At 36.3% G+C, this 118,943-nt stretch overlaps 1 protein-coding gene across 1 annotated transcript; it reads right to left on the bottom strand.

Moving 5' to 3' along the window:
• Positions 1-16,967: 16,967 nt before the first annotated feature.
• Positions 16,968-98,690, bottom strand: LOC145680362 (endochitinase-like). The gene is made up of 10 exons (XM_081750775.1): positions 98,638-98,690; positions 91,743-91,814; positions 82,938-83,122; positions 77,517-77,694; positions 36,092-36,317; positions 34,025-34,151; positions 29,930-30,094; positions 28,744-28,822; positions 23,530-23,729; positions 16,968-17,118 (listed from the first exon to the last, which is right to left on the bottom strand). Exons 2-10 carry the CDS (start codon positions 91,795-91,797, stop codon positions 17,110-17,112), a joined length of 1,224 nt encoding a protein of 407 aa, XP_081606901.1. The 5' UTR covers positions 91,798-91,814; positions 98,638-98,690; the 3' UTR covers positions 16,968-17,109.
• Between the last annotated feature and the right edge of the window lie 20,253 nt (positions 98,691-118,943).

Here is a 118,943-nt window from a genome sequence, read left to right as displayed (position 1 = left end):
AACAATTGTCAAACATCGACTAGTTAAAAGTTAGCGTTAGTTTGCTGGTTACAAATAAAGTAAATGTTACCATAATATAATCTAAATTAGCAAGAATGTTTTTAATAAATGTAACTATTTTCTGATAAATGTTACATTTAAAAGTTAGAAAAGCTTCAATTTCACCAAAGTAAGAAGTGGTCATGCATAATTACTCACCTCAAACGATGATTACACAATTCAATTACCAACTAATCGTCATTAAAATTGCTTATTTATAATTTCTGATATCTAATTCATTGCGCAACTGAATTATTAGATTACAATATTATTGTTATAGGCTGATGTAATTATCGAGTTTATTTTCCTATTAGTACTCTACATTTTATCAGTAATTTCTGATCATTGTTTACTTTTTTCTTTCTTTCTTTCTTTCTTCTTTTTTTTTTATTACAGTATATCTGAATATTTTCGTACAGTATATCAAAATATTCTATTAACTGAAAATTTCATGTCTAAATGGTCTAAATGTGGGACAAAATGGCTCAGAGTAGGGACACCAGTTCGAATTTTTCCAGGGGGGAAAGACCGGTTCCGGGGGGAGCAAACGAGTGATTCCAGGCGACACACGCACAAAAGACTGACACACAAGTGCAGTTGCGAACATGCATGTTTTTTGTACGCGTGCTCACGAATGCATCATATAGAACAACAGTTATTTACACACATTTTTGTGGGTCTGAGCTACTCCATCGTCATTTGTTAGTAATAGGCTGAAGCAGGGGCGGATCCAGGGGGCGATCGGGGCGATTGTCCCCCCAGAAGAGGAAACTTTCTTATTTAATATATATAAATAAAACCCATTTCAAAGTTTGGAGCCCTTAAAAGTAACAGTATGAGAACCCCCCCAGAAGTCGGTCCTGGATCCGCCCCTGGGCTGAAGTACGTTCAGACTAACAACGAACACGTGGTCAGGGCGCTTTATCATGTAACCATATATATAGCCTTAGTTCGTACATATGTTGATGAATTTTAATTATTACGCTTATTAAAATTAGTTACAACGAAACATACAGTAATCTCAAACTTTCAAACACAATGTTTGATGAGAAATACTTATTTTACATCACAGTTCAAAAACTATACATCTAACTGTCATGGCGATTCCCTTAATTATATTATGATACATCTCCTTGACAACTGTCTGCGTTACCATAGCAGCGTACAAACAAAAATGTACATTGCTTACATTATTTCTTTCTTCTTCTTCTTCTGTTTTATGGCAAAATACTTGATCACTGTTGCCCTGATTACGTACTAAATATATAAATACAACGTTATCGTCGTAATCACCCTGTCTCTAACAGGCGTCTCAGGAGCTTTCTAACCTAGTGGTCGACACGTCTTTTATTGGCGTGACTCCCCAATTTACCTCACGACTCTTGTGGATGCCGAAAATTGGGAAGCACCGGCTGGGAATCGATCCGGATCCCAGCACCACACGGACGTGAGTCCAGCGTAGTTGGGCCACTTGATTACGGTGTTCCCTATCCTTATTAATTAGAGTAAAAAAAACTATAGTACTATGGTATTTCATATATTCAGTACTATACTGAATATATTAAAATACCATAGTACTACAGTTGGTTAATTAGTGTGTTTTGAATCTTGACACTACTGAAAACTTCGAAATTTCAGGGGGTGGACTACTGTCCCATTTGCCGATCACTGTGAGCGGTCATGACCCAGAGGAAATAATGCGACAAAGTTCTATAATGTTATTAGAGTTTACCGGAAAAGTCCAAACGGCCTTTCCTAGTAAGATAGTGAAATCGGCCCTTGATCCAAATTGGGTCGTTATTGATCCAAATGTTACTTTTGACCTAAAACCATACGAAAAAAAGATTCGACCCCTCCTCCTCTCCTTGCCGAATTATCGCATCATACATGGTTAAAATTGAATATTTTTAAATTCTGGTGCGGGTGGTCCAAATATATTGAAATTGTAGATACTAAGTAGGTGTAAATGTGATTTTTTTCAAAAACATTGATGTTGTTGTTTTTGTTTGTTTTTGATTTTCTTGTTTTTTTACCGTTGAAAATTTCAAAAAATCGTAAAAAAAATCACGGGGAGGACGCGTCGCTGATTTTTTGTTGAAAATTATGTAATACCCTTAGGTACAACATATATTTTTGTTGAAACTTGAAAGAGGTGGAAACGTTGTCAAAAACAATTAAAACTGAAAATAAATGTGTTTTTTTTTTTTTAGTTTTTCGACCATTTTACAACCCTCAAAGTTAATACTTCGAATCCAATTGAATATTTAAAAAGGGCACTTTAAAATGCTCTTTGTAGCATACTCTGGGTACCAAACCACATTTTGCAATTTTGTCCCAAGTTGGTCTGTTATTTAGTATAATGCTTCTTATGCGTTTTTGAAACCTACTTTATACACAATGTCAGTTGTGTCCTTCCATCTCGCTAGTTTGGATGTAATTGAATGTTATAACTTTAAGAATCTCAAAACTAAAGCTTTAGCCTACAAAAATAAAAGTAAGAGTTAAAGAAAAAAACATGTATTTGCAAGAGAAAAACAAGAGAAAATGATATTTGTATTGTAGGTATATCAATGTGTTTTCATTCTACATAATACACATAACAGTTAAATATTCTCTGACAATGGGAACAAATAAGAAAAAAACACCATACACTTTGCAATGATTCATTCAATCTTCGTGGCTGTCTTCACCAATTGTAATATGTTCAACTTCAGAGCCAGTGTTATATAAATTAGTCAGAATCTCACTCGGGCGTATAATTCGAAATTTGTATCTGGCATTCGATAAGTAATATACGATGGCGACAACGTACGAATATGTGCCAACTGTTCGCTGCTCATTTGCGCATTGACATGCATATCCTTTGATACCATCAATCGTGTTGAGATCCGGAGTATACTGAATAAAACACCTGTATGTTTTACCATTACGATGCCTTCGACTTTCAAGACTCTGTCTTCGTTTCTGTACTTAACTGCGTAAACTCCAATCGTGGAATCGTGGAATTCAGAATTTCACCTAAATATGAGATAGCCTGACCTAGTTGGTAAGTTCCTGTAAATAGTACTTTCAGTTGATCTTCTCTGGGAAGTCTAGAACATTGGAAGATGATAGTGGTCTAAAAAGCACTTTCCTTCTTCCCTAATGTTCCTCTTGGATTTCACTTGCGGATTCTTTTCCATCTTGTTTTCATTTGATTTAGAATCTCCGCAAAGTTGTCCCGATCGGATATCAACTTCCTACCAAACACATTGTATGTGGCAAACTATGGGCGTAATTGAACCAACTTTGGATAACGTTTTATTGTCCATTTTTGAGTGCAAAAAGTTATACTTTTGGCTGATTATACCATGAATGGCTTCTGCAACCCAACGGACTTTCGTAACGAACCGTGGTTGGTTATACTCTTCCGTTGTAAATTGAGCCCTATTGCTCTTGAAAGCGAACATGAGGACCATGTATCCTTGTGCTTCCAGAGAAGGAACTGAATTCCAAAATCCTCTGTCCAGAATAAAGACATCTGGACCTCTTTGCAACACCTGACGTATCCCATTTTCCTTTGACAATACATCTTCAAGGATCTTTGCATCATTCAGGGTACCTTCATACGGCCCAGCTCCATTTGGTACGTTAAGGATCGCAGCATAGCTGTTCTCACTGTGAAGTTTGAACAGAAACACAATTAACGCTTGCAACACGTCACGTTGATTGGAATTTTGCATTGAAGGGATAATTTTCCTTATTTTCTTTATATTTTGCCAACTGATACCAGTGACTGCCTAAATACGCCCTTCCGACATGGAATATTCTTGAAAGTCATCAAATAGGGTGGCATGTGACTTTGTAGGGAAAACATCCAAGTATTCTGCCAAATCATCAGATGGGCCACTGCAGGTTGAGCTGAAGATCGTGCAAGTTAAAGCTGACATAAAAACGGTTTTTGATTAAATGCGAAGCACAACAGCGATTTTTCACTGGCACATATATTCTGTTTTCCGTGAAGAATTGTAACCAGGCTGCAAATGGAAAGACTTTCAGGTAGCGTGTGTAATAATGGTTCTAGCAAATGGAATTTCGACAGTTTCTACCTATGGTATCGCCCGTGATTTGCATGGTGATTTGAAACAATGAGCCCTCTGAAGTCGTTGTTCCCTTTCGGAAGATTGACTATTGTCAAAACTAACAGCATCAACGTTTATAGGTTCAGTACATGCTGCTTTTCGTTCACGCAATCGAAATCCCCAGTCGGAAGAATTAGTGGCTGTTCTTCGGTCACAAAGTCAGAGCTCAATGTAGATTGAGCCGGAATTTCAGCAAGGGAACACGAAGGCGTTTCCTTTCGTCTGGGTTGTTTACTTTTGATGGCATCATGGCCTGGTTCTGCAGGAACGCCTTTTTGCCCGGTTTTCAGTTTTAGATGGCATTTTTCACAAATTATGTCATTTAACCGTACGTTTTCCAGGTAATACATCTGAGTAAAATGTAGTTTGCTCATCAGAAGTAATTCTATTTGCTATTATTTTTCTTCTTCTCATATTATCGATAGTCATACCACAGGATAAACAAGCTTCATTCAGGGCTTTCATAATGGCACACAAAATACCTGAAACCAAAACGTGTACTTCAATATTTGATATTCAATTGATTAATTCTAAATGAATAAAGTCTAAACATGCATACTTGGAAAGGAAGAAACGAAATATCAACAAAGCACAGCTAACAAAGACACTCGACGAAAATAGTACACACAATACCTGAAACAAAACATGCCCTTTAGTGTTCGATGTTTAGTCGACTAATTCAAAGTAAACAAATCGTAAAGATGCGTACTTGTAAAGGAAGCCATTGAACAGCAAAATGCAGCTTACAACAGAAAGAAAGAAAGAAAATCGATAAAAATAGCACACGAAATATCTGAAAACATCCGTGATGCTTATTCGAATAATGCAAAGTAGGCAACCATAAAGGTACATCAAGAAACGAAACAGCAACGAAATACAGCTTACATTACAAAATGAAAAAGACACAGAAAGAAAATTGGTAAAAACGGCACACAAAATACATTTTTAAAAAAAATGTGCTTTAATATTAGATGTTTAGTTAAATAATTCAAAGTGTAACATATAATTGGTTTCGCACTGAAAAAGGTTTTTTGATTATCGTATTATTTTAGTTGCTGTGTTTATACCATATGGCGGAAATTTCGAGTTCTCTTTGAAGACGCTTGGATACCATTGGTAGAAGGGAGCGGCTCTTCGGATGTAATCTGGTGATGACTGGAATCGTGATTCGAACCCAATGCTGATGACTGACTCGCCGAACGCGAACCGTCAACCAAGGCGTGAACAACTTGACTCCTCGGTTTCTGCAACGCAACTTGATCTACTACTTTTTTCTGGCTTCCACTAGTGCGTTCCCTCGGAGTCAGTGGCGGTTCAACTCACAGGTACAGTAGGAACTTGCCTAGGGCGCCAGCGCTTGAAGGGGTGCCTAAGAAAAAATATATTTATAAATCAGTTATCGAGAAATCGGTCTATGTTTACAAAAATGATTCGACACGCTTATTTTATAATTTTAGAATAAAATACTAATCTAATATTGCACTTGCATTTTTTTAAAAATAAAAGCGCTATGCAATTTTGGTGGCAATGAGGCACCGATTTCATTCGCTGAAGCTCCCACCTGTGTACGCACATCGTGCCCTTGCCCACCCATCCCCTACTCTAACAGAATTAGAATAATGTATGCAGTATCCTATACTTCAAAATAAATAATTTGTAGTTTCAGTTGTACGGATCCACTTAGGAACTACGATTTGCGCAATGTTTCTCACCACGTTGTTGAGCACGAAAATTCTTCTAGTCACTCGGTACTGTCAGCGTTCTTGCTCTATGCCGATGCGAGAAGTAAGGTAGACAAACAACTCGTTCTGCAAGCGAAAACTGAAGCAGAATACTAGAAAAGTGTTTTAATGAAATGAAATCTTTGAGTTTTACGTCCCACGGTTATGCCGGTTAGGCTAAAGGAGACGGTGATGATGAAGAATGAATGAAGTGGTGGAATGAAGAAAGTGGGAGGAAACGAGAGAACCCCGAGGAAACCCACGCAGGTGGTGTTTGTCCACTACTAGAAAAGTGTTTTAAGAAGAGTTGTTGCAGTTGTGAAATTTCTGGCATCCAGAGGTTTGCTATTTCATGGACATCAGGAGACATTCGGATCATGACATATTGGAAATTACGTGGAGGTTTTAGAAGCCATAGAAGAATTCGACCTTTTCTTAGCCGACCTTATAACGCGGTTTGGTAATGCTGGGAGAGGAATAACTTCCTATTTGAGCTCGACCATATGCGATGAATTCATCCAACTTTTGGGAGACAAATTAACTGAAGAAATTGAGAAAGAGTTGAAAGAAGCCACGTACTACTCCATCATTGTTGGTTCCACATCTGATATTGCACATATAGACGAGCTCGCTTTCGTGATTCGCTATGTTCTTCCAAACAGTGAAACAGGAGAAAGGATTATTAGGTTTATTGAGCACCCAGGACACAAATCTGAGAAGCTAACACAAGTCGTGCTGACAGAAATTCTAAACCTTGGACTTGATATAAAACATCCAAGTATACTGCCAAATCATCAGATGGGATGCTGCAGGTTGAGCTGAAGGTCGTGCAAGTTAAAGCTGATCTACATAAAAACGGTTTTTGATTAAATGCGAAGCACAACAGCGATTTTTCACTGGCACATATATTCTGTTTTCTGTGAAGAATTGTAACCAGGCTGCAAACGGAACGACTTTCAGTTAGCGTGTGTAATAATGGTTCTAGCAAATAGAATTTCGACAATTTCTACCTCTAGTATTGCCCTTGATTTGCATGGTGATTGAAACAATGAGCCCTCTGAAGTCGTTTGTTCACTTTTGGAAGATTGACTATTGTCAGAACCAACAGTATCAACGTTTATAGTTTCAGTACATGCTCCTTTTCAGTACATGCTCAAAACTGTAAGGGGCAAAGCTGCGAAGATGCTAACAACATGTCAGGAGCTTACGCTGGATTACAGGCAAAAATTTTAAATGTACGCAATGCAAAAAAACGCAATGTAAAAATGCAAAAAACAGAATACGTACTCTGTTTTGCGCAGTCCCTAAATCTTGTAGGAGCTTGTGCCGCTAAATCTTGTCGTGACGCCATTTAGTTTTTTGGTTTCCTGCAGAACCTATATAACTTCTTCACAGTTTCAGACAGAAGGTGAGAAATTTTGCTAAAATATTCGAAGCCAGGATTAACTGTTCTGAAAAGTTTATCAGCAACTCGTTGGTCAGCAAGGGCAGATGCATGTAAAGCACTTTCCACAAGCTACGGTGAAATTTGTGTAGCTCTGGAGCAAATTGCAAATGACAACAATGGAAAACCACAAATTCGTAGTGATGTTGATGATTACTGGCGTAAAGTACAACAGTTAAAGTCGGTATTGATGGGTACTATCTGGACAAAGCTCATAGAGCATTTCGATGCAACCAATAAAAATCTACAAGCAACATATATTGATGTGAGTAAAGCAACAGAACTAATTGCAGGATTGGAAACATATTTGCAAATTGTTCGTACGGTGTGCGATGTATACGAAGAGCAAGCAAAGAACATAAGTGGATGTCAGGAATATCTGCATGACAAGGGACGGAAGAAAAGTAGGAAAACTGCTCCCGATGAAACAAAAGAGAGAGAACATGTTTACAGAAAGAGAACAATTTCGTATGGAGATATTTAATACAATTGTTGATTCCCTCGTCTCTGAATTGTGCAGAAGGAATAAGGTAATTTAATTTTCTTGCAAAACTGGATAGTGTGGACTGTGAAAGCATTCGAGCAAAAGCGAATACATTAGTTCTCCATTACAAAGATGATATAAATGACAGTTTTTCGAATGAATGTATTCATTTCAAAGCTCACTTGAAAGCGTGTGGTGTAGCCATCAAAACTGCATCTGAAATGTTGAAGTAAAAAGGAACTCGAAACCATTTTTCCTAATGTAGATATTTGCGTACGGATGTTTGTATCTGCGCCAACTTCGAACAGTTCAGGCAAAAGATCTTTTTCTGTGTTAAAACGCATTAAGAACCATTTGCGGTCCAGAATTCACAACAAATACTTTTAGCTCTTACTAAAATGTGTATTGAAAGCGAACTGTTAAGAAAGATAGATTTTGAACCAGTTGTTAATTTATTTGTAGACGCTAAAGAAGTGTTTAATTCTGTAACAAATATCATACGATTTCCAGTATCTGTAGTTGTTTAAAGGTAAAAAGAGAATGTTACCGCCAATTTTATGAGAGGTAAAGATGAAGCATATAACCACTGTAAGATTCAAAGCTTCAGAATTGTTTGTTTTTTGTAACGTGATAAACGGAGTTTCTGTATACTTTTATGTATACCGTAAGACTGTGTATACTTTGCACAAAATTTAAGGAATTTTATAGAAAATCGCCTGTAACTTATAAATGTAATGATTTAGAATACTGTATTTCAAACATATAATAGCTATATATGTATAAGGAAAATAGCTATAAGCCCTATATATTAGTGCAAGTTCATTAGTAAATATTCAGTATGACTATAATTATTGAAATACAAACTTTGGTGCAAAATAACCCCATATGTGGGGTTACTTTGCACAACATACAATAACGTATGTTCAACATACGAACAAAATGTTTCTGTACAATATTTTCCCTTCAGTGTTTATACATTTTACTTTTTACATAAAACTGCATGCAGTTTACAAATATTGATATTACAATGAGGGTACCGGTATCGATACTTATTGTTAGTATGAATTACCAATATTTGTAAAGAAAATTATGTATTTTCTGCTACCGGCACAGGCACCACATTCTAATAGTTTAGCATATGTCCCACAAAAGTGTCAACTCAGGAACAGAAAAGAAAATCCCGGTGAATTGATTAGCCTTGGTTATTCCTTATGTCCAAGAATATTATCCCAACCGTAATCAGTGGAAGATTTTCGGGGTTGGGGACTTTCAGGCTGAAGCCCACCCAAATTGCATGATTTCTTTTTTTAAAAAATCTAATGTTAGTCATTCTTATGTATAAGCTTCAAGCCATCCCAAAGTCTAGTGATTTCTTAAAAAAAAAAAAAAAAAAAAAAAAGCCTTTGTGAGTGGAGCCCCTCTCAAACTATTTTTGTGGGTCCGCCACTGTTCATAATTTATTTTCCAACAAGAAATTCATTTTTCCAGCATCTACCTTAATAGGAAATTTACCTAAATTTAAAATGCAGGAGGTACCGATAGTAATAATTTCCTATCAAAGGGGTATTTTGGACTGGTGCAAAGTAACCCCGAGTAGGGGGTAAAAGCGCCTTCTCTCAGTTTTACTTTTTTATAACTTTAAAACGTTTCTCATTTCAATTTCAACTATTGCATCAAAGTTCCATTATACACAGTAGTATTCTACGAAACTGACTTAACTTTGACGGAAATTCTTTACAGTTCATTGTTTTACCGACAGAGGACTGTGAAACTCTTTTCATATTTTGTTCAAAGTAACCCCTGATGTGCAAAGTAACCCTTACGGTATATGTTAAACATGAGTTGTGTTGGTGTTTTATGAGAAGTACGTAGGTATTTGTCGGGGAGGGGACGCCGTATGTCAGAGTGCCTAGGGGGGCCAGAAACCTCAATCCACCCCTGCTCGGAGTTGATGGGCAAAATCAATTCAACTCTTCCCCTCCGGTTCCGCTGGATAGATCCACTGACAAAAGACTCACAGTCAGAATACTTATTAATTTTGGCACTAGATGCTAGGTAAAATTTATATAGCACGGACTTGTCCGTCCTTCAATACTACTATGTCGTTCACTGTATCGATAACCATATGATTCAATATGATTAGCTTTAATGGCATCGATACACTGAGAAAAAAATTGTAGGTGGCATACTTAAAAAAATAGGTTACATGCGCAATTCCTGTAGGTTTTGGACTTAACGTACAGCAGACGTATAACTGAAAACGCATGTTTTATAATAAGTGTTCCATCTATACGTACTTTCCGTATGAAACAATGTAGGCGGTTAGGAAAATGAAATGAAATCTTTAAGTTTTACGTCCCACGGTTATGCCGGTTAGGCTAAAGGAGACGGTGAGGATGAAAGATGAGTGAAATGGTGGAATGAAGAAAGTGGGAGGAAACGGGAGAACCCCGAGAAAACCCACGAGCATGGTGTTTGTCCACCACAAAGTCCACACGTGTAGGCGGTTAGGATTTCACATAGAAACGCACGTATATAACATATAGCTGACGAAGGTAACATAAGTATATGCATGTGATATACGGAAAACTGTTAGATGTCAGACATCCTGCAACGGCATGATGTAACATCTAAGGGCAGTGCCTATGTAGCGTACTTATTTCTATAGTAAGCAAGAAGATACTGTATATTTGTACAATACACCGCTGTCCGCAGGACGGATTTTTCTCTGTGTACCCAATATCGGATATAAATGAAACCGAATAAAAAAAATATATATATTCATAGTAGCAGAGTCAATTTGGACAAGTGTTTCTCAGATTGTTAATAGTTACTGTTCTCCCAGCTACTCCAGGATCAAAAAAAAAAAAAAAAAAGTTCCCTTTTTTTCCTTTTTATTTGTTTATTATTCTCCAATGATTTTACTAACACATTGTCAATTAAAGTGACGTCGAATCCGTGTCAATAGCATCTTGGACATTATTTTCTTGAGTGAGCGCTTTAATAAAAGTAGCAAGGGGACGATACACAATATTTTCTTTAAATGTCAGCACACATCTTTTCCTTTTATGAACACTAATGTTATTATAATTCTTTTCTCTTCTTTGAAAAACAATCTTATTGTAAGTAGTTTGCAGTCTACGGGGATAATTCACTGAGTAATATACATTAATAGAATTTGTTTCAGTGTCCCTCCCAATCTGGAGAATGAAGCAATTAATACTATTTCGAATGAATATAGCATTGGGTTTACGATTTGGTAGAAATCCAAACGCTTTCGAATGATAACATTTCATTATGTCCATCACAAAAAGGCAAGTTCGCAATCATTCGTTGAAAAGGCAGTATCGCTATAGAGCTCATTAATTTATGCAATTTAAAAGGCATAACAACAGGTTTATTTTCAGAACGACGCCCCAAAGAAATGATTTTATATTGTTCTGTTGGTTTATCATCTCGCGACTAGTGCTGTCGAATTTTTGTGACATTTGCAGTTTTCGGTGTTTGAGAAAACCGGTTTTCTGAAAACCGAAAACCGCAAATGCGGTTTTCCAAACCGAAACCGCAAAAGTGGTTTTCAAAACCGAAACCGCAAAAGCGGTTTTCATAACCGACATTTCGGTTTTATGAAATTTCACTTTTTTCAAAAACCGTTTTCGGTTTTTTTTTCAAAAACCGTTTTCGGTTTTTTTTTCAAAAACCGATTTCGAGAGCACTACTCGCCACAACAGGTAAGGGGTAGAAAAACTTGTTTGAAGGTCGTGTCCTTTCCCCTGCAAGTGTTGTACTCAACTCACAAGCACGATTGATAGGAACGAGATTTAAAATTATTTGCCTCTTCATACTAACTCTTCTAGCATAAACCATTTCGTGCGGTTTTGGTTTAAACCAGTGCTATTCAACCTTTTTTTTTTGCTCGCGTATCCCTAGACACAGTTCACCATCCAATTGTGTACCCCTGAAGTTGTTTTAAGAAAAACTAAATCGAAATTAACTTCTTAAACTTAATACACATGTTCTGTTGATTAAAAAAGGGGGGACAAATAGAACCCCATCAAAAGAACACTCAGTGTGCCAATCACAAGACTATCCGAAAAAAAAATAACCTGGGAGATTTCAAAACATATGGGAAACATCCAGTTCTACTGAGGGTGGTTTTCTCCTCATCCTTCCTGATAATTCGCACATTGAGGGCAATGTTAAAAATTCAAAAATTAAAAGTAACTTTAGAACTTACTACATGTATTTTCTCCAACTATGATAATTCAATAAATATTGAAAATATGCATATTTTAGGATTACGTACCCCCAGAAACATCTTCGCGTACCCCCGGTTGAATAGCACTGGTTTAAACAAATCCATCGGAGGTTATAAATCGATAAATAAATCCTATAAGTCGTATTTGTATGGGGAGCAACTAAAGAACAAAATGCAGCTTCCATCAAAAAGAATGAAATAAATTTGATTAAAAATGGCACACAAAGTACCTAACACAAAATGTACCTTTTGTTACTTATAGCTTATTCAAATAGCTAATTCAAAATAAGCAAGTCGGATAGGTACACTCGTAAATGAAGAAACGAAACAGTAACAAAATACACCTGTACATCACAAAAGAAGAACCAAAGAAACCAAATTGATAAACATGGCACACAGAATACCTGAAACAAAACATGTGTTTTATCCGATGCTTATCTAAATAATTGTAGGTCTCTCTGCAAAAACAAGATAAGTAGAGTTACCGCAATTTCCGATAAAACATAGGAATAGAAAGCATGTGGTTTTCTACTGCCTTAGTGCGTATTTGAAGCGTCAACTGTGGGAAAAGTATTCATCAGTAGCGAGTTGCCGTTTCCTAATGTGGGTAACACAGGTCGCCACTATCTGCCGCCAGTGAAGCAAGCACTGGTAGATGGGTCAATCCATGCAAAGTGATCGAGACAAAAGAAAACTTGCCGCTCTACTGTTTCAAAAATATCTAGTTTTTTCATGAATGTTTGTTCTATATCAGGGTACTTGAAAACCACAATTAAATATTTTTTTACAACATCCCATGGCGACGCAGCGGCTGCCACCATTTTGCATTTTTTCGATTTTAGGCGTTTACGTTCTCTTGGATATCTCAGCATGTATTTGCCCTACCAAATTGAAAATTACTGGACGTCTCCAACTCATACAGAGCTAAAACTTTGATCTCTTAACATTTTTGCCTAAAACCACTTGAACAGGGTGCAATCAGGGTTTACAGTAGAAACATTTTTGGACATTGAAGACATGTTTTGGAAGAGGAAACAACTGACGTAGAGGTCTGAATTTGTGTGTGCATATAGTCCGGGATCATAAGTTAATACACAAAAATTTACAGACCTGTAGCTGCTCCCAAAGGCCTGAAAAAGAATCGTAAAGTTGGGGAATTATGCCAATTTGCATGCAAGAAAACAAACATTTGCTTCAGCTTCTTTTCCGAAAATGCTCCCTTTTCCATTGAAATTGTGTCGATATTACAAGAACAGCTTTACATGAAAAGCATATTTTAAGGTAGGAAATATTTTCTCAGCGGTATGATTTAGGGGCAAAAAACTAGTTACTTCCAGTAACAATGAGAGTAAGCGATTTCCACTCACACTCTGTTGTGAACTCTAATCAACCTAACCCCATTTCGGTTCGCTGTGTATTGTTTCAATAAAACAAGAATTTTAATGTTTGTGGAATGTATAATGTAGGCTCAGTATTAATGATTGATGTGTGTATTTTCAAGTCGTCCTAGCAGAATACACGAATTGCCAATGATCGCATCACACAATGAGTAAGACAAACCTGTTTTTGATCCGAATTGGTCCTGAAATACCTCCTTAATCCTTCTTGGTATCAGTGGCGTTGAATCTGGCAACTCCTGGTGATTCTGCAACGATGAACCTGATAATCTCGACGTGTTGGCGATGGTTGTGGTTCCAGCCTCTCGTCTTCTCTCTCATGGGCGGCAATTACGGGGTGCAAAGGGGGCAGTTGTCCCCGCACTTTTTTGAAGTAACACATTAATGTAAACCCATAGTTTCCTTTGGAAATGTAGTGTTTTTGCATGTTATTGGTCCATAGAAAAAATGGTGCCATATAATATTTGCCGTTGCGTGAATATATATTGGTTGTCTTTGCGTGCAGTAAAGGAAACTACAGGAATTCCGTTTAAATTTCCACAGAAAATAACCCCAAAATTAACCTATTGGCGCACAACAATTCAAGCATACTTTCATTCCTTCGTACAAGGGCTCGATATGTTAGTCAACCGTTTGAAACTAATTGAGAAAACATTTCGAAGAAAAAAAGTATTTCACAAATTATTCTTTCATTGTTCAAAACTTGACAGTTCTCAAAATGTCTTTTCTTCTTTCTAAAGTAAAGAATATAGATTAAATAGGGCGTAATAAGAAACAACTTCTACCTTTTGCATTGTTTTGCAGTGTACGAGTGAAGTGGTGTGTTTAGTGGTGTACGAGTGTATATACAACTAAATTTTGTGAATTCAACATAATTCTAGATTTTAGGATTATTTTGTATAACTATAGTGTGGAGTGACTCTAAATATTGTTGCGTTTTGGTGTGTTCCAAGAAAGTGAAAATTGCACCTAATGGCAACGAACATGTTTCGGATAGTTGCAAAAGCAAATATTTCTTTAAATGTCATAGCATATACTTGTAGTATTTATTGCCTTTCATTTTCTAAGAGTAATAACATATATTTAATAGCATGTGTGGAATTAAAAATTTGCTTGTTCATTAATACCCAGTTTCAATATAACTTTTGAAAAGCAAACATCATTATTCATTACTATGATTAATATTATCCTTTCTATGCATTTGTTTTGCAAATTTGTTATTGAACAATCTGATTACACGATTTTCCAGACAGAATTTCAAGATGTTAATGAGCAAGAAGTCAAATCTCTTTTCTTACATTTTTGCTGTTTAAGAGTACAAAGGGTTAGTACCTACTTGCGTTGCTCTTGTCAATTTACTTAATAAAATATAAAATACGATATACGGTATTTTAACTGATAAAGATAGTATCCTATTAGTTATACAACCTTCCGATAAAAAATTGTTAGAAACAATAAGGGAAACTAACATTTATATACAAAAATTCGGATCATGTCTTGTCGACCTCCTCCTTTTAGCGTCCAGCCGCCGCCATTGTCCCTCTAGTTGATATTTGAATCAGATCTACGTTCACTTGACCAACATTGTCTTCGACAATAAATAACCTCTCAGTTCACAGATGAAAATCATGAAATGGTTGCAAGAGCCAAGATGACTGTTGCGAATGTCTGAACTGAAGTTAGTCCAGTCTGAAGATGTAGATTGAGTTCATTACGAATAACCTGATTGGTCTGGATCCTGACTGAATGACTGAACGATTGCTCCTAACGAATGAAGCCCGAAGAATCCAAATCTTCATATTTTATATGAATTAAACACTTCCTTAATTTCTTCTTCTTCTCATTCTCGAATTGATTCCTTTCTTTGTTATTTTGACAACAGATAGTTTGTCGCCTCATTGCTTGCTCAATATGTGTGTGTAAGATGAAATTATGACAACTCGTGATTCTACTAAGCGTTCTTTCAAAACACACTGGAAGCTACAATGTCAGTTGTTTCTTAAAATTTTTGCCTTACAACATATTCATGCGCTTGCATTTACATTCTCTTTGAGTATAATGCCTTTACTTTGTTTTATCTTTTAAGTTTTCTTCCTCATTCCTGGTGCATTGACCTAATTGACATTTGAACAGACCTTTAGAAATTTACAATTTAAAATATTTTTATAGAAAAATCAAAGTGATGCTACAATATCGTTCTTATTCAACACGAATTCCTTCTTGTAGGCGCATTTGGCGTGGGAGACCCAGGTTCGGTTCCCGGCGGGAGCTCATGTAGTTCGGATTCCACATTAATCAGTAGGTCCACGTCTCATATAGCTTGCCTACTGAAAGGGACGTTAACATCATAATTAACTCAACGAATTCCTCTACTCTCTTAATGAACACTCTTTCACTTTATGCCAGGGTTTCTCAACCTATTTTACATCACGATCTTCCTTTTCTTCCCGATAAACACCACGTTTACGAAGAGAAAGCAGCAGTTCTCCCGATGACAGTGACGATGTATATTGTACAGAGTGGCCCGTAATTGTGTAAACATATGATGTTTGACTTACCGTACTATTTGTAATTCTGAACTAAAAGTTTCGATATGGCAACACTGTGTAGCCTGAGAGTAAAAATAACGGTCATTGGACATAGAACTCTTAGTATGCCAGACAGGATAGCGGAACGGTTATTTAGCATGTGTGTTTGTATTCTGCAACAAACAGTTACGGAGATGAGAAGGAGGATGACTAGAGTTTGGAGACGCTGTGTGTTAACAATCGCAAGAATAAAGAAACTACGGAAAGCTATCACAGAAGAATTCCACAGGATACCAGTACAGGTCTGTCAAGCTGTTTGTGACAGCGTTGGCTTTTCGTCTACAGGCATGTATAGATTTGGATGGTGCATTGGTGGACTATGCCATGGAGAACAGAGATTAAAATTATTGTAAGAAAAGGTATCAGAGTAATAATGTCTTTATGTTCACGTTATGTTGCTAGTTTCTTTACCACAGTCTTTGAAACATCACATAAAAAATTATGGGCCACCTATTACATAAATTAAATTATACGGTGTTCGTAAAAAGGAGAGTTCAAGTTTGAATTAAAAGAATATTTTCCGTGTCAGTAAGTCAGAGTGTTAGTAAAAGAGAGGGTTCTTTCGCATATTAATACATATGATTTGTATTATGGAAGTGTCTGTTATGAAAGGTTTCGTTTTAAAAAATATATTTCTTGACCATAGTAACTTTTAAATATACAATATAATCATCAAGCGAATAAGTAACTACTGTAACAGTAACTACAATTGCACCTTTATATTAGATTTCCTACAACTCCTATGTCGGTAACTGGCCGATATCTTATGAGCTTAAAACTAATTCATCAGTGTAATGTATCTTAGAGGCCGGAGAGTTTCTTCTCTCTTGCTGACATTTTATTTTCAGAATCAGGAGAGAGCTGAGGAACGCCATTGGATAGGAAATGTAGTTAGTAAATAAAGACATTTCTAAATATATGTCGAGAATTTATTATAACACACACGATTTGTTCTTTACATTTTTACAACCAACTACTCATTGGCAAGATCTTTCAACAGTGAGAGAAAGTATTTAGCTGAAGAATTCCTGCTGCCAGCAAGTTCATTGTGGGAGCTTCACTTCCTCTGAAAAGTAAATATAATAATTATTATTATTAAATGAAACATGTTCCATTAGGGATGCACGCAGGGGATGGGTCCTAGGGGTCCGGACCCCCTGGAATTTCGATTTATGTGTAAATCTAGCTTAATTTTAGGGGCAATTTTAGGAATTTTAATATGAAATACCCTCATAATGAGGTTGGGCCCCCTCCAAAATAGATTCCTGCGTACGCTAGTGTGTTCCATATTAAGAATTTGAACAATTGTGTGATATCTTTACTAGAGCCTGTCTATTCCACCTGTCCCCTCGGGAACTGGCAACTATACTTTAGCCCCACCCCTACTACACGCTGATGGAGGGAACCCTCTTTTTGCTTACGGAAAAGAAGTGAGTGACCTCAGCAGTGTTGCCAATTTGTCATTCAGTCGTTTTGTCTTGACGAATGAAGATCGTAGGCTACTTAGAATGGCTAACAAGACAGAGACCAGTGAAGTCCGTGAAATAATTCATTCTGGCAACGCTTCCGTATCTAACAATTGAAAGATCTCGGCCGCAACAACTTGTCTCTCATTTTTCGAGGGAGGTACGGGAAAACACACATAGACAGCAGCGCCAAAAGGGGCGTAGTTCAGATAGAAAGGCTCTTATAATTGTAGTCTTTATGATTAAGTAATTATAGTAAAATGTATTTTGAAACTGCGTAATCGTTTTTTTTTAAATCTTTAATAGACAACATTAATTTCCAGTCGATTTCTACATCAGAGACTCAAAAATAATGTCATTTGTTTACAACAGATAAGAAATTAGAATATCATCGGTTATACCTACTTATATAGATTTGCACAAATAAAGTTGTAAATATTATTACCATTATTAATAATAATAATAATAATAATAATAATAATAATAATAATAATAATAATAATAATAATAATAATAATAATAATAAAAGTAGTAGTAGTAAAGATATGATTTCATTTACGAAAGATATTTATTTAGTAAAGACTCAGTCATGTACATTTGAAATTCTCGTGAAATTAGAAGTAAAATGTCCTTCGTCCATTATATAATTTTACAACAGTATTCGTGTACTTGCTTGGTCTAAAAACAGTTTAAATTGCAAATATTGTTGGAGTACTTCTCTTTTTCTGTAACATTTTTTTTTCATGACAGGAAGATGGATGGAAATCTGGTCTTATTTACTACTGCAAGGTTTCGTAATAAAGTGACTTGGCTCCTCTTTTCCGAGGCCTAATTTGCTGGAAGAGGCTGTGCTGAGGATAGAAACAATCATTTCCAACTAAACGGAGTGACAAACATCTTGGCATTTGAAGGCGTGCTCCAAGTTCCCTTTAAAAGCTGCTGGCAAATGAGAGGCCAGCGGTATTGCCACGTTTATTTTGTGCACGTCTATCGTCTGCCACCTGATCGCGCTATAGTTCGTCTGCTTAGCCATAGCCAGACCCTTTAGCACTCGGCAACGTCGTGTCAGAGCTTGCGTTTTATTCGTTTAGCTGAAATGCCAAGATGTTTGTCACAGGCTTTAGATACACTATAATAATAACGGGAGCAGACATTAAACTTGGCGTTGAAAACTGATGAGGTGAGAGGTAAAGAAGAATATCGATCGCCAAATCGATGTTCATAGGTGGATCCATGATTACTATGATAAGGGATAACGTTTATTATCTTTAAAGATGGCGTCACAAGTTCTCTATAAACGCTGTTAGCAAATGAGAGGACTGCCATGTTGCCTTGTATTTGCACAGGTACTACCTGTTCTCTGTTTACTTACTCACGCTGTAATCAGTGTTTCTTTCAGAAAAAATGTTCCGGGGGGGCACACGTAGTATACGGAGGGGCACATATTATTTTCATGCGGTCTCGGTATAACTTAGCAGCTTCTTTTCTAAAGTTATGTAAAAATGTCAATGTTGTTATTTCTTGTCCACGAAAATACTGAAGTGTATGATCCCAATCATCACCATAAAGTTAAAATATTTATTCATGGCCTGTAAAAGTTTTCTTTTTTCGGTTCGAAAAATATAATTGGCAAATACAATAGAAATGTACTAATAATATTAAATACAATAGACATTTATAAAAGTTTTACATTATAACTTCGTCCGTATGACAAAAATTCACTTCGTAGTTTGTTTTTAATCATTAAAGAAGACGTATTCTTCTCATCTTTGCTTTGGCGTATGAATTGATTACCTCATTGATAAAATTCGAATTTGGCACTTCTTCACCCTCAATGCTGATCAACATACAGTGCTTCAAGTTTTCTTCTGCCATACGAATTGAATTTAATTGAATTTCAGTTTAGCGTCCCTTTCAGCAGCGAGGCTATGTGAGACGTGGACCTACTGATTAACGTGGAATCCGAACCACATGAGCTCCCGCCGGGAATCGAACCCGGGTCTCCCGCGCCAAGGGCGCGTACGCTAACCGCTTAGCCTCTTCTGCCATACGAGATCGCAATTTTGTTAATATCCTGTTCATTGTGCTGAAAGACCTTTCAACACTGGCTGTTGATATAGGTACACACATGACCGATTCACATATTTTATGTAGATTTTCATAACCAATTTTCACTTCAAGTACTTTTGGAAGAACGGGGTCTATATCCAAACAAGCATTTTCAGTGCTCTTCATCAGTGACCGAAGGAAAAATTGAAATGACTTTATATCTGCCCATAACGGTTCCATATCAACATCGACGAAATAGTTGCACAGTTTCTTTACATCATCTACACACTTGATACTTAAAAACATGCCTATGTTTTCGAAGTAGGATGCACTTTCCATTAGGCCAAGGGCGCGGTCGTTGAATCTATTTGATATCTCTTCGACAATCTGCAACACATAACTCTTCAGGTCCTTAAGCGTTTTCTCAGGATCTTCGTCTTCCACAAAAGTCTTCGAAAATTCTTCAGGCTTTTGCATGGCCTCCAAAATCATAGTCCTCAATTCGCTATTGGTGCTACAACATTCATCCGCTATCTTCGTAAGATGTTCTTTAGTGGCATCGATCATAGACATCAGAGATGAAAATGACAAGGTTGCATTTTGAAGCTGCTTACTCAAGTGAGACAACGCACTTAGTAATGCATCCATAACACAAAGTGTGATAACAAAGCTTTTGTTGGTTATTTCGCTTAAAATTCCTCCCGCAAGTGACGCAAAATCAACCCCTTCTTTGTGAATATGCTCAAGAGCCAACAAAATTCCCGAGAAGCACCTTTTCACTGCATTCACAATTCTATAGTGACTTAGCCACCGTACTTCAATGCATTCAGGTACTTTTAATATAGGATCGTTTATGATTGCCTGAATTTCATGCAGAATGTTTTCCCGCTTAGGTGATCTACTAAATAGATTGTATATGTCTTTCAATGTATGGAAAAATCTTTTAACTTTGGGATTCTTGTTTCTGCACGTAGCAGCAGCAAGTGACAGCACATGAGCTCTGCAGTGAATATACGGTATATCTCTGCCAGTTTTTGTTGACAGAATCCTGCGAACACCAGAACTGTTGCCAGAAAAGTTAGACGCACCATCGAAACTAAACGCTATGAGATTTTCGTATTTCAAATTGTGATTTTTCATTTCAGTGTCTATAGCATTAGCAATGGTATCGGCTTTGCAATCAGGTAAGGTCACCAGCGCCAAAAATGTTTCAACCGGAGCACTGTCCTCTACATATCGCAAACACATGCTAAGGGCCATTTTATTATTTATTGATGTACTTTCATCAGCCATTATCGAAAACTTTTTATCTCTGATTTTTTGAGTCACTTTAGAACGTAAGACTTCACTAACACAACTCAACAATTCGGAAGCAGTGTTCTTACTGCAGTAGTTAGAGCGTTCACTTTGTTCATTTTTCCACGTTTCTAGTTCTGGACTACACTGTACAAGCAAATTATTCACTAGTGCCTCATATTTTGTTGTATGTGGCACTTCTTCTTTAACCAAGAAGTACAATCCACGAACAAGCATTCCCAGCGATTGGCGGTTTCGATCTTTTTCGGCTTCACTTTGACGAAGAACTTGAGAGTATACAGGGTTATTTTTTACTTGCATTCGCAGCCTGTCCATCTCAAGGCTTGCAATGTGCGCTTTTGAATGATTATGCTTTTCCAGTTTTCCGTCTTTTCCTAATGCATTTTTATATGCTGTGAATGGATGAGTCACAAAAACACCTCCCGTTTTCTGCTGCACATTAGGGTCATTCTTCATATATCGCTCACAATATTTACAAAAGGCACCTCCACGTACTTTGTCCTCGTACAGCCACTCATACTGTTGTTCCCACTGTTTATTATACAAACGCTTCTTCTCAACAGAACAAAGGTTTTGCTCATTTATATTTGCCCTATCATCTGCACACTTTGAAATACATTTCGACTGCTCAACATCAATACTTACATCCTTCTCTTGTTCTAGTCCGTTTGCATTTCCCTTACACTTACTTTTATCTGGCGTATTATCACTTAGACTTGTACAGTCAGTCGACAAGGAATTCGATGGGCCAGGGTCCACAGATGTTTCAAGCTTAATGTCCAACTTTTTTTCCTTTATAACAAAATTCAAGATAGATGTTTGACTTTCGTTTTTCCTTTTCTTGTTAGAAGACATACTGAACAAATCACTCACCTGTAAACAAGACACACTAATTGAAAGCACAAAACTATAATCGCCAATATTAACCTAATCAGAATAACTTACATGTGTTATTCGTTTCAGATATACGTGCAACACGACGTTCAATTGTTACTCTTCCGTTCAAGGTTGGCAGTTACAGACACAAGATACCACCTAATTGCTAAATATGAAAAAGAAAACAACTATCGGCACGAGCTTTAGAACACCTTGGTAAAGTAGCAAGATTAAAACCGTTTGTTTATCTGTTTATTGTCTTCTGAAAATATTTATTTCCCACTGCTGGTACTATTCTATTTATTATATTATAGATGTATTACTTTGGTCTCTCCGGGGGGGCACTCTCGGAGCTCCGGGGGGGCACTCTCGGAGCTCCGGGGGGGCAGTGCCCCCCAAAAACATGTCTGGAAGAAACACTGGCTGTAATATGCTGGCCAGCCACACCTTTTGCCAAACAGCAACGTCGCGGAGACTCTTCGTTTCATTTGCCAAAGATTGTGTCCCACGCTTTAGTACACTGTCAACGCTTGATTTATTCTATTCCTCTAATCGCGTTGCTCGTCTTTCTAACAGTCCCTCTGATCGCAAAACCGTGGTTCTACCTTATACGTTGGATAGCTGAAAAGACTGACATAGAAAGTCATATTGACTTTCCTTCGATTTACATTTTTCTTTTTCTAAGAAGAAAATTATTCTTCCTGATTTTCTGGACCGTGGACGTACAATATCCAGCAATCAGTAAATTAAACAACTTATGAAATTTCAGTAGAAAGGGACTCAATAAAGAAACAGACCGCACAACAATCCGAAAATAATCCATATTCACCATGACAATGCGAGACCCCAAATCTTGGGTAAATAACCAGATAAATGGTAAATAGGACTGGTGAATAATTTTAACCACAATAATATGTGCCGGATCTTAACACCTACTTTCACATGTTTAGTCTAATGAATAATGGTTTGTGAGAACAACGATTTCTTTTCTGATGAAGTAATTGTAAAGAAGCAGGCATTCTTTTCAGCAGCAAGACTGTATAAGACGTGGGTCTACAAACCACATGAGCTCCAACTGGGATTAAACTCTGATATTCTGCGCCAAAGGCGCATGAGCTACCCATATAGGCAGGAGGAAGCTCAAAAGCTAAATTCTTCATTGAGTTGCGTGAATTCGTAAATGCACCACTTGTGAATGACATCTTCTTATAGCACTTACTAAAGGACGTACACTGCACAACAGTGATCTGTAATCATGGGAACTGATCCTGGGGAGTGTCAGGCTCCCCCAAAGTTATCTCAGAACACGTCTTTACTTGGATCTTTCTTTCGATATATGACAACGAAGCATACAATACCTGAACTGTCCCCTCTCCCCCCGAAATTATACATAAATCTGCCCTATTGTCTGTAACCGCAATTTAATTCATGTTTTAGTTCCGGGGCCTGGAGACGATCGTATTCTTGGCGGTCACATCCCCCAACTTTTCCGAAAGTATGCCTGGAAGAAACACTATTGGCTTCTAATCGGTCATTCTCTAAACTCAAAATTACAACTGTGTAAGAATAATTTATTTCTAACTTTGATTATTAACCTATAGCTAAAGTAGTTCATTGTAGAGTATGAGAACTATAATCCTGTTTCATTATAGCATAAGTAAGTTATCTTGTTCTTAGAGTTTATTTGTAAAAATTAAATCATAGTGAGGTTAGATGAAACAAACTATAAGTTACACAGTAGATTTACGTAAGTAGAAAAACAAACTTACCTTTAAATTGCCAGGTACAGTATAATTCCTTAATCCTTCGTGTACCGCAGTAAGAATAGGATTTTCTCCATCGCCACAATTATCCAAGAAATCATCTTGATTCACTGCCCACACCATGGCGCCACCGTAGCCATTCTCTTTGATAAAGTCTACTTTGTAGCCTACGCTCTCGGGATCATCATATCCTATCCAAATATCACCTAAAAAATAAGGGAAAGTGGGTGTTAAATAAAAAAAAGAAAATCGTTGTAGTTAGGAAGAGTTATTCTTTACAAAATACAAGACCTTAGAAATGTTCATTTTCAAGCCGCATATTTTTCTATACACTATGCTCTAATATCGAAAGCGGAATTCTTAAATTTAATGTATTTGGTGAGACACCACTGGTTTCATAATTCGTGAACAATTGATACGCTAAGCAAAAATAAGTCCCCCATCCCATATTTTTGCAAAATGAAAATCGATTGCAGTTTCATACCGTCTTTTATATATTAACAATACCTTTACTAAATGACATGACTCATTTACAATTTAGTACTAAAGCAAAGCAAACGCAAAAGCTAACATATTTTTGATTAAGTTCATAACGTATTTTAGTTAATATAGAATAAAATTAGGGGTAAAAGTGGATCTGAAAAAGACGCATGATTTCACGCCCTCCCCCGTGCCTATCTTTATCCATTGAAATTTTCTAGGAAGTGGAGGGACGCCTTAGATATAGTTTTGGAAGTGGAGGAACAGCATCCGTCCTCGTTCCTCCCACTTTTACCCCCTGAATACAATAATTTTAAAATTTCCTCATTTTCCGTTGATCCATTGATAGTTTGTCGTATAATAAAATTGATTCCTAGATTTCTCTTGTAGTAGATAATGTTTTATATTTTTTCTAGCAATTTTATATGTAGTTTCTGTATTCTTAACTAAGTGACTTTTTAAATACATTTAATATGCAGGGCTATTATAAACGAAGGACCCATTTTTAAAGATGCGTATTTATTAAAGTACAAATCCAAGATGAACAATCTTTATACCAATGGAAAGTGGAAGTTTCAAAGTTTTTTTTTTTTTTTTTTTTTTTTTTAATACATTATAAATGTTCAATGTGTCCACCGTCTGCTGCACAACAAACATCTATGCGGTAGCTGAACGCGTCCCACACACGAGTAAGTGCATCTACTGTTACTGAGTGCACGGCAGCTGTGATACGGTTCCGCAGATCATTCAGAGAAACGCCGTCTCAGAACTTTCCAGTTGCTTGGGGGAATTCCAAGTTATTTACTAGCTTTATTGGAGGTGCGTGAAGTTGGCAGGACCACTAACAGCTCAAATTCTGAAACTCGGTGCAGAATTTGAGTACAATTTGAGCTCTCAGAAAAACCAACTCCCACAATTTGAGCTTTCAATTTAAAGGCTCTAAGTCCATGTGAAAGGTGGCCCTACCAACTTCACGCTGCAGGACCACCGAAAGCTCAAATTCTCAAACTCCGTCCAGATATTCAGTAGAATTTGAGCTTTCCAAAAAACCAACTCCCAGAGTTTGAGCTTTCAATTTAAAAGGTCTAAGTCCACTTAAAACTTGCGCCACTAACAGCTCAAATTCTGAAACTCGGTGTAGAATTTGAGTAAGATTTGAGCTCTCAGAAAAACCAAGTCCCACAATTTGAGGTTTCAATTTAAAGGCTCTAAGTCCATTTGAAAGGTGGTCCTGCCAACTTCACGCTGCAGGACCACCGAAAGCTCAAATTCTAAAAATCCGTCCAGATATTCAGTAGAATTTGAGCTTTCAAAAAAAAAAACTCTCGGAATTTGGGGTTTCAATTTAAAAGATCTAAGTCCACTTAAAACTTGCGCCACTAACAGCTCAAATTCTGAAACTCGGTGTAGAATTTGAGTAAGATTTGAGTTCTCAGAAAAACCAACTCCCACAATTTGATCTTTCAATTTAAAGGCTCTAATTCCATTTGAAAGGTGGTCCTGCCAACTTCACGCTGCAGGACCACCGAAAGCTCAAATTCTCAAACTCCGTCCAGATATTCAGTAGAATTTGAGCTTTCAAAAAACCAACTCTCAGAGTTTGGGCTTTCAATGAAAAAGGTATAAATCCACTTAAAACTTGCGTCACTACTAGCTCAAATTCTGAAACTCGGTGCAGAATTTGAGCTCTCAGAAAAACCAACTCCCACAATTTGATCTTTCAATTTAAAGGCTCTAAGTCCATTTGAAAGGTTATCCTGCCAACTTCACGCTACAGAACCACCGAAAGCTCCAATTCTAAAAATCCGTCCAGATATTCAGTAGAATTTGAGATTTCAAAAAAAAAAAAAAAAACAACTTCCGGAGTTTGGGCTTTCAATTTAAAAGGTCTAAGTCCACTTAAAACTTGCGCCACTAACAGCTCAAATTCTGAAACTCGGTGTAGAATTTGAGTAAGATTTGAACTCTCAGAAAAACCAAGTCCCACGATTTGAGGTTTCAATTTAAAGGCTCTAAGTCCATTTGAAAGGTGGTCCTGCCAACTTCACGCTGCAGGACCACCGAAAGCTCAAATTCTCAAGCTCCGTCCAGATATTAAGTAGAATTTGAGCTTTCAAAAAACCAACTCTCAGAGTTTGGGCTTTCAATTTAAAAGGTTTAAGTCCACTTAAAAGTTGCGTCACTACCAGCTCAAATTCTGAAACTCGGTGCAGAATTCGAGCTCTCAGAAAAACCAACTCCCACAATTTGATCTTTCAATTTAAAGGCTCTAACTCCATTTGAAAGGTGGTCTTCCAACTTCACGCTGCAGAACGATATAAAGCTCCAATTCTCAAACTCCATCCAGATATTCAGTAGAATTTGAGCTTTCAAAAAAACCAACTCCCAGAGTTTGAGCTTTCAATTTAAAAGGCCTAAGTCCACTTAAAATTTGCGCCTCTGCAGCATTGGAGGTACTGAAGCGTGAAGTAGGCAGGACTACCTTTCAAATGGACTTAGAGCGCTTAAATTGAAATGTCAAATTGTGAAAGTTAGTTTTTCTGAGAGCACAAATTCTACTCAAATTCTGCATCGAGTTTCAGAATTTGAGCTGTTAGTGACGCAAGTTTGAAGTGGACTTAGATCTTTTAAATTGAAAGCTCAAACTCCGGGAGTTGGTTTTTTGAAAGCTCAAATTCTACTGAATATCTGGACGGAGTTTGAGAATTTGGGCTTTCGGTGGTACTGCAGCGTGAAGTTGGCAGGACCACCTTTTACATTGACTTAGAGCCTTTAAATTGAAAGCTCAAATTGTGGGAGTTGGTTTTCCTGAGAGCTCAAATTCTACTCAAATTCTGCACCGAGTTTCAGTATTTGAGCTGTTAGTGGTCCTACCAACTTCACGCACCTCTCTATTGGTAGACTTCCGTGGAGTTCGAAGAAAACTTTCTTCAATACGTCTGACATCATCGTCTGACACACGCGGTCGGCCTGTGCTTTTCCCTTTACACACACTTCCAGTCTGTTGAAATTGCGTAAACCAACGCTTAATGCTTTTTCTCGTTGGTGGTTCAATACCGAATTTTGTACGAAATGCCCGCTGCACTACAATTTATGACTCACTTCTTGCGAACTCAAGAAGGCAGAAAAACTTATTCTCCACGGTAGCCATCTCACTCACAACTGAGAGGGAAACGAATGGCGGCCTATTGTTTCTACCAGCTAGAACTGAACTCTACCGAGGGCTTCGGGAACCATCATTGCCCACTGAAACTTTCAACCTTCCTCTTTCCATTAGTATAAAGATTGTTCATTTTGGATTTGTACTTTAATTACTATGAATTTTTAAAAATGGGTCCATTACCCTATAGTATTACAGCGTAATTAACATAAGAATTTTTCTAAACTATTTTGTATGTACAGCAATAGTAAAAGGATCTCTCTAGGAAAACTATTAACGCCTCTGTATTGTCAATTCCTTTCTTATTTGTTATACTTTCCTTTCTTACTTCTTACGTGTCTGAGATTGAATAAGATAGTAACCTATATACTCTTGAAAAAGCTGAAAGCATAATGACCTACTAGGTATAGAATTTTGTGTTAAAACTGACTGTTGATATTTCAAAACACCTAACAATGAAATCTTTGTAAGTTTATAAATTGAAATATTCTGATTTTTCTTTATTTAAAGTTACGGTGACTTAGTTGTAGAGACCTTACCTCTGATACGTAGGGTCTCTGGTACGATCCCCGTTCACGTAAGTTTGTGATGGACAATATCGTATCTGTGGGTTTTCTCGAGGTACTCCCGTTTCCTACCACACTTTCATTCCACCAATTATTCCATCATTATTCACTTGCCTTAACCATCCGCCTCCCTTAGCTTAAAGGGCATAATCGTGGGTCGTTAAACTTAAAGATTTCATTCCTTATATACATACCTTACATGTGAATAACATCCGAACATAACTAGTATGATGTTGTTTGAATATGCTAGTTAATATTTCATTAGAAATTAATCCTTTATATTACAGTTTAACGTGGGATATAAAAGACATGAGCTTCCACCGAGAATCAAACTGGAACTCCGACCGAGACAGGGGCGGATACAGGACCGACTTCTGGGGGGGCGGTGGGTTGTCATACTGCTACTTTTAAGGGTTCCAAATTTTTAGATGGGTTTTATTTATATATATAAAATAAGAAAGTTTCCTCTTCTGGGGGGGGGGAGATCGCCCCGATCACCCCCTGGATCCGCCCCTGGACCAAGAACCAAAACTGAAGGCGCAAAAGCCACAAGAGAGCTCAAAGAAGTATTTTATACAGATTTACAGGTACATTTATCTGCAATAAATTTAAACATCGAAGGAAAAAATTAGTAAAATATGTGATTTTGCTTCTGCCAATATCGAATTTCATCGAATTTATGAAGAACAGGTCTAAGTTTACAAGGCTTCTGACTCATATTTCAAGATGGATTCCAGTGCATTTGGCTAGTGCACAGACCATCTTATAACATTAAACTTTCAAACTATGCTGATCACAGGTATCGGAAGTCTCATAACAGCACGACTATGCTCGTCCGTCAAGTATCAGCGCAAAAACGGTGAGAGTTATGAAGAATAGGTTTTTTTTAGAATAGATTTTGCGTTCCAAAAATAAGTACCAAGAACTACGATGAATCAAGCATGGAACTTATGATATATTCCGCACAGGTTAAATGTGACAGAATATACTTAAAGATAAAATAAATGTGTATACCTCGGTACATGTAGGGAGCTTTTCCAACATCATCCCATTCCCTGGTCCACCCATCTTCAACTACAAGGGTCGTACAAATCTGCAAAAATAAATAAATAAAATATGAAAAATTCAAATAACAATTAAAATTACAGAAGAAAGTGAGTCAATTTATTCCGAATTTTTCACTTAAAGTAAGAGTTGACGATTTGATATCGTCAATAGCCGCGCAATGTCGCTAGTGTTGCTGTTATTTACCTCAAATGATACGAGTACATTCGTATTTTAACTAATACTTTCACAAACTCCCAAGATGTCATTTTCTTAAAAACCAAAAACCAAACCACGTGCCGCTCCAACGCCATCTGTTAGCGACTGGGTGAACTACGTCCAGTCTAGCGACGAAGTGGTCAGCGCGTTACGTCACCCTGTCTCTAACAGACGTACTAGGAGCTTTCTAAACTTACTGACCGTTGAAAAATTCAGTGGAGATCTTTATATGATTTTCTGACATAAATAATCACACAAGAGGTCACTGTGAGGTGATTTCGAGGTATAGGCGAGATTATTGAATCTGGGATGCCCATGAGATGAAACAATACGAGACAGAACTTCTACTACAATTAGATGCAGTTTTCGACACATGGTATCACTTTCACGAAATAATTTCGAGACGAGACAGCCTCAACTCTAGTTTCCCAGGTAACCCTAAACGAATCAAATAATCCCTCTTATTCACATGACTTATCTCCCTTTGATTTTTCTTCTGAGTGATGATTCTGAATGAAAGTCCGTTTTAATTCTCGGTGGGACCTGTCACAGTGGGTTATTCCTTTTCGCTAATGTTATGAATTTTGTAGACTGTTATCACCTCTGCATACTTCACCCAGCAAACCACTTCCCTTACACTTGCACTATATAATTGAGTGCTAACAATTTGTATTCCTTGGAGATCGCCAATTTTAAACTATCACTAGCTTCTCAGTTCAGTTCACACTGTTGTTCTACCGCTCCTCACGTAGCACAGAGTTTATCCTAATATACCTAACCAACTCAAAGCGCTTCCATTAAATTAATATAGTTATACATAACTATTCGAAAATAAATAATTTCTAGCTTCCCCCACATTCAACTATGGAACCGATTTTTACAATATTTTTAAACAACCTTCCAACAATGACTAGTCGCGGCTAGATTGTATTCTTACCTCTTCGTAAGGTATTTCGCTGTACACTTGTCCATCCACTATCGGAGCACCCAATCCATGGTTGTTCTCATCAGCCAATTGGACTCTGTATCCATTAACATCAATTCCAACCATTAGCTTCTCTTTTGGGCAACCAAGACTTTCCCATAATGCTAGACCACCTTCCTGTAAAAGTACATTCACAAATATTCAAGTCATAATTACTACTCATAATGCATTTTGTTCTTCGTGGTTTCTCACGCATTACTTCAGTAGTGGAATTTCTGATTTTTCTATGATTTCGTTGAAAAGATACAGAATAAATTATCACACAAAAATTATTAATAGGGCTATAAAGAAATAAATACAGATGCAGACATCACGAGTTACTTCTGAAACTTTAGAAAATCCCATCTTGAGAGTCAGATATTACCATTTTGCTGTTAAATTTCCCACGTTATACTATTTACAAAAACTTAAAGACCTATAAAGTATAGAAAATAAAGCTACTCTATAACATTAATTTCCTTCAATATATAAGTGATTTATCCGTAAGCTTCAATCTTCTACATTTAGGAAAATGAATTTTCCTTTCTTGAGTGAAAGAACTGAAAATGATGACAAAATCAAGTACATTTCGTTATCAGAATTTTATGTTGCCATCACGTCTTTAAGCCATCATCTTCCACTCAAAGTAATTATAATAGAAAGACTTTATTCCCCACTGAAGAATATCCAGTCATTACATATAGGACATTTTCGAAGTAGTTTATTTCTCGTTTGCTTTTTTTTTCACTTTCTTCTGTTAATTTTTTTTCTTTTTATTAAAAACCAGAGCACAATTTTCGTTCCTTGGTACTTTTATTTTATTTTACTTTTTTGAGGATACCAAATCACTATGGAAAATCACTTCCTTATTACCGTACATCTTTTAGTAACAAAGTTTGACAATTGAGACTGATTTCAAGCTGATTGAAGACTCATTTTACTTATCGACCATAGAGAATTTTTTGGCGTTGGTGAAATATGAAAAATCCAATATGGCACTAACTTCGATTAAAATTCCACTATTCCTTATCGAAAAATTAACGTAAAATCCCAGAAAATGGAATTTTTCCCTTTGGCAAGCATAACTGATTATGTTTACATTTTGAGATTTTGGTGATTATTAGTTTAAAACCTTAAATCAATAGATAATACCTAGGTACACTAGAAATTATGGATAACAGATAAAAGCAAATTATAAACAGTTCACGAAGCGAAATTTTTAGCCAAATGTCTTATTACTGCCATCCAGGGTTGCCATTCAGGGAGGGCAGAGGGCAATTGCTCTCTAAGAGGCATATACTTTTATTAAATTCTATTCTAATGTACTATAATGTAATAAAAGACGTGAAACTCTTATGTCGGTGAATCATCTTGCCCTTCCCCTTTAGCAAAATATGAAACGTCGTTATCGCTGTCATCTATTATTGACAAGATATACGTTTTTATAAATTTATTCCAAAGTTGGGCGTCCGTTTCCAGCAAAATTTTTAAAATTTACAGGAAAGATATGGATAATTTGATCGTTTGTGTGCTTGATAATGTATAAGAGTATCGAAAAATCTGTTTATTTGTTATATATAAGCGGTTATAAACATGGGACTATACGGCGAGCGGAGGGAACTACTTGGCGCAAGGTAACCGAACAGCTGAATTGTGGGAAAGAAACGAGCACTTATGTTATCAACATGGCGAATGTACAAGGGCAATGAACTAACAGTTTTAACATTTGTGAAGCAATACGTTGATAACGAGCAATTTTTTTTAAAAAAAATTGTGAAGAGCACGGATTAATGAACCAAAGAACAAATTGCAGAAAGTGTGGAAAGGAGATAACAGTGAAAAAACGTGGCGAAAGCGGACGCCCAACTTCAGAGTAAATTCCAATTTATTTAGCAGAGATATCTTACCATCAAGTTGAGTCAGGATATCAAGTTGAGATGCCTCACACTTTTTTCATTATTTGACTCGATCTTCATGCACATTTTAATTTTGCGGAACGTAACGTATCATGGAGTCACAACAGTTGCATATGCACAGAAGTGTATCCAGTAGATAAAAAGTAGCTTTGGATATATTGCTAAGGAAGTATGTTGTCACAAACCTTAAGGGGGCAAACTACTAAATATTTTTCAAAAGCTAAAATTTTTTCTTTTGCTCGTTTTCGTAAGTGAAAAGAGATAATGAAATGTAATTTACCACAATAATAGATTATGTTATTCTACACCCGAAAATAGGACTCGGAAGAATTTTCAGTGTTACCATCCATAGAAATTACAGTGTGACCAGAATTTGAATTACCCAAAAATCTAGGTTAAGGCAGCTACAAGAAAAATGAACTCAACTGTAATTTATGACTTATCATGTTGTCTTGGTTCCTTGTTAACTACTTTTTAAATAATATTTGTATTTTTTGTAATAACTTATCTATTTTGTAATAATTTATATTAATTATTACAAAATAAAAACAAATGTTATTTAAATAGCTGTAAAGGGCTGTAATAAGCATGCTAAAATATACGATAATAATTGAGCGATGCTAATCAATGGTGAATCAACGTACCCATGTTTTGAGTGGAATTCGAACCCTCGACAGATAGGTCTTGTGCTCTATGGCTAATGTGCGATCAATTTATGGCTAACATCGTGTTTTTTTTTTCTTTTTTTAAAGTCCGCAATAATCAGGACAGAACATTGATCTGGTCATCTGACTCCAAATTTTTATAATCAAACACGATAGAGATACGAATCAGAAACTCCATCCATTACGACTGTAGAACTTATTACGTAAATTAGCTACCCTTTCTGAACAGAGCTTATAAAAATGAAATGAAATGAAATCTTCGAGTTTTACGTCCCACGGTTATGCCGGTTAGGCTAAAGGAGACGGTGATGATGGGTAATGAATGAAATGGTGGAATGAAGAAAGTGGGAGGAAACGGGAGAACCCCGAGGAAACCCACGCACACGGTGTTTGTCCATCACCAGAGCTTATAAAACTAAAATAAAATGTTACTGTTTCCAGAACTTAACATTGCCTTCATCAGATTGAGTGTCTGATAAAGAAAACATAAAGTTTGTCTGTCTGAGTGTCTGATAAAGTTGGTGAAACTGTGCACTGAGAGAATGCATTTCATTTTGGACATAAAGGGTAATGGAGGTTGAGTTTCGATTTAAACATAATCGAAAATGTTACTGTTTGTCTCAGCGACTCCGAAAACTATGTAATCAATACTAATATCGGTCACTTTCGATCATATATATCTCCTCCCCTCCCCTAAGTTGCACCATCAAAGTGATACGAATAAAAACCTTCCAGGTCCAAACCTCATCTATGTTGAAAAACTGATCGAGATTGCTTTATTGGTTCAAGAGTTATTAAGTCACAAAGTCAGTCACTTTCATCTTTTTTACATATATATCTCCAACTTTCCCCTTCCCTACGTTGCACTGTTAAAGTGAAATGACAAAAATAATACCAGACCCAAACCTCATCTATGTTGAAAATTTGGTAAAGATCGGTCTGCTGGTTCAAGAGATTAAGAGTGACAAACATAGTCACTTTCAATTTTATAATATAGATAAATGAGTTTATTAAGCTCTTGTCAGAAATTGAGGTTATTTACTAGCAGAAAATATCGAGAACAATTAAAAATCCTGTCATGCTCCTCATAGGGACTCGAACTCCCATCGTTGAGCTCCTCCGTGGCTAAGCGGTTAGCGTACGCGCCTTTGGCGTGGGAGGCCCGGGTTCGATTCCCGGCGGGAGCTCATGTGGTTCGGATTTCACGTTAATCAGTAGGTCCACGTCTCATATAGCCCCGCTGCTGAACGGGACGTTAAACTCAAAATCAACTCAACTCAACTCGAACCCCCATCGATTGCGTCTTAGGATCAGAAGCTTAACACCTGAGAGCTGTCGAGTATGTTACCCGATTTAAATCATTTGTTCTAACTTGCTCAACATAACTATTAAAATGCATTTTCTGTAATATTTTGCGAGTAGATCTTATACTTATTTGATTATAAACAGATCTTGAGGGGGGAAAAAGTGGAGAAAATTGTGCTTACCACAGTGAAATTAGCAAATGTTCCGTTGTCTAAGCCTGGCCTTGGGTGGAGGGGAGCTGGAACATCAGCATATCCATAATCAGGTCCTCGCAAGGCGTAAGTAAAAGTGTACAATGCGTCTGCAATACTAGACAAAAGAACTACTTATATAAAGAACAGAATTTCTAAGAGCAACTGAAGGAAAAACAACTATGATAACATATATAAATATAAATGATATTGAGCTTCTGCTTCTAACGTAGTTAATAGGTTGTTCAGTAGATTACACATAATCGCTTAGAATTGTATGTGGACTTATGCAGTAAGTTAAAATAGTATCAAACGATATTAGGAGTATTTTTTGTCTCGAAAGAGTAAAAACGAGATGTGTGTTGTTGAGGTGTGGACCTGATTTCAGAAATGTATTTTGTAAAATCTAATCAACGTATGTTATTGTGAGACATACGTTAAGAAAGGTAAATTGTCAAAGCTTTTTCAAACATATTATAAGTGCTCTAGGTCAGCGTTTCCCAACCAGTGTGCCGTGAATGGGCCGCTGGTGTGCCGCGAGGAATCGCTGTATTGCAAAACGTAGGGGAAAATGTATATTTGTATTTCACATTACTATGAACCTCCACTATGAATCTACAAATTTAAGTTTGATACCGGGTTACTGTTCTGTACATTTCTAATGTTGAAAAAGATATTTGTTATAATTGTTATGACCATGACTGCTTCTTTATTGTTGCAGACTATTTCGTAACTTGAAAATTTAAAATATCATTCAATCCTTTCGACAAATTACCTACTTTTGTGTTTTAAAAGTAAAAGAGATTTTTGTTCGTTCGTTCGTTATTTAGTGATGTTCCTTCTTAGTAAAAGGTTGGATACAGTTTTTAAAAAGAAAGCGTATTTTTAAAAACCGTCTTCTATTTCTAATTAGAATGAAAAATAAGCATAATGATTTACCGAGGGGGAAAACCAGTGAAAGAGCTTTCTTCTCTGTGAGGAGATTGATGATCACAGAAAAAATACCACTATGTTTTATATTTACAAATAATAATGCCTATAAGTGTGCCGCGAGAATCCAAGTAACACCCGTAGTGTGCCGCAAGTTGAAAAAGGTTGGGAAACGCTGCTCTAGATGAACAACTCGCTTAACACGGCACACATCTAGCCAAAAGTCAATCTCGTGCCAAACCTTTTGTAGCATGTTGCGATCAATATAAATTCAGTCGATTCGTTTACAGATGCAGCCTGAATCTCGGAAATTTTCATATAAGTTTACGAATGGCCTTTCCCGTAGGTGGGTCTCTCCGATATTAGGTACGGAAATGCCGTTCTACACGAATCACACACTTTTTTACATGATAATCAAGCATACAGAAATATTTTTGTTCTCCAGTCAACGCCATCTTCCTTAACTACTCGCTGCTGACTCTTAGCGGTAGAAAGTGGAAACAATGCTTGGAAACTAAAGGTTGAAAGTTAACTTTTCAAAGCGTAAGTCTATGTCTCACTGGCGCAAATCCCGGGGGATGAGGGGGACATGTCCCCTTCAATCTTCGAACTGGGGGGTTGTCCCCCCAATAATCCGATTTGATTTTTTGGGGGGAGGGAGAAATGTGATGATTTGTGTGCGATTGCCACAAAGGAAAGTGAAATGAAATTGATGTCCCCCCAGAATAACCTAAAATCTGCCCACCTCCTAATATTGAAGACAACTCTGCTTCCCTGATTCTCCACAGCGTTGTTTTTCAATTTCATAAATATTTTGAACATCGCTTAAAGAATACAGATTTGCGCCGCTGGTTATGTCTCACAATAACATATGTTAAGTAGATTTCACAGAAGAAATTTCTGAAATCAGATCCATCATTTTGAGTCGCTCTGTATTATCTATGTGGAAAGATACATTTCTTACGTGTAAGCTTCTACCTAAAAGTAGTGTTTAGCTCCGAAAAAAAAGTTGAAATTTTACTTGAAGAATAAAAATACAGAACTAATCGATTGAATCAATTACAATACTGATTCTAAATGTATTTCTAACAATTTTACGTACTAATGAATTAATCAAAAGAAACGTACCTGCAGAGATCTTCGACATCGTATCCAGCACTAACACGTGTTTCATTAATAGGTACTACAACACTTATCTCTAAGCCTTCCCTTCCGCTGTCATCGAAAGCTGCTCTCAGCTCATGAAGGAAATCACGGAAATTCTCTTTGTCTTCTGGTTTCCCGCCTTGTAGAGGATCTCCTGGGTACTCCCAGTCTATGTCCACTCCGTCGAAATTGTACTCCAGAACAAGTTCTGAAAATATTTAGTGTGTGTTTTTTTTTATCTCAACAAGGTATTAATATAGTAATAGTAATACTATAAACTAACAGAAATTTGTAAAGTTTCTAGGGTGAAAATCGTAATACCAATTTGTAACCGTGATCTCGATTAGATCATTTCGCTTTCCGAAACACTTTGTTCAAGTTTTCTGTCCGAATGCAGGTTTTAGGGCCAATGCAAGCAGTAAAAAGCAGGAGTAGGAGAATCAGTTACTTTCCTCTATTATTGAAAACGAATGTGAAATACTTTTGGAACTAAGGAAAAAATCAAATTAAGTCTTTAAGTTTAACGTCCCACGGTTATGCCGGTTAGGCTAAAGGAGACGGTGATTTTGAGAAATGAGTGAAATGAAGAAAGTGGGAGAACCCCGAGAAAACCCACGAGCACGGTGTTTGTCCACCACAAAGTCCACACGGCGCGAGCTGGGATTGAACCAGGGACCACAAGCACCGGAGGTGAACGCTCTACCACTGAGCCACCGCGCCTTCTTGGAACTAAGGAATTGGGAAAGAGAGCGAGACTAAAATTTAGGATTAGATACAATACATCTACGATACCTAGTACACTCGTGATTTGTTGCTTTATTTCCCAGATATTGACTTTTCACATGTCAATTAATACCGGGCAGTCAAAAAGGTTTCGGAATGTTCTTCTAGTTATGGCATTTGTGATGCAACTACAACAACTTTTGTATCCTCGTCGCCATAAGTGCCTTTACATCGCAGTGACGGGTATGTGACCGCGCAGTACTCCAAGGAAGGGATGGTTGTATAAGAAATTTTGATTAATTTTGAAGAGTTTTTATTTTGACTAGGGAATTAACATAGGTATAGGGAGTAAAGACACAGATTTGAAGCATCAGTGCACGAAAAGATTCGTATTCTCAGTTTTTCTATTTATTGTTTTATATTTTAAGTTAAACACCACAATATGTATCACTGATATCGCAGATCGAATTATTTTGTAAAATCGTGTCTGTAACATATTGTCAAAACATTCATCTCAAGACATGATGTAGAGAAAAGAAAAAGAGATAAGACATCTGTAATGTATGTATAATTACTCAATAAGTAATTATAAGTAAATTAGACTCAATAAGTAATTGTAGAAATTAGTTAAAGGACACGTAAGAGAGCGAAAAGGAGGTCTAGAAGTCTGAACTTTTTAGAAACGTCCTAGATAGGTGAAAATATAGTTAAAAATTGCAAAAGGTATCATGTAATTTATCTTTCTTTTCTTATATCCTAGTATACTTTTTTCTTTCACATCCAAACATCTCTATTCAGAATTACGAGATAAAGGTGAAGAGAGAAACATTTCCATCTCAAGAATTATATCAGAAAAAAAACTTTTGACTTAGGCTAGATTCGAACTCGTAACCCTTGAATCCATAAGTCTGCGCTCTACCGATTGAGCTAACAATTGCTGTTGCAAAAGCCTGATTTCTACAACTACCGGTTGCTGAATGGTGTGTATTAACGAAATTGGCCGACATAATTGCTTCATATAGCTATTGCAATAATAATAATAATAATAATAATAATAATAATAATAATAATAATAATAATAATAATAATAATAATAATAATAATAATAAAGAAGATGATGAACAGAATTTAAAAAGTCGCATTGTTAAAAGTTTGGTGTGCGAAGCTAGTCCTAATATGAGATTTTATTAATTATATATAATAAATGTAAGCGTGGTTTATTCGTGCGTGCTACTCAAACTGCGCAACTCATAAGGGTTGTACGCGTATGGTACAGTAGCCTTGCGTCCTCCAACCGTGATGAAAGATTCGGTTTGAACCTATGCGTGTCCTAAGAGGAAGGAGGAGATTCAAAGAAAGAGAAGTGGTTTAGAAATTATGCAAAAATAGAATATCTCACGAGGTGAGGTGATATAGAGTTCAGCGTGTCTTTCAGCTGTGACTCTATACAAGATGTGCATCTACGACTTAACGTGGAACCCGAACCACACGACTCCTGCCGGGAATCGAAACCCGTATCATCTCTAGCTCTATCATGAGAGACACACAAGGGCGCCCATATTGTGGTTTTCAAAGGGGGCAAGTATAAGTGACATTTCAAATATAGTTCCAAATTTTGGGGTAAATATTCAAACAATTTTTGGGTTTTCGATCTTGCAAAGTATAATTTCCTCTAGAGGGGGCAATCGCCCCCTCTTACTCCCTTAATGGGCGCCCCTGGAGACATAGGGACATGCAAAAATAATCGAAAATAAACGATATTAATGTTAAATCCAAAGCTTTTGAGTACATGAATTATGAAACCTTCTATATCGTTCACATCAAAGTTTAGCATTATCGGCATTGAGGTTTAATGGGAGGGGTGAAAATTTAATAATTCTTAATTGAAAGATATGAGTGTCTATTCAATAATTTTCGGGGTTGCTGAAATTAATAATTACACTCCAGATACCATTAAAGCCCAAAGCTTTACTCTTTCGTTAGCAGGAAGGTTATTCATTTACTTAACTCAGGACACCTTAAAGTTAAGGATATGAAACTCGATGCATATATTTCTAATTCAAAATTATTAGATACGTATTGTAGCTTAGACTTTTAAGGAGGGGAAGGGCCAATTTATGCAATGATTTCCTTCACATTCGAATAAAATACTGTTCCATTATATTGCGAAAACTCATTTAGAGTAGTGTCATTGCTAATAGTTTTCCGTATTTGTTTAGACCCCTACTCATTTATAACAGAATTTCACTTTTCCTCTAACACCTAAGCAAGCACTTAGTAAAGTTAATGCCATTAAAATCTATATTCATAGGACAGTGGTGCAAATGCAGTTGAGCTCTTCGGCAATCTTTAGCATGGAAAGAGAAAAAAGCCACCACAGTGATATTGGAAAAGTAGCTAATGAATTCCTCCCCGAAAAAGGTCACCCCACATTTATTTTATAGATGGTGGTTTATAGCTATACGTAAGTTTGTTGAAATTGCTCCATAGTTGTGGGGGCGAGACACTAAAGCCATCCGTAATAAGGGGGCAAGTGGCATGTAAAAGTACTCAATATGAACAATATTAATATCGAAATCGTTATGGTATTAGTTTTCGTGGTCGCAGATGAATAGTGACGCTGTCGATGTTGCTTAAGTTCAAGTTAAGCCTTGGTTGGCATGGAGGTCAGAGTGGGAGGGTGACAGGCAAATAAATAAATAAATAAAATAAAATAAAATCGAAAACATCCTTTATTTGTGTCGAATATATATTTTTCGGGATCTCTGACATAAACGGTAATATTCCAGATGTGGTATATGACCAAGGTTGGCCCCATTCGCATGCGGTTTCAGACGAGAGAACCGGTGAAGATTTCAGAACAGTTCCTTTGACTTAAGTTTCAATACACTTAGAGTGAGGAGGGGTAATACACAAATACTGGTGTCACATCCGGACCTATCAGAGATATGATTTCTGAGGAACTGTCGTTGCTCCAGGGAGGCATTACCCAATGATCAGTCCCTAAAATTCTTACTGCTTTACAGGAGCGTAGGCAGGAATTTATTTCAGTGATCGAAAGCATTTTTAGGGTTAAATTGTTCAGATGGTAATGTATACGTATACTAAATTCGTTTGAAATCCCTCCAGGAGCCCATGTTGCATCGTACGCTCAACTGTACTTTTCTCTGAATCAAAACTTTCTCTCTCTCTCTCTCTCTATATATATATATATATATATATATAACAGTAACAGGATCGGTTGTAGACATTTTGTAAGTGTAAATAAACAATATTTAGTCGCCCCCGCCTAAATGATAATAAAAGAATAGAATGCTGTAATGGACAAATTCTTCAGATAATTGTTACAATTACAAATTTCTTCAATATATAATAATTCAGTCTTCCTGTGAGTATTAAAGGAAAATGGCGAACTTAAACCTAATTAACTGTGGATGAATCATGACCAAAGTTCCAGTTTTAATAATTTATATATATATTTTTTTTATTAAATAAGCACAGGAAACAACTAAAATGTATACCTAAGATGTATTTTGACAAATACAATTGAAACATAAAAGTCGAAATAGAATAAAACTAATGAGCTTTAAGTTTAACATTATCACAGGTTTGATTTTGACAAAGAGATGTGCTCTTACACTTCATTAAAAGCATATTTAAATAGTTTTTTCCAGTGATACAAATATGGTAGTTAGCTTAATTTCTCGTTTTCTTAGTTACTGTAAAGTTCATGTTATAAAGACACTTTTCTGACTTTCAATTTGGCAAAATCTCTTATTATTGCATCAATATCAATTTCATTCAGAATGTAATTTTTAATGGCCATCAAAGCTAGTCCATTTAATCGTTCTTGAGATATACTTGATTTCAAATAATTCTTTATTAATTTTAGTTAAACTAGTTCAATACACAACAAATGACAAAAGTGTGTGTCTTAATTGATATTTAATTTGTCCTCGATCTAGTGGCAGCACTTTAAAATCAGGTTCCTTCGCAAAAATTCTTTTCAGGGCCCTTTAGGCCTATAGAACAATTCAATTCTTTCATGTTTCTTTCCAACATAAACGTACGAAATCAGGCAGTAACACAATGTAAACACAAGCAAAGATGCACCCAAGATTTTTCTTTCGGGTTCGAAGATTTTTCGGAATAGCCTACAAATGCAAAGAATTTTGTGTATCTGCCCCTGAAATTGTGCTAATTGAAGGATCCAGATTCTCAGACTACCTGTGCAGTGTTTCGTCCACACATATTTTTAGGGGGCCACTTTCCCCCGGGAGGAGATCAAAATAATACGTCTGTAATATATTAATAAATAAAAGAGTAGCAGCAGTGGCCCTCTGAATACTAAGTGTACCCCCCCGGAAGATTTTTTCTGAAAGGAACACTGCACCTATTAGGGATACCCACGAGACAAGATGTGTAGCTGTCTCGTCTCGAAAATGTGTTGTAAAAGTGATGTCTCGACTCGAAAAATGTATATTTCTCTATTGGAAGAACCGTGTCTCGACTCGAATTTTGTCTGGAAAATCCTGTCTCGATTCGTCTCGTGCGCATCCCTAGCACCTATGTCGGTGCATCCCTGAACACAAGTAACTAATAATCAAAACTCCACTTTGCATTAGAATTATTACTAATTTAAAATATCGCTCCATCTAAATTTAATAACAGAGAATGGATTAATAATTATTGTTATACTGTTATAATAAAACAAGCATCTGTATATGCTGCTGTGATTGCAAGTGAGAGTACTGAAAAAAACTACTTGTCATCCAAATGAACTTTCATCGCTTTCGATTATATCCTTTCAAGTTATATACTTATATGCCGCGTGAAAACTAATTGTATTCAAACATATTTTGAAATACATGAAATTTAATTCAGACCCGTAACAGAAATGACCGTATCGTCCCATTTTAATTCAACAATTAAATTACTGCAATCAGGTAAAATAACCTTACAGTTTCAAAAGAATGTCAACCTGCAAATGCTTCGTTAACAGTGACTGGTATTGACAACTCCCCACCTCAACATTTGTATGATTTTGTTCAGAACGCGAAAGAAACCTTTTAGAGCCTTCGGTTGCCTCTTATCTTCTTTCATGTTTTGTAGCTTTCTTTTCCGATAAAATGCTCACTTGGTTTTATATCGTTGCTCATTATTATTACATGAAAAACAAAGTACTATTAAAAAGTGAAAGCACACATCATTATAAATTTAAAAAATAAAACAAAAACGAAATGACTTAGGATAGAAATGAAAATCTTGACGAACGACAAATGAACTAATAGATATTAAACAAAGTGAGCATTAAGCAGTGGACAGCGATTTGAGCCATTAGGAACTTAAGTTAAAATTTCCCTCAGAAATGATTTTTAAAAAATCCATTTGTACCGCCCGTCTTTTCTTAGTATTCGCTCTACTCCCTGGGCGAATGGACAGGAAAAGCCTACTTGCTTGCATGGGGGCTCGAAGAATTTTTTAGAGGGGTCATCTTCCTGGTTGGTATATTACGTTTGGTATTTTTATTTGTATTAAGAAAATCTTAAGAAATTATACATGTATATTATACTTGTCGTAAGCCAGGTGGGGCCCGGCCTCCTCGTCCCCTTTTGGGCGCCCATGCTTGCTTCAACTTTGATAATGTGAATTTCATTTACGGTGATCTATCTCAACCCTTAACTGAGGTCATTAAACCAAAGTACTATGCGAAGACACTGTTTAAGACAAGATGGAGGATCACCCTTGGAGACATTTCTTTCTACTGTGATAATGCCACCCAATCCATAAACAATACTTGCGGTTGAATTCCTTTCGTTTGTTGATCCATTCGGATTTTAAAGACATATTTGGCAATGATATTCTCTAGCAAGGTGTCGGAAGGATTGTTGAGGAAGGAATGAAGAGTCTGTTATATTTGTATTTTGTGCATATGGTGGGATTGTGGAAAGAATACCACTGTCTTTAGCTCTACGGTCATAGTGCTTAATACAACATCTATTGGAAAGCTAAATTTACCTTCATTTTATCTCATATTCGTAAAATATCCCTTTTCCCTCTTTAAAAAGGTCTATCCTGTGCCGTGGAAATTTTCCTCAAACTAGCATCACTTGTGCGTGTGGTATTGGCATCAATTGATGTACGAGTCCATTTCATTTGTAAAGGGTGTTTTACAGCCAACCACGCAAAGATTCGACTTTATTGTCCTTTTGATGTATTTTATCTGTATCTCAGTCTGTACAATATTTATTTGAAGCTATATGAGGAAAATTTTTCATCATAACATTTTTTTAAAAATAAATATTTACATTTAAAACAAAATTCATTTTTCTAATTTGGCTCCCTGTTCACCTGGCGCCTCCTGCGAACGCGTAGTTCTCAGGCTTCAAGATCCGGCCCTGCAGTAACAATGAAATTCTGTATTACCGCCCGACTATCGTTGTTGTGAAAACATTCATCATGATATGACGTAGGGAAATGAGCTACGTTAGGGTTCTAAGATCTAATATCAAAGTTGAAACATCGCAAGTAAAACAAAAACATGTAATAGCAAATAGTTTTGAAAATAATTTCAGTTTAAACTAGCTGCGACTACATTTAATTCAAAATTGAACTGCTGGAGTGCAACATATGAGCGTAGCTAAAAGAAAAAATCAATAAAAACAGTCGGGATTTGAACCTAAGCCATACAAGTAGGAGTTCTTTACACTAACCATTCATCTACTATATTTTGTTTACTAAAAATATTTTGCATGCAGCAAAATGCCATTTCACACTGAAACATTAACAACATAAGAACAAAGATTTCAAGAAAATTTGCCAAAGCTTATGTATTAAAGGTATCCTGGTATTCGCCCAGTGGTACTGCAAAATCACTAGTCAGGATGCCTCGTATCGAAATTTGAACCGGGAGACTCTCAATTACGAAGCGTCAACACCGTAACCTTCGTTCGCTCAGTAAATGTCTTCAAATTACTTTTCTGTAATTATTTTTCAAAAATGTTTATTATTTTCGTGAAGCAAAGAGTGCATCCTCTACTTGGGTTGAGAACTATATCTACTATACTTCTAACAGTCAACTAATAGTAGATGTTCATTATTTCTATCGGTTTTCTACGTCTACTAAGTTATTTCAATTTTTTATAAGTTTTCCCTTCCGTTTATGACAATGATTAGAAATGAAGGCTCCTTTTCTTATACAAATCTTGATCATTGTAACATTTTTTAGTCAAAATTCTGAATTATTGAAAATATTTAAATTAGTTAGAATGAAGAGGATAATACTAAGAAACATGGTTAGAAAAAAAGAAACATTGTTGTTTAACGAATTGATAAAATCAAGCTTTTTCAAAACATAAAAAAATACTGTATGGAATGGGATGATCATGGAAAAAGTAAAAATAGCCATCGAGGACACACTAACCAACTACTGTACGCGGATAAGTCAAGGTTCGTTAACTTGGTAGACGTATATGAAGAAACCACTAACAGAAAATAGCTGATAGGTTTACGCCTAATCATCTCAGCGACCTCGAAACTATGAACTCTACATTAACATCGGTTGTCGTTTTCGATCATTTTATATGTTACTTCCTTCCATTGTCCTAAGGTATGTCTTACCCCTTATCCCAATGCATGAAAAGCAAATAATATTTTCGCAAACACCGCGAGGGGCAGGGAGGGAGTAACAGAACGCACACAGCTCGCTGTATGGCTTTAGGGCAAATACCTAAAGGCATAAGCAATAGGCCACTTGACCAAAAGCAATGTTGCCAAACGTAAGACAAGATAAGCCCACGCGCAGCCTGTCTCTTCGCGTGACATTACCTTCGACACAAAATCACTGACCCTTCAAACAAGATAACATTGTTGCGCTCTCAGAGTCAGGTTTTAATTGCATTTGTGTTGAAGAAATGAAATGAAATCTTTAAGTTTTACGTCCCACGGTTGTGCCGGTTAGGCTAAAGAAGACGGTGATGATGAGTAATGAATGAAATGAAGAGAGTGGGAGGAAATAGGAGAACCCCGAGGAAACCGACGCACACGGTGTTCGTCCGCCACAAAGTTCAATTGGCGGGGGCTGGGATCGAACCCGAGGTCCCAAGCACTAGAGGTGAAAGCTCTGCCACTGAGCCACCGCGGCCCTAAAGGAAAAGAAAAGAAAAGCGCACCCAAGACAATACCTCTAGGGTTGTGGGAAAACTTGTCCAAATAGACTTTTCTTTTTATTTACATTTAAAAAGAAATAAAATATATTTCCATGATGGAATAAAATTCCACTAATATAATAGACATCTAAATTAGAAATAGCAAAAACAGCTGAAAGTAAGAGGAAAGTAGTAATTTCACATCAGGTTCCAAAGAGAATAAACAGCACCGAGTAAGCAAACAACAGCGTTACTCCTCCTGTTGTCCTGTCCCGAGCATGTGTCAAAGGTGACGTCATTGCACGATATGACGGAAACGCGTTCAGTGATGAACTTACCAAGCCAGTAACTACTGTATTTACACCACGGATTCCGACACTCTAAAGTGCCTTTTATCTATACAGGATTATGCGCGATCAACATTATAACTGTTACATTTTTCATTCTCTGTTGCAAGAAAATAATTGACATAAGGATAGGACCTGTACTTAAACGCAAAATTACATAAACGGTTTGGTAGTTTTAGTTAGAACGATCCGTCAAGTGGAGGTGGGGTAAGTTCTCAAACATTTAAATATACGACGTCTTATATACTGTAGGTGCACTACGCAACCAGTTACTAGAGAACAAACCCCGAAGTAGGACTGGTATCAAACCGAGACAATACGAGACTATTTACAGTATTAGTCTCCTTTCAACCGACAAATAGCGGTCTCAGTCTCGTCTCGATAGTTTCGAAATAAATTATTTGAAATTATTCCACACTAAATTCGACAGTAGATAAATAAAATACACCTCCAATAGTTCTCCCTATTGCTTCAGAATATATAATGGATGCAACATTTTCTACTAGATAAAGTATGAATTAGCAATTCATATACAACATTCAAAAATACATATGTCTGTTTCCATTAAATATACTCATTGTTTCTTAAATTATTTATTTACTAATTGAAATACCCGGCGTTGCACGGGAAGAATAGGTTTATATTTCAAAGATATATTTGAGATTAGTTTTCCCAGTAGAATACATATTTGAATCGGAATAGTACGAATCCATTTCCAGCAGGAGCAAATGAATTAACTTGCCGCTAACGAAGAATAAAAACTTGGGCTTTTATGGTATCGGGAGTGTCATTATTCACTTCAGCGACCCCGAAAACTATTGAATAGACACTCATATCTTTCAATTAGGAATTTTTAGGACCTCGAAAGCTATGGATTTAACATTAATATCGTTTATTTTCGATTATTTTTACATGTCCCTGTGTCTCTCATGATAGAGCTAGAGATGATACGGGTTTCGATTCCCGGCAGGAGTCGTGTGGTTCGGGTTCCACGTTAAGTCGTAGATGCACATCTTGTATAGAGTCACAGCTGAAAGACACGCTGAACTCTATATCACCTCACCTCGTGAGATATTCTATTTTTGCATAATTTCTAAACCACTTCTCTTTCTTTGAATCTCCTCCTTCCTCTTAGGACACGCATAGGTTCAAACCGAATCTTTCATCACGGTTGGAGGACGCAAGGCTACTGTACCATACGCGTACAACCCTTATGAGTTGCGCAGTTTGAGTAGCACGCACGAATAAACCACGCTTACATTTATTATATATAATTAATAAAATCTCATATTAGGACTAGCTTCGCACACCAAACTTTTAACAATGCGACTTTTTAAATTCTGTTCATCATCTTCTTTATTATTATTATTATTATTATTATTATTATTATTATTATTATTATTATTATTATTATTATTATTATTATTATTATTATTATTATTGCAATAGCTATATGAAGCAATTATGTCGGCCAATTTCGTTAATACACACCATTCAGCAACCGGTAGTTGTAGAAATCAGGCTTTTGCAACAGCAATTGTTAGCTCAATCGGTAGAGCGCAGACTTATGGATTCAAGGGTTACGAGTTCGAATCTAGCCTAAGTCAAAAGTTTTTTTTCTGATATAATTCTTGAGATGGAAATGTTTCTCTCTTCACCTTTATCTCGTAATTCTGAATAGAGATGTTTGGATGTGAAAGAAAAAAGTATACTAGGATATAAGAAAAGAAAGATAAATTACATGATACCTTTTGCAATTTTTAACTATATTTTCACCTATCTAGGACGTTTCTAAAAAGTTCAGACTTCTAGACCTCCTTTTCGCTCTCTTACGTGTCCTTTAACTAATTTCTACAATTACTTATTGAGTCTAATTTACTTATAATTACTTATTGAGTAATTATACATACATTACAGATGTCTTATCTCTTTTTCTTTTCTCTACATCATGTCTTGAGATGAATGTTTTGACAATATGTTACAGACACGATTTTACAAAATAATTCGATCTGCGATATCAGTGATACATATTGTGGTGTTTAACTTAAAATATAAAACAATAAATAGAAAAACTGAGAATACGAATCTTTTCGTGCACTGATGCTTCAAATCTGTGTCTTTACTCCCTATACCTATGTTAATTCCCTAGTCAAAATAAAAACTCTTCAAAATTAATCAAAATTTCTTATACAACCATCCCTTCCTTGGAGTACTGCGCGGTCACATACCCGTCACTGCGATGTAAAGGCACTTATGGCGACGAGGATACAATACAGTCCTCAGATGAATTTGACAAGTGTAAACAGGTAATAACAGGCAGTTTACAAGTAGTACGCGGTGATCAGTTGATGCAATATCGCAGTTCAAACCAGGGCTTGCTAACTTAACATAACTATAACATAACGAAATAGACGGAAGTAACGTAATATATTTGTTAACACAATGTGTTATGTACCAATTGTAACTTCATATATTTGTTACGAAACACTAATGTTACTATACATATCAGATAACTATAATGGTAACGTCTTAAAGGAGCACACTACTTTCTGTTTATCACTAAATAACCTTATGAAGAGATTGATAGGTATATAGTATATTGTAATAACGTTATTACTTTATACATTATTCCCAAGGCTTACTAATTTAACTTAACGCTAAAATAACGAAAAAGATGGAAATACAACCAAGTATAGCAATATATTTGTTAATTTTTTTGTTATGTACCGATTGTAACTTTTTATTTTTGCTACGAAACAATTATGTTACTATACTTATCAGATAGCCATAGAGTAACGAATTGCACGATCAATCTACTTTCTGTTATCAATAAATAACCTGATGAAAAGATTGATAGGTATATCGTATATTGTAATAACGTTATTATTTTATAGATTATTCCCAAGGCTTACTAATTTAACTTAAAGCTAAAATAACGAAAAATATGGAAATTCAGCCAAGTATAGCAATATATTTGTTATTTTTTTCGTTATGTACCATTCATAACTTTTACATTTGTTATGAAATAATAATGTTACTATACTTTTCGGGTAGCTATATAGTGACGAATTAGAAGAACGAAATACTTTCTGTTACCACTAAATAACGTTAAGAAAAGATTGACTGAAATATAGTATTATCAATAACGTTAACGTATTAATTAATTACCGGAACAAAATGGTTTTTGTTACTACTGAAAGCGGAAATATTTCACGTTCGCATGAAGTTTGGAGCAAAAACACTTAAAAGTCCCTTCATTAAGCAGAAACTATGTTATGCGGACAACGGAAAGCAATACAAATGTTTAACGGAAAATTCTTACTTCCGGACTACACCGTTTAAAAAATTTTTAGGCATCCTGTGAGAGGGCAAACATATACATTACAATGTCTGCGATAAATTCGTTCTTCTGTTAAATCTTTCTGGACAGTGTTGACCTTCCACAGCCACTATTCATATTCACTCCCACAGTTTTCTGCTAGACGTACGAAGCATGTCAGCTGTCCGTCTTCTTTGTAGGTATACTTCTGTTCCGATTGTATAGCGACTATCGACAGCCGGCAAATATGAGGATAAAACTGACAAAACAAGGTTCTGGCGAAAAGGAATTGAAGCAACAAAGTAAGAGTTATAATCTCTATCACGTGTCGTGAAGATAAGCAGTGAAGGATTCAAAGGACTTTCGGAATTCCAAAGAAAACTCTTCTGTCCTAAAGTATACCGTGCAAGGTTTAGACGAAATGCATCACGGTCTGAAGCAAAAATTCATGTGCAGAACATTTGAGAGAATTATGTCGTTGTTTCTCATTTGCGTTTTCTGATACCCTCTCTGCCTTGCTCTCAGCAGGTATGGTTCTGGAATCTCATAAACATGGATATACCAGATTTAAGGAAACAAAATGTTCCTTGACCCATCAATACTCAGAAATATACATTAATTTCCTGTTTATTGTTGTCCTTGACCTTCTCAGCTCTCAACGCCTGATCAACCACCTTGCAATAAAACTTTTACCAATGCAGCTCTAAACTTACACTTTTACATTGGTTCGGCAGCAGTCATTATAGCTTGTAAAACAAGGGTTGTGTTTCATCTTAATACCAAGATAAAAGTATTCATGCTAGAGAACGAGATAATTGAATGTAAAGCAAATCATGAACTTGTCCGACATCGGTAAAACTGTGGTGTACGAGATTCTAAAGAAAAAAGATGGAAATTTTGAAGGGGTGAGAAAACTGCAGTAATGGAAAAATAATACTGCAGTAATGGGAAAATAAAAATAGAAGTTAACGAAACTGAAAAATAAGACATTAATGGAGTAGTATGGGAGTGGTTTGTTAGTGCCAAACCGTAAAATCACCGCATATCGGGTCCTATATTACAGGAATACGCTAAAACGGGAGCTGAAGACCTGGGTAAAACTGAATTCAAAGCATACAATATATAGTTAGTAACTTTAGGAAAAGGCATGAGGTAGCTTTTTTTTTTTTTTTTTTTTTTTTTTTTTACGAATTTTGTGATGATCATATGATGTAAATGGTGAAATATTTAATGTAAATGGGTAGCTAAACTACTTTCCATAATCGAAGGACATGAAATTGAATCGTATTTTTTTAAAGTAGAAATCTATCTCTGTTAAGCGGAAACCTGCTTTAACGGAAATTTTTGCGAATCCCGCTCGATTCTGCTAAAGACAGGTTTCAGTGTACTTTGTAATATCGTTATTATTGCACTGATAAAATATAGTGAAAAGTGGCTTTGCATGCACATAAAAATGAATACAATAATGATTGCATTTATGTGTATTATTAGATGCCGGTATACGTATACGGGGGCTTATAGATTCCTACCAGGTGTTTGTGTGTCTGTATGTGATGTTTTATTTGTCGGTAACTACTGGTCGGATCTCAACTAAATTTGGTGAGAAAGTAGCTCATCGTCCATGAAATAAAAAAAAGTATACAGTAGGTCGTTCACTTATATCCGATCATATTCTATTCGATGCTGCACTATCGTATCATACTGGGACTATGGGTCTGCTGGCGGGAGTGATGTTGTGTGTGACCTTGTAGGTGCGTGGGTGTTATCAAATGGCGCCGAAAATAAACGAGTATGGGGAGGTTACATAATGGCCTTTTTCCATGCTAAGTTTTCGTACGTATTCAAGTTTCAAGTTCCTGGCGGATTCCTAATGGAAGAAAGTTGTCACTATAACCATAAGTGTATCTCACTGCTCATGGTCACATTCCGGCGGTCACATACCGTGATGTTGACGGTAAGAGGCACAGCAACTTTATTCGTCAGCGCAGATAAAGTTTCTCTTGGCATTATGGTTGTTACGGAATTCAGATATGAGGGTAAGTTAATGATAGGCAAGGTGAACAAAGACATGAAGGTGAATACTAGACACCTATCTATCTGCGATAGCCTACATTCCACAATTGAATGGAATGGACGCGAACGAGGTGATGATCCATATTTACAAGACTTCGAGTAATATCGCCAGAACATCACTACAGTTTTATTAGGACGTGGCAGAGGAGCTGAGAATTCATGCTATTCTTTTCTAAGGCATTCTTGTGAAAAGCCCAGATGCCAGTCCAATAGATTTTTGCGCATTTCGACTGTTGAAACATCTTCAGCGTCGCTGGCCACACACCCTGCAAGAGGGCCATTTCAGCTTGACTTTTTGGAAGCTGAGAAGGAAAAGATGTAGCTGTATATATATTCTCCAAAGTAATACTATAGAATTATTATTATTATTATTATTATTAGGATCACGAAGTGGACTTATAATAGAGCAAGTTCGGAAAATTATGGAATACCATTTTTGTTTCGCGTGTAACTCAGTTAAGAATTGCATATTGAAACAAAAAGCAAAACAAATACACGCCTTACATATTTGGCTTTATTTATGCGTCTCTTGATAAAAATAGTTTCGGTACAGGGGTGGACAAAACTTATAATTTGTAAAGAAACCACTAACTAACTAACTAACAATATGGCGTATGGACACGGAGGTTCAATGCCGCGTTCACAAAAGCTCTCCACTGACTTCTATCCTTAGCCAACTGGATCCAATTTTTAATTTGTATTTCTATCTCTGCGAGATCCATCATAACATTGTCCTCTCATCTGCGCCTAGGTCTTCCTAATGGTCGTTTAACGATTGGTCTTCCAGTCAAGACTTTGAAAGCGTTTCTATTTTCTTCCATTCTAGCTACATCACTTGCCCACCTAAGCCTCCTAGACTTGATGACCCTAACAATGTTTGGTAAACCGTATAAATTATGTAGTTCCTCGTTATGAAGTTTCCGCCATTCCCCATTTCCTTTCCCCTTGGGTCCGAATATTCGTCTTAGGATCTTGTTCTCAAATACTTTCAGTTTATGTTCTACTTTCAGAGTAAGCGATCATGTTACGCAACCATATAAAACAACAGGCATGATTATCGTTTTATATATATTAAGCTTCAAACTCGTCGACAGAATTCGCGACGACAAGAGATTTTGAACTGAATAATAACATGAATTCCCTGCTTTTTGTCGACATTTAATTTCTTCGTGAATATGATTTTCGTCTGTTAATATTGATCCTAGATATTTGAAAATATCCACTTTATCAAAAGAATTATTTAATATTTTAACACATCTATAATTTGCTGTATTACGTCCCGACACATTTCCATATATTTAGTTTCCTCTGCATTCACTTCCAAACCCATGTCCCTGCAAGCGTTTAATAAGATCTCTGCATTTCTTACTATTATTCTCCTGTCATCCCCTATTAAATTTACATCATCAGCATATGCCATAACCTGGTGAATACCGTTTAACTCTAGGCCCTGGTTGCTATCTTTGATTTTCCTTATAGTGTATTCCAGGACAAAGTTGAATAATAATGATGACAACGCATCTCCTTGTTCCAGGCCATTTTCCGGGGTATTGTATTCCCACTTCTTTGCGAGTATTTGGCGAATGGTAAATATTTGGTCGATAGTTGATCGATTTCGTCTAAATCCGCACTGATAATCTCCAATGATTTCATCTGCGTATGGGGTCAATCTTGCTAATAGAATATTTGAAAGGATTTTATAGGATGTTGACAGAAGAGAAATGCCTCGATAATTATTAGTCATTTTTGTCGCCTTTCTTGTAAATCGAAACAATGTTTGATTATTTCCACTATTGTGGTAATTCTTCCTTGTTCCAGATAAGGAGAATGAGTTTCTGTATCTTGTTCCACAATTTTTTGCCTCCAGCTAGAATTAACTCTACCAGAATTTCGTTTACACCAGGAGATTTATGTTTCTTTAATTTCTTTATAGCGGTTTCTATTTCTATTCCTTCTCTCCACACACATTAGTTTTTGGCTGTGTGTGCAGCAAATCGTCAAAGAAATCTTTCCATCTATTTAAGATGCTATGCGCATCAGTGAGAACTGTACTGTCACTTCTTTCTTTAATATATAAGCACGAGGTTGATAGCCTTTCTTAAATTCGTAGATCCCTTATACATGTCCCGAATGTTTTTATTTTTACTATTATCTTCAAGTTCCTTAATTTTAGCTTTCAAAAAATCGCGTTTCTTAGTTCTAAAAGTTTTTGAAGTTTCCCGCCTGACATCTACGAAATTTTCTGTAGTTATTTCATTCTTATTTTATAGCTAATGTAATTTTGCCTATTTTCTCTTCTCTGCTAGTTTAATGCATTCCTGGTCGAACCATGGTTTGTTCCTATGTATTTCCGCGTGTCCCAGTTTCCCTTTTGCTGAAATTTTAATACTATATCTAATTTCAATCCAAGTGTCCTCAACACTAGTGCACTTCGAATCTTCTAAAGCCGAGCATCTATTCGAAACTTCAATCTTGCATTCGTCTCTTATTGGCTATCATCTAATTTCGTGATCAGTGTCACAATCAGACCCTCTAAACGACCGGACATCAATTATACTAGATTGCCTTCTTCTATCTACTAAAATGTGATCAATTTTATTATGTGTTTTCCCGTCTGGTGAGGTCCATTTATGAAAGTTGCGATGTGGGAATTTTGTACTCTTCACGATTAGGTTTTTGGATGTTGCAAAGTTCACCAGTCTAACACCTTCATCATTACTTTCCTCATGCAGACTTTCGTTTCCTATAATCGGTTTGAAAATATCCTTTTGTCCTACCGTCGCATTGAAATCCCCTAATAGAATTTTCATATGGTATCGCAAGAGTTGGTCAAAGATCCGTTCCACTTCTTCGTAAAAACTGTCTTTTATATCGTCATCCTTATTTTCTGGTGGGGCATGTAAATTTAAAACAATAATATCAAACCACCGACCGTTAAGAGTAATAAAAGAAAGTCTGTCAGTAACAAATTCAATCCGTTTAATTGCTGGTAATATTCGTTTGCGAACGAAAAACCCTGTTCCCAATTGGTGGTTTTTATTTCCTTCCCTGTAAAAGAACGTAAAATTTCCGGAATTAACAGATCCATTTCCTTCCCACCTAACTACCTGAACTACAAGGTCCATCCTGTATTTCTCCAACTCACTCGTTACGGATTTTTAACGCGCCTGCCCTATAAAGACTTCTAATATTCCATGTTCCAAATCTCATGTCCATTTTCTTTTGCTGAGGTCGTGCCAAGTTAAACAAACCACTGTGGAGGATAATTTGAAATAGTCGGGTAATATGGAATACAAATGCTATATAGAAAAGAAATGAGTTTTCTGTTGAAGACACAATGAATACAGTGACAATATATGAAAATTCTTAATACCAAGCCATAACTGAATGTGATTACTTGCAGAAGTAACAAATATAATACTCTGCTTCCGGATCGGCACAGTTATTGTGTGCTCACATTAAACATGATGAACAATGGACCCAAGCTCACCCCTTGTATCATCAGAAAATTTGCTGTAAAATAATATACGCTTAGCATTGTTGTTATCATAAATGTGTGTTTAATTGTCCAATACCGATAGATATTTTTGTAATCGGAATACCATACGGAATATGGAATACCATGCTTTTCTTGTGGGTATTCCATATTGCACTCCACGCCAACTTGGAAACGAAAGAGCTGTTAAACGCATTCAAAGGCGTATAGGATAATGGCGCTTATAAAACTACCACTCAGTATATCCAACGTCGTAGTAAACAAAGAATTGTTGTTCTATTACATTTCAATAGGAAAATACAGGTTGTAAAAGACTTGCCTGTAAAAGTTTTCAGGAATAAGAAATCAGATTTTCACGTCTACCAACACATCGACCCTAACAGCACAGGATGTGCTAGGCATGTGCCATTTAGGTGTCCCAGCTACTTTTACGGTACCCGACACTTGGTACATGTGATATTCAGGTGCTAACTATGTACTTAGGCTACCTATAGTTTTAGGTACTTGTTTCATCTAATTGATATTTGCAACTATGTACAGCCGGCAGCAAAAAACTACAACATGAACATGTAAGTTTATTGTGAAACGACGAAGTCTTTTGTTCCAAAATAAATGTGCAGGGGAAGACGCCTAGGTTTCTCCTGGCATGATTCGTGCCACTTAGACGTTATATTGATTCCCAGCGCTGTTAGGCGTTGTTTCAATATAAACTTACATGCTCATGTTGCACATTTTTTGCTGCGGACTGTACCACAAATATAGCATTTATATACCTGGCTCAGTTTCGCACTCTTAACAGTCATTTGTTTTTATGACGTCACTTGGGATATATATCTATCATGTTCTAGGTGCGTTCTTTAGATACATACTGCTTTAGATACTCTAACAGCATTTGTTGCTTCTTTTTCTAAGCGGTTGTGTACTAGAAGCAAACAAACGCATCAGCTTTATTAGATGGCAACTGTTGCCGATCATTTGAAAGTGAATATGGAAGAACCATGAAATAAAGTAAATATACACCCGTCATTTTGTTAAAAAATTACATGGCGAGTAGATTTTATCTGATCCCAAACGGTTATCGTCGAATATACACGGTTAAAGGAGCACTCTGATTAGCAAAATTCAAAAGACCTCAACAATTTATTCCTCTACAAGCGACTTTGTCTCCATCGCCTCCGTGGCCAAGTCGGTAGAGCACGCGGCTAGTAATTCAAAGGTTGGCGATTTGCGCCCATCCTGGAGTACATTTCTTTTACTTGTTTAAAGTGTTTTTTTAGACTCACCTTAATGTAAACGCATTACGCATATAGGCGATTTAACATATTTTATGGGAGTAATTTTGTGGTTCATTGACGCTTACGGCATGAGGAACATAACTAGAACATACTAGGTACGTTCCCCAGGTACATGTCAGACATGTGCCTAGGGACAGCATAGACTGTGGCTATGACTTGCCATCCATGTGATTTCTCTCTCAATGGTACATAAGGCACATACTAGATACATTCCTATGAACCTGAGGGAACATGATAGGCATATGCCTGCTATGCGATTGTGCTGTTAGGGGAATGTCATAATCACAAAGAGACTGACTGTAGAGTATCATGGGAACTGTTAATAATACGTATACACGAAACATGCAATGTATCGAATTATTATGATAGTTGCAGAGGCAACTTTAATTACGAACGTTTTTTCCAAGCACCTTTGTATTGTTGTCTCCAGACACTTCATGACTGTTTATTTTGTATTTACGTTCTCTGTTCGAGGGGTTAGGCTACATAAGACGAGATGTACAGTTTAAAAAGATTACTGTAATGTATTTGATGCTCTCTCACCTCGAACTGACCCCGGAGCCTGTCCACCAAAGATACACTGCTCTACAAAACTTAAGCAACCAGAGTGAACTTGGGATAAGCAACGAGTGGAGCCCATTGAAAACTGGTAGAGAGTATGCACCTACAAAGAGACGCACAGGTAATGCGAGAGCTCGGTATAGCGCGTACGTAGCACCTTCGTAACCGCGATGAACAGATTTCTGCCACGAAGCGTACACAACAGCCTAGATGTGTGTCCGAGGCTGCAAGCAATGAGTTGGTGGTTCCTGTGTGGGATATCAAGCATAAGCACTTTGCAGGGGGATTCGAATCCTGTAGATTTTCGGTGTGGGTGCGCCCCTGGTGCTCACACTAGTTAAATTCAGCATAATTATAATGTTTTTATTAGTTCTCATACTTCTTCACTTTTTGCATTGAGTTGAGTTGATTTTGAATTTAATGTTCCTTTCAGCAGTTAGGTTAAATGAGACGGGATGTACTGATTAACGTGGAATCTGAACCACCTGAGCTCCCGCCGGGAATCAAACCCGGGTCTCCCACGGCAAAGGCGCTTACGTTAATCGCTTAGCAACGAAGGAGCTCTCTCCACTTTTTCAATGAAAGGTCGCCAATATATTATACAATTCAGGTCCCGCTAATTCCTTTCATATAAGACGTGAGAAAAGCAAAACAATCATATTTTCATTCCATAATCTATCAGCCATTTATTAATTTAGATTCACTTTGAAATTTCGACACAGTATAGTATAAACATCTAGATGATAGTTAACTTTGTTCGATTATGTTCTAACTTCTTTCTAAACTTTCACAATTCGTCAGTGCACTAAAAGGTATACAGTAGTTTGCAATCACTCAACAGAATCCTCTACAAAACACGGTAATGATAAGATTTTTCTTACAAGAAATCTTCCGAAAAATGCTGCCGTATCGAACAGGCCTTAGATTCACTAGTATTGGGAAAGTATTTTTTAGGAAAACCTAACACTACAAACCTATCGAGAAGGCTATACGAGAGGATACGGAATATATCCACTTATATATATATATATATATATATATATATATATATATATATATATATATATATATATATATATATATATATATATATATATAGTTCAGCATATATTTACTTTAATTGAGAGATGTAATGGAGATATAAAAATAGCTATAAGCTATAGTTTTGAAAACAATCGAGTGTATACCTACCAAAAATTCTAGCAGAACATAGCTGATGAAAATTATGGAAAAGAAATAATAAATACTAGCAAACATATATAAATCAATCAGTATATCACTACACAACACGTTTTCACTTCTGCTACTTTGAAAGACAATGAGAGAATAATGTTTTTGCGCATAAAGTACAATCTCCGAAGTCCCGCCCCTCCCCCAAAGAAAAAACTTTCCGCGTTTTTTACAGCCTAGTGTTACAGCTGAACGTACACTCATGTCCAAAATTATTGTCCCATGTCTATAAATATGTTGTTGTAGGAATATAATTTGATAACGAGTTCTCCCAGTATTTCTTACAATGTTAGTATGTGTATAATCGGCAAAAACATGTATATGGCAAATTTCATGTCAAAAGAGTAGTAAATAAGAACAATAAAAAGAAACCTTTCTTGTAAATTTAGCAACATTTTGTTTCACTCATTCTAATTTTTGTATTTATAATTCTTTTCCTACGAAATTTACCACAAATATACATTTCCCGATTATACACATAGTATCAGTATTAAAAGTACCCTGCAAAATCATTATCAAATTATACTCTTACAAGAAGACAGTTATAGGTATGCGACAATTTTGGACATGAATGTACATTACTGCAAATAACAGCACTCGTCTTTTCCTATTTTACATGTATTTAAGATGGAAATTAAAATAGAAAAATCAGTTTCAAAATTTCCTTCGAATTCTTACAATACAGAAGGTAGGATTGTACCATTGTAACAATGTTACTAACTACAGTATGTTTTGATAAGCTATTTACTTTTCTTACAAACATTTAGTTTATGTAGGTAGGAAAACCGTAGCCTAAAAAATCAGATTATACGTATTTAAAAAATAAGTCTTGAAAATAAATTAAAATTTTATTTTGTTCTGCGTTAACTTAAGAATCTCTGGGGAAGGATTCTAAGCCTCCCATTTCCCTCGGTACGACCCCGGAAAGATGTGATTTTGTTTGTTCTATTAGTTTATTTTCATTACAAGTAATTGAAATAAAAAGAAATGTAGATAACTGATTGAAAGATTGAGCTATTACTATATTCTTCTATTTTAAATAGCAGTTTATTCTTTGATTCTGTTTAAAGTGCCACATTACTGGAAATTAGTCAACAACAGCTGTCAACGCTGCTCATTCAAATCTTGATTTAAACGTCCGGAGACCGCAGTTCCTCCCCCAGCTGCCCGCGCTTCCCTTCTGTACTACACACAGAAGCAGTGTATCATGCTCGCTGCTGCTGCGAATATGGTGTAATGATGGAATGCATATACGCAAGGAGTAAATCAAGCTGAGAGTTTAAACGAAACGTCAAAATAATGATATTCTAAATATTATTAAATATCTTAATGAGCAATAACGTGTACGATATTTGATGGTTCACGTGTTCTGGCGAACTGCACAAGGCGACGCCACCGCTTCCCACCCAACTTCCTGAACCCCCACTAGATCCATGCTGTATTTCTCGAGTTCACTCGTTACGGATTTTAACGCGCTTGCCCTGTAAAGACTTCTAATAATATAGGATGTTTCAAATCGAATGTCTTTTTTTTCCTTCTTGTTTTGTTGAGAACCTGCCAAGTTATCAGTCCTGGTCCGAGGCTTCTGTGATTGTTTCTGAACAAGTAGCTTTTCTACATGTAATATTTTTAAGTAGTCATATCATTTTTAAGTACAATATGTTTTGTCTTTCCAATCATAGTGTACAGTAAATACAGTCAAACCATCGCAAACTTCTCTCTACACACTCTCTTTATAAGATATCAAGGGAGACTTACTAATAAAGTGGCAGTATTATTGGTGAGAGCAACAGTAAACTGAAATTTTAAACATAGGGCCAAAGTATACGTGCCCGTGAGATCATGTGAAATATGGAAGACACGATTAGAAATGATAAATATGACTTCGCAACTTGTCATCAGTTTTTATTTAAATTACGATATCCTTCCACACTAAACCCTTAAGTTTTTTCTTGTACCGTATGATGTAATTTTTATCTCTTTTTTCAAACAATCTTGTCTTAAGGGGAATTGACCCATAATTTTTTCGTCTTACGAAGTTTTTTGTTGATTGGCACATGGAAAGGAAGAAGACGGTGAAAGAAATTTTCTTGGAACTTTTGACATAAATTTTGGTCCTTTTTCGAATGTTGAATCTTGTCTTACGGGACTAAAGCGCCCGAAAATCTTGTCTTATGGATCGGTTTTTAGTTTTGTGCATCCTCCCACATCAAAACCCGTTAGTTTTTTCTTGTACCTTATGACGTAAATTTTCGTAATTTTTCAAAAATTCAGGAGCTCACTGTAGCCAAAAGCCCCGGTTTGACGTGGAAGATCTAAGTTTCTCTTACATTCCCGGCCAACCCGCACCAGATGTAGGGGTGAAACAATTTGTGCCTCCTGGCGTGATTTAGCTCTCTGTACAATACTAACTCTAAGGGATATATATTATTTTTTATTTTGTTCCCTTCGTGTAACTGATATCTATTTCTTTTTTCTCGGTAGTGGTAAACACAACATTCGAAATATTCTGCTCGATCGCCTGAGGGCAAGACAACACACAGCAGCAAGCAAGCAAGCAAGGCAAAATACCACGAGACAGGCCCGGCGAACTACAGAACGATTCGATTGAGCGCTCCCAACTTCCTAGCTACGTCTTATCAACAACAGGCTAAGTTGAGTAACAGTAGCGAGACAGGTGCAATCACTTCCGTGTTACAGGGATATAAAATCACATGATAGCACAATAACATTTTACATTTCAGTTCTAGATATTACTTTCTGTGAATCGAAGCAAAAGTTGAAAAATCGATTATTAACAATAATGAAAGAATGGCGTAATAAAAGTACTCATGTCCAATGGTAGGAATAACTCAAATCGTTGGGCAACAGCTTAACTAACGTGAAACCTAACGCATAAATTGTCGGAGGGGCTAGGTGTAGCCAGGTTCCATGAAAATTTTCTGACAATGTAAAAATTAGAAACGCAATTTTAGGTTTTATTGTGGTGACTCTTAAAAGTTTCGAGGGTATGGGTATTCTCCCCTAGAAATTTTTTAGCCATATTTAAACTTGAAACGCAATTTAAGGCTTTATTTTAACATACTTTATTATATATATATATATATATATATATATATATATATATATAACGCAGCAGCTGAAATGCGTGGAGCAGGGGTGGGCATGAGTAAATCGAAGATCTATGGATCCAGGGCGCAGTAAAGCTAGTTACGCCACTGATAAGGAGCACGTATGTAGCATGGAGTTGGCGATCCCCCTTGAGCCGCGGACTAGATCCAGGGCTTAGTCAGTATATTGCTAAATCCGCCACTGACTATATGAGGTGTTAACTTCATGCCTCGCGGCCTCTCCTTATAAATTTTATTATGGAGTGCCGCGAGGCATGAATAAGTGCTTATTAAACATTATTTTTCATATTTTCGTACAGTATACATATTAAATACACAGAACATATATAAAAAATAACGAAATGTTATAAAATTCTTTATTGATCTGGGGCAGGGTTTCTCAACCTGGGGGTCGCGAAGATAAGCGGAAGAGATAAATATAATTAGAATCTAATACCAGAATTTTTTTTTTCTGATAGGTATCTTTTTAGTTTTACACATACTGTTAAGAACAACAAAAACAGGTCTATTAAACATTTTCAACAGATGCAGAGTTATTTAAAAATCAATTTAAATGAAAGAGGTACGGTATGAAACTAATAAAAACTGCATATTGAAATACCAGAAGAATACAAATGCAACAAAACCTGCATATTGATATACAATTAAAATTGAAAGCTAATGAGATGACTGAGCATGGTGTGATTTCACTAGTGCTGCAATATCTGGTTCAGTCTTTGTGACGCACATTATCAAGTCATCAACTAATAAGCGATTTCGTATCTTTGTTTTAATGCTTACCATGGAAGAAAAATCACTTTCGCACAGGTACGGTGTACGGAATTATTACATTTAAAGCAGCAGATACCAGACCAGGATATTCTTCTCTCCTCTTTAGAAGAACTTGTCCAAGTCTTCGTACAGAAACCCAGTTGCAACGACTTGTCGCACGATAATTCTATTAGTTGATCAAGAAGTTGTGGCTTAGATCAGCTACTTTGAAGAGGTTAACCCTTTTAAATTATGATGGCACAACACCTGTGCCATGGCGTCGACCTTTGGAATTTGCTTTATAAGTCTCTAGTAAAGCTTTTCAGATCGGGTTTTTTGCATTCATTCAAATATGGAAGCATCATAGAACATATTTTATGGGCATTTTGCAGCCTTGCGTGCTCTGTCTGGGGGCTGTGACGTCACAAACATGGACGATGGGTTTAAAAAGGGTATATTTGAGAAGTTTTTCAAAAAATCCCTGACACATTACTATTTAACCTAGAATCATGGTTTGTACCTCGGTGGTTTCGTCATGAGACAGGCTTTCGAAATGTATCATTTAAATTTCCCTATCGTGTATCGGAAGCGGGAAAATCTCTTCCAAAATGGAAAAAAGGGATTTTTTAAAGAAAAACTTCCCTTTTCCCCATTTTTATCTTTACAGGTACACGATAGCGAACTTGAGTGGTACCATTTGAAAGGCTGCCTTCACTGAAGAAAATGAGGTATGATTCATGTTGCTAGAGTCAACAGACGTGTGTCAAAAATTCTTGATTTCTTTATTTTTTTTCATTTTTTACACATTTTTAGTCAATTACTTTAGTAAAGTATCTACAGTATTATCACTATTTATTCTAAAGTCATGATACGTACCTCGTTTTCTTTGCCATGAACCAGTCTTTCAAATGGAACCACTCGTATGTCTCTAGCATGTACCATAGTGGAGAAAATTTGCAAAAGAGAGAAATTTTTGTCGAATGTAGAGAGGAAAAAATATTGCCCCATCTGCAAACAGTACCAGCTTTCCCCTATGTGAGCAATAGATAACCCATTTTGCACATGGGGCAATATTATTTCCTCTCTTATTTTTCAAGATATAACATTGAAATTTCGTACAGTTATTACACATAGTATGTAGTATGTTTGAGATTTTTTTGGGTTGACACAGGGGCCGGTCAGAGGGGCCCAAAATCGGGGAAAGGGGATTTTTGACAAAAATTTCCCTTTTTCGCGAATTTTCTCCACTATGGTACATACTAGAGACATGCGAGTAGTACCGTTTGAAATACTGGTTTTGGCCAAACAAAACGGTGTATCAACCATGTCTCTACGATAATTAGGGATGAGTCAGAAAATTTTTATATAAAAATGGGTTATCCATTGCTCACATAGGGTGCCAAAATTTGTTTTATTAAGGGGGCGAGGGGGCGAGCTTCTAAATGCTGCACTGATCATATACCTGCAACTCCGATGCACACAGGCAATATGTGTCGCGTGGTCAATCCACGACTATTTCCCTCGTTGTTGATGCGAGGTCGTGTTGTGAAGGCCTGGAAATTTTGGGTTAAAAAACAGTTTTTTACTGTTTTTTCCCGAGCCTGGAAAAAACGGAAAATTTGGGAAAAATTGAAATTTTCGAACATTTTACTACATTATGCTTTTAAAATGGAAACTATTCTATATTTACTAGTTTAGATTTAAGATAATTGAATAGTTACGTTTATTGTATTCGAATAGGAAAAATTTGTGGCAACAAATATACGTGAAGCATTCCTTTAAAGTTAGCACCGTGATACAATGGAATTATGGCCAAAAGAAACTAAAATACAATCCTAGTTGGCACGGGGAAAGTATCCGTTCTTGGCACGGGGAAAATACGTTTCATTTTGGACATAAAGGCTACCACAACTGTCACCAATGAACTAGGGACTCCAAATACTATGGATTTGACACTAACATCGGTCATTTTCAAAATATATCCCACTTTCTTCCTCCAAGTACACCTACAAAGTGAAATGATAGGAACCATCCCAGATCCGAACCTCATCTATATTGAAAATTTTATCGAGATTGGTCTGATGATTCGAGTTGTTAAGTTACGAAAATATTCACTTTCATTTTATATATATAGATACTTTTTCGCAATAGAAAAGGAAGTATTTGTTTACATACAAAATTTTGCACATAAAGTTTATACAAAAGTCAATATTAAAATATTAATAGCAATTAAATGTTTTAGTGCATTAGTATTAGTGAAATTTGCCTACTGCTCCCTTTTTTTAAGAAGTAATTTGGTTAAAATTAACAAGATTCCACGAGATGAAGGAGCACATTAAAAACTCAGCTTCATTCAAGAGCCCTATCTATTTGTTGCGACAGAAACGCTTCATGATGGTAGATGTGTATGCAATTGTAAAAGTTCTGTAATTAATGCGCAACCAGGAGTAAACGAATAAAAGGCACATAAAGGAAATGAGTGCAGACTATTAATTTTCAAGAATAATTAGAACAGTTTTATTTTCTAATGCTTCTTATTTAAATATTCGCAATATTAAAACTTCTAAACTTAAATTTTTCAAACGTCCAAAAAAAAAAAAGTTTCATTACTAGTAAAATTAAATACAAAGATTTTTATTATTTTCCCATTTTTTTCAATTTTCCGGAAAAAACGGCCTTTTGCCAACAGGTTCAAAATTTCCCTAAATTTTACAATAGTCGTGCGCAGCACTGTTGACATGATTGACAGCAGAAACAAATCTATGAATATGCATTCAAAATGGAATTTGACAAGAAACGAGTTGCTTTCGTACAGTTAGTTTATAACATTATAAAGAAGAAAAGAAATGAATTCCCATTTCATTATGCTCGAAAAGCTTTGTTTCTTGATTTCAGAATGGCCTACGACTCGGTCAGGAGGGAAATATTGTACAATATTCTTACCAACTCGGCATACCATAATACTGTAGCTAATTAGATTAGTAAAGATGTGTTTAAATAAAACTAAAATGTGATGAAATGTTACCAGAATGTAATAAAATTATATCAAGAAATTGCTGAGATTCTGAGCTAATTTTAAGATTAAACCATTTTCTAAATCATGTACAATAGTTTTTCTTTTCTTGTCACATGGACGGAAGACCTGATTCGATTCCCAGTGGTTCGGGTCCAACGTTAAGCTATAGGTCAGGGGCGGATCCAGGATGGACTTCTGGGGGGCGGGGGCAGCGTGTTGTAATACTGCTACTTAGATCTAGTTTTAAGAGCTCCAAACTCTGGGATGTGTTTTACTTAGCTATAAGTAAAATAAGAAAGTTTCCTCTTCTAGGAAGGGGGGCGATAGCTGGATCCACCCCTGCTATAAGTGTACGTCTGATATAGCTTCTGTTATGAAAGGGACACAAGACTCAAATCCAACCAACCAATCTCAACGTAAAATCTGGGTAGGAAAATACTTGTCCACGAGCTTTCACATACAGAATGGACTAAAACAAGGAAATGCGCTGTCGCCATTACTATTAAATTTTGTTCTGGAATATGCTATAAGGAAAATTAAAGATAGCAACCAGGTAGTGTTGCCATGAGACGAGACAGAATCCCTTGGAATGAGACAGTTTATTTGTCCCGTCTCGTGTCTCGCAAATACAAACACAGTTTTTGAATTTAGAAAACAAACACACAGCAAACGTAACCGTTTCGATGTTCTAAGATTATCTTCCTCGGACGACACATTAAGTTGTTAGAACATTGAAACCGTTACGGTTGCTGGTTTTTTTTTTTTTTTTTTTAATAAAGTTAAGTTTGATAGCTTTGTCAGCTTGTTTTTATTAAATTATTTCCTAATATTTAATTTTTCAGCTGTTTCTAGTACACACTACATGATTTTCTACGATAAATTAAGTGGGATATTTATATAACTTTGGTTGAAATATAACTTTTGGTTCCATTGCATTTCATTGTCAATAGTCCAGATGTCTTAAACCTCATTTAATTGGGAGTGAGGAAATAAAATTTCTTCACATATTTTTGAACTTGAACCTCTGCCCTGAATGGCTTTTGTATGTGTCCCTAATCTTAGTATTTAAAAACGCATTTCCTGAAAAATAGTAATAGAAATAAATAAAAGAACAGTAAAAGAAATACTGATTCAACACAATGGTGACCCAATGTGATACCATCTTTTCAGTTAAATCAACAGAACGGATGGTGGTGATTTCGGTAGTGGGAGAAAAACAGTTAGATGCAGTAAGATTTGAATATGGATTACTCAGTTAGAAGTCGAGCGTCTTACCTACTTGGTTAATTCGTCAGACGGAAAGAACACTTGATTCAAACAATATAGATATAAAAGGAAAAGAAAAAATGTTGCTGAATAATAAACACAATGTTACTCTCACGACTTATAGCATGATTTAATTACTTTTTCATTGATCAACTAAGAAGCACAATTTCCCCTACCTTTTATCACACTTTCCGTCGTTTTCTTAAAAAGTCAAACTACATGATCCACCGACGCGACGGCCAAAACATTGTCTTCCATCACGCTTTTGTTGTCTTTGGAGCTTGTTAAGACATCGCTCTAGCGTCGAATCATAACAGTAAATACAGTCGTAATTGTAATAAGCCAAATTCTATTTTCTTACTTTCTCTGTCAAAAACATTTTTATACTATCATATCTAATATAATAAATATGTTAGGACTTAGGAACGATTAGTGAAGATTAGGAAGGTCACGTCGCCTTTTAAACTTGTTTTACGACCGTCTTTAATTTGCGTGTGCTATTACTAACTCCAGTACCGTAGTAGAACTGCCTATCTGATTTGACTCGCGGTTTTGGACAGTAAGGTAGGTTGTACGGAATAACATTAAAAAATGTCTCAGTGAGTCGAGATTGAAATCTTGAACACGTTTAGGCAAGGCCTGGCCTATTTCAATTCAATTTGCTATTTAAGAGGGTGCGGTGGCTCAGTGGTAGAGCGTTCACCTCTGGTGCTTGGGGTCCCTGGTTCGATCTCAGCTCGCGGCGTGTGGACTTTGTGGTGGACAAACATCGTGCTCGTGGGTTTTATCAGGGTTCTCCCACTTTCTTCATTCCACCATTTTCATTCATTTCTCATCTTCAGCGTCTCCTTTAGCCTAACCGGCAGAACCGTGGGACGTAGAACTTAAAGATTTCATTTCATTTTCAATTTGCGATTTTACTTCGTGGTAGCTTTTATTTTTTAGTTTTCTTGGCAACCTAAACCTGCCATCCGAAGCGCTTAACCTTCCTCAACCCCTAACTTCTACTGCATGCAAAAACAATCATATAAAAGATTATTTGCGGAATCTCATGGTAATGCTTTTGTATCCCGAGAATACCTCTACAGGAGGCCAAGTTCAAAGTTTTAAATGGCAACAGGGGTTGATTTTGTTCCTATTAAAGCAAGTTCTAAATTTTAAACAACTTTAAGAGGAAGTACTTTTTGATAGCTTATACCGTTTGCCACTTCCAAGATCTACTTGGAAGTCGAAATTATCGTGGTTTAGAGGGTTTTCGGGACTTTTCGTGTGTTGTAACTCAAAGGGAACGATAACTAAAGGTTCGAAACTAAAGTGAATTATTAAATGAGATATGCGGAATAAAGCTTTTTTTTTTTTTTTTTTTTTTTTTTTTGAAAATGGGCATCCCGAAACTCCGCTACAGAGGATAGCAAAATTTGAAGTAGAAAAGGTTTGATTTCCCTTTCTTTGAAACAAGCACGAAATTTTGAACAACTTTCAGACAAAACATCGTTTCAAGAAAGTGGTAGGATACGAGTCAACTCCGAGAAATCACACACACCTGATTAGGGATAGCCAACTCTGGAATTTTTACTTTCCGGAATCCAGAAAGTAAAATCAATAAAAATCCATATTTCGGAAAAAAATCAGGATTTTTTCGAATTCCAGGATTTTCTAAATTTCGGATTTTTCTGAATTTCGGAACTTTCCCGACATTGGATTTTTTCCGAAATCCGGAAAGTGAAATTTCCGATTCCGTAAACAAATTTTCTGGGATATGGATTCCGGAAAATTTTGGCCATCCCTACACATACGATGTTTGTCCACCACTTATGGCACTAACCGAAAACGAACCGACTACCGCACGCACCAGAGGTGAATGCTTCGAGGAAAAGCTAACGTGACATTTCTTAACTTGTGTGTTCTGGGTAATAACTTTGTTGTATCTTGATCAGCATGGTGCATTCTGCTACATTTTACTTTCGTTCCCATGATACTGCAACATTTTACGAGACAAGAGGCGACAAACGAGACGAGACGGGACAGAACCCTTCGAGACGAGAGAAGACGAGTACATTTTTTCGAGAGGAGATACGCTTTGCACGAGACAGCCTGAAGTTTCGTCTCGTGGCAACACTACAACCAGTCCTTAGAGCTAAATGGCACTCACCAGGTTATGGCTTATGCTGATAATGTCAATTTGATACGAGATATTGTGAGGACAAGTGAAAGAAATGCAGAGGTTTTATTAAACTCCTGCAGAGACATGGACTTAGTAATAAATACAGAAAAAAACTGTATACATGAAAATGCACCGTGATCGCAAAACTCCAAGTAATGGATACGTTAAAATATCAAACAATACTTTCGACATAGTGGACACTTTCAAATATCTAGGATCCACATTAACAGACCAAAATCATATCCGCGAAGGAATTAAATGTCTATTGAAAGCAGGGAATACATGTTATTATTCAGTCCAAACTCTTCGCGATTCCTATCAAAAAGTTGAAGCTTTAAATATATAAAACGATCATCATGCCTCTTATGCTGTATGGCTGCGAAACTTGCTCACTTACTTTGAAGGAAGAACGCAGACTCCAAGTATTGGAGAACAAAATCCTGTGGCGAATATTCGGACCCAAGAGGGATGACAACGGTGAATGGCGGAAATTTCATAACGAGGTAACATAATTTATACCATTTACCTAACATTGTTAGAGTCATTAAGGCTAGGAAGTTCAGATGGGGAGGTCATGTAGCGAGAATGGAATAAGGTAGAACTGCTATCAAGATATTAACATTTTCGATACAAGCCCGAGTCAGACTCGGGTTGTATGTTTATTCCAAAACGCCGGAGCCCGATTCTAACTCGTTTTTTACCTAACAGTCTCTATGCACCTTATTATGGGTTGCAGTCAGTTGTTGACCGTATTGAATACTTACTGAGACTTATGGCCGCGGGCACCAACGAAGCTCAACTGTTGAACGAGTGTTATAACCAAGTTCGGTGAAAATGTCTGTTTCACCAAAAGCGTTCAAGGTTAAGTCTCGGTCAAATGGTGGATAAACTTGGTTTGAGCTTGAATGGCCGAATTTGGGAGTTTAAATTTCGTTCATCCAAGTCAGTCTATTTACACTCAATAATGTCTGTATTTTTCCACTCGTATTCGGAAAAAAAAATTGCTCGTGGTTTCATTATTTTGTCCATCACACTTACGAACACTAAAATTAGACTCCTCTCAACTCTATGCACACGATCTCGGAAGTCGAAAAGACAGGCACGCGATATGCTTCCTTCATTTGTTACTTTGTTAAACGAAGATAGAAATACTATTCACGTGACATCCATCGAAGTATAAACGAACTTTTACAGGCTGATTGTTGTGATCAGCTTTCTGGGTGTGATTGCAGAACGTTCGATAAAATAGTGGAATATTTTGTACCGAAAACTATTTCATTTTGACAAAAGTTCCTTGTTTGAAGCAAGTGAAATAAATGTAGAAGAAATATCAAATATTTTACAAGAGTACAGTTTAGATTCCGGCTCGTAAGGTGAAATTGATTATTTAGATTTGGATCCTCATTTCGAAATTTAGAAAGTAGGTAAGCACATGTTAACACCCTTATAAAAATATTTGCCCGGCGGGAGCTGATGTGGCTCGGATTCCACGTTAACCAGTAGGCCCCGCCTCATATAGCCTCGCTGCTGAAAGGGACGTTAAACTCAAAATCAATCAACTCAAAATATTTGTACGAGGCGCATTCAGAAAGTAACATTTTCAAGCGTTCCATAGCTAGGAAGCCGAGAGCGACCGCGTGTATGTGAGACAGTAATGTCCTAGCATGGTTCATGCTCCAGCGGAACTTCCCTAGTGCTCTCAGTAGCGCCGTGGTGGTGGTTGAAGATGGACGTTCCTATTCCATCTCCCGCTGCGTGTGAAGTGCGAGCAGTGATAAAGTTTATAAATGCACAGAGTATAGAGCCGATTGAAATATATCGTCAGTTGTGCCAGGTCTATGGACCTAACGTCATGAGCAAGCATGCGGTGCGTTGCTGGTGTAGACAATTTGCAGCAGGACGTCAAAATGTTCATGATGAGGAGGGCAGCGGGAGGCTAACCGTCATCACAGACGAACTTGTGCATTTTGTTCGGCGAAGCATCATGCAGAGTCGTCTCTTCACAATAACGGAACTCAGGGGTCAGTTCCCGCATATTTTCCGCTCCTTATTGTACACCATTGTCACTACTTGCACTTCACACGCAGCGGGAGCCTTAGTTTTCTCTTGTATTTCTTTTCGATTGTTCAGAAAGCACATATTTCAAGTAGCAGTGTATCAAACTACCCCTTCTTACATCACCAAATTATATATACGTAATAAAACCTAAAATAAAGAAAAATGTTTGCAATGGCTTTAGTGCATCTATCATTATTTAGCAATGTGCTATAATTTTTTAAAAAGGCCCAAATGCCCCAGGATACTGGAATAAACCAGGTCAGATTAGGCCAGGATCGAAAGTGTTATCTTTAAAGCCAATCGGGAAGAGACCATTAGGAAGACCTAAGCCCATGTGGAAGTACAATATTAAGATGAATCTTACAGAAATAGGAGTACAAAGTAGAAACTGGATGCAATTAGCTAAGGACAGAACTCAATGGAGAGCTTTTGTAAATGTGGCTTTGAATCTCCGCGTTCCATAGGCCACAGAATTCATTAGTTAGTTAGTTATAAAGAAAAAAAAGAGGCGTTACTCGACTCATCCTTACGGAAACTGTTACCTTCTTAAAGAACTTCACATCTATGTTTATAGAATTGAGAAAGCAAAGAAGCAAAATGTTTCATTTTTTTTTTCGCATGAGCGTAAATTCATTTGATGATTTGTTGTTGGTAAACTACACTGAAAGAACTTTGCTTCAAGGATTCACAGTACTGTTGCAATTGATGGATCTGAAGTCAGAGTGCTTTATTATTATTATTATTATTATTATTATTATTATTATTATTATTATTATTATTATTATTATTATTATTATTATTATTATTATTATTAGCTTATTATTTAAAAATAAACGCTCCCCATCGTAGGTAGACACCAATCCAAAAGTACTTATTTTAATAACTCATAGAACTCTTGCAGTTTTTGCAAAAGTCTTGCACGCAAGACCAATATCAGGAATTCCGATGCAAGACCAAGACCAAGACCAAGGGGTGCAAGACCAAGACCAACACCAAAACCAAACCTGCAAGATCAAGACCAAGACGAAGACTCTTGCGCAAGAGTCTTGCACAAGTACCGGTACTACTTGATACTTCTGTAGAGTGTAAAAGGAAAGGGGGAAAATAATTACGTCTTTTACTTGAATTTCGTGGCTTCAGTAAAAATGTCGCTGGGGTGAATTTGTTCCCAGTAGTTCATGCAATCTGTGTGAGTTGATCTACCCCTGTAGCATATAGCTACAGTAGGCCTCAGTCATTTTCTGAATCGGTTGTTCGCGTTTTCTGTATTTGTTACTCGTTTTCAAGCCACACAGGTGTCATCTTGCGCCATGTGAGCTTTTTAGTGGACAAACACCGTGTGCGTTTGTTTTCTGGGGTTTTCTGTTTCCTCCTGCTTTCTTCATTCCACCATTTCAGTCATTTTTCATCATCACCGCCTCCCTTAGCCTCGGTGCATAATGATGGGACGTTAAAGTAGATATTTCATTCATTTCAAAGCATATTAATTGTGTTCTTCCAAAACTAAAGAGAAATGTAGTATTGAACATCAGTAATGGGAGGGGGATGGGATTTAGATTTCTGGGCTTTCGGCATCTAAGGCCATTTAGCCCTTCAGGTTTTGAGGGATGACGTCCCTCGGCGAGCACACAATCCGGGGAAAGGGAAGAAAGAAAGGATTGGGGAAGGAAGGAAGCGGTCTGGGACCTATAAGTTAGGTACCACCCCGGCATTTGCCTGATGGGAATGAGAAAAACCCAGAAAAACCTCATTCAAGGAGGCTGGCCTGAAAAAGCGTTTTACACTTCTTCGACTGAGTGCCCCCACCGGGAATCGAACCCGGGACCGCTCACACCGGAGGCAAGATCAGTAATTCCGTACACCATAGGTGCCAACTCCATGGGTATGGCATTGGCTCCGAGGCTCAAGCATCCATTGGAAATTTTTAATGTGTGTTCATAAAATTAATAACGAAATAACGTTTTGATGACGTTGACAAAAACTTAGTGCATGTGACCGCAAGCTTGATTTCATGGCGGATGCTTATATATACATTGAATAATTGTTTATCAATATAACTTTTAGCCTCCTTAGGTATTCGACTCAACGACGATTGGGCGATATAACATTATGCCTATACAACAATCAATGATCCATAATCACAAGTGAGATCGATTTTGTACAGTTATTTCAAATAACTTCGAGTTTGATACTGTTATTTTCTACTTCTAATATAGGTCAAAAGCAGAGGCGGCCTGTCATAAGGAGCCCAACGGGCCCGGCTCTTAAATCGTTTTTATATTATCACTAGCAGCGTTCACCCCGCTTCGCTGCGGTCACCCCGGAACGCAATAAACTTTGTTACTTAGATAATTTTTACTTTTTCGCTTTCAAGTGATATGATAAAAACCATAGAAGATTGCAGTAAATCTTAACATTATATCGCCTGTCATTTATGTTAACCCGCCCCGCTTCGCTGCGGTCATCCCGGTGCTGGCATATTGTAAAAGTGTCTGTAAAAATAAGCAAATCAATTAAAAAATTTTAAACAGAAGATTCAAGCTATTTTCCGCTGTATATCGCCTGTCATTTATGTTAACCCGCCGATCCTCACGGTCATGCGGGTTGCATATAAATACGTTTATTTTTATACCTATGATGAACTAATAACAAAGGATTTGTACGTATGGACACCTGAATGGTCAATTATCTCAAGACACTGGTAATTGAAAATTAAAGTGATATGATAAAAAACATCTAGGGTCCACATCCTAACAACCCCCCAAAAATGAAAGAAATCGGTTCAGCCGTATTAGGGTGATGAGCGGACAAAGGATTTTTTGTACGTATTGACACCTGATTGGTCAATTATCTCAAGACACTGGTAATTGAAAATTAAAGTGATATGATAAAAACCATCTAGGGTCCAAATCCTAACAACCCCCCAAAAATGAAAGAAATCGGTTCAGCCGTATTAGCGTGATGAGCGGACAAAGGATTTTGTGCGTTCTCTTTTATATATATAGATAGAAAAATGTATGTATCTTAAGTTATTCTGCTAGTATTGTTACTATAATTTCCCTGTGAACCAAAAACAGTAGTTCTGATTCCTTCAAATCAGTTTTTTCATGTACTACTTATGCTTGTGGGCACACTATTCACGCTGTCAGTACAAAATAAAAGCAGAAAAGGCCTGACCTGTTTCAGTGTGGACTTAGTATAATCTCGCATTGACTCATGTGGCTGGTGAATAACGTGAAAACGCAGCTTGAACGTAGGTGCAATGGGCCAAGAATTGTAGGCCCCCATCACACAATTGCAACCGACAATTTCCGAACGAAAAGCTTTGAAGCTTGCTTGTTGCCAAAATTCGTTTTGTCTGTAGAGGTTGTTGATGTTGATTCCACACTTTCAGTTGTTTTGTCCCTTGACCTTGCTCTATACTTCTGCTGAAGGGATCCAAAATCAACAGCTTGTCCACCCCTCAGTTTCGACGTTCATCTTTTTAGTGTCTTTTGTGCTATATTTTCCCTTGCGTTTTCATGTGGTTGTGCGAAAATAAATGAAGTGCGCGTGTTAGAAAGTATTGCGAGCGTTTCCAATAGGTGAACCCTCAGAACATTTCCACAGTTGTATCCTGTTCCTATCCAATGCTGGAAAAAAGAAAAGCTCAAATTTGAACTACCGGCCACATAGGGTAATGGTATTCTTTGCGCAATAGTGGTATTTGGTTTTCACTCAAATTATTCTAAAATATAAAGAGGTTTTATTATAATAATTATTATTTTAATTTTTCCTCTCTCTTTTTTGGCCAATATTAATAAACATATCACCATAATTATCATCATCATAGCTATTCTGCCATTATTGGTAAGTCACTTGCTGGAACTAAGAAGCTTCGATGTACGGTGATCCTTTGCTGGTCTCTTCGTCTTGACGCATCAATTTTCTGTTTTAATACTTTCCTTCAACTACACTCTTCTTCGTCCCCTCCCTCTTTTTCCTTCCACCGTACCCTCTAGCACGTTCCTCATAATACATTTCCTCCTCAGCCAATATCCCAACCAGTTCCTCATACCCCTCTTAACAATATCAATTTTTTTCTCCCTTATTGTTACTATTTCTAACATCTCTCATTCATTTTCCGTTCAACCCAATTAATTTTCTCCTTTTTTCTCCATGCCCATGTTTCTGCCCCATACAGTACATATTGGAATCAATAAAACAAAATCTTAATATTTAACTGGAAGTTTGTTTAATACAAAGGTTAGCTAATCGTAGTTGAATAGACAAAAATCTGACGCCTTTATGGTGAAAAATAATATTGCAATTCATGGTATTTCAATAAGCTCTGCTGTCTTGATTTTCTTTCATGTGTCTCACGGGTAACCTCCCTAGTTTGAGAACAAAGGGGTGTGTGGGATCTGTTAAAAAGCATAAAAAGGTTATGAAACGTTGTGATTTATCTTGTACGTAGTGAAGCGTGGGTCAAGAGTACTACTCTATAGAGCAGTCTTGAGCGTGGATACCCATTGAAAAAGAAAATAACGGTCATCGCCTACGTTGTACACTATCGTCATATTACACGAAGGTAAACTATATTACATTTAGGAACATCCATTGTATATATTTCCATTACTATTGGCTCATTGTAGACTTTATTATAACTTATATCCAGAGTAAAATTTACCTATGAAAAGCATAAGATTTCTAAAAAGCAAGACTTACAAGACTCTTGCAAGCAAGACTAAGACCAAGACCAAGGGTTCCAGTGCAAGACCAAGACCAAGACCACTCGGGTCTTGGTCTTGGTCTTGCATTTGCTCATCACTACATAGAACAATGATACTCCCTCGTGGCTATGTGATTACTGTAGAAACCATTGGCGCGGGAGAGCAGGATTTGATTCCTGGTAGAAAATCAAATCCTTAGGAACCTACGTTAGCTATAGATCCACGTCTCACATAGCCTCAGTGATGGATGAGGGTAAACTCCAGACCAATCAATTATCCAATCATACACAATGAAAAATATGACACTGAAGGGTGATTAAAACAAGCTTATTTGTCTGGAGTTTAACATAATGTTTACTGTCAAGACTTTCTGTGATGTGGTTTTACGTAGGATCCAAATCACATGAGCTCACGGCGAAAATCAACCCCGAGCGTCCCGCAGAAAAGACAAGTGCTCAGAAGAAATGAAATGCTGTTTATAATTTAATAGTTTGGATTCAAAACTCAAATAGTACTTTCCTGTAACATTTACGAGTTACTATAGTAATTCATCAGTACTTCTTCAATTTCCATGCTTAACGTTTTCTGAAGCGTCAATGGTTGGAATTCCAAAACTGCCCCTTTAGGAGAGTGTACTCATATATTTAACAAATATTGGATATTGGCTAAGTTTTGATATAATTTTCTTTAACTACAATATATATATATATATATATATATATTAGTCGTACATGAAAAAGAAAAGGGGCCGAGGTGGTTCAGTGGTAGAACGTTCACTCTGCTGCGTGGGGTTCCTGGTTCGATGCCAGTTTGAGCCAAGTGGGTTTTATGGAGGACAAACACAACGTGTGTGGGTTTTCTTGGGGTTATCCCGTCTCTCCCCACTTTCTTAATTCTCTCACATTTATTCTTACCACCGACATGCATGTTACCTATCCGGCATAAGCATGGGACGTAAAATTAAATACTTCATTTTTATTTATTTATTTATTAGCAAATTTTCTCCTTTACGATTTACCGCACTACCGTTCAATAACATTTAATGCAACTGTACAGAACTGATTCTTAATTTTACAATTAGTAACGAAATGCTGCTTTTTCTGTCAATAACATTACTTTTTATACCCTAATTGTTGAGTTGATTTTGAGTTTAACATCCTTTTCAGCAGTGAGGTTATATGAGATAGGGCCTACTGATTAACGTGGAATCCGAATCAGATGATCTCCCGCCGGGAATCGAACCCGGATCACCCACGCCAAAGGAGCGTACGCTAACCGCTAAGCCATGGAGGAGCTCTATTCCCTAATTATAAGAGTAATAGTTGATATAATACCTAAAATAATAATGTTATTCAGTTAGTTTTCCTTTTCGTTACGGTATAGGAACGGTTACAAGTAACGAATATTTTAATGCAATTATATTACGTTAAAAAGTTCTGTCTTTAACATTAGACCCCCTATCATTGACATACAACCTATTAAGTTAGCATTCAATAAGTTATTGCAACTGTACGATAACCTCAATAACGAAATGCTCTTTTCACCTGCCAATAACGTTATTTTTAATAAGTACCGTAATTGTGAGAGTAACATTAGAAATGATACCTATGACAATAACGTTACTAAATTGGTTTCGTTTTTTGTTACGATATTGAAACCGTAACAAATAACGAATATAGTTGATGCAATTAAATGCAATTTGTATTGAGTTAAACAGTCATGTCTTTAACGTTATCATTTTAATGAAACCTATTACGTTATCATGCATTAATTTCGTTGCAGTAGTAACCCTACCTTAATAACAAAATGCTCTCTTCACCTGCCAATAACGTTATTTTTAATAAGTACCGTAATTGTGAGAGTAACATTTGAAGTGATACCTATGACAATAACGTTACTAAATTGGTTTCGTTTTTCGTTACGATATTGGAACCGTAACAAATAACGAATATAGTTGAAGCAATTAAATGCAATTTATATTGAGTTAAACAGTCACGTCTTTAACGTTATCATTTTAATGAAACCTATTACGTTATCATGCATTATCTTTATTGCAGCAGTAACCCAGCCTTAATAACGAAATGCTCTCTTCGCCTGGCAATAACGTTATTTTTAATAAGTACCGTAATTCTATCAGTAACAGCTAAAACGGTATTTAACGCAGTAACGTTATTCATTTAGTCTCAGTTTTCGTTATCATATAGGTATGGTAACAAATAACGAATTAATAATAACGCACATTATGTTAAGTTAGCAAGCCCTGGTTCAAACAACGAGCAAACGAGGACTTTCTTCTGTGTTTCCTGCAATGGTATAGCACGGCCAACAAGAGATGGTCTCTGACGTTTCTTACCACATGCGGTGGGACATTGCAGCCCCTACTTTGATACCAGTGTTACCAACCACGATCACTCTGTCTTATACCATTAATTAAATTGCCACTACAGTTACACCGAAAAAAACCTTGACACGCGAGTAGTGGCAATGTCACTGCGAGCTGTCAGAGACGTTCTCTTACTGGACGCACTTTTTTATAGGAGCAGTTGAGCAAGTACGTGTGTTCCGAAAATGTCTACATCGAAAGCGATTAGGTAAATGTGCATTTATATTGAGACAATAAAAACCTGTATCAAAATTCCGGGAACTTTTTTACTAGTTTGGTATTCTTCTGGTACAACAATATTTCACAGTCATTTCCTGTTGGCTGAAGTATGACGTAGGAGCGCACTTTTACAATCAAAGAAATAGCAGAAAGAAATGTGTTGATCAAAGGCGGTAGGAGAATGATTTGGTAGTGTACACGTAGTCACGGAGTAGTACGCCTGCAAACCTATCGATTGCGCTATCGATGTTCTTGTTTGCATATCACCATTACTTTTTCTTAACGTCAGGTATCATCCTTGCTCCTTCTACACCCCGTTTGGTTTAAAGAGAAAAGGAGCAATAAACTGTGACGCCAGAGAGCATTCATTTGGAAATTCGAATATTCTAACTTCCTATAACACCCAGATTCTTGATCTATAGAGTCCTTCCGATACAGAATTTCCTATTTAATTTTTCGTATAGGTGTGATGAAATTTTGTGGAATGCTAGGAAAATGCCCTACTACAGACACTTACCTACAAGGCTGCTGATAAAGGAATCCCTTCTTTCTGGGAGAGAAACCATATCAGAGTAGTTGGCTGCATCTTCTTCCCACCATCCACCAAGGGACAAAGTGGTCTTCAGGCCAGGCTCCTCTTTCTTCAGATCTGTGAACCTTCGGAAACCGCCAGGAAGGCGACCATCAAGGTCGTACTACTCATTAAAAAAAAAAAAAGCAATATCAGTATTATTGATCTTTTACTTCTGAATAGTAACTATTATATAAAGATATTCTCTTAAAGTTTCTGATCATCAAATTTAATTACTGTAGATATTGAAACGTGAACTCTCCAGGCTTTTCTGGGTGGTTTAGTTACAGAGGTTCAGATCCCAACTTAAACTGTACATCTTGTTCAACATAGTCTCCCTGCAGACAAAGAACGTAAATGTCATCCTATTAATCTATCATAGTTAATTAATCACTTCTCTATATCATTTAATAATTTAAAAATGCAAATTTTATTTCCCAAGATCTTACCGGTTAACAGTTAGAATATTATTATTTAGTATTCTGAATACAAGGGCAAATCGAAAAAAAAAAAAAAACTCCGTTTGCGCATGTGCGAGAACTGGCCAGGAGGAGTGACGTCGGTCCTGTGACACTGTAGTAATTCAGTAGATCTTCAGCAGTGCAAGGTGCAGATTGTGTTGCAGTTCACTCATATAAAAGTTACAAATGAATGCTCCAATAGAAAACTCCACCAAATGTGAAGTGCGTGCAGTAACACGATTTCTGAGTGCGAAAACCTTTCGGCAGCTGCGATTCATCGCGCACTGTGTGGTGTTTAATTAAATGTGATGAGTGGGGGTGTCTTACATAAATGGTGACGCATGCTTAAAAATGGACGAACTGAAAAGCACGATGCGGCAAGAAGTGGCCCATTTGTAGTCGGCAATGAACTCGGTTGCACCTTTTTAGGCACATGAAACAGTGGCTTGCGTAGTACCGCAATGACAATGACAATGCGCTTCACAATGCTGTTAGCAGGTGGCTTTATTCTTAGACGGAAGTTTTTTCTTTCTTTTCTTTTCTTTTCTTTTTTTTAAAGAAGGAATTTCAAACTTTGTAAAACGTTATGCCAAGTGTTGTCAGAATGCAACATATTTGAACGGTGAATATGTTGAAAAGTAATGTAATGCTGTACTTTTCTAATGTATATAATAAAAGTTCTGTATTTGCGGGTGTATGTCATTGATAAAAAAAACGTGTTTTTTTTTAATTGCCTTCGTAAATATTAGGAGAAAAAATATTTCGTGAATTCTTCAAGAAAATCTTTAATACAAGTACCCAGTGCATTTACAATGTAGCTAAACTTTCATTACATCATTTATTTAATTCCTAATGGTTCACATTAACATTTAACAGGTGTGTTCTACCCAATTTTGTTCCATCACTAAATAGCAATTTTTACTTTCTTTCTTTTTCTTTTCTATTTTTTGTTTGCGAAAATTTGACCAATCGGGAAAACGTCCATTAGGGAGACCCCGCCACAGATGGGAGGACAATATTAAGATGGATCTCGCAGAAATAGGAATACAAAGTAGAAACTGGATCCAGTTGGCTAAGGATAGAAGTCAGTGGAGAGCTTTCGTGAATGAAATATTGAACCTCCTGTTTCCATAGACCATAGAATTAGTTAGAATCAGCTACGGACTCAGCGAAATTTGGCATAACAGGCAAACTTTGACACTATTTTCCACCTGAATCTAATGATTGTTAGACGACCCTGCTTTAGCCATAGAGAATAGGCACCTTAGAATTCATTTTAACGATAAGAAAGCATTTTTTAAGAAAAAGAAAAGGACTTAAGGGGCTTTACCGTAGTATTGATATGTTCAATGTCTAAAAGAAACCTAAACATCGAAAAATATTTTAGTTAGCATTTTTTGTTTGCTAAGTCTTTGATTAGGAAGTTCCGTGTACCAGAAGGCATTTATTTTAAACTTGAAAACATTACCGATAAAAGATTATTGTAATCTTTTTGATAGTAAACAGCCAAGGAGCATTTCTTTTTAGCGTCATAGAGATAAGTACCAGGTTATCATAATATAAGTATCGCTGTTCAGAGAACTCTGGAGACGTAACCACTTGACAAAATGCAACCACTTGACTTGCAACCACTTGACAAAACTTGGTAGGATCATATTTGGGAACATGCAGAAGCGATTGGTGTAGAAAACAAAGTTAGTTCCAATTTTCGCCACCAGACGTAATTGTGGCGCAGTACAACGTCATGTAAGTGCAGCATGGGGGGGAAAACGACACACTGGTGATGGTAAATGATAAGAAAGGCTGTAATTACCTCTCCAGGTGCTTACTCATGTCTGCATGTGTCTCAGTGATACGGATTTGAGTACCACTATGTGCCCGAAGTGAATTGATGGTGATCCGATGTTTGCCTCTTTTTTCTTTCCACACTCTTTGCCTTGTGTTTAAGGGGTCCGGGTTCGATTTCCGATGAAGACACATGAGTCGGATCCCATGTTAACCTCTATTTCCCGTTCTTAGAACGTCATCATTATCTTATACGATACTAGTCACCACGCGTCTTCCTTGCCCAGAGCCTTCACGTGAAAGACCTGCCTATGGGCAGAAACCCACATCATCATCATCGCCCATAACACATCACTATACCACGGAGTTATTAATAGGAGTACAAATCAATGCCAGGCGTCACACTGGGAGCATAATTATGACCTTTCTCTCATTCAATATCAATATTATCATTTGTCTTCCATACCACACTCACCGTACTTAACACTGAACAGAAAGACAATAACTTCTGAACGCGAGATTTGACACTAATCTTTCCCTGGAATTTTGGACGGAGTTTGCATTTTATGAGCACAAGAAAGACTAACATTTAACTTCGCCTTTGTAAGATACCCAAGAATTTTAAAGGGGCGTTTCAGCTCAAAAGCCCCCTCCCTCGTAAATCCGCCACTGACCACGGGGTATTAATAGCGTTGGTATTCAATGCCACAAGACCCACAGGAGGAGTAATTACAGTCTTTCTTATCATTTACCATCACTAATGTCGTCTTTTTCCCACGCTACACTTACTTGGTGTTGTACAGCGCCACAATTACCCCTGGTGGCGAAAATTGGAACTAATTTTATTTTCTACACCAATCGCTTCTGCATGTTCCCAAATTCACCCCTACCAAGTTTGATTGTATTCTCTCAAGTGGTTATGTCTCCAGAGTTCTCTGAACAGTGATATTTATTTTATGATAACCTGGTAGACATACGTATAACGGCAAGTACTTTGCGCTTGCTTGGAATCACGCTTTGGATTGTTATTCATTCACTCCTCACACATGCTGACGCTCAGTTATGATGAGTTTAATGCCGATTGAGCCGGATTCGCTATTGTGAACTTTATCTCATTTTCCTAACTAACTCAACTTAGCCTAACAATAGTATTCTACTCCTAGAAACCAAATACTCACCTTAGATTTGAATTTTCTCAATTTTCTTTGGTATAGTTTGGCCAGTCTCCGATAAAGATTTTTTCCCCTCAAACAGCATTTCTCTCAAAGTCAAAATATCTTATTGCTTTCCTATCTTTCCCCCCCCCCCCTACTCTGTCATATCAGGTGATAAATACATCTGACAGAAATCACTTACCAACCGCATGCCCATCTCTAATTGATTTTTCCCCAACGGCATATCAGTGTTCATAGATTTTCTTAAGAAAATTTCCCTCGAGAAATACAAAATTTTCCCTTCTTTTATCAAATTTTCCCTGATTTCTTAAGTGTTCAATTCCTATGACAGAAGTTAGTGATAAAATTAATTTAGCTATATTAACAGAAGTGTGCAATCACATTTGTTTCTTCACTTCTACTTCTATTACATTTCCTTCACTTTTTTGTTTAAAAAATATATACATAAATACACCCAACGAACAATGGGTACAAATTCTGCTACTTTGAACATACACACATCACACAATTGGTAATTCATTGGTTCAAGTTTAAAGAAGAATGAAAATTAAGGATTTATATTGGTCAATTATTCAGTGCGAAAATTTCTATGGATTTTAAAGTTTTATCGAATAAATCCCTTTCTTCCTTTTTGTTAAAATTACCTATGAAATTTTCCTAGATTACAGAAATTTTCCTCAAACTACGAACCCTCCTACATACAGTTTGGTTTAGTGCTTTTACTCACAGCGTGTGTTCTCAGGACGCTCTTATACCTATTTGCAGCTTATTTACATGTTACCGGGTAATTGAGCAGATGACTTGGTCAGTAGCACCCCATTCCTGGGCACGTATACCTCCACAAATTTCTTCAGGTACCTATTTGACACCGATGGATGAATTCCAGAGCATAATTTGGACAAAACTAGAACACGAGAAGAGTTCCTATCACCAACAGTTCGTAGTATGAGGGAAATTTTCCCAATCTAGGGAAATGTCGTAGGTAAATTTAGCAAAAAGGGAAAATGGATTTTTTCGATATAACAAGAAAACTCAGGAAAATTTTCGCGTTGACCGATTGATCAACATAAAAGCTTAGATTTTTCTTTTTTCTTTTCACAAATAAAGCAATACAACAGCAATAGTCTGTGAGTTTGTTTAAAGTAGCATAATTTGCAGTTTGCACCCATTGATGACAGGGTATATTTGTTTATTTTTGTAAAAATAAATAAATAACTAAATAAAATAAGAAAAAGTGAAGAAAAAAGGTAAAAAATAGAAGCAGAAAGCAAATGAACGAAACAAATGTGGTTGCCACTTCCTTTAATATAGCTCAGTTAATCTTATTACATAACTTCTGTCGTAGGAATTGAACACTCGAATTTGATAAGTGAAAATTTGATAAGGGAAAATTAGATAAAAAAGGGAAAGTTTGATAAGAAAGGGAAAATTAGATAAAGAAGGGCAAATTAGATAATAAGAAAAGGGAAAATTAGATAATAAGAAAAGGGAAAATTTGATAAGAAAAGGGAAAATTTGATAAAGGAAAATTAGATGATAAGAAAAGAGAAAATTTGATAAGAAAAGGGAAAATTTGATAAGAAGACAGAAAATTAAATGATAAGAAAAGGGAAAATTTGATAAGGAAAGGGAAAATTAGATAAGAAAAAGGAAAATTAGATAAGAAAAGGAAGAATTTGATTAGAAAAGGAAAAATTTGATAAGAAAACGGAAAATTAGATAAGAAAAGGGAAATTTTTGTCACTTGAGGGAAATTTTCTTAAGGAAATATACGAACACTATGGTTCTAATTTAAAATCATGTAATAAACCAACATTTTAAGTTGATGGGGTTGTTATATTACCTGTCGATTTGTTGTCACTATACGCAAATGAAAAGACCCAGATAACCAGCCACAAACGCTAAGATAACTAAAGTCTAATTCGTATGTATTGTGTTACACTTACGTCTGGATTGTTAACTCTAACTTCCCATGATGTGTTGTTGACTCCAACCATGGCATACATTAAATGACTGCACATCTGAGTTGGAATGTTCTGGATGTCGTAATTGGTTTCATTGGTTTGGTTGTAGATTCTCCATGACTCATAGTAACAGGCTCGGCGAGCGGTCTGAGACGAGACCATACATACTGTTGAAGAAAAAAGATGAGATACGAGTACATTGTGAATAATATTCGAGTTAGAAACTAAAAGAATAATGTTCGAATTAGAAAACTATGATTTAAGGTGGATCACTAGGTGTTCCTAGTGCTATGTTAAACGCTGCTTAAATAGTGTGGCGTTCCCAGATAGTGTCGAGTGTTTACTTATGCCAGATAATAGAGGAAGTAATCATGGAATTCTGCTTGGATACTTACTAGAGAATTTAGTCTTTAGCCCTTACCGCAATTCCGCTTCTCGAACTGCAACGCTAGAATCCAGGAATTTTCTTATTGTGACTACTACAGTAAACGTTCAAAGTCGGCAACAACGCATTATGGCGTTCTGCGCAAGTTTCGTCTCAAAATCTATTTCCTTAAATGTAAATTTATATTTAAATAAAATTTCAAACTTAACACGAAAAACAGTCAAGTAATATATCTATTTCGTAATAAGATCGTTACTTTAAAATACTTTACACATATAAATAAACATTTCGTAAAACTGAGAAACTTCTAGTAAGATCTAACAGCAAGTGCCATCTTGTGCGCTCATTGTAAAATGAATCAAATATTTTCTTTTATTTGTTACATTTTTCGATATCAGGAGACACAACCAAATGAATCAGTGTCTTGTGCTGTAGCTGAAACATTGCTCTATCTTATAGTACATTATTTATAATATGTAATGTTTAATTGCACAGTAGTTAACGAAAGAGCTAAAATATGTACTGACTTCCGGGTGGTGATCCATCTTAAAAGTATTATCATTGTCATATGTATTCTGCCATTATTGGCATAGATCACTTGCTGCAACTGAGGAGCTTTCATGCTCCATATTCTTCAGCTAACCTCTTCGTCCTCATATACGAATTTTCTGTTATAAAATCGTCCATCAATCATAATCCCCTTCGCCCCCTCCCTTTCTTTCCTGCCACCACACCCTCTATCAGGTCCATCATGATACAGTTCTTTCTTAGCCAATGCCCCAATTAGTTTTTCTTCTTCTTCTTAATAATATCTGAAATTGTTCTTTTCTCTTCCACCATTTGTAACACATCTCATTAATTTTTCCGCTCGACCCAGCTAATTCTCTCCATTCTTCTCCACACTCACATTTCAAAATCTTCTAATCGTTTTTCATCTGCTTCATGCAGTACAATAATCCACATGAAGCATTTTTTTTAGTATTTTTTTCAATGTTTATTCCAAGTCTCACATAATAGTCTTTTCTTCCTCCTACACAGAGAAAAATGTAACTGCTATTCAGTTCCAGATGAACCTACCATATTTCATTAAATGTATTTAGCAAAAAGTATCCAGTGTCTGCGCCACATTGATTGGTAAGCACCTTCCTGCCATATTGTTGGACTATATGTGTCCAGTAATACAAGCAATATAACGTCTGGTACACTGCTTACTGCACACTTCACAACAAACATTTAACTAAATATATTCAGTTGTCATAGCAATACGTTTGGCAGGTTCATCTGGAACTGAACAGCAGTTACTTCTTGTTCTCTGTGTGAAAGCTTCAAAAGTGAGGAACAACTTAAATGAGCTTGAAAGGTACGAATATTCAAACCAAAGAATTTGGATTTAATGTGTGGACAAAGAGGCGAATATGTTAGAATACTTGCGAGAATCATAGCGGCCATTTGTGATTGTACACTCATGTCCAAAATGATTGTCGCTTATCTATAACTGTCTTCTTGTAACAATATAATTTGATAATGATTTTGCAGGGTACTTTTAATACTGATATTATGCGTATAATCGGGAAATGTATATTTGTGGTAAATTTCATAGAAAAAGAATTATAAATACGAAAATTAGAATTAATAAAACAAAATGTTGCTAAATAAATGAGAAAGATTTATTTTTGTTTTATTGTTCTTATTTACTGCTCTTTTGATATGAAATTTAACACATATATGTCTTTGTCGATTATACACGTACTAACATTATAAGAAATACCGGGCGAATTCGTTATCAAATTTTATTCCTACAACAACATATTGATAGACATGCGACAATAATTTTGAACATGAGTGTACCATGGTTGGGAGAAAAATAACTAGTACCAAAAATTGTGTTTGTACCATAATAAAGGAACAAGTACGGTAGCACTATCAGGGGAACACCGAATGAAGGAATTTTGTGTGTATGCGTGATATGTTCAGAGTTAATATTGAAACTGGAACATAGAAATGTACCACTTTCAGTTCTTCTAGAAAAATTAAAGTAGGGAAAATATATTCTAAGGGAGTTTAATTGATCCCAGAAAACAACTTCTCCCTATCGTTTTACTCTACAGTGATCAAGATTAAACCGGAAGTAGTTCATTTCCGCGACTTTCGGTTGTAATGAAGTGAAGTTTAAGAGGAAAGATGATACCTATTCTTAGAACACTAAATGGATTCCAATAAACTGTTTCTAGCTATCTGTTACCGTTTAACGTTATAGCGATCAAACGTTGAAATCAAAACTGGGATTAATTTCTGTCACTTCTGGTTTGAATGGAGGGTTAAAGAGAAAATAGTGCTTATTCTTAGAACCATATATTGATTCAAAAAAAAAAAAACTCTTCTCTTTATCTTATATCGCCTTTGTTCTTTATCGATGTGGATACTGGGTCACTCACAGTCCTAATACAGAGTGAATGATGTAGATATAATGTATTCTTGCGACACTTTAAGGTTTCCTTGTCTTGGGTCGTAAGCTTTGTACAAGTCAGTGGCGGATGTAGCCCGAGACCGGGAGGCATAGTCTCCCCAGTTTATTGAATAACAAAAATAACTTAAGCTATTATTTATATAATATAATAAACTCATGAGATATCTATTATAGTCTCGGCTCTGGCTGGCCCTCCAAATTTTTACCTTCCAGATCCGCCACTGATCTGTGTCGTTTTGTATCAATTTTCGAAGATTTCATTTCTCGTCTCGTCTCAATAATTGAAAACGTTTCTCGTCTCGTCTCGAATTTTTTCTCGAGTCGTTTGGTAAATTTATGTACAAAATTTATGCTATAATTTTCGCCTCTTAATTTCGTTTATAAGTTATCAGAATCCTTCCGCGTCACGAAAGGTTCACAACGGGTCTAATATAACAACATTTAAAATATATTTATTATTATTGAAGCATATTTTGTAATAACTAGTTTATCTTTAAACGTTGATAAATGCGATTCATTATGGTCATACAATCTCTTTGTCAATTTATTAGCTTTGTTCCATGAAATCGTGTAACACTAAAGCTAGTATAAGGGGTTTCAGCTCCTCTTCCCGCTGAAATCAAATCACGTGATTGGAGACTGTGGCGCCACTACTCAAAGCACTTTCGGTAGCACCAGAACTGCCAACCTCGGAGAACAAAACTATCTATTTTCATCTTTAAAATTATCGTATATTCGTTACACGCGTGATAACTGTACAAGCAATGATATATATATATATATATATATATATATATATATATATATATATATATATATATATATATATATAATAAACTTACATAATAATCTTCAGTTGCGAACACTAAATCGACGTTACTATCCTAACCATTTTTTATCTTTATTAACACTACACTAAACAACAGCAATATTTCAACCTCCTCATAAACGTAATTGAATTTAAAAATGGAACAAGAGTTGATATTTGCCAGTTTTCAAATCATTATTGATCAACGAAAATGACATTTGAAAACTTCAAAGTGTGTATTTTATAATTATTTAATGCACATCTACAATTTATTTCCACATTCAAAAACCGCAAGAAAGTATGCGTCCTAAATTATCGTATATATTCACCTATTACCACAAAGGCATTATCGTATAATTAAGGCTTAAATTATCGTATATCGTAAATAGGACAAATTATCCTATTATTGGCAAGCCTGGGTAATACGAACTATTAAAAACAAGAACGAATAAAATTACTTGGGTTTGATACAATTAGCCAATGATATAATTAGAAACTGCCAGTAGCAGACGATGCGATTAATTACGACTGAAGCCGGCAGTCTCTTCATTGTGGTAACAATTCAAATTCCAATTGGACATGTAGCCTATATGTAGAGTGGTGCATCTGAGCGATCAGTTGTAAAGCAGTAGTTGGGATTTAAAACTTTAGCGAACTATATTGTTATTCACTACACTCGTAAAAATTATCGTCACTGCTCAAATTTTAAAAATGTGTCAAAAATTTTCTATCAAATACGTAAACGATAGCACAAGTGAAATGTTAAACAATGAGTCAGTTATGAGAAAATGTTAATAGGCCTCCTTTTATTGAGGCATCTCATCAATTACTAATAGTTTATATTTATTTATTATATGTATTTGCGTTTATTGATTACATATATGACATTATTTATGGAAATGAAAGTTGAATGTATTTCTGTTGAACAAATGCGACAAAACTGCTTGTGACTCTCTGCTTCAGTGAACTTTAACATTTATTAATTTCAAATGCAACTTTACCCACCATCTATTGATCATTTTTGCAACTACAAAATTTCACAAAATGACTGCTGTTTTGTTAGAAAGATCATGAAATCCTATAATGTGTATGTAATGATGTGCAATTAAAGAATTGCTTAAATAAACGGTCTGTAATTTACTTTCATACTTGAATTGAAATATTAGTGGTACATGGTAGTACAGATATTGCAGCTCAAGTAAAAAGCCGAATCCCCGAAAACATCTTTTCCTACAGTATGTATTTTACAATTTGTAATACGTGTAGTTAGAAATATTTTGAATCGTTACATACAGGAACAAGTTTTAAATGTATTTTTATTTCGTTAACATTAGATAATATACTAAAATGTATATTTTGTGGTGGAAATGGATCCTGTAAAACACAATTATAAATGCTCTCGTAATGCTGTGAACATCTTACATAAACTTAATGAGAAAGAAGTATACAAACGTTAGCTACTATATTGATCACGTTGAGTCATGAAGCTTGACCTAGATTTAACAATTTCACCACTAAATATAATTCGAGGGTGTGTCCCGGCAAGGGCGCCCATCCTGGGGGGGCAAAGCTCATGTAGGCCTCCTGTAGTTTTGTGAATATGTATTTCCTCTTGTTATATGTATTTTTTTATGAATCCCCCCCAAAGTTACAGAGAAATCGGCACCCTTGTGTCCCGGTCGTCAATCTCCATCTATGAAATATTGCCAGTGTCATCTCTCGCGCTATACAGAGACCATCTCCTGAGAGTGCAGTGTTGTCGGATTTCCGCGAAGTTTCGTTTTGTTGTTATTATTATTATTATTTTGTGATTGTTTTATATTTTTGCTATTGTTTTAGTTACCGTTCAACAGAATAATTATTAATGTTCGTGTTATATAGTTCTTTAAGTGCTGTTTGTTTCGCTTGTTTGCCATATCCTCTAAATTTGGCAACGTTGTTGGAGTAGTTCTGCTGTTTCACTATTTCTCAATTAGTGTGCGTTCTGAAGGCAGCTCCTCGAATCGTACCGAATTCTTCCGATATATCACACGTGAGGGAAAGCAGTTTTATGATTCGTGTAGAGCCCAGGCTTCGTGAGTCTTCGGGGTCACTATTGAGAGATATCTTTATATGACACAAGAGGGATGGGAGGGGAAGCCCTTCTAGTCAGCAGCGTTGCCAAATGTAGGGACATGTCCCTAAGCGTACGGACATTTAGACATTTTTGTTAACCGTAGGGCCAGATTTCGTAAATTGGTAGTAAACGTAGGGATTTCTAAAAAAAAAAAAAAAAAGTAACTTATTGAGTGGAAATTAAGTGCAATTAATCGTCATACTGGTAATGAATTGGTCAATGTTACCGTGCTTCGCGCTATTCCTGCCAAATTATAGTTGTAGCTGAATTACCAAAGATGAAGGTAGGCAGAAATGAACGGGAAAAAAAGTACCGCAGAATTTGCATTCACTGTGACAAATTTCCTAATGATTAGTGATACTAAAACAAAGATGAGAAACTAAATTGGTGACAGGGCTTCTTAATTCATTTCTAGTTATGAATTCCTCACTGAAGGCACAAGAAAAAGGGTTTGTAGAATTTTTGACATACCAGGTCAATCTCTTCATAACAAAAGTATTATAAAGAAGATTCTAACCCAGTGATATCACAGAAGAGTTGTATGTAAAAATACAAGCTCACCTGTTAATGTTTTCTGAAAAGCATAACGCAAGAATACAGCAAGCAATTAGAAATTTTTATTGAAAGTGGTCCAACCTTTCGGAAGGGGGGGTCCAATACGACAACCCACTATGTCTATGTAGTATTGGACGGGTTTTATTCTACACCCAAAAAGATGATAAGCAATTGTAAAATACTTCCACCTATATTTTCAGAAAAAAAAAGAAGATAGAACTACATGTGTTTTTATAAGAGAAAGAATAAAGTTGAAATATAATTCCTGTTAGACACGTATGGTTTTATTGAGAAACTGTACAAATGTGGGTTGAGTTAGGAAATTTAGAGTGTCCGGGCCCGGTGGACACCCGTGAGTACGCCTCTGGAAGAATACAACATCAGCAAGCATAAAGGATTTTTGATGAGTAAAAATACATATTACATAATTTTATGTAGTGAAGTTATGTATAAAGACAATTATAATACATGATCATTAGAGACACGATTTTGTGGTAAATAAGAATTCGTAATTTCGTTATAAAAAATACGCGCAAAAGCGGGATAAAAACGGTGAATTAAAATTCAATGTAAGAACAGTAGTTTCCTTGGCAATTACAATTATTGGTTACCTCTTATTTCACCTTAATTTCCACTCATCAATCACCATGACATGAGCTCATGCATAACTATATTAAATAATATTTGATTTTTTAAAAAATAATAACACTAAGCATCCTCATCGACGTATCATTTAAAGAAAAAAGAACACACACAGAGAACATTAATAGAAAAAAATTAACTTTAGTATTCACAGTTTACTTATGCAAATAACACGTAAGGATTGTTTCAATGTTTTCTGGTGTTAAATTTTTCTTTTGTCGGTAAATATGTTATTGTAAGAAGAGAGATCCCTCTCTATGTAAACATTCGAAACTGATATGTACATTAGTTGGAGACTTTCGAGCGATTTTTGAATCCTCATCTAACATACCTCGCAACACTCCTTCCACACTATCCACTTCACCAGTACATACCATTTGGAGCTCGCATGTAATTTTTCTTTAAAAAAATCAGAGTGGTCTATTTTATCAAAAATGGGAATTTTCATCACATTGCGTCGAAAAAGTATTACTTTTGCGTAAATTTCGTGGAATATCGGCATTTGTTGCAAATTTCGTTAATTTGGCAGAATTCGCGTTCAATCGCGAACGTTATATGGCCTAACAAATAGTGAAAAACTATATTTTAGATACATAACGCTTTTGCACAAAACTGATACATTTCGCGTTTTCGCATGTCACCAAAAAATCGTGTCTCTAATGATCATATATAAATATTCAGTATTAATACAGGGTGCGGCAGAATCAACTAATCAGTTTTAAAGAGCAATAAAAAGTAAATCTGGATATATAGGGAATTTTTTTTGTTTTCTAAATTAGTACAATATACCATTTTACATTCATTTAATTTTGAAAATAATGTCCTCAAGATGGCGGCCGTTAGCATAAATACATTGTTGTAGACGATACCTGAAGTTTCGACCAGCTCTTGCATACATATCGCGGGGTATGGCATTCACTTCATCAATAATCCGCTGTTTTAACTCTGGTAGGGTGTGAGAGCGGCTTTTGAAAACATTTTCCTTCAGATATCCAGAAAGAGTCACAAAAGCACAAGTCTGGTGACCGCGCAGGCCACTCGACATCACCCTTCAAAGAGACGAGGCGTCTCGGAAACATTTCTCTCAAAGCATCACAGATCTGTTGTTTTCGTAATAAGCGCGAACAGCATAATGTGCCCGGTCGAGACCATATTAGCTGCTGAAATGGGGTCAACGACTGAACAAAGACAGACCACACGCAACTGCCTACCCCCACCACAGCTCTCGCGGTAATCGATAGAAACTGCTTAGTCGGTTCTGCCGCACCCTGTATTTAAGTTCAAATTTTCCGTAGGGACTTTTAGGTGAAACGTAGGGGCATTTTAACTTATTTGTAGAGACTTTGCCAAATATTGTTGACTACACTGCTGCTTAGAGGCTTCACTTAAGAGGCAAGTGACAATTGCCACCCTGGCTTTGATGTGTATATAGTACGATATAGTAATATAATCACGGAAGACGTAAAACTTGTTTGAGAATTTAACCCTCTCAAGCAAAATTTGAAATGATCTTGTTATTCCATAATGCACTGGATAGAACACGTTCCTTTAATGTATGAGGTTCCCGATGGAAGAGATTGTAGACTTTTTCTTATTTAGCCTAGCTGTTGACGCTGAATTATCCTGTTAGACACAAAAACATCTCTCGTTACCTACAAATCCCAAACTACAGAATTATATTACGTTTCATCAAGTAGTTTTCTTTTTTTAAGTGCAAATAATTGAACTTTAAGCTGATTTTATTAAAGTCTCCAGTAAACAATTTGTATTTATAGATACGTCATTTTGATGTAAATAGTTAACATAATACATACCTGTCAGGTACAGGCTAAGACCTGCTAACACTGTTAGGAAGTGATCAGTCCTCATGATTCTGGCCTGTGATTCTGAAAAAAGAAGGTATTACAGCATTAAAATGTAAATGTCAACAGAATGTTACTGTTTTATGTAAAATAATAGCAAAACAATAACAATAAATGCGTGCAACTATCTCCCCCTTTTCCCCCAAAGAGACATATTAAACTGCTAAATCTTTACTTAGCCCCTTTCTTCAACAGGAGACACCTAATTGGTGATATGGTCATGTGACTCTGTTTAAAACGTATTTTTTGTTATACTTTCAAAATTATTAAGATATTCATGATTGAGTATAGGATAAATCGTGCTTTGAATGTTTTGCGGACGGCAATTGGCTTTTTGTAGGAACTTAAACTAACCAACCGCACTTTAGAGCATGAACATCAAAATGAAATGAGCGAAGTTTCTAGTGAGTCGTCCCACGAGTATGAATCGATGCCAAAGGACACGGTGTTGATGATAATTAATTAAATGGTGGAATGAAGACTATGGCAGGAAATGGGAGAATCCCGATAACCCACGAACACGGTATTTGCCCACTTCAAAGCCCACTTGGGACGAGCTGGGATCGAACCAGGAATCTCTGAGTGCTCTTTAGCACTTTATTCCAGACAATTCAGCCAACGTGATTCGGGAGGAACATGTAATATTGGGCTTAACACTTGTGTACTACTGTGGGGTCCTTTCGCAACTCCAGAGATATTTAATGCAGTAGATCTCTTAAATGAGCATGTGTTCTAAAAATTTGTTCTCATAGTTTCTCCTCTGTATGTTTAATATTTTGAATACAAAACATCGTTTGCTGTAACGTAAAGTTCACAGATGACGAGAAGAACCCTAGCAGAAGTAGTGTGACGTAGGTATGGGCTCGCCCACTTTTCGCACGGGGGTTTCAAATGACACCACGGAATAGCACACATATAACTTTACCCGGAGTGGCAGACGACATCTAGGTATAGACCACACCTCAAAAACCGAAAATGGACTTGACAGTGTCGTTGACCTTTCCCCGTTAACCCTGTTTTAGGTTCTTCTCGTCATCTGTGAGCTATATAAGATGATTGTTTACCACTGGGATCGTAAAAGGACCCCAAGGTAATACCCATGTAAGAATCAATTACTTCTTACTTTTTCCGTTCTTACCAAAACGAACAAAATTAGTAGTTTACATAATGCTCAATAAATGGCAGAAATTACTAATATACCTATTGTTAACGAAAGTTCCTTCATTATTGATATTTGAGACCTTGTCCTTTTCTTCTTCAGGCTAAGTTTGAAGCAATAGACATCTTGAAATCAGCTTATATATATATATATATATATTTTACCAAGCTTGTGAATAACAAAGTGGCTAGTTTGAAAAGGATAAAGCCTATTACTCCTAGCAACAACCCAAAGATGACATGACTTGATTATTCTGAGTTGTAGTAGCGCCTGTTATCTTGTGACGATGCAGGCACGTAGCTAAGGGGGGGGGTCCGGACTCCCCCTTCGAGACCAAATATGAAAAAAAATAAGGAAGGATAAAACAAAATAAAATGAAAAAAGAAGGATCAGCGTTAAAAATTAAAAAAAACTACAGGAAGCTTTTGCTTACTCTTTCTTATGAGATTTGTATTACTTGCAATACATGGTGGCGAGTTAAGCGAGATATCTTGGAAGAGTCAGGGAATTTGAAATTTCTAGAAAAGTTACGGAATTCACAGAATTTCTGCTACTAGTCAGGGAGATTTCAAGCTTTCGAAAGCATAGTGCCGTTGTGTAACAATGTGGACATTTTTTATCATAATTTTTCGTCATCGCATCCTTGCAGTATCAAACATGTTATTTCAAGGACAATTTTCTACTCATCCTTTAACCTGTCATTTGGCACCGACAGTAGTTGACGGAATAATAAAAACAAAAATTTATGTTGAAAGAAAGTTCTGTTAGCATTTGATTCAACAGAGAAAGGAACGCATATATTGTAAAATAGTTTACAAGAAAGTATTGAGTATGTACTTTTTATAATAGTGAATATGTACTTTTTATAATAGTTGAGGTCATAATGAAAGGAAAATTGTTATATTTGAATAAACAGGAGAAGGACGTAAATATAGTAAAATCTTTTTCAATACTTTTTTTTTATTATTTTGCTTGAAATTTCTTCATAGTTTATTATTAAAATACTTGCCAAACATGTCCTCGTTTTATTATCCTAACAAACCAATATATGTTGATAGTAAAGTAGTTTACATTGATCGAGCTCCTCTGCCTTCAGAATTTCATGCCCCCCCCCCCCCTCATTACGAAATCTTGGCTAAACAAACCAATATATGTTCTAGTAAAATAGTTTAGAATGATCGAGCCCCTGGTGTGATGACCACAGTATTTCATGTCACGGACCCTCCTCCTTCACGAAATCCTGGCTACGTGCCTGGACGATGTCACTGATGTCGAAGGTGAGAGTCTGACTTGGAGGTCAATGCAATAAAGTATTATTTTGAAATGTATCTGCATCAAAATTTCTGTACGGAACACCAATAATTACTTATTTTTAATTGGGGTCTCAAAGGACCCTACGGTATTTCATATGCTATATTTTTCATGGTAATACGTAACGGTTAATATAGTACATGAGGGGGAGTGCATAAGTCACTTGAAAAATGCATTTGAAAAGGATTATTTGTCAACTAGTACGAAGTTATGAAATTATTACAGTTGTACCAAATATTAAGTTACCTAAATGAAGGGTTCAAACAGTCACTCATCATTTACAATTCACAAATTACTTCCCTTTAAACAGAGAAGAACATATTACGTTGCTAATGTTGTTGGATGATACTTTATCAAAGTCAGAAATAATAAGCTCTTTTAAATATTTTAGATCTTTATTTTCAAGTTAGAAGAAAATATTTTTCATTATTTCCAGACAGAAAGGTCCACTGAACTACGATCTATCACTTCTTGATAATTGTGATCATGTAACCACAAATTTTCAAATATACGAACTCATAGTCATTCTATGATAACTTTCTATTCACTGTAAACTTACTTAATTTCAAATGTAACAAGGTTTGAGTCCTTCATAAAATCATTTCTTACAACGTATTATTCAAGGACCACGAATTGTGTCAAACCACAACATAACGTATTCTTTACGACAATCATCTGCTACTACTTTAGTCAACTAAGGACTGAATACCTGCTACTCTAGCCACGTGAAAACTGAATAACTGATATCATAGTTAATTGAGAACTGAATAACTGCTACTCTAGCCACGTGAGAACTGAATAATGACTATTCTAGTCAATTGAGAACTGAATAACTGCTACCCTAATCAATTGTGAACTGAATGACTGCTACTCTACCCAATTAAGAAATGAATAACTGCTACAATACTAAATTGAGATCTAGATAACTGCTACTCTAGTCACTTGAAAACTTAATAACTGCTATTCTAGTCATTTGATAACTGAATAACTGCTACGCTAACCACTTGAGAACTGGATAACTGCTATTCTAGGCAATTGAGAATTAAATAACTGTTAGTATTAAGCAACTTATATCCTATGCTCTATTTCTAAATTCCTTTTTTTTTAAAAAAAATCAAATGGAAACCACGAGTTCTGGAAAGAAAGAAACTAGTTACCTTTTAAACAATATTATATGACTTATACCGTAGCACACCTAGAGTTGGGAGCAAGTCGGATGGTGAATCGTCTAGTAGAACTGCGCAGCGTACAGGAAAGAACTTGATCCAACGTTGCTACATGAGTGGCCGAGGAATGGGAAAGCTTGAGCTCGTGAGTTTACGGATAGAAATGGCAACACAACCAAGATCAAATCACTCTTTCTATTTGCCTTCATTCCGCGTCTCCATCTCTCTCTCTCACTCTCTCTCTCTCTCTTTCTCTGTCAGTATGTGTATGTGTGTGTGTGTGTTTTCAAGTATTTATTGAGTACATGTAATTGTTCTTAGTTAGATTTCAAGTGTTCAATCAAGAATATTAAGAATGGTGTCTATAATAAACAGTTTAAGTATATGGTTGCGTATCGTCCTTTTCATTATGTATTGGATTGGCCTATAAGTCCTGGCGTTTTTAAATTAAAATTTTCCATAAAAAATAATATGTTTTGCACTGCGTTTTATGTTATTCAATAGAGAATTATGTGCTCTATAAAATGTTATTATTTTTTGTATGCTGATATACTTTTTGTTCTTATTAGGTCATTAATATGGAGTGACAAGTCGTCAAGAATTAGCACTTTCGATACCTGCTTTTTGCGTCTAATCAAGGTGTCAAAGCCACAGAAGGTTCAAAAGGTGCTTCTTAGGACTGCTCAAATTGGCTTAAACGATTCAAAGATGGCAATTTCGACCTCAAAGGCATACATTGCACCGGACGCTCCGTTCAGTTTCATACGGAGCGACTGAATCAGCATATTCACGAAGATCCACCCCAAACAACGAAAGAATTGACAGAGATAATGGAATTCTGACACACTACTATAGAGCGTCACCTTTATTCGATAGAAAGGCTCAAAAGTAAGAAAAACAAACAAAAACAAACTTCCACAATTTATGGACCAATCTAATATGTGCATTTTTATCACGGAGATACTTGTTTATGTTTTGAAATGTAAACACTTGAACACGCATTTTGACTGAGGGGATTTAAATCTGCATGAAATTAAACAGGAATGGAATTCGACTCACACTGAGAAAAAATTGCATGTGGTGTACGTAAAAACGTAAGTTACATGTGTAAATCCTGTAGTTTTTGGACTTAACGTACAGTAAACATAACTGAAAACATATATTTTGTACGTGTTTTCCTTACAAGTGTTCAGAATAAACATACTTTCCGTACGAACTAAAGAACTGCATGTACGCGGCCAGGATCTCACATACAGATGGACGTATGTGACATATACCTGGCGTATTTAAGATATGTATATATATGTGATATATGGAAGACTATTAGATGTCAAACATCCTGCAACGACATGATGTAACACCTCAGCGGGAAAAAAGGCAATACACACATAGGATATGGATAAAGTATGCTTCGTACTGATTTCTGTAGTAAATATGAGGATACTGTATATTTGTACAATATATCACTGTGCGAATAACGCATTTTTTTCAGTGCACCGCAGTATGTTCATATTTTTCAAGACTCAAACCGGAAATCTAACACGGAATTTCGTGCTCCGAAGACGCGCGCTCTAGTCCCAGCGGGAAGGGATCCAAATTTATGTGTTATGAGTTCATAATTTGTATCTTTAAAAGACACACGAAAGCAGGGAAGTTGACGGGAGTCCCACATTTTCCCCTCCCTAATAATTCCCTGAGCAGATCGTAAACATACACGCCAGATAGCTACGGTTCTGTTCTTAAATGTGGCAACGCAGTGATTGTAACGAAAGAGATCGCCAGCTTTCTGATTGACCTTGTATTTAAAGTATTTATAGGGTTAAAAGTGAGGGGAAATGCAAGAGGACGTCGTCCCTCACCTCCAAAAAATATGTACAGCGTCCTCTTAGTTCCTAAAAAATTACAATGGGCAAAGATAGACAGGAGACGGCGTGACGTCATGCCGCTACCTACCGTCCTCCTTACCTTTCCAGATCCACTTTTACCCCTGAGTATTTACATATTTTGTAGACAATCTTAAGAGCTTGTTTATGCAGCACTTAAAAGTTTACAACTATTATCCTCCATTATTAAAAAAGAATCGAAATATTCCATGTCTAGTTGCAGGGTAACATAAAATAATAACGTTTGAACTCAACATACTATGATCACCAGTTGAAGAATTTCTTTGATAGGATCCGGTGAGAAACGAGAGGACAGAGCTACTGCGCATTCAAAAATTCCATCCGCCGTCCCAGCTGCTCCCGAGTCTAGAATGTATTAAATATGTAGCTTTCAATGTAATCAATTTGTATTTCTTTAAGACTGATGGGGACAGTGTTTTTTAAACATTAAATGTCAATGGTGGTTTGGGAATAAAATATGTAAAGCAATGAGCCTATTTTACGGAAGTGCAGGCCTGCTACAGTTTTAACAGTTTTCTACGTTCCAACCACCATTGACTTTAACAAAAAAATCATTTATGTTCCTCGGAACTCAAGAGTTTGTATAAACTTAGCTACCCTCTACTTATCTTAAGATCCTTGAAAGTCAAGTAAACTAAGTCCATGGTGTTGCAAATCGAGCAAGAATAACAACGGCCAGGTCAGTTTATTTAGGTTATGTACGTATTGTTCTAAACCGTCCCACAATGCCTTTATTTCTGATTTTCTCCAATTGAAATTTGTTCAACGGGGATACTTTGTGCCCACCAACTTAAAATAGCAAATTTTATGAGACACACACATACGTTCAATTTGAACGACTGTAAGGTATACGCTCTAGTTAAACTTGTTGAGCAATAACATATTTTCTTACAATTTTAAAGACACGATGAGAAGAGTAATTACGAAAAATATACTAAGGTGGGCACAAAGTACCCATCCCCCCGTTGGTAGTCCGAGGGTATTCTGTAAATTTAATTGTTAGTTGTAAATAACAATAGCGAATTGTTAATTGCAGTTGACCATTAATAAGTGACAATCAATTGCAATTAATCAATCAATGGGTAGTAATTGCAATTAAATTCAGTCATTTAATTGCTATTGAATGTAATTGACAATTAATTTAATTGCAATTAATTTCCACAGCAATTAGTTTCAATTGATTGACCAATTTCAATTGATTTTAATTGATTTTGACCAACACTGCTATTTGTTAGTTTAAGTAGTTCTTTCATGTTCTCATAGCATTAGACAACACATTATTTTTTAAAAAAAAATCCGTGACTTACCTGTGCAAATTTAAATCACTGAGATCGACTTTAATTGTTTCATCCCTTTTATACTTCGTTGTTAGCGATAACAATAGTACTCTCTCTCTTCTTGCGTCACAATATCCTTTAATTAAGTAATTTGTATACGATGTCGAGATAGAAGATGATAACCAATTGAGTTCGTTTTATCTCACACTTTTTATCTTAAATAGTAATAATTGTATATTTTTTAAACAGGCAACCGGTTCATATAGTCTGAAGATATGGCTTCTTAGAAACACACGTGCCAACAAAATGGCAAGGATTTCATTCTCAGATTTTTTTATTCCAAAACTTTGAAAACACTTGACGATTTACTTTCTTAATTACAATGTAAATAAACATCTTGGAAGATGTGGACCATATCAAGCATAGAACACAAAATAAACGATTTGATATTGTGCTATTTTTATCTATTCAATCTTAAACTTTCGGTTACTTCTAAAACTAAAAGGATTCTCATTACACTCTGACAATGATTTTTTCTACTGTAGCAGTAATGTCAAAATATTACTATTATTTTAACCTAAATACATGTGTTATTTCATACATAGGAGCCGACTATTTTTTGTGTGCTCCGGTGCTCAAGAACCCATTGGATATATTTAATGGGTGCTGAGCTCCTATTGAATTTTTGCTTGGAATTAACTTCGAAATTACAACTTCATGTTGTGAATAATAAAACGAATAAAAAAAACTACAGTGCATGTGACCCCCGGTTAATTTTAGATAAGGACGCATGGTGTTGAATAATCATTTATAAATACCTATTTTAGACTCTTCATATTCACAGCATATCGAGAATCGAGCGATATAACATAACAACGATAATAATAATCCGTGGATGTAATTTTGTGTAGTTATTTCTTTGAAGAATTTGGTGTTTCTTGTTAATTTACGTTTTTTTTTAATGTACAACGCTTTATGTAAATTAGAAGATAGTTGAATCATTTTCTATTTTCACTCAAATCATTCTCAAATGTTCTAAAGGTTTAATTGTAATAATTTATTATTATTTTGATATTTTTTCTGTCTCCTTACTTTTTGCCAATAAGGTGTGAAATTTACAAAAAAAAAAAATCTTAATGCTTACGAATTTTGTTCAATATAAAGTTTAGGAAATCGTGCTAAAAATAAATTAAAATAAAATTATTATTTTAAACCATTGTAATTTAGAAATAATTTCAAGATTCAGATTATTTCGGCAGCTTTTGATAGTCTTTCTCGCCTCTCAGGAAGGATTTCGGAAGATCATTGGTCTATTAGATCTACTAATAAAAGATAATAAAAAGAATATGGAAAGTTAGTGCCGAACCTTGAGAACTGATTCAGAAAATTAGAAGGCTACGGCCTATAGATAAATAGAAAACATATTCAAGAAGGTTTATTGGTAACTTTTTTATTCCATGAACTTGGGAGGCCAAAGATGAAAATAAATTACGGAGTCAGTAGTGAGTAAGAATTCCACTTTGCATTTTTTTTACGGTAATAATAATGCTAACCCATTATGAGTGTATTTCGCTGCATTCATAAAAGGTGTTCAGTCTTAAACTTCTTTTTAAAGAAAAGTATGGTTCTTTATTTGTATTTCGAATCCCGAGAATGACTTGGAAATACTAAATTTGTTACCTTAATAGTCTGTTTTCCTTTATGACTCCGGGCACTGCTTACTTCACCCATGGAACGGCTCTAAAGTACCATTATTCGGTTTAATGCCATTATGGTAATGTGAACTATAAATGAAATTATCTTTTTTAGTTACATATTCCATGGTTATGTCCTTTAGGCTAAAGGAGACCGAAGATTAATGAAAATGAAAATTGTGAAGTTAAATTTATGGTGCTCTCCCATCGGGAATCGAACGCAAAATCACGAGCACTAAAGGCGCACGGGCTAGTTATCAAGCCAGTGAGAAGAGCAATATGAATTATAGTCTGGTGCTTTAAGTCTGGTAGGACTTCGGACAACAACAAGTATTTTGAATCAGGGAGTAATAGAAACAGTTAAAACTAACTAAAATAAAATAAATAAAAGAGGCAGCTAATATATGAAGAAATATAGATGATAATTCAAGGATGGTTCTTTGAAGGATGTATATACATTCAGCAAGACTTCTTGGTCTAGAAACTTGAAATTAAAGAATTCATGCTTCTCGGTGACTAACGAATTTACGCTCCCCTGATCTAATTTCTTAGATTTATAACGAGAATTATCATAATTGATCACCATGCTGTATGTCCCGTGTTCGATACACTTGTGTGGCTCCCATACAATAGTTTCGTAAGCGGTTATGTAATTAGTATATTGAATGACTGGAAAGATGAAGGATAGTCTTCCATCTTTTATTACACTAACAGAATTCCAATTATATAAACATTACAAAAATCTTGATATTTTCATCTGTCTGGTCTGGACTGACTACACTGAATTTCCAGTTTCAGACACAGAACCCCATATCTTCGAACATCTATGGCTTTCACAATAATAATAATAATAATAATAATAATAATAATAATAATAATAATAATAATAATAATAATAATAATAATAATAATAATAATAATATGTTGGAGGTTGGTAATGCCGAAACATCTAAAATGTATTCTGTATTTCACGGTCGGTTATTCGAGTAACCGCTGCTTTCAGTAGTTGTTCCACAAAGAAAATAATGTCTCGTGTTAAGTGCACCTCAGAATATATTGATTTGTATTAATTTTCTTTGTCAGCACCGAGATCGTACAGGACACAATCTGTCAGTTTATCACCCTACAATTATGCTTTTTAAAAAGAGGAGACGATGATTAAAGCAAGTGAGTGATGATGGAAGAATTGAAAAAAAGATATGTCGTAGGACATAGGAGTACTCCGAGAAAACCCACGGAAACTATTTTGTCCACCACAAACTTACTTGGCCGGGGATCGAATCAACGACCCACGCACCAGAGGTAAGCGCTCTACAACTGACATACCATGTCCCTTACCATATAGGAAGATATCACAGATTCACTGGAATGTGTTCAATGTCCTTCTACCAAGAATCGAACCAAGGTCGGAAACTATATGCATTAGTAACTTAGCAACTATATGCTTTAGTTACACCGGAGTCAGTTTCGTAATATTATAATCCATATCTCTTGGAGGCGAGAAAATGTGATGAGAAATGGTATATGCTGCAAGACTTGATCTTGGATGTCGACCCACCTACTTCACCGGATCCAGCTCAGCTCGTGGCTCAAAGATCACGTTGATAGTAGGCCCTTTCCTTAATATTATTACTGTTGGATAAGGACGAAATAAAATAACACACACACACACACACACACTCACACATACATACACACACTTACACATACACACACACATACATACATACATACATACACAGAATAAAACTTGAATTCAACATAACTTCGTCAAAGTAGACTTGAAAATACACGCCTTGCAAGTCCGCAACCACCATTACACTAATGTTTGACGGGATTATCAGAATATTCATTTCTCGTAAATACAAAGAATTATCATTGTCCGCTTTTTATACCTTTTATTTACTTTCTGCGTCTTCGTGCTTTAAAAGTAGGCTCATGTTTCTTTCTTTTTTTAATTTTCTGCACTTTAGTGCCTTTATCAAATCGCATATTTTTTCTTTCAAAAGTTTTTATTTTCTGCTTTTAGTACATTTTTGAAGTGAGTTCTTCTTCTTCTTCTATGTTTCTTAATTTTCCGCTTTTTTGTTATTCCAGTAGTTTAGTTGATAAGGATAGGGCACTAACTCTTTATAAAGTGGGTCTCTCTACAAAACACGCGTGATGAAATTCGGAATAATTCGTAATTTTTTTTATTAAATAAATTTATGAAACAATTAAGAAAAAATAACTAAGTCAACAAGAAACATATTTCGATAGTCGAACCAAAGGAAGGGGTAGAAAACCACCTATCAACGGCATCACATCCAGTGCCACTGCCTGCCTTTTTACGCCATCCAATGACACCACACCCTACTTGCATAGCACGTCGTCCAGTTGTACAAATGTTCAGTATTGTCCTCTGTGTTAGAGAAGAAATATCTCATCTAGTTCTTTTCCATGTGGTAAGGTACCAAGAACCGACGACACGTTGCCACGTTGGATAGCAATAGATATGCGTTGTATTAAGAAAGATGTTGAACGAATATCTCCAGTAACGATATAAATGCGTCTGCCTACTTCTCTAATAAAATCAAGGCTTGCGGATCCCCAAGCACCACTAGTCTCGATGGCAATTGGAGCAAAAATAAATTTATCAAGGAGGCTGTTATATTTCCTTTACTTTTCTAGTTCTCTACGACTAGCAACAGCCCCAGCATTCATAACAGCTAAAGGGAGACTTGAATGGGCAAATGTATCTGAACACGTAAAGTCCCAAACTAGTGATTTACCTTTCAACCAAGGAACTAATGTCATGCCTTTAGTAAATTATTTATTTATTTTTTTAAAAATTATTATTGATAAGAACCTTCCTTGAGAGTAGCAGTACATTACATTAGTAAAAATCTCATCAAAATATCACGTAATATAAATAGTAGTTAGCCTTTCGCGCACGATATGGTGTTATGTCCCAAATTACAGGATATATGAGTAGGGTTCAGCTTACTGTCATTTGACAGCTGACAGTTGCAGCTAGTAATCATCATCATCATCATCATAGGTATTCTGCCATTTTTGACAGGCCACTTGCTCAATGGTTTTCCTCTAACCTCTTCGTCTTCACGTAAAATTTCTCTCTTTTGATATCGTCTACTAATTGTAGTCTCCTTCTCCCCCTCATTTCTGCCACCATACCCTCTAGCACCTCTCTCATGTTACAGTTCCTTCTTATCCAATGTCTCAACCAGGTTTCTCTTCCACTTTTTAACAATATCTAAAAATGTTCTTTTCTCCCACACCATTTCTAAGACCCTCTCATTCGATTTCTGCTTGACCCATTCTCCAGGCCCACATTTCGAAAGCTTGCAGTTGTTTTTCATCATTTTTGAGAAATGTTCATTTACCTGCCCCATACAGCACAATACTCGTAGATGTGTCAAAAGTGTTGATATTCTTAGAACCGGACAAACGTATTGCTCCGTGAAGACAAGTGAACTTTCTACAAAACTGCGCTACGTTTTTCTACAATTTTATTTCGATAAAGTCGCAAATGTTGCACAGACCCGTGAAGAGATTTATGTTGTTTAAGAACAGCGTAGGTTATCAAAAGCAACAGCCAAATAATGGTCCATTCGCTTTCGTTCTGGAAATTTCGAGGTTCAAGAAGCTCCTAGCAGTAGCAACCAATTACCAAAAAAAAAAACAAAAAAACTTTGTATTCTGGCAAAAGTTGAGCAAGACTGATATGTAAGGAGCATAACATCACCAATGATCCAAACATTCATCACCAAACAGTCTTAAAACATTTGGAGAAAGTTGGTTACAAAACGTCTTAAAGCCTTCAACTATATGCAACCTACATCACTTTGACGATTATCCGGTTGCAGCATACTTTAGGATACTGTTTTATTAGGTTTTGCAGAAAATTATTGAATTTTGTGAATAAATAATAAATTATTCATTTTTTTTTCAAATATTTTGTACGTCCGAACTTTCCTTGGGAATAGATTATTAGAATAATGAAAACTGAATGGAAATAGGACCAACGGTTCTCGATTTAGTCACTAACATACCTACAATCTTATATACGCATACAAGCCAAACAGAAAACTTCCTTTTTTGTATTAGAACTAGGATTAGGAATAAGATTTCTGGGCTTTCGGTATCAATGGCCATGTTACTGTGTCACGTATGAGGAATGACGTTCCTCAGCGATCACACTATCCGAGGAAAGGTAAGGAAGGATGCGGCCTGGGACCTGTATGTTAGATACCATCTCGGGATTTGTCTGATGTGAATGAGGAAAACTTACGAAAACCTCTCTCAGGGTAGGTGACCTAAAAAAGCTTGTACACTTTTCGACCGAGTATCCCCACCGAAAATCGATCCTTTCTATATCCTTTTTAAAGTTGATTAAAACAACTGACTAGAATTATTATTACAGTGTAATAGTGGCGGACCTTCGTTTTCAAAAGCCTTCTTATAAAGTTTGTCAGTATCCTGGAAGAATTGACTTAAATTGCCTTTAGTCCGTGACATAATTCATATTGTTTCTCATTGACTAATAACACAAAATTACCACAAGTAAACGAAATTGTTTACTTTCGATGTGTAAATTCTTCATTATGTACAGATTTAATGGAAACAAGGCCGCGGTGGCTCAGTGATAGAGCGTTCACCTCGGATGCTTAGGGTCCTGGGTTCAATCCCAGCCCCGCCAAGTGAACTTTGTGGTGGACAAACACCGTGTGCGTGTGTTTTCTCGGAGATCTTCTGCTTCCTCCCACTTTCTTCATTCCACCATTTCATTCATTTCTCATAATCACCATCTCCTTTAGCCTAACCGGCATAACCGTGGGACGTAAAACTCAAAGATTTCATTTCATTTTTTTCATTTTAATGGAAACATCTGGAGTTGAAAATACGTCGATGTATGGGTTTTGCGACCGTCAGGCGGAGACCGTAACGCCGCACAGTGGGACAGATTTTTTTTTTTCAAAAAGCTATTATTTCCCTCGGATTCATTAGGTGTCAGTATGTGTGAATTACAACATAGGACCATCAGAACTTGAGTTTCAGAAGACATTGTTGATTGTAAGACCGTGGGAGGTCGTTGTATCTACAGTAAGAAAAAGCGAAAGGAAATTATAAAATATTATTATAAATTTGTATCTGTTATTTTCTCGAATTGAATATGACTAGCAATGCTTTGATCTACCCAACGTATAATATTAGAAGTAAGAAAAAAAGTGTTTTTTAAGCATTTCAAACAAGAAATAAGACATAGCAGAATTGAAAAATCGCCGACATAACAAGTTACAGAATTTCCACTCATTCTAAGTTGTTTTGCTTCCTTTTGTCTTGTTTGTTACAAGACTAAATATCACCTCAAGGTGTGCAGAAAGAATCCTACTGTGATTAGCTCCACAAACTTACATACTTTCGGTCCAGAACCATAAGTATCCTATAAATATGAACTAATCCTTTCGCTTCTTCGCTATGCAAGTAACAGAGCTAAGATAGGGATGCATTCGTATCCATTATTCTCCCTGAGAATGCAGTTAACAATGGATCAGTGGAAGACTCGTTCAGAAGAACGAAGTTATGATGATTTCGGAAATGGCTCAGAGCTTTGGCTCATATTCAAAAGTTGGATTAATGCACAATCGCAGGTGAAACCGATGACGACTATGATGTTGATACCACTTTGTTCATGTACGGTATATAATAGCAGTACTAGATAAGTAAGCGTTAGAAAAGAACACAAAGTGAAAATTAACACTGGTTTTAAACTAATGAAAATGGTCAAGCATCAGGTCGAGGTTTCGATTTTTGCCAGTCTCAAGCATAGAAAAAGTGTGAAGGAAATCAATATTTTATCAGAAATGTTGCTATGTCTATATACAAGTAATAATTCTTAAATGATTAAATCTCAGTAACAAATATTTTGATATTTTTAATTGATTGCAATTTTCGCGGCACCTTCCTCAAAATTTGTTTCTTTGACCTGCACAAAATTTTCTGCATAAAATCCCTACCCAAAACCATTGATGATATCAGATTTCCCTCTGGAGGATTTTAAATACACGAGGAGTCAAATGAAGTACTGCAAAAACACTGATAATACACATTGAGCACGAGAGGAGATCCGAAAGGCCTAGAATTTAGTAGCTTCAAAAGACAATTTTATCCCAAGCTAACACTGAAATCATCACTGTGCATAGAGGTGCATTTATTCAAGGTCCTTTTCCATATCAGTGTTCGAAAAATTTGCGGACCAGAATGCAACGCAAATATGCATTAAGAACCATAAGATGGTGAATCTGTGAAGAAGATTCTGAAGAACAGTTTATTATAAAACGCGAACTTTGCGTCGCTGATGTCATATCGCAAAATCAGTATTGATATATAAATTATCGCAAGCTAAAATGAAAGTTTTGTGTTGCGTTAACGCAAATCGCTACGAAATGAGGTCCAAGGTCTACCAGCTCCGTTTAAGAATTTTTGTGCACAAAGGTATTAAGAATGAACCGAGTCCTTAAAATTACTGCAAATAGCGAATAGTTCCTCTTGTGAACTTAAAATTAGAACATTTCAACTTATGTATTGCTTAAAGTGCACTCTCTGAGCTTTCTATCGCACTTCATATGCTACTAATACCTAATATTTTAAACGTGTCGACTTGAGAACACAACAGTAATACTTAAAATTTCCTTTTGTATTATTTTTCACTAAAATCTTGAAACATTGAAATAAACACATTACTTCAGTTTATGAATCAAATGCTGTATCTAGAAAGATAAGTGTTTACATTACAAAAAGGACACTACACTGCTGACCTTCACAGTATTTTTGAATGACATTTCTAGTAATCTCTTATCATTTATCCTGATATTGTCTGGAGTGGAAATTGCTATTGTCTTGAGTCAATCACATTCATATTATTTTTTCCTGAATATTGTCTGCAAAATCGATAATTATATCTGAGAGGTGTGGTTCTAAAGTATTTTAAGTGTTGCTTCATTCAAGCATATTTTTTTAAGTGTTGCTTCATTCAAGCATTTTTTTGACCAACTACGTATATGTGCAAATATAATCGTATTTCCTTAATTACTTCGTAAGAAAATCATTATGACAGATAACATGACCTTGGTCCGGTCACAAGCGCTGTTTCTATTCAAGTTACTGTACAGTAAGACGTAAGTTGATGATACTCAATCAAGTTCAAGAAAATGTACAGACTGATTTAAAGTTACATATGAAGGGTGTTAGCAAACACCAAGAAACTTTGAGAAACAATTGTTCACTTAGAAACATAAAAGAAAAAATGACTCAGTCACATGGATGCACAAATGCGAAATATCTGAACAGGGATGGCCTGGTTTCATGAAAAAGATGCTAGTACAAATATTGGGAGGGCGCCATACGAATTGGTTGTAGAGGGGATACTATTATGCCATTTATAGATATCCGTTTGTATAGACATATTATATTATATTTCAAACTATATATGAGGCGTTCAGAAGCCAAACCGATTAACTATATTTTTTTCTTGTTTTTTAGTTCTACACATTTTTGACTTGGAAAGATACATTCTTTTCAGAGGCAAAATCAATTAACTGCATAGTGTAACAATTTGCCACTAGAATGCGTAAACGTTCTGATCAGTCTCATTTAAATACGTAAGACAATTTTGAAATAAAACTTGTTGAAACAGAAGTATATATTTTTAGTTTGATGTTTCATTACAGCATTACAGCGTTACAGAAGCCCTCAGCAATTTAGCTGTAACATCTGGTTAGTACCTTACACGGGCTTTGAAAAATTAGCAATAAAATATTCATAAATTTTGCGAATTACTTTGTGTATTATTCTCAGAAAAATAACTTCAATTCTATGTGTTAATGGAAATCTATTCATTTTATTGTCGCTACTAAGTAAATTTCTCTTGTGGGAACTCAGATAACAAAGGATCACTTGAAGATGATGATGATCGCGAAAATTTTATGGATGATGTCGAAGAAGTGAGTAAAACTGAGCTGAACTTCTTGAAGATTGGTTAGTACTAAGTATTTTAGTAGATAAGTTCATATTTTAGTTAATAGTTTTGATAACAGCGCTTTCGGGTCATAATTTATTTCGTCACAATATTTTCTAAAAATATTATTTTTATTGACGCAAAAATGGTCATTTCAATTTAGCATCAAGAAGTAATTACATGTGCCTTATTACCTACATTGAAGATGTAATTTAATTGTTGTAAAAATATTGTTTTAAAATCTATGAGTAGGTATTCTTGCTTTTTAAAGAAGAATATAAATGTAGTTTTATTTTTAACTCAATTATGTCAATATTTACCCTATTTACACGTGTATGCCGCACTCCCGTGTAAGCTGTGCACTCCCAATTTCTGGAACGTTAAAATTGAAAACTGAATTTTCTTAAAAAAAAAAAACGGTTCAATGTATTTTTTATCCTACTTTTAATCATTGAAATCGTTATACACAGAGACAATCCAACAATGCTGTGATTATTAACAGAAATCACTCCCGTGCCTAGCTTTCTTCGTCGCCATCTTCCCCCGAGGAGCTAGAGCACGTATCACCATCTGACTGAATAAAGTCTTCGCTCCCATCGCCGGCATTGGAAATGCAGCATTTTTTTAAAGCTGCGAACGACAAGATCCTCTAGAGTTGAATTCCATGCTTCAATTATATATTCGCACAAAAGGCGAAGTGCACGTTTCTTAATTCGGCCAGTTGGCGTAGTTTCATGTACTACAGTCGCCATCCGTTCAGTGTACGGCAGCCCAAGTGGTTCTTGAAAGGCCGGCTGATGCAACATCCAAAGGTTGCAGTAGAGATGTACATCCATCGGGAATAACAACCAAATCTGTGTTCCCTTTCTGAAGACATTTCTTAACCACATCAGTTAAGTGTCCATGAAAACTATCGAGAACCAACATAGAAGGATAACGATGGAGAGCACCACGACGTCTCTCCCAAACACACTGCAGCCAGTCTACTACCAACTCGTTACCCATCCAACCTTTTTCCTGTGCTCTTACAATAGTTCTAACTCACTCCTGCCTGCTTTGAAATATCATCGATCATGCAACGACGATCCTCGCTGATTTTGGGGCAGATTTGTTCCATGTTTTTGTCGTTTCGAAATGATGAAGAGCACCCAGAACGAGCATGATCTTCAACACTCATCTCACCACACTTAAAGCGCCCAAACCACTCAAAAAATTTTGTGCGGTTCATAGTATCCTTCTTGAAAGCCTGTTGAACCATTTGGTAAGTTTTCATTTCCGATTTTCCAAGTAGGAAGCAAACACACTCCTTGTTCCTTTGAATCTGCCATAACGGTTTCGCAGGCGGCAAACGAGAACAGTTGAGAAAAACAATAATACGATCAAATGTTAACCTCCTACGCAGACGCCGCTTGGCCAACTGATCTGGGAAGGTCTCTACTAGACCCACCTAGCAGGAGAACTCTCTACTACGCCTAAGAACGGCAGCGCTCTTTCAATCCGGTTTCTTTTGCCCTCCCCTCGTATCATCCACCTTCAGTTAACTTCTTGGCATAAAATGTACAAATGAATGACATTTGTGTGATAAACGCAATCGTTGGTTAGTGAGGAAATTTTAAGACAACTCGTTGTTTTACAAAGCACTACTTATATTTTAAAAGCACATGTAATTTTTTTTCTTTTCCTTTATAAGGTGGTACTAAAGAGTCATTAGTGAATCATATTGTAGTACAGCAAAATAATAATACAAATAGTTTTGTTTATTGCCATCGTGAAGAGAGTATATATCGTCAAATCTATTGGGTCTAAGTTGTACAAATATTCTACTTCAATTCTAAACTGCAAATAAAACGGAATTTTGTAAAATACTATGGCCGAAGTGAAACAAGAATGGCTATTTTTTCGCACTTGATGTTGTATAACTAGACGATTTAGCTACGAAGATCATAAGTTTGATTTCCTTCTTCATATTTTGCTAGAATAATATTTATCCTCATTCTGAATTGTATTTCTCACGAGACGAGATTTAAGGCTGCCTCCTCGCGAAAAGATGTCGTGGAAGTATTGTTTTCTCTCTAAAAGTGTAACTACTTCACTGAAGGAGCAGGGGCGGCATTTGGGGGAGGAGAGGGGGATAATTTCCCATCCCCTTGAATTTGAGAAACATATTTTTTTAAAAATAAATTACAAACTAATGAAAAACTTGAAAGTCTTAAGTCGGTGGACAATCTTGTTCTCTCCCCCCCTGGCGAAGTCTGAAATGACGATTCTGTGAAAGAAGTCTATCTCGTCACATAATGTCGACCTTGTCTTATTGACAGGACTAATTATGAACTTCTTCCGTCCGCCAACATTTTCCTTGTACTATGCTTAGTAAATTAATAGTACTCACTTCACCTATTTTAGGTTTCATTTCGGATTTGAAAGGCACAATTTGAGGGTACACAGTTACTATCGCTAGCGCAAATCCCGGGGGGATGAGGGTAACCTCCCAATCTTGGAACTGGGAGGGATTGTTCCCTCCAATATTCCTATGTGAAATGTGTTTTTTGGGGAGAAACACTACTTCACAGTATCACTTTCATTTCAACTCCTGATATATATATATATATATATATATATATATATATATATATATATATATATATATATATATATATATATATATATATAATATACAAGAGGTTCACCTCAGAAATCAGATTCATCTACCGTAATATGAGTTTCATCTTCTCCCCTCATTAGAATAAGCCTCAAATCTGCCGCCTCCCAATGTTGAAGACAACTCTGCTCCCCTGATCCTCCTCAGCATTGTTTTTCAAGTTCATAAATATATTTAAAAAAAAGATTATGAAAATGATCTCACTCATCGCCCCCAATGTTGAAGACAGATTTGCACCGATGCTCACTATCACAGTACAGCAGCAACTTTTGATTATATTCAGGTTTCAAGGTCATATGTAGGCCAGAAAAATGTTGTAGGGTGGGGGCATATAGTAGAATCATATTATCAGAGAAATAAAATCAAAACGCAACACAAAATCACTTTCCTTATAATGCTATAAACTAACACATTATTATAATTGAATAAGAGTCTTCAGGGAGAAGGTGTTTTACGATGAGCCTTGCTCTCTTTAGTTGTTCCTATGATCCTTAATCAATGTTCGATACAAAACATTTCGCCATGGAACTTGGAAGTTTGTACAATGGCTTTCTGACATAAATAAAGTTTGAAATTATGAATTAATCACCACTCGTAATGATAATTCACAATTTAACTTAAGCAAGCTTCATAGATGCCACATGTTTGACATTTTGTCTTGTTATGAGAAGAAGGGGGGGGATATGGTTCGAATGAACGAAAGGTTGAAAGAGATTTGTCTCCCATGTGAAGTAGCTTTCCGGGTTCATCAAAAAAGAATTCATTCTTTTTTTTAAAAAAAATCACATGATATGACGTACTGTACTCCTGTATTGCCCGACATTGTTGCCTTGAAGAGAAATTACTTTGATCGAGGCTCGACGGTCGCAATCCTTCGGCTTTCTTCGGAGTACTCGAAGTGACACGAAATTGACCAGAACCAATAAGAATGTCTTTCTCCTTACAAATCCATGAAAATGGTTCACAAAGCAGCAGTGGCATGGCATGGGAACCATGGCATGTCATAGCATGGGAAGCATTTTACGTATCATATAAATGGTTTACAAAGCAGCAGTGGCATGGCATGGGAAGCATTTTACATATCATATAAATGGTGGCGGTCATGGTACGAATGGAACATGGCAGAGTAGCGGAGTGGTTACGTCACATAATATGTGAATTATCCTTAAGAAGTAATCTAGTGTGTAGAGGTTAAAAGATGTTCACTAGATGACACTGATGAAAACAATCCAATAACAGCTGACAGACGACAAAATAGTTTACAGATTAAGACCAACATCTGTGAAATGTAAACAAAAAAAAAAAAATTGTCTTCAAGGGAAAACTTCACTAAGCCATTGGAATCATTAACACTTGTTCCTGTAGTTCGTTAATTATTAACTGTTATATATATTATAAAATAAAATGGCTAATAAAACAAAAATCAATCGTAAGATTAGTCAATAAGTTAATCATCAGCTTTTTCTTGGTCCTGTTTCTTCTAATGCTTGTATTTACTCGTTTACATTATCCACAAACAAAGTGTGGCCCGTATAAAAGTACCTATGTTGGAAAATATAAGAGACGAGCAGGGTCGGATTCAGGATTTTCTGACGAGGGGTGCACTAATAACTACCAGTACATTTGAATTAAATTTAATCTTTTAAAATGCCTTTAGGCATTTGTGATGTTAATGAGGAATTTCCTTGGAAATGCTAACAAGGGACCTTGTTCTGGTGTCACACGAAATGTGGAACGAGACTATGATCAATCGATTTGTGTTAGTGAAAAAGAAAATACATAGGCGGGAAAACCCATCGATCGCATCCGCTCCGTACTTATGAGGGCGGGGGAGTAGGGGTACTGGGAACACAAATGTTGTAGATATTAAGACGAAATGTGGACCGAGTTCGAAGAAAATATGAGTAGAAGCGCAGTTAAGCATATACTACAATATCACATTACATTCTACAATACTCTGACAATTGAGGACAGAGGCGTAGCAGGTAACGACAGAGGAAGAAAGCAGGAAAGCGTTAAGTATAGCGTAGGGGAAAAGTTCTATAGAAGGTATGAACAGTACGAGCCGGACTTGAGGTGAATAACATAGTAATATATCACGGACATGGTCAAGTACATGGGTGGACAGTAAAAAGGCAAGGAGCAACGGCCCTACCACCTTCCTGAACTGATCTTTCAATGTCCAGTGGTATATTGGACTTTCTCTGCAGTATATTATGCTTCTTTGGTGCTTTGCAGTGCATTCATACAGGGGCGGATATTGTTGTCTTACTTATGTGCCATCATCATCATAATCAACCATTGTCGATCCACTGTTGGATGAAGGGATCTCCAATACTTCTTAACAACCATCTATCGTGGGTAGTCCATTATGTTGCACTACATTTCTTTGTACCCTATACTTTTAGTCACACTTCTCGATCATTCTTATTCATGTTCAATGTATACTTCCAACCAGGCATGAAACAAATCAGGACTTTAGAGGGGAGAGGGAGAGTCCTAGCAATGTTTAGGGGATACACAGACAGTATCACGTGCGACAAACATGAAAATGAATGCCTACATTTATACAAGTCTATACACATCGGACGTTACGAGGGGACTAGGTTCAGACAATCTCCTCCATAGTTCTCTTTCTTCCATTTCTGCTTCACGGTGTAGTCTACAGGCTGTCTATAGTTTGTGATTGATTTCTTGTGCATGTATTATTACTGTACCATTCCACTGACGTTTCTCTTCTCCGTTTTCCTCAATTATATGACCATTTTTACTTGCGCTTACCCGCCCCCTCCTCTGTCGTTACGTGCTATGCCTCTGCCATAACTTGTCACAGTATTTTTGAATGTAATGTCTCATTGTAGTATATGTTTAACTGCGCTTCTATACATATTTTCATCGAACTCGGTTCATATTTCGTCTCATTATCCACAGCTTGTTTTGTTGCCAGTACTCCTACTCGCCTCCCCCATAAGTGCGGAACGGTTGCGATCGCGATCGATGTTTTTTTTTTTTCGCCTATGGATTTTCTTTTCAGTAACACGAATTGATTGACCATAATCTCATTCCACACTTCGTGTGACACCAGAACAAGGTCCCTTGTAAGCGTCTGCTGTCTTTGAATCTTTTCCTTCAACCTTCAGAAAATTTACTTAAACTATTTATTTTGCAAAACTCCGCTTTCTTTTAAGCCCGAAAGGGAAACATGACATGAAATTTTCGGAATGTATTGCTATTTTCACTGCTGGCTTCTCACTTTAGATAGTGTATATTCACAACGAAGGGGAGGTGCACGTGCCCCGGTGCACCCCCTCTAAATCTGGCCATGGAGACGAGTAATTAATTATAATGTAATGTTAGTTTATAACTACCTGCAATTTCAGTGTGTGAAACATGAAATCATTGCTGCCGAGTAGGTTAGCTAGATCTTAAAATTTTAAGTTTCTTTCTGGTATTTCTGTTCTAATCACGAATAAGTCTTGTACAGATATCTGTGGTACAATGTTTTTGCAACATCAGGTGATACCTACATTTATATTCGGTTCAGACAACCATTGCAATGCACAAGGCGCGGCTTTACAATAAACTGTCAATTTCACTTTCCTTCCTAATTGCTAATTAAAATAAGTATGACATTCATTCTTTTATGTCCGTTTCAACGTTTTACTACAGCACGTACGGCTCTACGAATCAGTATCCGGAGCCAAGCTTAACCCTAATAAAACGTACGTAATACCTCTGGGGAAATCAACCAATATTACTACTACTTCCATTGGACAGCTACAACAGTCAGTTAAAATCTTGGGAATGACTTTCAGTTCTAGTATGGTGAACATTATTACTAATAATGTTGGTCTTACAGTCAGTCGGCTAACTTATGTTCTTGACCAACGTCGATTTCGGAACCTTAGCCTCTTATCTTGCTTAGAATTTGTGCGTTTGTATGGGTTATCTCAATTATATTACATTGCCCAAGTCTTGCCTTTTTCTACCTGTCATTTTGCAAAAGTTAAGACAATTGTGGGTAATTTTCTGTGGAAACCTATTATTTTTCTTGTTTCCTACCAAATCTTGTGCAACGATTTAAAGAACGGTGGATTAAATTTGAAAGATGTCGAATTGCATACTAAAGCCCTATTGCTCCAACGATGTTTACGTTTACTCCATGAGCATCCTGATCATCCTACCACTGAGCTTCTCATGAACTTATTACACCGTGTTCCATTAGAAGCCCCCTTCTATCTTGGACATCTCCCACCTCAATATACTTATCTGAAACCGGTTTTGTATGAGGTTTGTTATCGATTGTTAAATCATGATTTAGACGAAGTGCCCTCTGTCAAAAAACTGTATTCGGCACTTCGCCAATCTTATACTCGTGCTCCTACTATTTTTACTAACCATCCCCATCATAATTGGCAACGTATTTGGCGTGGTTTTACATGCTCCTTATTTAACTTACTGTGCAATATCCGTATGGTTTATTGTGGTGACTCAAATTCATGATATTGTAGCCCGACGACATTCACTTGGATTTAATGACTCTGATCTTTGTGCTTCTTGTAATGTACAGGACACTATTCAACATCGTCTTACAGAATGTGGTGAAGCAATAGTGGTGTGGACACAGATCTGTCGCTGTATGACCCACATGTGCCGCACTACTCCCACGGCTATTTCAATAGAGTTAATACTTCTTCCCGGCTTTACTTTTTTTCGAGAACAAAACATCAAGCTGTTAATTGGTTTATTGGCAACACTGTTTTTATATTTATTAGCAGAATCTCAGAAACTTGTTCATACTTCCTATGTTATGTTTTTATATGCCCAGCTAAACCAAGTTCCTTTTGCCATGCGCAATAGGTTATTTGCAAAAAAATTTTAGAGTTCTTTCTCCATAATATACCTTTTCCTATATCTACACATTTGTATCACCTTCCTAATTTTGTTCATTGACTTGTACTGACATTAAGTTGCAATAAAAAAGTGGTTAGCGGTGTAGATTCGTAATCTAGCAACCCGTGTTCGATTCTCGCCTTCGCCGTTTACAATTTTTAAAATGTTTCATTTAGAAGGCTGAGCTCCAGTTGAATGCTGCTAAATGAAAGATAATCTCCAGTAGAGAAATTCAGTGATGATCTAATTCTGAAAATAAAGAAAGGAAAATGAATGGAGAAAACGAGTTACAGAGTTAATTCTGTTAATGATTCTATATTTGATATTAACCGTTAAATTCGTGCATTTTTAAATTGTTGTTTATTGACATTATATTCTTCTCTTTTCTCCTTCTGTCTCAATGTGTAAATTTGCACAAATATTAAACAAATCACAAACCCTCAGTTATATTTGCAACCTAAGGAGAAATACGCTTAGTGCGGGTAAGTTCTCCAACTCGTTTAAGTGTTATCGAATTTTGCATTATTAATATTTACAAATAAATTACTGCATAACAATATTTAGCATTTTCAAAAATCATTTAACGAATAATGAAATCAGACAAATTCTTCTTTCGAAGTAACATTACGTATCAATCAGTGGCGCCAGAACCTAGGAACTCAGGCCTTGGTAGACCCCCAAAATTTTCATTAGGGGTTGGGTTCTTCTCCTGAATGATCAATCCATACTTTAATTGATTTGCAGGTAGGACTACTGTTAATAGTTTTAAAACTCAGCGCAAGGCTTTGTGTTTACTTAAAAAAATTAGCTAATACGTATAGCGCATAATCTATCCGTATATTATTTGATACGCACATATGTATAGTCATTTGAAGTAAGTTAACTTATTTATATAATCCCGCATTTGAGTTAATTATAAGATTATTTAAGTCCCCTGACTGTCATCTTCTCATCGACGCCTCTGATGTCCGTATATTTTTTTTTCTGGTATTGTGCTGTTTACTGTGAGTACAAGTATCCAAAGACTCCTTTTTGTCATTTCGTCAGCTAGCGTTTCTCCTCACTCCTGCACAAAAACACACTTTACGATTTGTTCTTTTAACAGGTGGGGCAACTTCAAGCTGCTGTTCTAGCTACTCTACCAGGCGTAATTAATCTTGTAGAGGGCGTTAGTTGGGTTGCCTAACTCAGGGACTTTGTACCTCAAGAATTTCTGTGGCCCGCTGTACACGTATTATGTCACTTTCAATTGTGATTTTGGCTTTCTTTATCTATACACTCCTAAAGAGGAAAGAGAGAAACCAGGAAAGGTCAGTAACTTACAAACAGGTTCACTCTACACCTTTATGTTATCACAAAAAACTTATTTGGCTGATTCGGGTGAGAAGCTAGTACAGAAAATTCAGAAGTGAACCAATTATCTTGGTAGAATTACTATTGTGATACAACGTCTATTTAAAAATTACTGCTGAAATACGCGTTCTTCGGATTGGAAGAATAAGTTTATGGAAAGTATTTGGAAGGTAGCTATATTTAAACACCCTTCCTACACCTTCCCCTTTACAATATGAGTTTGAATAATTTTAACTTAAGTGCTGTGTTCACGAATGCATTTCATACGATGTAGCCAGTATTCTTTGAGATAAAAATTCGGGATACGGATAAAATCTCGCGGCCGAAACATCGCCGCCCAAAATCTTGCCGGCCAAAACCTCGCCCCCCAAAATCTCGCGTGGCCAAATCCTCGCCGCCCAAAACCTCGCGGGCCAAAATCTCGCCTATCAAAACCTCGCCATCCAAAACCTCGCGAACCAAAATTTTAGAGTAGGGGCGCCGAATTCTACTTCGCCCCGGGCGCCGAAATCTCTAGCTACGGCTCTGTATATATATATATCCCACTCCCCTCCCTTTTGTTGTGCCGACAAACTGAAATTATAAAAGACATCCTAGACTCGAACCTCATCTATGTTGAAAATTTGATTGAGATCGGTAGGATGGCTCAAGAGGTATATGTAACAAACATAGTCATTTAATTTTTATATATATATATAGATTTCCAAAGCATGCATTAGAATTTTTCTTGTCATTATTTTAATGTAATTATGTGTTATTACTAAATATATACATATAGTAATATATAGAACATTCTACATTGAAGAAATCGTCGTGAAGAGGTTTTATCCTGACGACATTACTTCCCAGGCGACACTACGTCTCACTTAATTTAGACCAGGCGAGATCATTACAACGAGGTTTTGGTGAGGCGAGATTTTGGGAATGGCGATATTTTGGGGAGCGAGGTTTTGGAAGACGAGGTTTTGGCAATGCGAGGTTTTGGCCCGGCGAGATTTTGGCCCGCGACGTTTTGGGCGGCGAGGTTTTGACCAGGCGGGGTTTTGGCTACGCGAGATTTTGTCCCGCGAGGTTTTGGGCGGCGAGGTTTCGGCCCGGCGAGATTTTGGGCCGCGAGGTTTTGGCCAGGCGAGGTTTTGGTCCGAGAGGTTGTCGCCGCGAGGTTCTGGCCGCAAGGTTTTGTACCCAAACCAAAAATTCAACTCCTTACCTCCTCAAAATACTGTTTTGAATCAAAGTGAATTGATAAAAATGAAGATCGACAAGTCACGATGTTCAAAAATTCATTTTTTAACAGTTCAAATACAAATTGGGAAATTAAAATATTTTAGCAATCAACCCATTAAAAGTGGAATTTTCGAAAACGCTGAGGCATGTTACTTCTTACGTGTAATAAGAAGTTTATATATTGAGTTTCATCTATCTAACATGGGAGGTTCGTAAAATAGTCAATACTTGGCGTGCCTCACACCGGGAACCCAATCCCGATCTTTCGTGTTGAAGACGCGCACGTTAACCATATAACCACGAAAGAGCTGACTCCCGGAGTCAAGTACTAACTACATATTCTGATATTCATTTCAGGAGATTCAGCAATTTATTAGTGATCATGAGACAAATAAGATCGTAAAATTGGAGAAAACGTTCCCTTCTTTCTTAGAAACGGAATTTTCGAATGAAATAGGACACATGACCACTACTTTCAGTAAGAAGTTTGCAT

Source organism: Thermobia domestica, chromosome 3, assembly GCF_964235325.1.
Source record: "Thermobia domestica chromosome 3, izTheDome1.hap1.1, whole genome shotgun sequence".
NCBI classification, from domain to species: Eukaryota; Metazoa; Arthropoda; class Insecta; order Zygentoma; family Lepismatidae; genus Thermobia; species Thermobia domestica.
This window is presented reverse-complemented; position numbering and strand designations above follow the sequence as displayed.

Excerpts from the sequence above, each read along its gene's own strand:
- LOC145680362 (XM_081750775.1), bottom strand. The coding sequence starts at position 91,797 with ATGAGGACTGATCACTTCCTAACAGTGTTAGCAGGTCTTAGCCTGTAC. Across the intron at positions 83,123-91,742 it reads TCTTAGCCTGTACCTGACAG|TATGTATGGTCTCGTCTCAG; the intron begins GTATGTATTATG and ends TTTCTTCAACAG. Across the intron at positions 34,152-36,091 it reads GATGTCGAAGATCTCTGCAG|TATTGCAGACGCATTGTACA; the intron begins GTACGTTTCTTT and ends TCTTTTGTCTAG.